The sequence below is a fragment of the Equus quagga genome, chromosome 16 (assembly GCF_021613505.1).
Source record: "Equus quagga isolate Etosha38 chromosome 16, UCLA_HA_Equagga_1.0, whole genome shotgun sequence".
Taxonomy (NCBI): domain Eukaryota; kingdom Metazoa; phylum Chordata; class Mammalia; order Perissodactyla; family Equidae; genus Equus; species Equus quagga.
Genome location: NC_060282.1, coordinates 39,337,856 through 39,482,034, shown reverse-complemented (window position 1 = coordinate 39,482,034; position 144,179 = coordinate 39,337,856). Strand labels below are relative to the sequence as shown.

General features: G+C 40.7%; 3 protein-coding genes across 6 annotated transcripts in view; 1 reads left to right on the top strand and 2 right to left on the bottom strand.

The window, feature by feature from the left end:
• Positions 1 to 7,596, bottom strand: part of RIDA (reactive intermediate imine deaminase A homolog) — a 24,293-nt gene extending 16,697 nt beyond the window's left edge. Inside the window, exons 1-2 of the mRNA XM_046642185.1 lie at positions 7,429 to 7,596; positions 703 to 808 (exon numbers count right to left, since the gene is read on the bottom strand). Of these exons, the coding sequence (XP_046498141.1) occupies positions 703 to 808; positions 7,429 to 7,493 (171 nt within the window). The 5' untranslated portion in view covers positions 7,494 to 7,596. The remainder of the gene's footprint in view (positions 1 to 702; positions 809 to 7,428) is intronic.
• Positions 7,597 to 7,689: 93 nt separating this feature from the next.
• On the top strand, positions 7,690 to 42,196 carry POP1 (POP1 homolog, ribonuclease P/MRP subunit). 4 transcript variants are annotated; one of them, XM_046642636.1, is made up of 17 exons: positions 7,690 to 7,795; positions 10,768 to 10,911; positions 12,529 to 12,696; positions 14,019 to 14,194; positions 15,426 to 15,674; positions 19,879 to 19,966; positions 20,407 to 20,594; positions 21,801 to 22,057; positions 22,173 to 22,266; positions 22,488 to 22,535; positions 24,618 to 24,729; positions 25,323 to 25,442; positions 30,814 to 30,929; positions 32,988 to 33,179; positions 34,494 to 34,648; positions 39,099 to 39,440; positions 40,654 to 42,196. In XM_046642636.1, the coding sequence occupies exons 2-17, from the start codon at positions 10,770 to 10,772 to the stop codon at positions 41,306 to 41,308; spliced, it is 3,102 nt and encodes a 1,033-aa protein (XP_046498592.1). In that variant the 5' UTR covers positions 7,690 to 7,795; positions 10,768 to 10,769; the 3' UTR covers positions 41,309 to 42,196. The 4 variants fall into 4 exon arrangements, with proteins under 4 accessions (XP_046498592.1, XP_046498595.1, XP_046498593.1 ...); XM_046642639.1 differs by having other exon boundaries at positions 39,099 to 39,262; positions 40,654 to 40,813; XM_046642637.1 differs by lacking the exon at positions 22,488 to 22,535.
• A 26,114-nt stretch (positions 42,197 to 68,310) lies between these two features.
• On the bottom strand, positions 68,311 to 138,187 carry NIPAL2 (NIPA like domain containing 2). Its single transcript, XM_046642046.1, has 11 exons — positions 137,980 to 138,187; positions 117,810 to 117,878; positions 116,163 to 116,334; positions 102,817 to 102,876; positions 93,820 to 93,941; positions 85,685 to 85,781; positions 78,124 to 78,259; positions 76,123 to 76,211; positions 72,477 to 72,540; positions 71,268 to 71,362; positions 68,311 to 69,878 (listed from the first exon to the last, which is right to left on the bottom strand). Exons 1-11 carry the CDS (start codon positions 138,112 to 138,114, stop codon positions 69,766 to 69,768), a joined length of 1,152 nt encoding a protein of 383 aa, XP_046498002.1. The 5' UTR covers positions 138,115 to 138,187; the 3' UTR covers positions 68,311 to 69,765.
• Between the last annotated feature and the right edge of the window lie 5,992 nt (positions 138,188 to 144,179).

Below are 144,179 nucleotides of genomic sequence, written 5' to 3'. Positions count from 1 at the left end.
ATTAATTTAGTTGTATGGATCTAGCATGATTTATGTAACTAGTTCCTCATGGATGGACACTAAGGTTGTTTTCTATCTTTTTTTTTACAAATGACTCAGTGAATGCATTACAACATAATTTAATTCTATTTATTGGGTTAGAATTGTATTCCCCATTCTTATTTAAATGAACATACATGGTAGTATTTGATATTTCTCTCTTGCCAAGAAATGTTGACGTTTACTTCTATGGTAGTGTGTTTTTAATTTTTCTTTCTGCAGGTCAGTTGCCCTGATAAGAAAATTTCCCAATCCATGTCAAAGTGGCAAGATGTAATCTGATTTCAATAATTTAGAATTTCCCCCCTCCAGTTTTATTGAGATATAATCGACATATAACACTGTATTGCTTTTAGGTGTATAACATAATGATTTGATGTATGTATATACTGTGAAAATGATTACCACAATAAGTTCAGTTACTATCCAATAATTCAAGTTTAAAGTCACCTTGGAAAGGTGGAATCTTTTTGTTTGGTTGTCAAATGATTCATTAGATTTCCAACTTTTAAGACATAACACTGTCTTAAATCAAGCAGTAAGTCACTTAAAAAAGCATTTATCTGGTAATCTGTATAAAATAAAACAGCAAAGTGGATTCTTAATACTCCTCAATGTTGAAAATAGTAGACAAGAGAACATCAAATGTGGAAAATGACTTACTTGTTTAGCTTCTTCTGCCACCCCTCCTGGCACAAGCTGTCCACTTGAAGGGTCCATGCCTATCTGTCCTGAAATGTAAACAGTCTTGTCCACTAACACGGCTTGACTGCAATGAATAGAAATCCAGTGTATATAAAAAATATAAATATAAACATAAAATTCAATGCTAAAATATTTCTTTGCTAGGACACAAAGCACAAAATGTAAAATAAAAAAATTGATAATTAGACTTCATTAAAATTAAAAACTTTTGCTTATTGAAAGACATCTTTAAGAAAATAAAAATGCAAGTCACAGATTGGGAGAAAATATTTGCAAAATATATATCTAACAACGGACTTGTATCTAGAATATATAAAGAACTTATAACTCAATAATATGAAGACAATTCAATAATAAATTGACAAATGATTTGAACAAATACTTCACAAATGAAGAGCTAAGGAGTACATGAAAGATGCTCCACACTATTAGTCATTAGAGAGATGCAAAACCAAAACCACAATAAGATACCACTATACACAATAACACATCACTGACAAGTACTGGTGAGGATGTGGAGCAACTGGAACCCTCATACATCGTTGGTGGAAATGCAAAATAGTACAGCCACTCTGGAAAACAGGTTGGCAGTTTCTTAAAAATTTAAACATACAACCCAGCAATTTCTTTCTCAGGCAACTAATCAAAGGAAATGAAAACATACGTCCAAAGACTATACATGAATGTTCATAACAGCATTATTCATAATAGCAAGAAAGAAAAACAAAAAAACAACGAATAAAACCACCCACTAATAGAGCCAACTAAAAACTACATATTAATTGATTCCACTTAGATGAAATTCTTGGAAACACAAAATAATAGCAGCAGAAAGTAGATTAGTAGCTCCCTGAGGCCAGGGGTAGGGGTGGGGATAGACCACAAATGGGTATGAGGGACATTTTGGGGGGTGATGGAATTGTTCTAAAATTTGGCTGTGGTAGTAGATGCGTGACTCTATATACATTTACTGAAAACTCATGGAACGCTACACTTAAAATGGGTGGATTTTATATGTACCTTATACCTCAAAAAAGCTGTAAAACAAAAAAATGCAATGCCAAGAGCACTCTAAGAAAATAAGTAATTATTCTCAGACAAGATTAACCACTGCTTGTTGAAGGGTAAATTAAGGATCTATCTGTGAGGGTACACTTCACTTCTGCAGAGTGTTTACTTGCCAAACTGAATTTTTCTGTAATGAGGATGCTAAATTTCAGAATAAGGATAAAATCAGGCTAAGATAAAATCATAAAATAAGGATAAGGACAAAAGGAAAAAAAATAAGCTACAGTGAGCCCTGAAAAGAGTCAAACAAATCACTTAAAAGGAAATTTATTAGTTTTTCGATAAAGAAAGTCTCTGTTTCTTTTTCATTGCAGTAAAATATATATAACATAAAATTTACCATTTTAACCATTTTTAGTTCCATGGCATTAAGTATCCCATTTAAAAAACATTGATAAAGAAACCTTAATATCACTTTAAATTTAGAAGTAAAATTTGTTTTACCATTTCTATGCTCATTTAGAAACAGGATATTTTCATTTCTGATCTTCTAGTTCTCTCTATTTTGTTTCCAACATGCTCCAAACTTTCCTATCTTTTACTTTATGAAGTTTCCCGATTTTCTTGACCATATCTTTTCAGTTTATAATTTTAAATATAAAATTTATCATCTTTCTTCATCATTTTTTGAATAAGAGAACATTCATATAGTTCAAAAACCCAGAAAATATACAAAGCTTCACAATGAAAAGTCTCCCTTCTATCCTTATCCTCCATCTGCTCAGATCCCAGCCCTACAGAGAATCATTGCTCTTCTTTATATAGTCTTCCCAAGTTTCTTTGGAAACTTTATATATGTGAAGAAATATGTGAAGAAAAACAAACATAAATTTTCTCCCCCTGTTTACACAACATACAGTATATTAAACACTCTTCAATACTTTGCTTTTTTCACTCAACAGTATATCATGATCTTTCCATAACTATTTGTAGAATGCTGCCTTATTCTTTTAACAGCTGCATAGTATTTCACTGTATGGGCGTACTTTAGTGACCATAGATTCCAATATTTTGCTATTGTAAACAAACTACACCGAAAACCATCACGCACAAATACATCGGCTTCCCTGGGCAAGTAACTAAGCCTTTCTTTCTTCTGAACCGCAAAGGTTTATAGTGTGGCTCCTAGTATGGGCTTTGGAGAGCCGAAGAAGGTAGATTTAAACTTGGTAACAAGATTTAGAAAGTCTAGGAATTCTTCTCAACTATCTGGCTTTCACCCTGGCCCACAAACAGATCTATTGAGTTTGTTAGTGTGGAAGCTTTTCTTAGGTTGAATATTATCAGCTAACGTTGTTTCTATTAACTGTCCTGTGTAAAATCAGGCTACCCTAGGCCCTTGGCAAAGTACCTTTAACTCTCCCCAGGCTTGAATCATAGTTTAAGCCCATATGCATTATCACTGATCAAAAACTTTACAATAGTAAAAAGGAACTCATTTATTCTCAGAAAATTAAAAAGTAAGCCCTAGACCTTTGAGACTGTATGAGCTATGTGAGTTACCTCATAGATCAGTAAAGAGATTGTTCATAAAAATAATTGGATAGTTGACCCTGAGTATAAGAATCCTGATATCCATTGACAAGTCATTAGGCTCCAGAAAATTTTAAAGTGTATTTCCTATTTCCAGGTCAAAGTGTAATAATACTTTCAAAAGCATCCTAGTATTCTCATATCATAATCTATGCCAAATGGACTATCATTTCATTTTATTTATTTCATTTATAAAATTTTATGACTATTTGGATGGTGTGTTAGCAAATCAGAAAGCAATGCAATAGTAATGTGATGTTGAAATCTCTCAAGGTTCTGTCCCTGAGTATTTCTGAAATGTGCTGAGCTGATTAGTTACTTAGTAACCACACCCCATCCATCCCAATGCCAGGGACTGAAGGTTCAACACATTTGAATTCTTCCTGGAGAAGACTCAGCATTTTCAAAAAGTATGCTCACTACAAACTCCATGCACAAAAATTGTTGTTTCCAAATGGTTCTTAAAACATGTCCAATTAACTTTATCAGGATATAACTAGTTAGCTGGAGTGCGTTTTTTTCTTAAACATAAAATACTGAAAATTAGCACCATTTCTAGTGGCCATTTTTGGATGCAAAAAAGCACAAGAGGCACAATGTCCTAGAAAGTCTCCACACAAAGAAGCTGGTTGATGGCTTTTCTCAAGTCATGCTGGTAAATTTGTATAATGATTCCCTCCTTTTTTGCTTGCAGCTTTATAAAGATAGCTGACCCCCACCTCCGAGTCAGCTAGGGATATCACTGCCATGCTTTCTTTCTTGGACAAAGTACACACTCAAGAAGGTGTAGGCTCCAGGCTCTACCGTCACTTGATTTTGGTTTTTGTTAAGGGTCGCTTTCGTTCTGAAGCAAACCACTGGGCCATTGAAGGAGAGGGATCAGGGCAGAAGGAGGAAAGATTACTGATTTTTACTTTTACTGTAAGACTCCTTTAACTATTCTTAATGTCTTCTCCAAATTACTATCAGAATTCTCTCCTTAAAAGAGATCTGATCATGTCACTTCCTCTTCAAAAGCATTTGATAGCCCCTCACTGCACACCAAACGAAGTTTACGCTCTTCAGTCTAGCATTGGGAACCATTCCAATCCAGACCTTGCTAAAAGTTAATTTTTAGCAAAAGGCAAAACAAAAATTCAAAGTTCCACTCAACTGGTGTTTCACAAAGCGTAGATAATACACATTGAATCACAGTAAGGAAATGATTCTCTTCTCAATTCTTTTTCAATTCTTCTGTGCAGGGGACAGTAAACTAAATGATTAAGATTGAGCTTTGGAGCTCACTGCTTAAGTTCAAATTCCATCACACCAGCTCTTAGTGGTGTGATTGAGCAAATTATTTAACCTTGCATACATTATTTTCTTCATCTGAAAAATGGGGACTATAATAGTAACCGTGCACATAAAGCACCCAGAACAGTGCCCAAGCTGAGTAAGCATCAATAAACGTTAGCAATTATGACTTCAATCCTCTGATTACATGAAGGAGAAAAAATAGCATTTTTAGAAAACAAGTTAAAGAAACCTATCACTTTCAACAAAAAGAGAGCAGGTTTTGGGTTCTGAGCCAACTACAGTATCTAGTAGAATTTAATAACACTTTATTTAATTAATTTATTTTTTTACTGTTACCTTCTATTGGGTTGCTTTCTATTTAGAGCACTGCTATAAAGTTTCCTTTTTAAATCTGTTAAAAAAAAAAGTGAGCCACCTCAAGGAAAAGTGTTCAGATAGGTGGTACAAAGATTTGGCAAATGAAAAAGAAGAGTAAAAGTGGTATGTGGATTACTAAAACAGCCTCTAAAAAATCTTCATGCCATGTGTTCCTCCACCTCTATGCCCCGTCATTCCTTTCACCTAGAATGCCCTTCACTCCATGACTTCCTGTTGAAGTCCTCAACAAAGTAATTTAAAAATCCGGGGCCACCTGGTGGCGTAGTGGTTAAGTTTGTGCTATTGTGTGCTCTGCTTCTGTGGCCCAGGGTTTGGTGGCCCACATTCTGGTGTGGACCTACACACCAGCTCATCAAGCCATGCTGTGGCAGCATCCCATAATACAAAATAGAGGAAGACTGGCACAGGTGTTAGCTCAGCAACGATCTTCCTCAAGCAAAAAAGAGGAAGACTGGCAACAGATGTTAGCTCAGGCCCAATGTTCCTCACTGAAAAAACCCCATCAAACCTCACAACAGTACTATAAATGGCAAACCCAACTTTCAAACCCAGCTCAAGCACTACCTCTCACAAGGAGCCTTCCTAAATCTTTTTCTTCCTCTGCCCCAAGTTAGCATCATTTTCCTCTTTTGCCACTTCCCCTCCCCCATGCTCCCTCACTCCCACTGCAGTTTTTAACCCTACTATAATAATTACTGTTCTGTTACTTATAAGTGCTATTTCTCATGGCAGTGTTGTATAGAAGGGGGAGCTAGGGCTTGTTCAAACAAAGCTCTGTCACTTACAGACTGTCCGACCTTGGACAAGGTCACTTTGAGCTTCAGTTTTCTTTTTGTAAAAGGGATAGGACTTAGAGAAGAAGGTGCTTTTCATGGTGCCTGCCAGACAGCATGGACTAAATTAAAATGTTTCTTTTTCTTTCCCTCATATGTGTGAATGTCTTTTACACTGGACTGCTCTCAAACATTTTTGTATCCCCTGCAGTACGCAGCATACAGTAGGGTACTCAATGCATGTCTGTCATAGCCCAAGTGTGTCAGCTGTAGAAGTGTTTCTAGCTGTAGTTCTAATTTTAACAGTGAACAGACACTATAAACTATACATTTAAAAAGGAAAAATGGAGAAAGGGTTACAGGGCATACTTTAGTGAAGAGTTAAAAATAAAAATTATATTAAGAAAAAAAGTCTCTAAGAGTGCATATGAAAAGATCCAATAAAGTGGCAACATCTTAAAATAAACTTAAAAAAAAAGAGAATTAGGGGAGCCGGCCCGGTGGCCTGCTGGTTAAGTTTTGAGGAGATGTGCTTTGGCGGTCCTGGTTCATGGGTTTGGGTCCAGGGTGCCCACCTATACCACTTGCCAGCCATGCTGCTCGGCAACCCACACATAATGTGGAGGAAGATCAGCACAGATGTTAGCTCAGGGCTAATATTCCTCAAGCCAAAAAAGGGAATTAACCTTTCTATTTAACAGGGCTTCTGACAAGTGGAAATAAATGTACACAGGGTACACTTTCTGACCAGTATACACATATTTAGCTACAGCATGTCAGGCAATCTTAGAATATGATCTTTGTTGTGATTTGTATTTGATTTTACTAGTGGGAAGTAAGCATGGGCAATGAATTCATAAACATCACAAGGCATCTATGCATTACTGTAAAAACCAGTGTCTCTCTGAGATGTGCGGGGATTTGCTAAGTATTTCTGTGAAAAGAACTCAGCCCTCCCCAGGACACCCACATCTGTGGATGGGATTACTCCTTTAAATAAGGAGTGGGTTGGACCAAATATTATGCTAAGTGAAAAAAGTCAGTCACAAATGACCACATACTGTAGGATTCCATTTAAAGGAAATGTCCAGAACAGGCAAATCCATAGAGACGGAAAGTAAACTAGTGGCTACCAGGAGCTGGGCGAAGAGCAGAAGGGAGAGTGGCTAGTAATGGGTATAGGGTTTCTTTTTGGGGTGATGACAATTTTCTGAGATTATATAGTGGCGATGGCTGTACTACTTTGCGAGTACAATAAAAAAATCACTGAGTTGTACACTTTAAAGGGGTGGATTTTACGGGCATGTGAATTATATCTGGATAAAGCTATTACAAAAAAAAAAAAAGTCCACAAACAAAAAATGGACCGCTTCTAACCGAAAGGAGCGTATGGTGGGCTGGGCTACCAAGCGAGGCAGCCCCAGCTCGGGTTAAAGTTCCCCGGGGAGCAGTGGGGCTCCTAACTAGCCGTGGGTCTCCGGGTGCGCGCTCCCTTTCCCGGACGCAGTTTCCTGGCGCGTCGATGAAGTTGGCCGATGACCCCGAGGCCCACCACAGCTCTGACCCGGAGTGGTCAGTCCCAAACCCCCGACCCTGCACGCCCGGAGTCGGTCCGTGTTCCCACATGCCTTGTTACCTGTAGGGACCAATGGCCCCTGGGGCTTTCGCGGTGCTGATCACCTTTCTAATCAAGGACGACATGGCTAATCCTTTTCTCGAGATCCTTATGAGAGAACAACTCCGTACACTACCCCGACTCCCGTCTCTCGCGACTAAACAGCTCAGTACAGACTCCCTGCAATAACGCGTCTCCCGGTGGTTTCGCTCGGCATTCTGGGAGGTGTAGTTTCTGCCAGACTCCGGGCCACGTGGAGGCAGCCGTCGGTCAGGCGCATGCGCCCTCCAGGTTGCTTGCCGCGCACATCCCTTCGGAGGGGACTGTCGCAGAGCCTTGTCATTCTGACCCGAGGAGCCCTGGCTTCCTCCCTCAGAGCGTCTGGCAGGTAGGTAGTGAGGGGCTGGTGTCCGCCAGGGTCCTGGAGTTTGAGGGGAGTGTGTGTGGCGGCCCCGAGCCCGGCACCCGCTCTCTGGCCCGGCTCCTCGCTCCATCTTCTCTTCCTTAGACCCGCTGACCTCCTCTTCGTCCCTTGCTGCTTACGCCTGGACCCCTCTTCCCGGCCTCGCACCTCCTTCGGCCCTGTGCTTGAGCCGTCTGCATTTGTCATTTTCTCGCATTGTCTGGCCTGGCGGAGGTCGTCGTGGGAATGGGCTTGCACCCCTCTTTTGCCACCCTAAAGGAATAAGACGGGTCATTCAGGGGACCACACTGAGATCTGGGCATTGTCCACCTTCCCGCTCCTCCCATGTTCTCTTCTCTTGAGTGCTCCTCCAGCTTTACAAGGTCTCTACTCGTTCTCCTTCGGTCTCAACAGAGTGAGTGGGATCTGATTTCAAAAAGGAAGATATTGATCTTGGTCCAGCAGATGGCCCCAGAGCTGGTCTCTTGGCAGATATTCAGTCATGCCGTGTCAGGAGAGGTCGTACTTGGCTAAATATTTCTTATTCTGTAAATATGCATAATAGGCCCGCTTCACTCCTTCAATTTATACGTGCCCGTGTGCGTTTTAACAAGTATATATTGAGCCCCTACTTTGTACAAGGCTGCTAGGTGCTGGAGATGCAACACTGAAAAAGACAGGTAAGATCCCTGTTGTACCCTGCTTCTAAAACGTAATACGAGAAAATCCTCTTTATTCCCCTTCATTTTGTCCTACATTCTGCTAAGATTTTGGCTTTTCTACTTTTGGCTCAAGAATCTTTAGAGCTTTTTCCTGGGTTTAGGGCTTTCAGCATGGAATAAAAGACCTTCCAGTCTGGCCTCCCCTTGCCTACTCAGTTTTATCCTCCTGTACTCTCTTCCCACTCTAGTTGTCCAGAGTACTCACTCCTGAATTCACAGTAGATTCCTGAATACTCTTTCCTCCCTATTGCAAGTTCCAACTAACTAAAATCCTATTTTCCTGTTGACTTTTTCTGCAGATTCACACTTTTTCTTTCCTTTATTCAGTTTCCTATTGTGCTGTACTGCAAAATTAAGTATTTTATTATATGTGGTCTTATTCTTGGGGAATTAGATTCTTTTGTGTTTTAAAAACAGTGAATAGAGCCAGACTGCCTGGTTTGAATCCCAGCACAGTCACAGCTTACTGGCCTCGGGCAGGTTATGTTACCTCTCTGTGCTTCAGTTTCTTCATTTATAAAATGAGGAGAGCACTAGTAGCTTCCTCACAGGGTTGTGAGAATTAAATGAGTAAGGCATGTAGGCTAGTGCCTGGCATATAAAGTTCTCAATAAATGTTAGCTGCCTAAGATGACCAAATTCCTTAAGGAAAGAGGCCACATTCTTTTTTTTTTTTTTTTTTAAAGGATTGGCACCTGGACTAACAACTGATGCCAATCTTTTTTTTTTTTCTGCTTTATTTCCCCAAACCACCCCTGTACACAGTTGTATATCTTAGTTGCAGGTCCTTGTAGTTGTGGGATGTGGGACGCCGCCTCAACGTGGCCTGATGAGCTATGCCATGTCCACGCCCAGGATCCGAACCCTGGGCCCCCGCAGCGGAGCATGCGAACTTAACCACTCCACCATGGAGCCAGCCCCGAGGCCACATTCTTGTATTAATTTGGTATACACACATCCCAAGAGTATTATACACATAGTAGGTACCCAAAAGCTTGTTAAATTTGACTAAACTGGATAATTAGGCATTAGTACGACAGACCTGTATTCGTTTGCCTTTGTATCTGTTGCATTCATGATAATTCTCTGTAGAAGGACAAGTAAAGACTAGCACTAAAATATTGAAATGCTTTGAGAACAGCTTGGTTCTGCTACTCTGAGCTTCCTTACCTCCTAGTATCGCCTCCTTCATGCAAGACCCTTTGGATTTCCCTTCAGTCAGCAAGGAAAGAGTTAATGACAGTTGCATGGGGGCTTCCAGGACCTTTCTCCAGCTCTATGGATTGTGTCATGTCTGTGCTGGTGCCTCTGTTGATGTGATTATCCCCTGGGTTCAAAATAGCCGTTTCATGATGTCATCTAGTATGGTTGTGGTGAAATATTTACACATATGATATACATATTATTTTAGTAGAATTGCTTTTTACTTCTCCTTTCCATTACAGTTAGGGCACATGTTGTAGGGCATGTATTGGTAAAAGCTATGTGTCTACCAGGTTATGTTATTAATGAGTTTCATTTCAAGATAGAAAACAGGTATTTCAAACTCTTCAGAAAAAGAGAGAGATGTTGAGTTTGAGAGTTGAGAACTACTGAGTAAATCCATGAGACTCCACCAGGTTTTTGTCCTTTATCCTTCTTACTTCAAATTGAAGTCTTTTTGTTGTTATAAATTAAAAGTTCAGATGGCCTCATCTCATTAATAGAAATGAAAACATCAATAATTTATGTTCAGTGTTTGTAGAGATTATCATATCAGAATACTGTGTTCTATATTTCATTGATTCAGGTGGCTCTTGTTTCACCTAAAATTTTTAATCAAATGTTTTAGCTAATTTAATTAATTTTTTTTACCATGGCATAGGGATCTTATATCTTGTTTTTCATTCTTTCAACATACTTTGTGCAGTGTCCTCATTGGTATATGATTTAATTATTTGGCATTGCAAACTGGAATATACTAATATGGTCTCTTCCATCAATAGAATTATATTTTTCTATTGAATGAAGTTTTTGGTGTTCATACCATTCATGGCTCCTCCAGAGATCCCCCTTGTTATGAATCCCTGTTGCAGAGCAATATCATGATAACCTTTTGATACTGTCAATTCACCTGTAATAAATGAAGATTTGTTATATTGAAGGATTAAATTTTGAGTCACATGAATACTTATTAAATTTATTTTTGAATGGAAGTTCTCTTTCCCTGTGCTAAATTTATTACTTTCTTTCCAGAAATGTCTAATGCAAAAGAAAGAAAGCATGCTAAGAAAATGAGAAACCAGCCCACTAATGTGACTTTGTCTTCTGGCTTTGTGGCTGATAGAGGTGGAAAGCACCCTAATGGAGGTGGAAAACCTTTCCAAGCTCAGAAACATGGTAAGAGACACACGGTACTCTCTCCACTCCCATTTGGATCCTGTTTCTTTTGTCAATTCCTTTTGATAGTCATTATCTAAATAGTAAATGACCTGAATTAAAAACAGGTACAGATACAGTTGACCCTCATTATTTGAAAATTTTATATTTGCAAATTCACCTAGTTGCTAAAGTTTATTTGTAACCCAAAAATTAATTTTCACGGCACTTTCACGGTCATTCATGGGTGTGGGAAAAGTGGGAAAAAGTTTGAGTTGCCCCGTGTGGGTGTTCTTAGCTTAGGTTCCCAGGTGCCGTCTTGTTTCAGCTTTCATACAGAGATGGCCAGAGGATGGAGACCGTAGTGAGCAGTGCAGCATAGTGCAAGAAGCTATGGCTCCGACCAGGGTTTGAATTCCAACTGTGGGACTGCCTCAGGCAGGTCCTTAACACTTCTGAACCTCATTTTCTCTTTGTAAGATAAAAGAAATAGAATCTACCAGGATCAGTTTTTACCATTTAAGATTATAATCTATGTGAGATATGTATGTGTATATGTATATATGTGTCTGTGTGTGTGTACATATTTCCCCTAGGAATTCTGGTTCAGTATTTTCTAATTCAGTGTTCACTCTGACTTTACAGAACATAACTATTGGGAATAATGAAAATTGGCTATATGTATTTTAGAGCTGATATATTTTATATCTACTTTAACTGCTATAATTAAATTACACTTCTGTATTTCCAAAAAAGAAGTACAGTGCAGTCATCATATCTTCATTTGACTTGTGTGCTTTAGAACCTTAAAAGGTGATATGAAGGTGATAGTTGTTCATTGGGCAGTGATAGAAAGTGCCAGTTTGGGAAGACAGCAAGCAGGTGACCAAGAACTTTTGGGGCACACTTTAAAGAATAGTGTACAGTGGGTCTGATTAAGTAAGTTTTAGATTCATATTCAAAAGATCTACATTCAGATCCAACAGTTGATCCTCCCATGCCATGTGATAACCTTAACATATATTATCTTGTTTAAACCTTACAATGACAAACCTTGTAACAAGTTTCATGATTAAAGGGGCTTAATAATGAACACTATAGCAGAAACACCATAAAATTCTCTACTGCTCTCTCCCTCCATTCACAGACAGGGATTTGATGCTGTCTTAAGGTCAGAATGGTTTCAATGCCCAGACATTTGTATGCAGACTCTGCTTTTATTTCCTGCTTTAATTTAACGTAGCCTCCCAACTTGAGTGTGCCAGAGAATTACGATAAAAGACTGAACATGCAAAATCATGTGGATCGTAGTAGTGAAGGGAGCTTAGATTTAAAAATCCATGTTGCACTATTTATATGGAGAAAGCTCCCTTGTATCAGTTATATCCAAGGTTCTTTCATGTGTCTACTGACATGATTGGCTAGTGTGCTGCCTACTAGCCATGTCACCTTGGGCAAGTTAATTCACCTCCCTAACTCCTCTTTAAAGAGAGGATAGTAATAGTCATCTTATAGCGTGGTTGTAGGATTAAAAACATGATCAGTGTTGCCACCCAGCATATGTTGTTCTCCACTGTAATCCTTAGCCCTGATAAAAGTGACATATTTCTTTTTGTTTTCTTTTTGAAAATATGCTAGAACCTGATTCTGGAACTTCACGACAGCGGCAAACCAAAATGACCCAACATTCACCACCTGAGCCTGATGTCAGTGAGCAGTCTTCCTCTAAAGTAATGTTTAAAAAAAAGGGAGGATGGAAAGCAGGCCCTGAGGGCACTTCTCAGGAGATTCCCAAGTATATAACTGGTAGGTATTTGGAAAGAAGTGATGTTTGATTGTACTGTGAGCTCTTTGTTTCTAATGCAGGCAGCTTTCTAAAGCCCTCTGTCCTCTCTCGGGCCTGCCTCTCTATCTCTCTCCTCTCGTCCCCTCCTTCCACTTCAGGCCCTTCTTGCCTCCAGGCTGGACTTTGGTCATAGCCTCCGTGGGCCTGATTGCTCTCCCTTCTTCTGTTTCTCTCCTTTCTCTTACCTGTCTTCTTGTAAGTCCTTATTTGTGAACTCTTCCTCTTTGCCTCAAAATCTTCCCTGTCCCCTTACCCCACTTTTAAAAAATGTAAAATGCCATCTACACTGCTCAACATAGCATTCTTCAAAGATGCAACCAAATTTAACAGTTTGTTAAATCTGAGTATCTAAGGGCAACCAAGACCTCTAAATACCTGTCTCCAGGCGCTTTGCAGCCTCATCTCCCATCGCCCCCCCCATCACTCTCACCCCCACTGCTGCAGAACCCTATGTTCCTTGTACATACCTTAAGGGTACCTTCTGGTCTCTATGCCATCTTGGAGGAATTCACTTAAATTTCCCTGGTACTCTGTTTACTCTTCAGAAAAGAAAGTCTATTTTTCAATAAAGAAAATGAATAATAGTTATAGTTACATATTTGCAAAAAGCAGAAAATACTAAGAAAAAACCCTTTGAGTCAAAACCATTGTTTAAATTTTGTTTTTCTTTGTTTTTTTGTGTGATTATTGCACCTTAAAATGGTTGTGATTATAGTTCATGGAGCCCTCTGGGGTTTTTTGTTTTTTTTTAAAGATTGGCAGCTGAGGTAACATCTGTTGCCCATCTCTTTTTTCCTTCTTCTTCTCCCCAAAGCCCCCCAGTGCATAGTTGTATATTCTTAGTTGTGGGTCCTTCTAGTTGTGGCATGTGGGATGCTGCCTAAGCATGGCCTGACGAGCGGTGCCATGTCTGCACCCAGGATCTGAACGGGCGAAACCCTGGGCCACCGAAGTGGAGTGCATGAACTTAACCATTCGGCTACGTGGCCGGCCCCAGCCCTCTCTTTTAAAACACTCTTTGCAAATTTATTTTTTAACTTTTTTTCTGATTAGAAAAGTAAAACTGAATCCTTGCAGAAAATTTGAAATATGTAAAAGTTGAAGAATAGTTTCACAATTGTATCCTACAGAAATGACTACTATTGGTGTTAATCTAATAGGGGTTAGTGTGGTTGGTGAACCGTAAGCTCATGTACTTCCAATCTGTCTGCCTTCTGAAATCTACCAGGAAAAATGTTGGTTTAAGACTTGTTTTTCATGACGGTGCTATTTCCTTCAACAGCTTCTACATTCGCTCAAGCCCGAGCTGCTGAAATCAGTGCTATGTTGAAAGCAGTGACCCAGAAGTCTTCTAATTCACTGGTTTTCCAGACTCTGCCACGGCACATGAGACGAAGAGCCATGAGCCACAATGTCAAACGCCTTCCTAGACGGTTACAGGAGATTGCCCAGAAAGAGGTACAGATTTCCCTTAGTGTAAATGTTTAGGTTAGTAGTTCCTAAAAGAAATTGAGAAGTATTAACCTAATAGAATTTATTGAAATGAAAACTAAAAAAAATGCTCCTTTGCATGTTTTTGGTTTAATCATTATCCCTTTCACCTCCACAATCCATTCCCCACCAAATTAGCAGGCTGTTGGATATTACACTGCTTTTAAATATAGCATGTGGAGCCCCTGTCTTTTAATGATGTTAAATAGTTGATGTTTCCTTGCCAGATTTAAAATAAAATTCTGACCCTCTTAACAGATAAGCAGTTGTAGCTCTGCATGTTGGGGTGTGGCCATCTTGGAGTTGGAAGGTTAACAAAGGTAGCAACGCCTAGTATTTGCCTTTTGACTTTTTCAAAGTTAAAAACGTGGACTTGGATTTAATTGAACTTGAACTTGTTCAAGTCTAAGTGTTTTTGGTTTTACGAAAGTTCTTAGCTTGGACATTCTCAGGTTGTCTAAGCTTCCATGTCTTTACTAATTGATTCAGAATTTCTTTATCAAGTGCCTTATAGGTACTGGTACCATACTGGTGGTGGGGTCGGACTTCATCAAGGTAGAGTCCTTATCCCTAAGGGGCCCACAAACAAATGGAGAAGAGTTTTTTCACGAAGTTTGGCTTGGCTGTAGAAGAGATTAAGAGTAAAAACTAAACAGGAATTTTGTACTTTCGAGATTTAATTTGAAATCTGTTTCCCAGTAGTATCATTTAGCGTTTGTCTGCCAATACCTAACTGACAGGAAATGTCTAGGTTTTCCCCACTTTTATATTTTTGGTCATAAGTTTTGGTTTTAGTTACAATCTTAGAGGTTAAAAAAACAACAAAAAGCTAGCATTTGATTTATTCCCTCTTGCTCTGTAGTGTTAAAAGGCACAATAAGCTTGAATTACTGTGTTGAACATTTTATAGATATTCTAGTCTTCATAGTCCAGGAAGCTTGCCCAATTAGTAAGGGATGGAATTGTGCTTCCTTCTTAGGTTTACGTGTCTCTAAATCTTCACTTTCTGTTGCCTCCTCTGTTTTCATTGCAGAAATCACTAAGTTAAAAAATTAAGCAAACTAATGGGTAAGGTAATGTAATGTAACTAATGTAAGGTACTCCACTAACTCTAAGGTTAGTTGTTTGAATTCCTAACATTTAACTTTCTTATGAGATGGTTACAAACTAGGATCTGCCTTTCTTCTTGAAACTATAGGCAGAGAAAGCAGTGCATCAGAAAAAAGAACATTCAAAAAATAAATGCCATAAAGCTCGAAGATGTCACATAAACCGGGTGCTAGAATTTAACCGTAGGCAAAAGAAGAACATATGGTTAGAAACTCACATCTGGCATGCCAAACGGTTTCACATGATCAAGAAGTGGGGCTACTGCCTCGGGGAGAGGCCGACCGTCAAGAGCCACAGAGCCTGCTATCGAGCCATGACTAACCGTTGCCTCCTTCAGGTATACTTTTCCAATTGTTTTTTTTTTTAAATTTTTGTTTAGATCCTTTCTGATATAGATGGACTTTTAGAATAGTTCATGGTGTGCCAAAGCCCTGTGTATGAGATTATTCATTTTAAAATTGATTACTGAGCATGAGGCACTTTGCCAGATGCTGGGGGTGAACCAGCCTGAAGTTATTAAGGTAGACTGACACTGATCAAATAATTAGCAGAATATACAATTGTAAGGGAAAAATATGCAGTACTTTGAGCGTTAGTAACAGAGGAACAGGGAAGCTTCCGCATGGAAGTGATGTTTGAGCTGAGCTCTAAGCGATAAGAAAATAGGAGAGTGAGGGAGGCAGAAGGAAGCCAGGTAAGAGCAAAGACTTGAAATAAATTCTGTGTGACAGAGATGAAGAGAGTGAGAGCAAGGCTAACAGTAGGATGAGATTAGTTCTGGAGAAGTAAGGAGGAAGCAGATCATGCAGGGTCTTGTTGGTTATGTTTGAAATTTATTTCGCATTGGTTCATTAGGTAGTCATTCATCAACAACAGCTATTTGAGAACCATCTGTGTGCACTGAGCAGTGTTCGAAATTCTCTTCTAGATATTCCTGATTCAGTGGGATGCTAGGAAGTTTGTTTTAAACTCTTTGAGAGGATAGTTGGTTTTAGAGCCTCATAATTTTTATCTGGCTGCCTCCCCAATTGCTAATTCAATTGCTTTCTCTCTCTTCTAGTATATAGTTAGAAATTTGATCTTTGCAGAGGGCCTACCTTTCAATGACAGGATGACCTTGGCCAGCTTTCAAAAGCCACTGGTATTAGTGTCCTCTGATACCTCTTCAGATCAATATAGCAGAATAATCAATACAAGAACCTTTTTAAAAATTTGTGGTAAAATATACATAACATGAAATTTACCATTTTAACCATTTTTGAGGTCTAGTTCTATGGCGTTAAGTGTATGCACATTGTTGTGCAGCTATCATCACCATCCATCTCCAGAACTTTTTCATCTCCCTGAACTGAAACTCTGCACACATTAAACACTAACTCCCCTTTCCTCTTTCCCTCCAGCCCCAGGCAACCACCATTCTGTTTTCTGTCTTTATGAAGTTCACTACTGTAGGTACCTCATAAAAGCAGAATCAAGCAATGTTTATCTTTTTCAGACGGGCTTATTTCACTAAGCATAAGGTCTTCAGGGTTCATCCATGTTGTATCGTGAGTCAGAATTCCCCTCTTTTTTGCAGAGGAAGACTGGCCCTGAGCTAACATCCGTGCCCATCTTCCTCTGCTTTATATGTGGGACACCTGCCACAGCATGGCTTGATGAGCGGTGCGTAGGTCCACACCTGGGATCCCAAACGGCGAACCCTGGGCTGCCAAAGTGGAACGTGTGAACTTAACTGCTGCGCTACCAGGCTGGCCCCAGAATTTTCCTCATTTTTAAGGCTGAATGATATTTCATTGTATATATTTACCACATTTTGTTTATTCATTCATCTGTCAATGGACACTTGAGCTGCTTCTACCTTTTGGCTATTGTTGATAGTGCTGCTATGAAAATGGATATACAGGGGCCGGCCCTGTGTCTGAGTGGTTAAGCTCTATACTCTGCTTGGGTGGCCCAGAGTTTTGCCAGTTGGATCCTGGGTGGGGACATGGCACTGCTTGTCAGGCCACAGTGAGGTGGCATCCCACATGCCACAGCTGGAAGGACCCACAACTAAAAATACACAACTATGTACCAGGAGGTTTTGGGGAGAAAAAGGAAAAATAAAATCTTAAAAAAAAAAAAGATGGATATACAAATATTTCCTCAATCTTTGTTTTCTGTTCTTTTGGGTGTGTACCCAAAAGTGGAATTGCTGGATCATGTATTAATTCTATGTTTAGGTTTTTGAGCAACCACCATACTGTTTTCCACAGAGGCCACACTATTTTACATTCCCACCAGCAATGCACAAGCGTTCCAGTTTCTCCATGTCCTCACCAACACTTGTTGTTTTCTATTTTTTGTGGGGTTTTTTTGATAATAGCCGTCGTAATGGGTGTGAAGTGAATACAAGAACCTTTTAAGAGCCTTTGATTTGAAGACTCAGCTGCAGAAATCATAGATTCTAGTTGAATTCTTCATTTTACTTTGAGGAGACTGGGATCCAGAGAGATGAAGTGACTTGCCCAGGGCCACACAGCTTGTTGGTGGCCTGTGTAGCACCTGGGCAGCTGATTCTTCTGGCCTGTGCTTTTTCCATTGTACTCTGCCATCTCTCAAATTTTAGGACAGACCTAAGAGTTGATTCTCATTTTGGGCAAGATTTTTGCTGAGGCTATCAGATATTTTCTTTATATTTAATCAGCCCTAAGTAATAAAAATAATAGCTAATAGTAACAAATATTTAGAGTACTTAATTTATGCCTGTTTTAGTACTTTACATATGTTTACTCATTTAATCCTTACAACACTATGAGGTAAGTTTTTACCGTTACTTCCATTTTACGAATGAGGAACTCAGGTATGGAGAAGTTAGGTAATTTACCCACAGCCGTACAACCAAAGAGTGGTGAAGTTGAGATTTGAGCCCAGGTAGTCTGACTCCAGAGTTACACGCTCTTAACCATTATTTTCTCTCAGCCAGTTGTATAAATTTGGGTGAGGTTCATCTAGCTGACAGCTGAGGGTAGATCACTGTTGCTGGGAAGGTTTCTGTGTGTGAGTGATAGCATTGATTGATGGGAGTTTGTCAGAAGCTTACCTATTATCTGCATTTAATTTTTAGTTGCTGAGTGTACTGAAATTGCTTAAAGGTGCTGGGGCAGAGGGGTTGGTTTGGGGGTGAGTGAGCCTGACTTGGCTTCTCCACTTACTGATTGTATGGCTTTGTTCGAGTAACAGTCTCTGTCTCCGTGTCCTCATCTGTCAAATAAGATAACAATAGTACCTGGTTCTTCAGGTGTTGGGAGAATTAAATGACAGTCTGTGCAAGGAGTTAGCGCAGCGCCTGGTGCACAGTAGCCCTACAGTGACTGTTATTGTAGTTCTTTAACATATTGATTTTACTAGCTCAGTTTGATCTCTCTTCATCTTATTTAAATTGGTAAGGTCTTACTGTCATTACTCTCATTCTTCCTTGTACACTGTTTAGTCAAAGTTGCATATCATAGTCAAGACAGCATGAGAGGAATAGAGAATAAATTAATTGCAACATGTATCTCTGGGCTCGGTGTTAAGTTATCTTTAGATCCTGAATTAGCTGACCAAAGTGAACAATCTTAGCATAATTTTGCAGAATTTATTACTGCTTGCTAATTTGACTCTGGTTTATTACTTTAGGGGGATTTTAGGGAGGAATAATCCTTTACTTAGAGGCAGCAGTTTTTATATCTTTCTTATAACTTGTCTATGAATATGAGGTGAAACAAATATTTTTTTCTAAAAAGTAGGACACTGTAACCTACATATTAAATGGAAGTTCATTTTGGTTTTTATTCAAATGGGTTTAAGAATATTTGCTGATATAGTAGGAGTAGACAGGTTTCAGATTTTGACTTATGAAATAATAGCTTTAGCAATTTGTTCTGTGTCTTGAACTTCTAGAGGTTTTTCTGATGTGGCTTTTGGCTTCTTAGCAATTTTTCTTTTTTAAAGATTGGCCTCTGAGGGGCTGGCCCCGTGGCCGAGTGGTTAAGTTCGCGCGCTCCGCTGCAGGCGGCCCAGTGTTTCGTTGGTTCGAATCCTGGGCGCGGACATGGCACTGCTCATCAAACCACGCTGAGGCAGCGTCCCACATGCCACAACTAGAAGGACCCACAACCAAGAATATACAACTATGTACCGGGGGGCTTTGGGGAGAAAAAGGAAAAAATTAAAATCTTAAAAAAAAAAAAAAAAAAAAAAAAAAAATTCTCTAAAGATTGGCCTCTGAGCTAACATCTGTTGCCAATCTTCTTTTTATTTTTCTTCTCCCCAAAGCCCCCCAGTACATAGTTGTATATTCTAGTTGCAGGTCCTTCTGGCTGTGCTGTGTGAGATGCCGCGTCAGCGTGGCCTGATAAGTGGTGCCGTGTCCACACCCAGGATCCAAACTGGTGAAACCCTGAGCTGCCACAGCAAAGTGCACAAACTTAACCACTCAGCCATGGGGCTGGCACCCTTCTTAGCAATTTTACCCCATGTAAATTCCTAAGTATTTAATTGTGTCTCCCTCTGTGCAGGATTTATCCTACTACTGTTGTTTGGAGTTGAAGGGCAAAGAGGAAGAAATACTAAAGGCACTGTCTCCAATGTGTAGCATAGACACAGGTAAACTTGTTTCAAAGCTGAGTCCTTTTTTAGTCTTTGTATATTTATTCATTTTATGGATAAGTGTCTGCTGTAAGCATTTTGGAATTTAAATATATATAAAAATGTGTGAGACAGTTCTTGTTCCCAATGAGTATATTAATATATGGAAAGCTTTGGGTGGCTTTTAAATCATTTCTCACATTGTCAAGTGTAAAGTGAAAGAACCATTATTCTAATGGAGTGAATTTAGCCAGGAAGAAACTCAGGACTCATTAAATTGTTCATTTAATAAATATTTATTGAGAACTTACTGTGTCCCAGGCTTTGATCTAAGCGGGCATCAAAACCAAAACCTTATCCTTCATGGAGATGGACAGTGAATAATAGTATGGCCATCAGGAAGTAATCCTGCAGCGTCAACACTTGAAATTGTGGAATTTTGTTTCTGTTTATGTCAGGATTGACTTTTGCAGCAGTTCACTGCTTGTCTGGAAAGCGCCAAGGTAGCCTCTTGCTTTACCGGGCAAATAAATATCCTAGAGAGATGCTGGGGCCTGTTACATTTATTTGGAAGTCTGAGAGGACCTCTGGTGACACTTCTGAGAGCAGGCAGTTGTGGATCTGGATTCATCCAACTCTCAAACAGGTATAATCCTGGAGATTATTTCCCCATCACTCTGTTACTGCATTCTTGATTACTGTTGGACATCAATGCTGTAGAAATTTAAATGGTATAAAAGTTGGACTGATCTTGGTATTTGAATATAGGAAGAAAAGCTGTGTGAAGATTAAATGAAGCAAATCTTGACCTCTCACTTTTTAGTAAGCCATGAGTAGAAGTAGAGATGGAAACCAATCTTACTATGCAAATGGCTTCAAATGTTGCATTTGGATTGATGTTTCTGCCATGCCTGAATTGGTTCATTGGTATCTAGGTGCCTGTTAGAACCTAGTTGGTGATGAGAAGTTGTTTTGTTTTGTTTTGATTTTTTATTGAGGTCATAATAGTTTATAACATTGTGAAATTTCAGTTGTACATTATTATTTGTCCATCACCATAGGTGTGTGCCCCTTTACCCCTTTTGCCCACCTCCCAATTCCCTTCCCCTCTGGTAACCACTAATCTGTTCTCTTCGTCCATGTGTTTGTTTAACGTCCACATATGAGCAAAATCATTTGCTGTTTGTCTTTCTCTTTCTGGCTTATTTCACTTAACAAGGTCCATCCATGTTGTTGCAAATGGGAAGATTGTGTCTTTTTTATGGCTGAGTAGTATTCCATTGTATATACATAACACATTTTCTTTATCATTCATTAGTCAGTGGGCACTTGGGTTGCTTCCACATCTTGGCTATTGTGAATAATGCTGCAATGAAAATAGGGGTGTATAAGTCTCTTTGAACTGTTGATTTCAAGTTCTTTGGATAAATACCTAGTAGTGGTGTAGCTGGGTAGTATGGTGTTTCTATTTTTAATTTTTTGAGAAATTGATGACAAGTTGTTTTGAGTAATTCTGATGATTTTTTAATACTGCATGTAGCTTACCTTCCCTTTTTAGCATATTCACTGCTTGTATATGGTATGGTATAAAATTTTCTCTTTCAACTTTTTAGAAAAATTTGATCAGAGTAGTGATGTTGTTTTCCTTAATTTTTGACATTTAGGAGTTTCTTTTTCTGTGAAAAAAACTCAAAAAATAAAAAAGCTTTTTGATGTTGATGACTTTAATTTGTGAAGGGATGAAAATGTAAATTTTTAAAGGGAGAAAAAATAACATAAACTAAACCAATTTAAATTTGTAGTGTATTTAAATTTCAAAATGTAAAAGTAAAATGTTTAAATATATCCTTAGGATATTTTAGAGGAAATAAAAGCAGTGTGCCAGTGTATGGAACCCATCAAACCAACTGTCTGCATCCAAGACCCTGTTCTGTCACCATCCCAAGAAAAAAGCCAAACTGAACTGCCTGAGGAGAAAATTGGCAAGAAAAGAAAACGGAAAGATGATGGAGAAGATGGTAAACCAATTAAAAAAGTTATTGGTGATGGAACTAGAGATCCATATCAGCCATATTCTTGGATCTCTCCAGCCACCGGCATTATAATCAGGTACGGGTTGAATTTGCTCTGAACACTTTCAGTAAAGTCTTGCTCTATTTTTGCCTGTGGCACAAACATTGTATTTAATGGAAGTTTGCATTTTGAGACCTTCTCTCTCTTTCAGTGATTTGACGATGGAGATGAACAGATTCCGGCTCATTGGTCCGCTTGCCCATTCCATCCTAACTGAGGCACTAAAAGCTGCTTCCGTCCACACTGTAAGAGAAAATATGAGTGTAATGTTCTATTTTAGTCATGTTCTTCTCAACAAATTTATGAAACCTTACATATAATTTGGTAACATTTGGACCATGGCTTATAAATGTTTATTTCCCTACTTATGCTTATTATTAAAGACTTTATCATCTTTCACTTCTAGAAGTGAAAGTAATCTCAATGAATGTAGCAAGTAAACTGACTTTTTCTTATTTAAATACAGATGACTCTTGCAGTGTCTCGTAGAAGGGTCTTGTCTTCTGCTCCTTCGGTGGGTAACAAGAGCCCCTAAAATCCCTGAAAGTGTCTACAATTTTTTTTTTGTTTGTGCAGGTGTGAGGCATATTTTCTGGGGCTAGTTTTAATGATCTGTGATGCCTAAAAAGTTTGAGAGCAATATGTCTGGTGCAGCACTGTCCAGTAGAACTTTCTGTGAGAATGGTGTTCCATTGTGCTATCCCATACTATAGCCACTAGCCACATGTGGCTGTTGAGCACTTGGAATGTGGCTAGTGTGACTGAGGAGCTGAATTTGTACTGTTATTTAATTTTAATTAACTAAAAATTAAATTCAAAGAGCTCTCTGTGCCTAATGGCTGCCATGTTGACAGCACAAGTCTAGATAGTAGGGCCTAGACTGGGAATTAGACACTCTGGGTTCAGGTTTGGGGTGTTTTCCTATATTAGTGCAGTTAACCTTTTAGTGTCTGTGCCTCTCACAGATTTGACGTGGTCAAATATGATGATAGATCTGAATAGCTTGTGAGCTTTTAGAAGAAAGATACTTTAAAAAACAAAGGCTGCTTCTCTCTTCCCTGCTTCCACGCTGGTCTCAATCCTGTTGTCTTCCTGACTTCCCTCCCTCGTTCCACCTTTTCAGTCCGTTCTCTACCCAGGAGGCAGAATGATCTTTTAACAGTTTATTCATGTCATGTTACTTCCTGATTAAAAGCTTTTGAATAGCTTCTCATTGTATCTAAGATAAAATCCAAAGCCCTTAACGTGACTGCGTCATCTCGTGCCTTCCTGCCTCCTCCCTCTGCACCTCCTGCACTTCTGCCGCATTGGCCTTCCTTCAGCTTCTAGAATATGTCTGTTCTCATCTGCCTTAAAGCCTTCACACCTGCTTTTCTCCGCCTGCCAGAACATTCTGCCTCCACCACTCTTTGCTTGGCTAAACCTTCTTCATTCTTCAGGCTTTAACATTTATATCCTTTACCACTAGAATCCTTTCCTGATCCCCCAAAGTTAAATTACAGCCCTCCTGCTGTTTTTATTGCATCTTGTACTCTTGCTCAATTTATATGTCTAGATTTGTTTTATAGTATTATTATGATTATTTTTTGGTGAGGAAGATTCGCCCTGAGCTAACATTCGTGCCAGTCTTCCTCTGCTTTGTACGTGGGATGCCTCCATAGCACGGCTGAGGAGTGGAGCAGGTCTGTGCCTGGGATCCGAACTTTAACCACTCAGCAGCGGAGCTGGCCCCTAGATTTGTTCTGTGTCTTTATGACACTTGTGTTGAGCTTCGTGCTGGCAGGGGCAGGGGCAGTCCTGTTCTTTGCTTTGTCCCCAGTGCTTAACACAGTGCCTGGTGCAGAGTAGGTGCTTCACCCTAGCTAATGAGTTGCAGAGGGAGGGAGGATTTGAACCCAGGAGGTTTGGTTCCAGAGCTTGTACTTAAACTACTAAGCTCTGCTGCCTGAGTTTCTGTGAGGTACACGGCGCGTGTGTTACGGGTTGCTTCTTTAGAATCCATAAGGGCACGTCCTGTTTCAGTGAACTTCAGTATGAATCATGGCTATAGGTTCTCCTTGTGGGCAAACACATGGTACTTGGTGTGCTTTTGGAAACCTTGCTCAATTCCTAGTTCTGTCTGGAAAAAAATATAAGTATTTATGTGTCTTATTTGAAGTTTCCAGGTGTATAATATAGTTGTAATATATCCTTTAGCTCGAGATTTCTTCAAAAGGTATTAGTTTGGTTTTTCTTTGGTGAGGAAGGTTTTATTGCTTAAATTGGTGGTAATAAAGTTGGCGACTGTAGGAGAGGAGCAAAGAGCAAGGCCTGTCTTGTTCCACTGTGCTTGAGAGAGAACGCAGGCGTGAAGTAGCGTAGTTAGGTAGTCTCTGAAATCCTGAGAGAGGTCTAGTGCTGTGTCCTTGCCTCTAACCAGAAGAGTAGTTAGTCTGGTGTTAATTACTGTGTTAAATACAGTGGCAGTTTCCCCGATTCCCTCCATAAAACATTCATTCCCATACAGGAAAAAAAGGTGAGGGCCGATAGCAACCAAAACAAACTTATTAAGTCTGATTCATTATTTGTCTGGTGAGCAGGAGTTGTTATTTTTCAGGAGGGAGAGGACACAGAGAAAACACCTCACTGCTGGTGGGTTGAAACCTGTAGGAATCCTGATAGCGTTTCCCTTCATCACAGACAAGAAGCCATTTTTGAACTGTTGGGAGGTATGCAGAGGGAATACCGGGTTGCGCTGGGGAAGAAGGGAGCACTGGGAAGTGGGTTAGAAGAGCATTTTCCTTTGGGCTGCCTACATGTAGTGGTGCTTTTTAACTTATAGCTGTTTGTTATAATACAGCAAGAAAGCGAGTAAGAGAGGTGCCTGAACTCAGTAAATAGAGTGATACTGTTTGAGTTTGTTAATGAAACGACAAACAAGTGAGATGTTAGTATTCTAAAAAACTGGCATTAGGACACTATAGACAAGTGCACATACCTGGTACTAAACTCAAATCTGTACTCACCTGCATGATTGCCTTTGTGCCTGTAGCTACTATAGTTATCATTGACAGAAACATACATGCTCAAGCTGTAGAATAACCTGTTAGTTAATTTAATGTTTTTTGTGAGAAACTTCATTCTTTATGAATGTTAATTTATCCTCTAAAAGTATCAATGGGGAAAAAAGAGAATACATGTTCTTAAATAATTAGCCCAAGAAGAAAGTTTCATTAGAAAAATTTTAAAACTCAAGCAAATATGTATGTGTTGTGAATGACTTTCTGTGAGCTCGTTCTTGTTTTGTTTTGTTTTTGTTGAGGAGTAACATCACCAGCAGAAATTCCGGCAGGTACTGTTCTGGGACTCACGGTTGGGGATCCTCGAATAAATTTGCCTCAAAAGAGGTCCAAAATTTTGCCCAGTCCAGAAAAATGCCAAGGTAAGGTTCTTGAAACAGCCCTGGTTTTCCTTACTATTTTGAGCAGGCTAGTCCGTCCCATTAGAGTTCTGTCTGTGAAAGCTCTGCAGTTGCTTCATCTGTAAAAGTTAGGGCCATCTGTATCTGCCTACCTTTCAGGGTGATGATCAAAGAAGGTGGTGTGTGTGGAACTATCTTTTAGCTGTAAAACACGTAGCCTGATCCTTATATTCATTTTTTTCCCTGAGTTCTTTATTTTTAGTAAAACCTGTCTCTCTGCAAACTGGGTTCTCTGAAAATGCCTGGCATTTCAGAATTTTAATTGTGAGGAAGGGATCTGCACCCGCAGCTGGTCTTGTGCTCATGGAAGCCTCTGTCTGACCATACAGATGATCCAGGTTCGAATCCTGGCAAGGCCATCCCAGGTGCTGAAGGGTAAGATGTCTTGGTTTAGACTCAGTAGAGTGGCCTGAGGGAGTTTGGCTGGGTGGCATAGGAGGGTGGGTAGGGTCTGGCTAAAATTTTAGTCTGATCTGGGATTTGCAGCAGTTGTGATGATGTTTTATTGTGTTTACTGTCATTTAAATATGGTTAATTGGAAGAATCATTAAAATTAGCTCGTGAATTTTTGGAGAAAAAGTACAGATGTGTATAACAACAACTGCAGAATTTTTTTTTTTACCTCCACATCTAGTTAGATAGCATATTAAAGGGGCAATAAATTACTCTGTCAGAACTTCAGGTGAAAGGAGGATTGGATGAGGGAGGAGTTTGAAGTTACCTGGGTAAGTTAGTTAATTCTGGAGCCCACAGCTTTAACCAGTGAGTTGCTGCGTCTTTTCTTTAACGGCAGTACGTTAGTGTCGACTATCTCGATCGCCTTAAAGCTATGGTTAAACTCCACTTCATTTCTCTTGATGCCTCAGATTCTTTTTTGGAATGAGGCAGTTTTGTATTAAATCCTTTCTAGGGCTTTAACTTAATATGAATCAGTTCAAGGAAAATTAAAGTCTATCTTGAAAAACATGATTTAGTTTTTACTATAAAAGCTTGCCATCTTGTTAGTCATTGTGAATTTCATTAAAACCTGTTTTATGTAATTTCTTTGAAGAAGTATTGGCATGTGAGCTACACAAAGAAGTAAACTTCTTAAGGAGTTGGTATTATACCAATATTATTAACAAATGTAATATATTATCTAGGAAGGTAATTCAAAACTAAAGTTAGAAGCATACTTTGATGAGCTGAGTCAGTAAATAAAAGATTAATCCTTGGAAGAATCTCAATGTCATGATGATCTAAAACTTAATTCTCTGACATAGTTCCAGTCTGTCTGTCTATGTCTGAAATCATTCGCTACCTATTTTGACTTAGGTAAAACAGACCAATTCTGGTGGTACTTAAACTATAAAGAAGCGTTTGCCTGATTTGGATAACAAACTCTTTATCTTTTTATGTGTACTGGAAACTGGAGAGCTCTGAAGAGAGAGGGTACAGGAATGTGATACTGTGATATGATAAGAAATATATATTTTCTTTTTGTCCACAGTTCCTGACACACAACTCCTAAAACCCTGGTGATTTACTAAATAAGTGCCATAGAGGCTAAAGGAGCATCTTTTGTTATTCATAACAAGCCCCTTTCAACCACACTTGAGTTTATGTTGATGAGATGACTTTTGGAAAGGCCCTGAGCATGGTGGGCAGGTTGCCAGGGGAACCAATCACATGATTATGGGGTTGGAACTTTCAGCCCCCACCCCTACCCAGAGGGTAGAGGGGCTGGAGATTGAGCTCAGTCACCATTGGCCAATGATTTAATCAACCATGCCTACTTGATGAAGCCTCCGTAAAAATCCTAAACAGTGGGGTTCAGAGAGCTTCCAATTTACTGGACACGTGGAGGTAGGTGCTGGGAGGGTGGAGTGCCCAGCAAGGGCATGGAAGCTCCACACCCCTTCCCCTGTACCTTGCCCAATGCATCTCTTCCATCTGGCTGTTTTCTGAGTTGTATCCTTTTATAAAAACAAAAACAAAAACAAACAGCATAATCTTAGTAAGTAATTTGTGTTCCTGAGGTGTGGGAGCTGTTTCTAGCAAATTGTTGAACCCAAGGAGGAGGTCATGGGTGAAAGCAATTTATAGCTGATTGGTCAGAAATGGGACACCAGGACTTTCGGTTGGCATCTGAAGTGGGAGCGGTCTTGCAGGACCAACTCCTTCACCCACAGGATCTGATGCTATCTCCAGGTAGATGGTGTCAGAATTGAGTTAAGTTGGTGTCCGAGAATTGCTTGCTGTGGGAGCTCGCACATTTGAGTGTGAGAGGTGTTGAGAGTGGAATAGTGGGAGAACAGAGAAGGAAACCTTCAGTAAGAATGTAAGTGATGAGACATATTCTTAGATGCTTTGAAGAAATTTACTTGAGTATTTGGTTCTTGATTTTGAATTACATATTAGTAATGTGTTTTTGAAAATCTTCTCAACTTCATTAAGACAGCATTTCACTATGTGTGTAACTGGTTTTCTCGGTGAGATTTAAAAATATAATTTCTGGGCCGGCCCGGTGGCACAGTGGTTAAGTTCGCACGTTCCGCTTCTCGGCGGCCAGGGGTTCGCTGGTTCGGATCCCTGGTGCAGACATGGCACTGCTTGGCAAGCCATGCTGAGGTAGGCATCCCACACATAAAGTAGAGGAAGATGGGCATGGATGTTAGCTCAGGGCCAGTCTTCCTCAGCAAAAAGAGGAGGATTGGCAGTAGATAGCTCAGGGCTGATCTTCCTCAAAAAAAAAAAATAATAATAATTTCTTCTATACTGTTGTTTTAGTATTTGCTTTCCTTAGCATCTGCTGATTTCCTTTGCTAGATTATTTTAACTAGTCTTTGCCTTCCACAGATGAATATTTTGCTTTAGAAAATATCGAACTTACATTGTGCTCATGGCTTTTTAAAATCTTCCTCTTTGCACACTCTTTGGTAATGTGTACACCAAACAGGGGAAGAGGCAAATTACCGTGAGAATGATGGTCAGAGATCATCCTTTACTTTTCACAGCTTTAACAAGCTCTTTTAGAGCACTATCTACAGTGGACTTTCAGAAGCGCCCATTATTGGTCATTTTGCCTTGACTTCTCTTTCTGCTCTTGGGAGGAAAAATCCTCATTGCCTCAGCTGGGCCCCTTTAACTACTCTGCACATTGAATTTAAAATAGAGTGAGTTTGAAGACTGTAACTTTGATTTATTTGATTCCCAAATGAGAAAGCTTTTTATTAGTTTCCTTTGCTTCTCTTAAGTAGAACTTAAGAAAGTTTTATTTTAAAATTTGAGCATCTTTAAATACATTTAAGAAAGGAGAAAACAGGCTACTTCCTTCAACCTTCGAGTCACGATTCTGGAGTTATGTAGTCAGTTAGCTTTTCTCTGGGTATGAAAAAGAATATGCTTATGTGAGCCGTGGGGAAAGACTTAGAATTACATTCGGAATTGATAGGCATTCTAGGCACAGCTAGGTGCGTGCTGACCACCTGGTGACTTTCTTTTCTCTCACTGGTCAAGACTGTTGACCGAAAAGGGCCTTCCCCGTTACCTTCAGACATGCTCTATTCTGTTTTAAATAGACTTTGTATTTTAGAAGTTTTAGATTCACAGCAAAATTGAGTGGGAAGTACAGAAAGTTCCTGTATACCTCTGCCCCCACACGTGCATAGCCTCTTTCACTACCAACATCCTGCGCTCGAGGGGCACATTTCTTACAGTCTATGAACCTACACTAACACATCATTATCACCCAAAGTCCGTAGTTTATATTAGGGTTCACTCTTGGTGTTGTGCATTCTATGGTTTTTGACAAATTTATAACAACATGTATCCACCGTTACCGTATCATACAGAATAGTTTCACTGCCCTAAAAATCTGCTGTGCTCCACCTATTATCTCTCTCTCCCTCCTCAATCTTTTTACTGTCTCCATAGTTTTGATTTTTCAAGAATGTTAGATAGTTGGAATCATACATTATGTAGCGTCAGATTAGCTTCTTTCATGTAGTCATATGCATTTAAGATTCCTATATGTCTTTTCATGGTTTAATAGCTTATTTCTTCTTAGTGCTGAGTAATATTTCATTATCTGGACTTACCATTTACTTTGTTTCATTTGTTTGTTTAGAATATTCGAAGATGAGGTTGTGCTTTCCTGTACCTTTATACCCTAAGTATTAGCCATCTCTGTTGTCTGCAGCCAGATCTGAATACAGTCCCAACTTTGTCACTCAAGTCTATGGGTGTACTCCACAGGAAAGCGTTCTGGGTGGACAGAGGCTGTTTGAAATGGGGCTTATTTGTTCTTAGATGAGCTGTGTGAACTTGGGCAGGACACAGTACTGTTACTCGAGATGCTCTTGGTTATTATCTCCATGAGAAACAGTGTACTAGAAGCAGTTGCTGCTTTAAGGAGCTTTTATCTCAGATCTTCTCATCGATTTAATATGCTCTGTCTTTGTTCTCCCCTGAAATCTGTCACATTATGGCCCAGTTGCTTTCCACTTTTTTTTTCCAGCTATCAGACCCATGCAGGTATGTGCCTTTGAGTGACCTTTCTGTTGGCATTTTAGGACCTTTGCCAAAACTCATGAATTGTCTGACTTTTTTCTTTTTTTGTAAATTCTTCAGTCCAACAAAATAAGGTTTGGAAGACATTTTTTTCCCCCTACTCTTTAGAAGACTTCATCTATGAAGTCTCCTCTATTGGTATATGTGTTTATAACCAGAGAAGTTCCTCCTCTTTTCCCACTAGAGTATTTTGCCATGGTGTGGCTTATTTAAAGAGATGACACAATGTATGTCACAGAAAATACACTCATTTTAAAGGAATGAGAAAAACACATCTTACAGAAAGGATAAATATTCAGTTCAATAAAAAAGGGTTATCAGAGACTTGAAATAGTTGAGCAGAAGGAAAGGATGATTATCTGTTGGCTCACCACCATTGGGCCAGGAATGATAGAAAGAGCCCTGGAGCTGGTAGTTCAAATATTGCTTGTGCTGTCATAGCATATTACCAAGAAATTGTCTGCCTGTGTGTGGTTCCTAAAATTTGATTATCTTAAATGTGGAATTAGGCAGTTATTTAGAGGCAATTTAATGTGATATTTGCATCTTATACACTAAAAATAAATGTCAGAGAAATAAGTTTAGGAGCCTTTGCTGTTTCACATATTATGAAACCAACTATAAGAATAACTTAATTTCTAGTCAAGTAAATTCTTCTAGAGAAGTTAAGTAAGTGCCTATAAAATGTTTTCTTATAACAAAAGGTGAACTGGCAATGATTAAAGTTTGGCTTCATTGATCTAAAGGATGTGGTTTGAAGGCTATTTCTTTTCCATCTTAGATAATGAGAAAGTTAGACAGCTGCTTCTGGAGGGTGTACCTGTGGAGTGTACGCATAGCTTTATTTGGAACCAAGCTATCTGTCAGAGTGTCACGGAGAATAAAATCTCGGATCAGGTAACTAATAGTGTACTGATTGTTGGTACAGCCATGAAGACAGGTTAAAATTCATCACTCTAGAGATCATAAAAGTTATTTCATACTTTGTAGAATCCTATAGACTTCCTTTTATTTTCAGACAATTTATTGCTCCCTTACTTATGATACATACTGTGATTTTTTCCTGTTCTTATGGAAGAATAATCTCTAGGTAAAGTTATGACAAAGACTTTTTCTTGAAGTGATAGTCTCATGGTTTAAATACCTGTTTTTCTTGTATTGTTTTTTTTCCCTTAAATGTTCTCTGTCTTTAATGTCACAATGATTGAGCTCCTACCAGGACCAGGGATTGTATGAGATGATGGAGTAGATGACTAGAATGAGTCCTAAGCCCAGACTAGGGAAACTGGAGAAAGCTTCCTGGTTGGAAGAGCTGACTCTTAGATGGGTGGTCAGAATTAACCAGACTTCTTGGGGCTAGGGGCCAGGAGCCAAGGCTGCAGTGGAGAAAAGATTGCTGAAGTGAGAACAGTATATACAAGGGCCCAGGCCCAAACCAGGATGATGTGTTCAGGAATCTCCAAGTAGATCAGTAACTTGGAGTTGAGGGTAGGGCAGGAGAAGAAACTGAAGAGATAAATAGGGGCCAGAGCATAAAAGACCTTGAGGTATTTTAAGGATTTGGACTGAAGATGTAGGACACCATTGCAGGTTTTAAGCTGGGCCATGACTTCAGATTTCACTCTGGCAGCGCAGTGCAGGGTGGATTAGACCGGGGATGGGGATGAGGAGGAGCTGGAGAAAGGACTTGTGGTTGGATGGCATTGAAAGAGACCTTGGAAATAGTCCATAATTTGGGATGTGATGGGGCCTGAATTGTGGCAGTGTGGCTAGAGTGGAGGGGCTGGGGTTTAATACATATTCCTAGAAGATGAAACTGACAAAACTCTGGTGGATTGGAAGATGGGAAGAGAGAAAGGAGGAGAGTTGTAGATTAGCTTGAGTTTAGGAGCTCAGCTAAAAGAGAGCCAGAGCCAGGTCTGACTTGTCACTTCTATATTCCCAAGTCTTAGAAAAGTGTTCGGCATATAACAGGTGCTCAGTAAATATTTGAATGGCTGAGTAAATGAATGAACAGTAAATGTTTGAATGGGTGAATGAATGAATGAATGAATGAACTCTAAGAATTGTGGCATCATTCAGCTAGATGGGGAATACAAGAGGAGAGCGAATGCACTGGGAAAGATGAGTTCAATCTTGGATAAACTGAGTTTGAAGGGCCTTGGACCTTCCCAGGAGGAGATGTCCAGGAGACAAGTTTGACCTCAGGAGAAAAAGTCGGGGCTAAAGAGATAGACATTTTGGAATTACCAACATGTAGGTGGTAGTGGAAGCTTGACCAGCTGTAAAAGGAGAATCAGGACTTGGTCATGGTTTGAAGAGCGTCCCTGAGGCAGCGCTTAGGCTTTGTAGCGTGGAGGTGGTCTCTCGCATAGTTTTCTCAGTGGATGGTAGGCCACTCCTACTGTTCATCTCTTTACAGCTGGCGAGAAAATCTGAAAGGATGTTAGCCACTCCCTGCAGTCCACTTAACAAATAATTTATAGCATCTTCTATTTTAAATCCTTACGACCTGGTGAGAAATTTTCTCAAGAGCTGGAATATTTTCCCACTTGCCCCTCCTTGGGAAGTTGTTAATTGCTTGTACCTTTTTTACTTGATGACAACAAATCTTAACCAAAATAAATGTATGGACAGAATATCAAAATATAAGATTAATTCTGATATAAGAGATTAGGAGATTGAATGTATGTTATTTTATATCTTTGAATCATGTAGTATATTCTAGCCCAAATTTAAGATAATTTGACGCTTTCTACCAAAGCGCTTGTGTAGAGGAAAGTCATTGTGGGAGGAATACCTTGTACTTAAAATGGCTCACATTTATTTATTGAGAACATTTTTTTCTGCTTTTTAAAAGAGGATTTAACTTTGTAAAGCTGCTTTTAGGGAGATTCAGTAGAATCTCCCAGAACACTAGAGTTGTTTGTCTTGAATTATTTTCTTCCACTTTAGGATTTAAACCGGAAGAGAAGTGAGTTGCTGGTGCCTGGGTCACAGCTTGTTTTAGGTCCCCAGGAATCCAAGATACCTATACTTTTGATTCAACAGCCAGGAAAAGTGACTGGTGATGACCGACGAGGCTGGGGAAGTGGCTGGGATGTCCTGCTCCCAAAGGGCTGGGGCATGGCTTTCTGGATTCCATTTGTAAGTTACTTTTTGATTCTAAGAATCACAACATTTAAAATACGTTCCTAATAAACACCAAGTGCTGAGAATGTTCCAGCCTTTATGTGCAACTTAGAAATCAAGTGCCATTCTTCTGTCCTTAGAGCTATAATCCTGATACGAAATACTTCATAAAGTCTCTGGAGCCAGGTTTTCATTCATAAAAGTTGTGCTGACATGAATTTTTGAGGTTTTAAAAGTGGCTTGATTTTTGAATAGTAGTGGCAACAAAATGTTGAAGTGTTTTAACTTGAAGAAATTTGTTACAGTTTAAAAGCAATTTTTATAATTTTCTAACTTTTATAGATATATAGAATACATTTTTTGTTTTTTAAGTGCTGACTATATATTCCTGTTTATGAATTGCAACAAATTTTTATTAAAATCTAGTGTGGTTTTTTTCTGATTAGTTTAAATATTACTTTGAGCTAGAGAGTGAGTACAAAAGACATATAAGACTGTTAGGTTATGCAGGTAATTAGTTTTAACAATTGTGCCTAGTGCAAGGGACATTTGGTTAATCATTTAGGAATGGGAGTATTTTAAAATAATTCTAATTTCTTAATTATGAAATGTTTCAAGCATGCAAAAAAATATAGATACTGATATAATGAACTCTGTGTACCCTTCACCTGCCATCCAGCTTAAAAAATAAAACATTACAGATTCATTGGAAGCACTCTGTATTCCCTTCGAATTCCATTTCTCTCTTTCCTCCTAAAAATCACTAAATTCCTATTTTTGGTGTTTGTCACTATCATGCTTTTTTTTTTTTCTTCCCCTAAGGAAGATTTGCCCTGAGCTAACATCGGTGCCCATCTTTCTCTATTTTATGTGGGATGCCTGCCACAGCATGGCTTGACAAGTGGTGTGTAGATCCACACCCAGGATCCAAACCAGCAAACCCCTGGCCGCTGAAGCGGAAGTGCGGACTTAACTGCTGCACCACCAAGCTGGCCCCTTGTGCATATTTTTATAGCTTCATTAAGTATGCTTTTATCCCCAAAGAAAACAACTATGTTTGATGTGTTTTTAAACTTGTATACCTCACTGTATAGATTCTTTTGCGACTTGCTGTATTCACTCAGCATTGAGATTTTTCATGTTGGTTGATGAAACTATTTCATTCATTTTTACTATTATATGATAACCCATTGTAGGGTTACCCCTTGATGTTTATCCATTCTCCTTTTGATGAGCATTTCGGTTGTTTTCCATTTTCCCCATACAAACAATTAAGGAGTTTCACTTTAAGTTAGTATATTGACAGGATCTCATTGACATTTCTTTTAGATCTATCGAGGTGCAAGAGTTGGAGGATTAAAAGAGGCTATAGTGCATTCTCAGTATAAAAGGTCACCTCACATCCCAGGTGATTTCCCAGACTGCCCTGCTGGGATTCTGTTTGCTGAAGAGCAAGCTAAGAATCTTCTTGAAAAGTACCAAAGGTAAAAAACTGGCTTCTCTAGCTCGATATGTTGTAAAAGAAAGATGTGCACACTGACCCTGGCCAGTAATGTTTGGAATGGCTTCGGAAACTCTTGTTACATAATATGGAGTTTTCACAGACTTTTCCTTGAGTTCAACATTACTGAGATATAATTAAGTTAGGAGATTGTCTTACGTCTGGCTTTTATAGGCCCATGAGGTCACAAACCCCACTCTTGGTTATTTGCTCATTACCTTGATGGTGGCAGACACCTAAACTGTGGACGTGAGTTTCAGACATTTGTAAATAGATTCCCACTACCAATCCCTGCCCCCTCAAAATGGAAATTGTGTTTGTTATAACTGTTATAGAGGTAATATGTATTTATGAAATTTTAACGAAACTATGGAAACGTATAAAAATACTTTATAAACTATTCCGGAGAGATAAGCACTGTTTTTACATTTTGGTATCAATCCTTCTAGACTTTTTTTCCTTTACTTTTTTCACTGGGGAATGGCCAGTGAGGGGCTTTGTTTCCTTTATACTCTGAAGTGCATGCTGACATTGGGAACCCGTGTTTCCTACTATCCTGTAGGTTCCTGGAGGCACAAGAACTCTGTTGTTCCTTTTGGCGTCTGCAGTTCTCTAGCCGGTGCCTGGCACATGGTGGGCCTTAACACCTTTTATATGTTGACTGTTGAATGGGTGATTAATTGAATGCTGTGGTTCCTTGACTGCAAGCTCCACAGTGTGCCCTCCTGTTCACTGCTGCAGCCACAGAGACAGGCAGTGCCCAGCGTTCCAGCTGTTTGTTGAATGATAGATGAATGAGTGAGTGAGCGAGTGAACGGGGCTCCGTTCCTGGACTGCCAGCTTACAAGCTCTTTGAGGGCGGCAGTCACGTGCTATCTGTCCCTCGTGCCTCCCATAATATATGCAGCTGAGGGTCTTCTATGTGTTTGTTAAATAATGATTAACAATAGTATTGATTTCTTACCCTTTAGACTTTTTTTATGTAAACACATTTTTCAGATAGAAATTTTTTTAAAAAAATGATTGTGTTAGACATAGTATTTTGAAATTTGCTTTTTTCATTTAACAGTATATTATGGTTAGTTTTCCCATATCAATAAATACGATAGTAAACCAGGTGTTGGCACACTTTTTCTGTAAAGGGCCAGATGATAAATGTTTTTGGCTTTATGGGCCCTTTGGTTTCTTTCCATGGCAATGGCTCAGCTCTGCCATTGTGGCGCATAAGGAGCCACAGGTGATACATAAACCAGTGGGCATGGCTGTGTTCCAGTGTCACTCTATTTAAGGAGGCTCAGATTTGAATTTCATATCATTTACATATGCCATAAAATATTATTGTTTTGGTTTTTTTCCAACCATTTAATAATATAAAAACCATTCTTAGCTTGTGGGGTTGTACAAAAACAGCCAGTGGGACAGGCTTGGCCTCTGAGTCATAGTTTGCCAACCCTTGCTCAAAATGTAACTAGTTGCGTAGGACTCCAGGGTGGATGTACTGTAATTTATCAGTGGCCCTTTAGGTTATTTCTGATTTTTTGCCATGTGCTTCTGTGAACAGCTTTCCTTGTGCATCTTTGCATACTTGTCTGATTGATTCATAAATGTACCACATGTTTATTTAGAACGTTCTGTGTGTCACACGCCTTATAGGCACTGGGCCTACAGCAGGGGAAGGCAGGCAAAGTCTGTTCCTGCCGTCCTGGAGCTTATATTCGTGATGGAAGCCCGTGTTTCCAGGCTGGCAGGAGGGGTCCAGCTGGGGGATGGGGTGTGAAAAGCACAAGATTAGAGGCCTTCAGTGGGGAAGGAGGGCCAGCAGTCTGTAGGGTCAGGCTCAGTTCTCTCGTTTCCATGGGCTGGATGGCTGACTCTGAGAGATGGGTGCAGATTTAGGTGGGCTGGACTCTGGCAGAGAGATCAGGTAATACTCTGCTGATTGTGACCGTCTTCTCAGTGATAGAAGAGGCAAGCTTATCAGCTGGGAATAGGATCCCAGGGGAGAGAGGCTGTTGAGGATTTGAGGAGAGAGGAATAGATGTAAACAGTTTTCCGGGAGAGCGAAAGGTAGAAGTGACTGGAGAAATGTAAGAGATTTGTAAGAAATGTGAGTCCACTTGAGTTTTGTGTTTATAGTCAGACTGTTCAGGATTGTTGCGTGTCTTTCCCCAGCTTTGTTCTGCCAATCAGGTGCTGGTGTGGGGTAGGAGGAGGTGGAGGGAGTTGAGGGTCTATGTAACGGGCCGACTTTCCTATGCACCATGGAATCTAAGCTTACAGGAGAGAGAGGTGAGAATGGTGATGAGCAGTGAGGAAACCATAGAGCAAACGAATTGGAGGTTCCAGCGGTTCAGGAATTGTTGCAGGGAGAGGTAAAGGGGCTGGAAAAATAGGAGGCATCATTCTGAGTATAGGATACTTGAAATTGACATTTTAAGGTGGAGCAGGTGTTAGCAATGACCAAAACTAAGGTGTGACTGGGAGAGTGGTGGTTGAGATGTGGGGTGAAGTAAAAGATGTAAGATGAGGATGCCAAGTTTCTGGTAGGTTAGGGTATTAGGGGGATGGCGTATGTAGAGGCTGAAGCCACTGAACTTGATGACAGGAGTTGTAATGGAGGGGAAGGCAGTGTGGCAGGGGAATGAGGGGTCCTGGGAAGTGGAGAGAGGGCCTGGCTGAAGAGGGAGAGCCAGTGGTTTATCTGATAGCATGTGCTTCAGGGGGTCTTGGAGGAGGAAAGAGAAGAAAAATGGTCTGGGGGCATCAGGAGGACATCTGGCCACCTGTGGGGTCCATGGGATGTGAAAAAGAAACAGCCATCACTTGAGAGGAGCTGTAGTGGAAAGAAAGCATACACTTTAGGCTGAATCCCATAAATAAGATTTCTGGTTTAAATAAGAAAAGATACACACTTCAAGGATTTGATGTATTATTGACAAGTTGCTATTTGTGCTAATTTAGGATTTCACCTGTAGTTATGAGGGTGCCTATTTTCCCTCACTCTCACTAACATAGGATATCACCAATCTTTTCATATTGAAAACACTGATATGTGAAAAAGTAGCATCTTATTGTTTTGATTTTTTTCTTTGTTTATTTACTAGTGAGGCTGGATATTTTTAAGTGTTTTTCACCATTTTGTGTCTCTTTTTTGTAAATTGCTCATTTATTTCCTTTTAAGGATCTCTGGGTAGGCCAAGTACCTAGGAGTATTTTTCACCAGCTGCCCCTCTTGGTAGGCCAGAACACATGTGGTTCAATCTCCAGAATATAGGCTCAGACTGAACCCCCGATTAAGCCTACAGGCTTCATTTCCATTGGGGTCCTAGGGCACAGCACACAGTAAGAAGCAAATGAGGGAAGGAATGTCTGGGCCTGCCCCAGAGGAGACCATCAGTCTGAGGATGCAGCCTGGGACTCCCCAAGAGTCCTCCAGCCCAGAACGGCCGACACCCAGGCTGCTCCCTACTTCTTGGGGTCGGTAAGTACCAGAGCAGGCCCTGGTTCTCACTAGCTTGTGGTATTTCTCAAAGGTCCTTCCTCATTTATGTATTGTTGGAAAGGTCAACCGATATCACCCTTGTGGAGGGCAGTTTGGAAATCTCCCTCAAAATTGCAAATACTGATAATAAGTACTCTTGAGTATTATTATTAAATAGCAGTTCCACTCCCAGGAATTGATCCTGTGGATAGACTTGTGCTTGTGCAACATGTTCAGGGTCATTTATTGCAGCACCATTTGTAGGAGCAAAAGCTTGAAAATAACCCAAATGTCCTACGGTAGAGGACAGTCTGAATAAACTGGGCTATAAGTCATACTGTGGGATAAGATCTGCAGCCTTTACAGTGAGGATCTCTTGATGCACTAATATAAGATGATCGCCAAGATATTCTGTTAAATGAAAAAAGCAAAGTTAAACAAAAAGTGCTGTATCTGACATGCCACCAGATACAACCCTTTGTATAAAATGAGTAAAAAAGGAAAGATATCTGTACATCTCTGCTTGTGTGTACACAAAGTATCTCTACAAGGATATATTAAGAAACTGATAATAGACACTGTCTGTGGAGGGCAGGTGGGTCCCTACAGGTCAAGAGTGAGAGAGAAACGTCACCGTCACCCCTTTTGTCCCTGCTGAACTTAGAAAGTTGTAGATGTGCAGGTACCACTCACTCGCAGCCTTTCTGGAATGGCGCTCCCTGGAGTTGTGCAGTGGCTCCACGGGGCTACTTTGTGGATTCATCATCTATTAAAATAAAAGTCAAAGAAAACAAAAGGCTTGGCCATTAGAATTGGTTATTATTCATTATCATATTTCTTGGAAACCTTTTTTTGGTATGTTTTTTAAATAGAGATATAGTACAATGGTCATAGTTATTTTAATTGTCCAATCCTAAATTGTTCAAAATTGGTTCTCTTTGATTTTCATTAGACGCCCTCCTGCAAAACGGCCCAACTATGTTAAGCTTGGTACTCTGGCGCCTTTCTGTTGTCCCTGGGAGCAGTTAACTCGAGACTGGGAATCAAGAGTCCAGGTCCAGGGGGAATCGCCTGTAGCTTCCTGTCCAGGTGGTGAGGAGACTGACCTGAGAAGAGGTGAGGTGCTTTGTGCTCCCACGCCTGAAAAATCTCATCAACTGTCTGATGAGGTGGGCACCTCCCTAGACGACTCCAGTGAGCCTGAAGGAGTGATGGACACAGAGTGTCCAGCCCAGGCGGAGACTGGGTGGGTAACAGGCCAGGATGCCCCTGGCAGTCTCCTCTGCGTTCTTAGGTAAGTGCTCACCACTTCCAGATATGTTTTGATTGTCTGTTTTACTGCCCAGGTTACAGGGTGTAAAAGTTATCAAAGTTCCTTTTTGCAAAGCTGAGTGAATTTATGGACTTTCTGGAAGGAAAAGCCAGTCCTTCACTACATCATGAAGGAAACAGCTAAATTACATTTGATTTGAGGCTTGATACTAACTGATGAAATGACGTAAAATATTGTCATCAATAGACATAAACGAAGGCAGTTTCTTTCTGTGACCTATTTCGTTTAGTCTTTGCTCACAAAACAGTCCCTCATGCATGTGATCTTAGGTAATGAACTTCTGCAGACTCTGAGCAAGCATTCTTTGCTTAAATCACTGAATTGGATTTCTTCTAGTTCCTTTTGAGTGATATGAATTTGTGGCTGACTAGGTACCCATTCATTGTAATATTGTCATATCATAGAGGCGACCATGTGTTCTACTCTCAATCCTGCTGCTGGCTCTTTGATTTGGCTTAGCATTTACCCTTTATTCTGCACTCTGATTTTTAAAAAGTGCTCATACCTCTTGCCTTGTACTTATTTTTCTGTACAGTAACTTCATAATTTCATATCCTTCTTTTTTACTTTTCATATAACTGTCCCTTACAGTTTCTTTTCTCATCAAAATATCGGCTCCTCTTTACTCTGGTCCTTTCACTGTAATTAAAGCCTTAGATTCTGTCCTACTGTCTTATTTTTCCTGGCCTTCAACTTCTTAAACCTTTAGTCCTTCAGTCTTGGAATAGTAGACACATGAAAAGAAAAATATCATTACAAAAATGTATTAATGTGTATTTGTAATTTTTAAAAAATTATAGTTTTGGGGCTGGCCCAGTAGCATAGTGGTTAAGTTCACATGCTCTGTTTTGGTGGCCCGGGGTTCACAGGTTCGGATCTGGGGCATGGACCTATATACTGCTCATCAGGCCATGATGTGGTGGTGTCCCACATACAAAATAGAGTAAGATTGGCACAGATGTTAGCTCAATGACAGTCTTCCTCAAGCAAAAAAAAAGAGGAAGATTGGCAACAGATGTTAGCTCAGGGCCAATCTTCCTCATCATTAAAAAAATTACAGTTGTGATCCTTTCCTGCATAGAGTATTAAAAAGTCTAGCAATGCCCATTCTTCTAATTGCATATTTTCTCCTTGAACAAAATATCCTTAAGTGTGTGTCTCTGACTTTACATAGGAGTAGACAATCACTGAAGCAGCTGTCAGCCTGGTGTGGGCCCAGCGTTGGGGACAGTCGGGCAGCCCGGCGAGCTCCCAGCAGATGGCAGCAAGAATTGACCAGAGAGGCCTGCCGGGCCATCTTGGACTGCTTCCCTAGGGCCCTGGTTTGGGTCAGTCTGTCCCTGCTCAGGAAGGGCAGCCCCAAACTGCACACCATGATCTGTGTCCCAACCAAGGAGGACTTCCTCCAGCTCAGTCGGGATCGGCTTTACTCTGGGCCCCTGGAATCCAAGCACAGCGACCCATTCAAGAGCCAGATCCGGAAACAAAAAGAGAAGAAGAAGATAGAGAAGAGGCAGAACCGAGGGCGTGCTGTGTCTAAGGGCCTGGCAGGGGGGGACCCTGCAGCAGAGCACCAAGCTCTGACCCTGGGCTTATGGTCAGGCCCTCTCCCAGCCGTGACTTCTCACTGCTCCAGAGTTCTCCTTGGCTTTGTCACACAGGGGGATTTTTCCATGGCTGTCGGCTGTGGAGAAGCCCTGGGGTTTGTTAGTTTGACAGGCTTGCTGGATATGCTGTTGAGCCAGCCGGCAGCAGAGAGGGGCCTCGTCTTGCTGCGGTCCCCTGCCTCTCTGCAGTATCGATTTGCGAGAATTGCTATCGAGGTGTGAGTGCTGGTTTACATCTTTGCAGGGTATAGGTAATAATTGTTTGCCACGTCCCGCAGTTGGGGAGTTTTGTTTTCAGTGTTTTGCTTCAAAATATCATGTGAAATTCCTTGGAAACGAGAATTTTAAAAATTACATATTACGCAAATAAAGTGTTTACATTATTCCAGTAATCTCATTGATTTCCATCTTTCCCTGTCCTTGCTGTAATACTGTAAAATTATTTGGCATGTAGAACCAAAAGCTTTTGCATTTTGATTTCTTGGTTTGTGTAATTCTTGCTGAAAATAATGAGAAGCTCTACATTTTTTGTCTCGTTTTTTATTAGGAACAAAGGGCTGTCAAATCTGTTTGAAAAACCTTGTAGTCATGTGATAAGCAACCATGGTTGTTTAATGATTTGACTGTTATGGAAGAGGAAAAGATTGTAAACGTCTGGCCTCTGTACGTGAAATATGGGCCCCTGTCTGGGCCATGTTCAATTCTGTACCGTAATCAGCATGCCTAACACTTTACACCATAAAGAAGCAAGTCATGGAAAATTTATTGCTGCCTCTTTTCAGGCAAGCTCGGTTAATGGCATAAGTGTTGGCATGGAATTAGAATGGGAGTCTATGATCTTATGACTTCTTGTCCTCTTTGTTGTTGACCAACACTTGATCCTAGGAATTACTTAATTTTTCTTTGCTTTTTGTTTCTACAAAAAATTTCTCAAAGCCATACAAAAGCATTTCTCAAAATACCTTCTATGAAATGTGTTAGCTAAAACGATTCCAAGTCAGGTTGATTTGGGAAACTCTGGGTTAAATAGTTAAGCATTTATTTTTAAAGGACTTCTAGAACCTTCCATGTGATAATATATATTGTGACTCTCCAGGAAGTGGATATTTTCTAAATCTTTTTGATCCCCAAACTCCTTTTGCAAGAAGCCCTTTGTAGCCACTAGTGTTCATAGGAACATGCTTTGGGAACTGTGGTTGTACAGAGCAGTGCTTATCTCTGCAAGGTGGTAACTAACACGACAAGCTGCTTTTAGACATAAATGCAGTCACACTGTCCCCCTGACTTTTTGAGCTGGGTATAAAAGTGAGTTCTCATCCTGTCTGTAGGAAGAGTGGAGTTGTCATTGCTTTTTTTCACATGCAGAGAAACTAGATGCTCAGTAACTCTTAGTTGCCGTGTATGTCTCACTCGGACTCTCAGCTCCTTATTTCCCCACCATAAATTTCTAGCAGAGCTTGAGTGGGATTTTTTTTTTTAATTTAAATGTACAGTTAGGTGCTATTTCATGTAAATGCGTTGGGTTTTGCAGTAGCATTTGGCAGGTGGAGGTGAGGAGTTGGGGGAGAGATACAGCAAGTATTACGGTAGCTGATGAAATGTCTGATGTTTTTCCTCTCACCATGCCCTTAAATGTATTTGTGTCCAGTTCAAATGAGACTTAAACAAATAGAACTTAGTGATGTCTGTAAACAGAATAAATTAAAATGTCACCTGATGTTGGTTGTGAGTATTTATTGGACCGTTCCTCATTTGTTTTCCAGGCTCTGAGCCACTTCATCTGTGGTTTAGCTCGCTTCATGACAGAAGTCTGAGCGAGCTGTGAGTCAGTGAACCTCATTGTGTACAGCCCTGCCTGGGCCTGCTGCCCCATCCTCATTACAAGGGAAAGACACAGTTGCTCTGCGTTGTGTTGGTAGGTCAAAGAACTGTGAGCTGAAAGGATAGACTAACATTTCCCAAAATACATTCCTGGGAGCGCTGGTCCCTGGAGATGTTTCCTGGACAAAAGTGTATCATGGCTAAAGAAATTGGGGGAAGCTGTATACCATATCCTCCTATTGCAGATTCACATGAATATTGGTATGGTCGAGGCTCTGTGGATACCTGCAGAAAGGAAATCTGCCTTTCACAGACTCCCCACTGGTTTTTGCATACTTATTGTCCAAGAACACTGATTTCATGGAATATACTTTGCAAAACACTATGACAGAATCTGCACATACATAGTAATGAACCCATTTCTCCTATGAAAAAGACTGATAGGAATGGTCTTGTTCTCTATAGCAATGGAATGAATAAATGTGTTCGTTTTGATCCTACTAGGTGCCTGCCGAACTGCCAAGTAAGCACATCGTGGCCCCTGCCCTCATGTTAGGGCAAAGATGTCAGAGTTCATAAAGTCAGGAAGTGTCCTAAAAAGCAGACTTGGGAGCTGAACACCTAACCAGCTGCACACCTGAGTTGTATATGAAACAGAATTGATTCATTCTATGTGACTATGCTGTTTTTTTATATTACAGAAGTAATGTTTTTATATTAATCCATATTCATCAGAAAAATTAGAAAATGCAGATAAGTAACATCAATAACAAAACTTATATTACCTGGATTTTCACCACCCAGATGTAACCACTGTTAACCTTGAGATGTGTGTCAGTTTTAAGAAAAATAGCATCGGGCTGGCCCCGTGGCTGAGTGGTTAAGTTCGCAAGTGCCGCTTCGGCGGCTCAGGGTTTTGCCAGTTCGGATCCTGGGCGCAGACATGGCACCACTCATCAGGCCACGCTGAGGCAGTGTCCCACATAGCACAACCAGAAGGATTTGGAGCTATAATATACAGCTATGTACTGGGGGGCTTTGGGGAGGAGAAGGAAAAAAAGAAGATTGGCAACAGATGTTAGCTCAGGTGCCAATCTTAAAAAGAAAATAGCGAGGCCAGCCCAGTGGCGCAGTGGTTAAGTTTGCACGTTCTGCTTCTCGGCGGCCCAGGGTTCGCCTGTTCAGATCCTGGGTGTGGGCATGGCAGCACTTGGCAAAATCCATGCCGTGGTAGGTGTCCCATGTATAAAATAGAGGAAGATGGGCGTGGATGTTAGCTCAGGGCCAGTCTGCCTAGGCAAAAAGAAGAGGATTGGCAGTAGTTAGCTCAGGGCTGATCTTCCTCAAAAAAAAAAAAAAAAAATAGCATCAGTAATTGCTTATCTAGAAACCTGTGTAGTACATGTGCAGCTTAAGTGCATGTTGCCAATTCCTTATGGAGCTTGATTAGCGTGAACCCCAACATTCATACTCCTTTTATCAGAAATAGGAAGTTAGTAGGTAACCGGCTCATGTGTACTCAATGTAGCCTTGCTGTCTCGGCTGCTGCATGCCTGGGGGGAGTTCTTTCCTCCCAGCCAGTGGGAAGTGAGGTGGGCAGTTGACAGCTGGATGGGCTCCATAGTGATTTTAACTGGTCTTGTGAACAGCCAACCTGACCCCTGGGGAACACAGAAGCTAGGTTCGGGATTGGGTTGCTTAGCAGATGATAAAAGATAAAAAAGACTAGCAACTGCGGGTCACCCAGAGCAGCAACCCCAGCTACCCAGGGATTCTGTCACCCCTGACCATGGAAGACCACAGGTGCTGTCTTTAACAACAGTGGCTTTCATTCTTGTCTGCAGATTGAAAGCAATCACGTGATAGCCCCCCAGCCGAGAAAGCAATCTCAGGTTGGGCCCAAGCATCTGTCTTTCTTAAAAGCTCCCAGCCGTTCTGACATGTGACTTGGGCTGAGGACCACAGCTTTAGGAGGTCTGGCTCTGGAGCCCCTGCACGTTGGGAAAGCGTGAATGAGTAACGTGGCCATGGAAACCTTACAACTCTTGTGCCTTTAGCAGGCCCAGCTCACACAATCTCTTGACAGCATTGTGAAGCAGCCAGGTGGGAACTTCAGGAGCACACAGTGGTGAGGTCTGCGTGGCCCAGAGTGGAGGCTTCCACCTGGGGAAGAGGCCTCGCCTTGAAGAAATCAACCTGGCTCATTACTTGAATCACCTCCGCTACTTGGGAATATAAAATGAGGTCTTTTTTCCTTTGTTTCGTCTTAGAGAGTATCCTTCCAGATCAGCTGTTCTCAACCTTGGCTGCACATTGGAATCACCTGGGGAGCTTTCAAAGCCCCAGTGCCCCCAGCCGACGCCAGGATGCTGATTTAACTGGTCTGTGGTGTGGGCTGGACATTGGGGTTCTTAAGAGCTCCCAGGAGACCTGCAGCTGGGGTTGAGAACTACTGTTCTAGATTTTTAACATGAGGTTCCAATGTAAGCAGCCAAGGACACAGAAGCTTAGTAATGGGGAACCATGCAGGGCGGGAGCAGATGTGGGCTATCTTGAGCGGGGTGTGCAGCTGTCATTGATGTCCCTGGATAGGGTCCTTCTGGAACTGAGCAAATGGCCAAGTTCACACAATGGCATTTCCCTTCTCCCTCTTTTTTAAAAATTAAAATTTAAGCAGGTACTGTTCTGAAAGAACCTACGCTAGCCACCTGTGTGCTTTCATTTAAGGAAAAGTTTACAAACATGGAACTCTCCCTGTTCCTCTCTCGCGTCTCGTTGTGCCCCTCTCAGCCTCGCTCACTTGGCACTGAACACGCTGGTCTTTCGCTTCCCAGAACTGCCAAGCTCTTGGCGCCTCCAGGACTTGGCACATGCTGTGCTCTACCTTCTTGGAATGTTCTCTCCCCACCTCCCCGTCCTTTCTGCACCCCTGTCCTTTCTCATCCCATCCTTCCGACCTTGACTTTATGTTTCTCAGAGAGGCCTCCTCCTGCCTGTATTGTTTTCTATCACACAATGGGTTTATTTCCTGATGACATCACAATGTATCATAGTTCTTTAGTTGTTTATTGTCTACTCCATTATGTTCTGAGCCTCATGAAGGGGAGACCATGTCTTATTTGATTATGGTTGCACCCCAGGTTCTAGCACAGTCCCTAACTCATGTGTATTTAATGTATTTTTGTTGAATGGGTGCATTAATCAAAGAGGGCGTTTGTTTTGAACTACAATACTGTTTTATCCCAGGCGTATGTTGTAATGGACTAATGAGCCACTAGGTGGTGCCAAGACCTCATGTGAAAACAGCTTGCTCTGGAAAACCCTCAGAACTAAAATGCTTTCAGTTGTGTGTGTCGTTGGACTGGGGGAGTTTATGAAGTTGCAGATCAGTTAGCACTCCCTCTTGGGGCAGACCCATACTACTCACATACTCGTTTGACAGGGCTCTGTGATTTTAAAGAGATGCCTAGAGAAGAAAGAACTTTAAAAGCTCTTATCGAAAGCATGAATTCCATCCCCCTTATCCCCATTAGGTTTGCCCCTCATGACCAGCTGAATGCCTCAGTGACAGGGAACTCAGTCCTTCACCCAGAGATGCCGTCTCCCCTTTGGGGGTGATGGACGAACTGCCCTTTCAGCCGCGACCTGAGCCCAGCTCCCCTCACCTTGACTCACAGCAGCTAACACTGAAAACCAGCCCGTTATTTTTAGGAAGTCAGTTATTAACTTTTTTGCTTTCTCTTCTCCAGGCTAAACAAGCCTCATTCCTTTGCTTTCCTTCTCCTATTTCCAGCATCTCACAGAGGACCTTAAATTATTTTTTGGACAAGACGTAATTTGTTCTCAGAACACCCGTCCACACTGCGTGAGCCTCGGGCAGGGGCTGCTGGCTTTAGGGAGAAGCTCAAACATTCTGGGTCACTGTGGGCCCTCTCTGAAGTCTTTAGCCTCCCCCTCCCTTGCTCCGCAGGAGTTAGCCGCTACTGCTCGGGGGTACGTGAGAGCTTGGTTTTCCTCAAAAGCAGAGCCTGGGCTGACTCACATGCAGGTAGTTTATTTCAGGAAGTGACCTCAGGGAATGGGAATGTGGAGCCTGGGCAAAGTGAACTGGGGAAGGGGTGACAGCCGATCCAAGTGTGCGTGATTGGGCTGGTTACCCACAAGGGCAAGTGGGTGCACCTCTGAGTGGTTCACGTGAGGCCCAGGAGAGGGCACTCTTTATTCACCAGCTCTCATTCCTACTGGTCAAGGGTTTCCCGAGGGAGAGTTCATTTCCTTGTGCCTCCAGGTTTGTGCAGGTGTTAGAATGGCTCAGTCTGTTCGGTGGCCATCCCACGGAAGGCCCACCGAGAAGCCCCAAGGGCAGAAACAAGAGGTGTGGCTAGGCTGAGGCGCTGCTGGGCCACAGCCATTCTCAGAAGCTTGCTGCAGCAAGGGCGGAATGAAAAGTGTGCCGAGGAAACGTGAGACAGGGTGGAAGAGTGGCACAGAGCCTTCCGGAGACAGGGTGACTATTTTCTGTTGCTACTTTCAAGGAGCCAAATTGTGTATGTTGTGTCTATGTGTGCTTGTGTGGGGGAGGCCCGAGGTGTCAGTGGCTGTTTGATGGCCACTCTGGAATAAGTGCCAGCAATTGGCGGTGTAGACTCTGAAGTCAATTGTGCCAAAGCCTGGGGACAGTTGTGGTCCAGCCACCCAGCGAGCTCTCAGACCAGGGGATCTGAGCAGAGAGCCTTTCTGAAGAGAGTTGCAGTTCTGAATATTTCCCATTGTGTGCCTGCAACAGTCATTAGGCAGCAGATCTCAAGACTGTAGTCTGGTAAGACAATAGCCCACTGGAGATGTTCGGTTGGCTCTCCCATTGTTCTTGCCCAACTAGCTTCCCACTTCCTTTCTGCTCGCCCCCCACCCAACTCATTTATTTCTCTCGCAGCTCAACAGCTCCCCTCTTGGCTTCCCCCATGCCTGCAGCGCAGTTGATCTGTTTCCTCAGTAAAACAGGATAGGTTGGAGAACAGTCTTGCTCCTTAAAGTGCGGTCCTGCGACCAGCAGCATCAGCATTAGAAATGTGGGATGGCAGGCCCCACCCGGGACCTGAAAGGAGTCTGCATTTGAACAAGATCACCAGGGCGTTCGGATCCACGGGAAAGCTACACAAGCAGTGGCCTGAGTCTGTGGTTTCTAAACCTGCTTATCACCAGAAGCTTCTGGGGAGCTTGCTAAAAACACAAATTTCTGAGTATCTGTGGTGTGGCCCTGAAATCTGTAGTTTTTGTTAAGCTTCCTGTGTGAGTCCAACCCAGACCATACATGGGATCGTGTTTGAGAATCACCAGGATAGTCATCTTTGGTTTTTCTCACTTCTAACATTCTGATATTTTTACCACTGACTTTTACAAATTTGAATGTCACTCTTTTGGGGTGTTATGAATGAGTGGGGCCTAAGTTGTTTGTTTGTCTTTTTAAACAGGCCTAGTTTCTGGTTGCTGAATATTCTGGTCAGGAGCTTGTCTTTCTTCCAACATCTAATAGATACCCCTTTAAGTAACTTATGGGTACTTGGCCGAGCCCTGCAAGCTGCCATGGCCTCATGCTTTGGGGCATTCCGGTGGCGCCTGAGATGGCGTTTTGTCTCAGCTCCTCAGCCGTTAGGCGCTGGACGGATGTATCTGAGATGTCAGGTCCTGACTCCCTGGTGTTGCTGATGAGAGCTGGACCCCAAAGCGTCTACAGAGAAAAGTCAGAGTGTCTGTTTGCATTTGGTTTCATCAAGTGTCTTGGGTCGCCCCAAGTCAGTACTGTCCACTTGCATCATGTCCACGCAAGCCTGAGTGGCCTTCAAGAAAGCAGCTCCAATCCTTTGACCTGGGAGCCTTGGCTGGGGCGTCTGTGGTGGCACCCACCCTCATGAGGGTGGAAAGGCTCAGCGGGCTTGGCGCCAACTGGCCAGGAGCATAGAGCACTGCGAGGCGACAGGAGGGAGGCTGAAGACCTCTGGGTGGCCCTGCCTGGCTGAGCGGTTACAAGGTGGCAGGAGGCTCCAAACCAAAAGGAAGATTTTCTTAGAAGGTCCTCCTGGACCTTGCACTCTCACGTAAAGCCTAAATATCTCATCCCATAAAATTGCTTTATGTGTCCTTAATGGTGTTCTGCCTGTGAGTGGCCTGCTGAGCTATCCCTTTGGAACAAAGTGGAGAGAAGGGAGGAATTGCTTCTTACCAAGGGCAGAGCTTGGCTCCCCCCAAAACTTGCCATTCATTCAGGTAAACATCTGGGTGGGGGAAGGTACCCCCCACTGAGAAGGATGTGGCAGCCAAGGGGAAGCTGACCTTCAGCATGAGGTCAATGAGGGTTGGGGTTTGGGGTTTTGTTTTCCTGACCAGCATCATCATAAACAGAGGGCTCTGCCCTTCTCAGCCCCCAGAGGCCAGAGGTGAGGGTGGCCGTGGGTTGGGTGTCTGCCATGTTTCCGGTCAGAATCTGTGGACACTTCCCCAAGTCTGAGGGGGAATGGAGAATGGGAGGAGGGGAGCATGGTGGCCATGGAGTCAGGCTGGGAGCAGGAACAGTGAGGGAGCCCCAAACCCCAGCATGCTGTCTCCCTCATGATGGCCACCAGGGTTCCTCAGCCTGTATCTCCCTGAGGTGTGAGAAAAATTAGTTCTACCAGTTTGGCATGTGGGATGGATTTTCTGTTTCCAAGTCCTTCATTCAGTCACTAGTAATAATAAAGAGGAGCACTGACTGAGCACTCACTATACCCTAGGCTTTCTGTGCAATATTCCATTTAATATTTACAACCACACTCTTATTATTGTCTTTCTTTTATAGGTGAGGAAACTGAGGCTTACAGAGGCTCAGTAATTTGTTGTAAAGACAGATTCGGGGTTTGGGTCGAAGTCAACTGACTTCGGGTCTGAGCTCACAGCCTCACACCATGCTGTGCTTCCTCTCATCCTTCATCCATCTGGGCCATCAGAAACGTGTCTGTTGTTCTGTGCCAGACCCTGGGGGGCTCAGATACAAACATGGATCAGGCGTTGACTTGTCCTTATGCAGTTCAAGGTCAACAACTTGCTGCTTTGGTGCCACATGAAGAGTGCTGAGGATTTTGGCCCTTGGTCTGGCATAGGAATCAAGTCTTTCTCATCTTAATGTTTTCCTAGAAAAGATGGCCCTGGAGTCTCAATAGATTTATTTCATCTGTGTTTCTCTCTCTTAGTTTTGCCCTGATATGCCGCTGTTATTTACGATTCGAGCACCACCCAAGCTATTCATCTTGCCATTGTTGGGCGTTTATGAAAGGCCCGTGATTACATCTCCCATTTGGCCCGCTCATGTTTAAAACATGAGCAAACAGCCAAAAGCAAAACAAAAAAACACACGCACAGCCACCCCTCCACCCAGAAAGGAGTGGGTACACCGCATAGCATTCTCTTTCTGAACCCAGAGAGTCGTTTCCTCCCGCTCTGCCCAGTGTTGGTCTTCGAAGGCTCTACTCATTTAATTCTTTTAATCTTGCCGTAAATCAGTGGGCCTGGCTCCCCAGCCTGCATCACTCTGAGCCTGCTGCTCGCTTGGCCGCTCATGCAGCCCCTTTGGTCACAGTTATTCAGTCCCAACAAGGATTAATGTTAATCTCCTGCTCATGTGAATGACTCAAGAGTTATTCTTTCCATCTGTCACCCCCAAGGCCAGAGTTCTTTGTCCTTTCTTTCTCCTACCCGGAGGTCTCTGAGGGCAAATGGTGACAACCTCCTGACCATGGACATGTGCAGGGTGACCCTTGGGCAGCTTTCCCACAGGGTGTGTGAAAGGCACGTACTGTCAAGTGCTGGGTTGGGAGCTGAAAGGCCCTTAGCAGGTGTCTTGTCCAACCTCCTCCCTCATTTTGCCGAGGAAGAAACTGAGCTCCAAAGAGAAGCCACGCATCCAAAGTCGCCTAGTCACACAGCTGCTCGGTAACAGAGCTGGGACCAGAACCCAGGTCTCTGGATGGCTCAGGTGCTTCTCAGGACCAACTTTCTGAATAAAGCACTTTTCAGAAAGAGTCTAAATCCAGAGAGGAAGAGAGCAGAGAGCAGGTTGCTGTGCCGCATTTGAGTTCTACGCCTCGTCCTTCTTGCTCTTCTTTGATCTTCCCAAGTTTTCTCCAGCAGTTCTGCCCTCTGCGTTTCTTCTTTCAAGGAGCTGCCTGGTATGCTGGCGAGAACAGGAGGATTGGCTTCAAGTCCTGTCATTCCTTTGCTGCAAGATCCTGAGCAAGTCATGTAAGCAATCTGACTCTCAGTGTTCTTGTCAATAAAATGGAAATAATATTAATGTCCACCTCACTATTTTGAAGCAAGACTTAAGTGGAGTAATGGAACCATAAGTGCTTTGTATTCATCTTTGCTGAGTACTTGCAAGGTGCCACTCACGGAGCCTTAGCTTCTTTTATATGGATTATGTCTTTTAATCCTCAGAACAGTTCTATGAGTTATATAATCTGCATTTTTACGGAGAGGGAAACTGAGGCTCAGCGAGGCAAGGGAACTGCTCAGGTCCCACAGCTAGTGGGGACCAAACCCATAGCTGTCAGTGTGCTTAACCAATCTCCTGGTTTCTCACAGTGACCCTTCTTCGATAGGCACTTGTCAAACAGGGGTTTAAGGTATCAAAATAAGCAGAGTCAAAGCATTGCCTATCCATTCTCAGAGACTTCATAGGGGGAAGGAGGTGGGGCTGAGAATGACCAGCTCGGGATGCCTGTTTTCCTCCAAACAGTGGGGATGAGATCATCTTAATGGGAGGAGCGAGGGGGCTCCGCCGCGCCGTCCAAGAAGGTGCAGTTCCCAGTCCTGGCCGCGGGGTGGCGCCATGGACCGACGCTGGCTCCCAGAGGTCCCGGGGACAGGAGCCTGAGTGCAGTCCCCGGACTGCTGTGGAGGGAGGCGTTCTGAGAATCAGGACAGCGAGCCCTGGAGGGGCATTCAGTTTTGTTGTTCAGTGCTGCAGCCCGGGAACCAGGGGAGGTTTACGTTCCTTTCGATAGAACAGGCATTTGTGGAACTCTAGCCACAGATCCGGCCCTAGGCTTTGGGGAACCCAGGGACGTATATGACCAGGTCTGCCCCTGTCCCTGGGAGCTCACAGTCCACCTGGAGAGGCAGATGCGGACACTGTTGCTCCCTTCAAAACGAGCACGAAGAAAGCTGGACAGTTTTTCATGGCCTTAAAAAAGAAGTTAAAACTTGTATTTTCTTTACCAAGAGCAAAGAGCACTTCCTGTTTTCCCAGACCCTCACCCATCCCTGGCTGCTGGCTGAGAGGGACCCATCCCCCGTAGAGAATCCTGGGGCTGAGATGAAAGTTTTGAAGACCAGTGAAGGGTCCTTCTCACTAAGGGCATCCTACGCTTCAAAACCTGTCCCCCACCTCACCTGGGCCAGGCCTCTGCCTCATTTAACCTGGCGAGCTCCCCTTCTTCCTCAAAATGCTAGCTGTTCTGCCCTTTTTATGTTACTTTTCCTGAATGCTCCAGAATTAACCACTCCCTCCTCTGTATTGTGTACTCTCCAATAATTGCACACTTATCACATTGTGTAGTAATCTGTCTGTTTACACGTCTGCCCTGCTAGACTAAAATGTCCCTGAGGGCAGCGTCCCTGGGCTTGGGTCCCTAGCACCCAGCACAGTGCCAGGCAAGTAGAATGTGCTCTCTAGGCACTGGTTCAATTGAGTTACTCGAGAGGATTTTTAACAGTTATTACCTGGTTCAATCCTGACAACACCCTGTGCACTTGGTAGTATCTGCGTTATTTTATAGAGGAGGCGATGCTAGTTGCTGCAGCAGGTAAACCCTGAAATCCCCACGGCTTAACACATCAGAAGTGGTGTCTCACGTCACAGTCTGATGTGACTTGGACAGCCTTCTTCTGCCTCGAAGTGGCTTCATCTAGAATACATGTCTCCAAGACTGCTGTCTTAGTCAGCTCGGGCTGCTACAACAAAATCCACGGTGGGGTGGCTTAAACAGCAGGCATTTATTTCTTAGATTTCTGGAGGACGGGAAGTCCAAGACCAAGGTGCCAGTAGATTTGGTTCCTGGTGAGGACTCCCGTCCTAGCTTTGCGGTTGGCCACCTTCTTGCTGTGTCATCACATGTTGAACAGAGAGAGAGAGCCAGCAAGCTCTGCTCTCTCCTCCTATTCTCACAAGGACACTGATTCCATTATGGGGGTCCTACTGTCGTGACCTCATCTAAGTCTAATCATTCCTGAAGGCCCTACCTTCAAATGGGGTGCTTGGGCTTCAACATAGGAATTTTAGGGGACACATTCAGTTCATAACAGCTGCCACTACACAGGCACATGGGCTGCCCTGACCCAGAAGTCACTCCTGTTCACAATTCACTAACCAAAACTAGCCATGTTGCCCCAACATAAAGGCAAGGGGAGCTGAGAAGTGTAAGGAACACATGCATGTTTGGTGAGCACTTTCAAATTGCCACAAAACCACAGGCTCGTGTGCTTATGTACACATCTACACAAATGCACACATATCCACATACGTGCATGCCTATGTGAGTGTACACACCTATGAATCATGCTGCAACACAAGGGCTAAACATGAAGCGACCTATATAGACACAGAGAGCCTGCAGAGCATCATGTGTCCAAAAAGAAACGACATGTGTAAAATAATCTTCATGTTGGGAAACTAAAAGAGCTGCATTTCTTAAAGAAGATTTTTTCCCCACCATTATTTAGCAAAGTATTATGCTTAGGACTGAAAAAAAATGATGTTTTGGGAAAAAACTTGAAGAGCGGCAGGCGAAAGCAAGGATGACACACAGATGATAATGTTCTCTCTGTTTCTGAGGATAATAGAGTTCTGGAGACAAGCCGTTCTTGGGTGGTTTACAGAGGGAGCAGCAAGACATAATCTTTGCAAGATTTAGCTTGAGCACCAGAGATGCTTGTTTTATTTCTTATGACTATTTTGCTTATATATAGAAACAGGAGAGGCAGGAAGAGGGGGCGGCCACACCTACCGCCTCACGGCTTTGTGCTGCGCCCTCCCTGTGGGTGTTGATGGCTGACACGGAGGTTAAAAGCAACTTCAGGGAGGTTACCCGATGACATTTTGACATTACAGAGATTGGAGGTGACACATCTTTGTGGGAATTAAAATATTTGGGCCAATTATAACAATAAACCTGCCTTAAAAGAAAAAAAAGTGAAGGTTTTAAGCCTTCATTGTTGATTGATCTCTCCTTCCCCCTCTAGGGGCGGCCCCATAATGGGTGGCTGGGAGGCAAAGACATTCTTCCCCTCAGGCATCTCTGGCCCTGCTCAGGCGACAGGGAGATTCCCTGGGAGCTTCAGATTTCACTCCAACAATTCAATCCAGTTTGATCAACGTTCGTGGAGTGAACGATGGGGCCTGGCACCTCTCTGGCCCTCAGACACAATGCTCCCTTGGTTTCTACCTGCAATTTGGCAAAAGAGAGAACACCCGTGCTTTAATGACCGTGAGACAGAGGAAGGTGAGATATCTTGCGGAGGGCTGTGCGCACGCAGGTGAGTGCGTTGGGGGAGGTGTATGGGGAGTGACTCGGGGACGTCGGCCCAGGCCTTGGAGCATGGGTAGACTTAGCCCTCTGACCTGGGAAGGGCACAGACGAATGCGCAAGGAGCTGCTCGGAGCCCACAGGGTGCTGCTGATTCCTGAAGGGAGACCGTGCAAGGTAGGGAAGGAGGCTGGAGCCATGCCCCCGCGGCTCTGCGTGCCGAGCCAGTTGACTTCCCTTGACGGTCAGAAGCCCCCCTAACGTCAGCACCAGTTTAGGAAGCTGCATCTTGCAGTTGGGCCGTGGCTGACGGGACTGAGGAAGGATCAAGGGTGAGACGACAGTTTGGAGAGGTGGACGTGGCCTCAGGGATGGGGACTTGTCCCTGTGGGGTCCGCCCTCAACACCCAGGGACAGCAGCCACGGCAGCTTGCCTGAACCGGAAGGGAACCATGATCCTATCAGCAGCCTGCACTGCTGTTCACTGAGCATCTGCCTTGTGCCGGGAACCGTGCGAAGTGCTTTCCACGTGGAACTTGGAGCTGGGGATGCCAGATCGACAGCCCCACTCACCCCTCTGGCAAGTTTCTTGACTTCTTTAGTCTCAATTTCCTTGCGTGTAAAGTGGAGTAAGTGATGGCATACATTGGTTGAGCACTTACCATATGTCAGGTAGTTGGTTTCTGAGCCTGTGCTGTTAGCCTCAAAGCTATCCTGCCTCATGCCACCCTGCTGAGATGTGATGAAGGTAGAATAAGTTAATGAGGGGAAAGAAATTAGTGCCTGGCACACAGGGATGACTCAGTGTAGATTACTGTAATGGACTGAATGTTTGTGTCCCCCTACAAATTTTGTGTTGAAGCCCTAATCCCCAGTGCAATGGTATTTGAAGATGGGGCCTTTGGGGGGTAGTTAGGGTTAGAAGTGGTCACAAGGGTGGGGCCCTTATGATGGGATTAGTGGTCTTCTAAGAAGAGACACCAGGGAGCTTGTTGGTGCTCTCTCCACACTTGCACAAAGAGGAGGTCCTGTGAGCACACAGCGAGAAGGTGGCTGCCTACACGCCAAGAGAAGAGGCATCAGAATGAAACTTACCTTGATCTCAGGCTTCCCGGCCTCCAGAACTGAGAGAAATAAGTTTCTGTTGCTTAAGCTATCCAGTCTGTGGTATTTTGTGATGGCAGTCCAAGCAGACTAAGACAGTTATCTAACTTAATCCCTGAGTCCCCAGGTCAGTATCCTTAGACCCATTTCCTAGCTGAAAAACGGAGGCAAAGGGAGTTTAAGTAATGAGATTTGGGTGACACAACTACTCGAGCCCTGTTTCTAACCCAGGCTTGGAACCAGAGGCCCTTGTACCCCAACTATGGGCAATGACTTAATGTCACAAAAGACAGTGTGCCAATTTGCTTCCAAGAAAGCTCCCAATGCACTTCACCTCTGGGTGTTCACACCTTGTGTAGCCCGCTCCACATTGAATCAGGGCTGGCCTGTGGGATGAGTAGACTATGGTAGAAGCAATGGTGGATGACTTCCAAGACTAGATCAAAAAGGCATTGTAGCTTCTGCTTTGGTCCTTGGATCACTTGCTCTGGAGGAAACCAGCTGCCATGCCAGGAGGAGACTCAAGCAGTCCTGCAGAGAGGCCCACAAGGCAGGAAGAGAGGCCCCAGGCCAGCAGCCAGCTGTTTGGGGTGAGGGCCACAAGGCATAGGTGATCTTCCTCTGGAGTCCCTTCAGAGTCTCAGCCATGGGCCGTGACTGCTCTGGAATAAAGGACTGAGATAGGTGGGATTTTCTGCTTGAGATCTGGAGGGCAGGGCTGCAGATGCCGAGACATTTTAAAACATCTTACGAGAGAAATGAGAGCTGTGTTGCTCCTAAATTGTTCTAAGCAAAAGGACCTACTCCACCAGACAGCAAGGGCCCTGGGGGCAGGGACTGTGTGACTTTTCTCCCTTTCTCCCGTTTGTTCATTCCTTCATTCATTTAACAATAAACGTCGAGAGGGGCTGCAGTTTTAGTTAGTGAGTCAGGAAGGGCTCGCTGAGCAGGACTCCAGGTAAAGGCCTCAAGGAGGCAAGGGCTGAGTCATGTGATTCCTGGGGAAGAATGTTCCAGGAAGAAGAGCAGTTGGTGCAGAGGCCCAGAGGTGGGAGCATCCAGGAGTTTTCAAGAGACAGAAGCCCGTGTGGCTGGAGCAATGTGACAAGCATGAGAGTAGTAGGGATGGAGGTCACAGGGCGAGGGTGAGGATGCAGCCCTTCCGCTTTCACTCTAAGTGAGCTGGGGAGCATGGCAGGGTCCTGAGCACCCTGCCTACATCTCCTTTCCGCTCATGTCCCCTGTGGATGAGGACTGGGACTTTAGACTCTAAGTTTAGATCTGAAGTTCCAGTCCCCATCTGCTCACGCAGGACCTTCAGCCCTTCCCTCCCAAGGGGCCTCAGGTGGACTTACACACGAGGCCCCTGGCTAGGGTTGCAGGTGCGCGGGCACTCTCCACTCGGGTCCCAGACATGCACTCTCCGAGGAGCCTCTTGGAGGAGCCTCACCGTTGCTCTGCTGCTGGAGCCCCACGTGGGAGCACTGCTGTGGGTTCTGCTAATCCAGGTATCCTCAGGGAAGTGCAGGTTCTAGACAGGCGCAGGAAAGAGGCCATCTCCCCCTGCCTGTGACACCTGTGGCAACTCTGTGCACAAGCCACACTGCTTCGGGACCCAGGTAACTCTGCCTCTCCAGAAAGCAGCGTCCCTGGGCTTGGCTCTCACTATCTGAGTGCTCACACCCAGGAGCTGGGACCTTCCCCTGCTCAGTCTCATCATTCCTTTGCCCAATATGATCTCCATCCTTTTTTTGATACAAAAAGACCTGGATTCTGGCGTGGGTGGGTGGTAAGGAGTGCTGTCAACGCCAGCAATATCTGAGGGCCCGGGCCTGCTGGCCCAATGCCCTGAAATGCTCACACTTGCCCATTGGCACTACTGTCCTCTGAGATCCTGTCCACTCTTCTCCTCTTGTCACATTTCATGTCCCCATGACTGGTTTGCAGCTCCTGGGAAGTGGCTACTGGGTCCCAGTCTCCTCTGGAGACCCTTCTTGTTTCTTCAGCACCTATCAGAGGTTTTACCTGTGGTGGACCTCAATTTAATGTTTAATGCCTGAGTCACATAATAGGTGCTTTGTCACTTCTGGATGTAGCCTGAGACAGATTTTGTCAGATAATCTTAGACATGTTCGGTGTTTTCTTTGTGTGCCTGTGATTGCACATTATGCGTCTTGTGTGTGTGCTGATGACGACAGAGCTCCATGTCCCTTTCCTAAGCAATTTTCAACCTGGCCTTTTATCCTTGAGGCTCTCCCATGGTCTCCTTGCCATGTCATCTTTATTCCTCAGGCCTCGTCTGAGATAAATCTTCAAACTAGCCCCCTCCCGATGCCCAGCCTCCTGGAGCCGGTCTATGACTCACAAAGTCCCATCCTTGAGAACAAACAGGCTGTCCCGACTCGCCTGCCTCTGCCCTCTGTGACCCAGTGTTCTCTCTCCAGTGACAACGAACCTTTATTGCAGCAGCGGGTCAGGGTTTGGTCCTGGATTGGCGACGTTATTAAAAACAAATTTAATAATGCTCCAAGCAGCGAATCTGCCTGTCCAGTAATGATAGTCATAAAGCTCAACAGGACCATTAGGGATCAGCTAATCTCTGGTTGTAGGCATGACCATGCCTACGTCATTCCAGAGAGAAGGAATTATCTTTTATTTGTTGTTATTTTTTAAAAACCTCCAGAAGAGCTCAGCCACTGCTCCGATGATAATCTACTCTGGTGATACAACGTTCCCCAGGCCACGTGGAGCTGTGCGTGCATGTGTGTGCGACATGCGGTGATTTCTGCCCCCACCACTTGCCCTCTGCCCGCTTCTGCAGGCACTGAGGTGGTTGCACTGGAGGAGTGCAGGGAACAGAGAAGGTAGGAGCAGGGCCGCATGTGGAAAGGCTACACACTTTGGTGCCTGGATTCAAATCCGCCTGCCACTGACTTGCTCTGTGAGTGGAGGCAAGGCTGGTTAGTCTCCCTGAGCCCCAGTTCCCTCAACTGTGACTGGGGTATAATCACTCTGCGGTGTTGTGAGGCTTGGAGCTAATATACATAGAGTAGATACTCTATAGTAGATACTCCATAAATACCTGCTAGTCCTGGGGATACAGAAAAAAAATGATGCCAGGAGGGAAGCAAGGGAACTTTTGGACTTGAGAATCTCCTGAGAACAGAATGTGTGGTCTGTGTGGGCATACTTCATTCAGGGGTGACTCCTCCTGGGGAAATCCCGAGGCTGCCAGAGCTGGGAGAGGTGCTGGTCCCAGGGCCATTTGCATCCTGGATACCTCCAGCTGACTGGCCAGGGGATCCGGTCCCCAGGTTGTGGAGGGCATGGTGTTCTGGGGTGGGGGGGGGGGGGGGATGCACGTTCCTTGACTTGATGAGAAGCAACCTGTCGCTGGGCTGTTGGTTTCCATGGTAGCGCAGGGAAGAACAGCCAAGCAACCAGGCAGTTATGCTTAAAAGATAAGAAGGAGCATGATTTGGGAACCTAGTGACTGTCATAGCTCTGTGTAAGCAGGATGCAGAAACTCATTTATGTAACAAATATTTATTAAGCATCTATCATGTACCAGGCACATGGGATACATCAGTGAGCAAACAGACAGAGATCTCTGTTCTTGAGTAGCTCACATTGTGGCAAGTGGGGGTGGAGAGGCAGACAGTAAACAATGAACATAATAAATACATAAATTATACAGTATTATTTTGTGCATGTGTGATTTGCCTGGAGCTAACATCTCCTCTTTTTTTGCTTGAGGAAGATTCGCCCTGAGCTAACATCTGTGCCAGTCTTCCTCTAATTTGTATATGGGACACTACCACAACATGGTTGATGAGTGGAGTAGGTCCGCACTGAGGATCTGAACACATGAACCCAGGGCTGCTGAAGTGGAATGCGTGGAACTTCAACCACTCAGCCATGGGGCCGGCCCCTAAATTATACAGTATTGTAAGAGATGAGCCATAGTATGGAGAGAAAGAGGTAATGGGGACTGACAGTGCTGGGTGGAAGTGGGGTGGCTTGCAATATTAATAAGGTGGGTAGAGTAGGCCTCCTTGAGAAGGTGACATTTGAACAAAGATTTAGAGAAGTTTCAGAAATTAGCCTGACAGAGAGAATAGCATGTGCAAAGGTCCTGAGTCAGAGTGTGCCTGGTGTGTCCAAAGAACAAGGAGGAGGCAGTGAGGCTGGAGAGGAGTGAGAGGATGTAGGAGGTGCCCTTCAGGGCAGAAAGGTCGTGGAGATCAGATCACTTCAGGTGGTTTGAGTTAGGCTTTTCTACTGAATGACCAGTTGGAAGGCTTTCGTGGTAATCCAGTGAAAGATGATGGTGGTGGCAGTGGAGGTGAAGACAAGTCCAGGGCAATTCCTGTTCCACAAAGAGTTGTATCTGAATACCAAAAATTGGATGAGCATGCAGATGATTGTAACTTGAAGTGGAATAACATAAGAATTGCACTCCCCCCACCTCCCCCCAAAATGTAGAAGGGATTCTAATGTGGCAAGGAGCATATCTGCTGACAAAATAATAAAAATCTTCAAGTGTTAGAGATGGCTTTGAAGGGCAGATAGATTCCAACCACGAGCAGGGTTGGCAGGGGGATGAGGGCGGGAGATGCAGCCTGGGCAAGCGTGAAGTAGGGAAGGTAGAGACAGAATCGAGTGTTTCTCTACCCATCCTTCCCCCCGCCTCAGCCCACAGCGTGCATGGGAATCTGAGGGAGCAGAGACAATGGAGCAAACTAGTGGGGAAGCCGGCAGTGTTCCAGGCGGGAGACAAGGAGGACCTAAGACAAGCCTAGCAGTAGCCAGGGGTCTGGGAAGAAGGGGAAGTGTGATTGGGATGCTGGGGAGAGGGGTACATGTGATGGTGGAGTGACTGGCTGTCAGGCAACAGAGGAGTCAGAGATGGCTCTGAGGCCCAACCTGGGCCTAGGGAGCATAGTGACACCATTAAAAGAAGTAGTTTTCTGGCAGGGGTGGAGAAAAGAGGAAAGAAGAAAAGAAAGGACTTTGCCTTTGGACATACTGAGAGTGAGAGGTCTGAGGGGCAGTGGTCGAGCAGGGGTTGCAAATGCTGGTCAAGGCACGGTGGCCATGCTCAGCTTTCTGTTGATTGGCACTGATTTATTTGTTGAGGGGCTCACAGAATCAATGGGAAGACTGTAGGTTTGGCTTGGAAAAGAGGCGCAAACCAAGTGAAACCAAATGGCTGGACCTGTGGCCAAGGTCATGCTTCTGGCATTGTTATGACTGGATGTTGGATGCCGCCACTGCTGGTGGCAAAAGAATAAATTTTAAATTGCCCAGTGCTCCAGACTCAATGTTCTGGGTGGGAGCTTCAGCTTCCAAGGGTTGGGGCCAGGAAGTCTTGCCTTTTCAGCCTTCATAGTGGAAGTGTGGGTGGGGTTCTGCTTGAAGCAAGGTTCATACCATGGAGGGTCCCCAAACATAGCACAGGGGGTCTCATGCTGGGAGTCAAAGGACACAGAATTCCCTGTGTAAGTTTGCTAGGTCTGCAGTAAAAAACTATTACAAACCAGGGGGCATAAACCCAGAAATTTATTGTCTCACTGTTCTGGAGTCTAAAAGTCCAAGATCAAGGTGTGGGCAGAGTTGGCTCCTTCTGAGGGCTGCGAGGGAGGATCTGCTCCAGGGCTCCCTCCTGGCTCCTGGCGCCTCAGGCGCTCCTTGGCTTCTACATGGCCGCCCTCTCCCTGTGTCTTCACATCGTCCTCTCTCTGTGTGGTGTCTCTTTGCATCCAAATTTCCCGTTTTTATAAGGACACCAGTCATATTGGATCAGGGCCCACCCTATTGACCTTATTTTTAACTTGATTACCTCTAATAAAGACCCTATTTCCATATGAAGTCACATTCTGAGGCAGTGGGGGCTGGACTTCAATGTACCTTTTTAAGGGGACACACTTCAGCCCATAACCGTCTCCTCCGGTAGCATGTTGGTTTGGCTTTTTAAAAACTTTGCTTCATTTGTCTTCCTCTCAAGAACAGGATGGTTTTCATCCTGATGGTTTTAGAAAGATATTTATGTAATTGTCAATTTTTAAATTATGGAAATTAAATAAATCTGCTTTGCTGTTTCAATCATTCATAAAAATCAGTTAACAAGCTTCACTTTGCCCTCAGCAATTTCTGTTGATAGACTGTAGACCCAGCGCTCTGCTTGCGGAGCGTCCCTGGCCATGGGATAAATGTTTTTTCCATTATTAACTTTATTGTTGTGGTGCAAAAATCAGTCAGGAAAGTGAGGCTGTGCTCATTGCTTTTGGACGGAGAAAACATGCTCAGCTAACGAGCTGTGTGAAGGGGCCAAATACCAATTTGCAGCAAAGACCTGTCAGCCCTGGCCCACCTCAGAATGGCTGGTTCACCAGTCAGACCTCTTCCCCAGACACGTTTGACATCCCTGTGGTTTTAAGACAGGACATGACGTCACATGTGTGTTGTTACGCCTGATGTCTGGGGCACCTCTGCTCGCGTCCGTTTGGACGAGCTTCTCCCATCTTGTCACCTCAGGCCTTTGCTGTCGACTCCGTTCTCTCTGCACATTATTCTGAAGAAGAATGTGAAGTCTTTGTGCCAGGCCACAGCCCCCTCTGTCCACGGTCCTTTTACGTTTGTGTCACCCACCTTTTCTCCTACATCTTCTCTCTGAGGCCCAGTGGGCAGAAATAATGAACTCTGCTTTATAAATGGAAGACAGGGTCAGCAGAGGAGGACAAGTGCCCGGCAATTTGTGTCCCTCTAAACAGAACTAGGGAAAGGAGATTTGGGGATTAACCCAGCAGACCCCCCAAATAAACCTGCACACAACAAAAGGAAGGAAGTAGAAACATGGAAGAAAGAAATCATACTTTTCAGTGTTCTTTGGAGGGTTTTTCTATCCAGATGTCCATCGAAGCCCCTGGCCTGTACCGAGGGAAACAGTGCTGTGTAAACAGGAAACACCAGGAATCTATTTTTATTTGGTGTTGTCTTTACTTTCCCTAGCTTCAGTGGAAAATAAGTCTGGCTTCCACAGAACTCCTTAGTGAACAACAAGTAGAAGAGGAGGCGGTGCCAAGGCCGTCTTTCCTCAGCTGTTTGGACCCGCTTCTTCCCTGCAGAGACCTAGGAAGGCTGGGCCTCGCCTGGGCAGGAGCAGGTGGTTTGCCTTAGAGAAGGCCTGCGTGACGGCGAGTGAGGAGATGCCTGTGCCCTGGGACAGATTTCTGTGCTCCTCCGCAGAAGGCTGCTTTCCCATCAGCAGCTGAGAAAGAGGATGTCCGTGTTCACACCCAGGACTTCAGTCTCCTGCCTGACAGCAGGAGACCTCCACACCTAAGGGAGAAGGTGGCCATGGCAGACAGGGTCCATAGGGATGCCCAAAGCATTCCTGAAGGTAGCGCAAACTTGGCACTAGGAATTCCCAGCTTAGCCTAGGGGGGCAGTGAGAGCCGGAGCAGTGGCAGTGGGGATGTGGGGGTGAGGGGGTGGTTGTGCATCGCTTGGTTTGCTCTAAGGCCCACCTGCTCAGATCTGCATTCCCTGGTGAATGGTGAGTCGAGGAAAGAAGTGTTTAAATGGCCCTTTTTCTGTTGAGTGCTCCGGAGTTTCTTCTATCTGTGCGACTGGGGGTCGCTGACCTTTCTCTCTGCATTGGAAAGTGTTCACATTAAGTCTCCTGTCCCCCTCAGCACTCCCTTCTTCCTCCCCTCTCTCACTCAGCAGATGTCTCGGCGGTCCTTAAATTACCACATATGAGGATTACACCTTTACAAAAGAACGAGGTTACAATGTTCATTAATATTAAGCCTAGGCTCTACCAGGGACTTCTGGTCATTTTCTTGGGTCCACCTTCTTCTGTTTCCTTTCTAAAGACTGTCCACTGTCGGTTATGGACTCTATTGAACGGTTCTGCACTATAATTTGAATTCTCAAAAGAACAGCCTCGTGTTTTTCATGAAGCATTTCTCAAATGGGCTCATCCTTTCCCTTCATGTCCTAGTGGCCCCATTTAACTAATATCTTTTGGAAACCCAATGAACCCCAGGAGAAACCAGGCTCTTCTGGTGGCCAGAAACAGATAGTCTCCCCAGCCAGCTGGAGAAGGGCTTGGCTGTCACTGTAGGCATGCCCGTGAGCTGGGGAGGTGAGCTCCACACCTGGGCATCTGAGTCACAGCAGCTGTCCTGGTCAGTCCCTCTCCGAGTGTCTGCTTCTCTTGCAGGATCTGCTTACTTCCCCTTCCTCTGCCAACAGATTTGGCTCTTAGCTCTTTTTCTGTCATGATTCCTTTTTCTCTGTAACTTCAGTTTACTTACTAATACTTGCTTGTGGCCCATAGCTGTCCCCTTGTACATTCACAGCTCTCTAGGAAGCCATCCAGTTTCAGCCCCCACTCCTAACTCCTTGACTCTCTCCACGTTTCCCAATTCACGTTCTGGAGAGTGTGGCTCTGGTTGGCCTAGTGCATCCTTCTCTGGGCATAGATTTCCTGCCTGAGGCCATCTCAGTGGTCACTGTCCAGCCTATGACCTTGCTACACTTGGTCATTTCTGGTAGGATGTGATATGCCACAAACATTGAATTCAATCATTATTGCTTGAATGTTTATTATGCCATCTAATATTGACAGTGAATGACTAGAAAAGATAAAGGGGAAATGTCATTAAATTCTGATAGGTGAGTTTTTGATTATGTCCTTAGGTCCACCCTGTACCCCTAGCAATTAAGTTAATGCCATCATTTACCTCCCAAATCAAACCCAAACTCTTGAGTCTGTATCAGAGCTGGTCACTCAAGGCCTTCTAACCTGCCTTTCTTGTCCTATCATCCTTTCATATTACGCCACATTACAGACATTTCCCAAGCTTACTCTGAGCGATTCAGCTTCTATTTTGCTCATGGGCTTCCTCCTATGTCCAGATTCCTTCAAAGACCAACTCAATACCTGTATTCATTTTCTAGGGCTGCCACAACAAATTACCACAAACTTGGTGGCTTAAGACAACAGAAATTTGTTCTCTCACAGTTCTGGAGGCCAGAAGCCTGAAAGCAAGGTGTCAGCAGGGCTGTGCTTCCTCCAAAGGCTGCAGGGCAGAACCTTTCCTTGCCTCTTCCAGTTTCGAGATGCTCCATGCTTTCCTTAGCTTGTGGCTTCATGACTCTGATCTCAGTCTTTGTCTTCATGTGGTCTTCTCCTCTGTGTGTTCATGTCTTTTCCTCTTCTGTCTCTTACAAGGACAATTGTCATTGCATTTAGGAGTCACCCAGGTAGTCCAGGATGCTATCATCTCAAGATCCTTAATTACATCTGCAAAGACCCTTTTTGCAAATAAGTTCACATTTATGGGTTCCAGGGCTTAGTAGGTGGACCTATCTTTTGGGGAGCCATCATTCAGTCTGCTACAATCCCCAATTCCTTTGAAGACTATCCCCTAGCCAAAAGTGACATCTCTCCCCTCTGGGCTCCCATGCCCTTTATTCAAGTCTCCTAAGGCACTTTTGAAGTTCTATTGTGCAGTGTAGATATTTTCATACTACTGGGAAAAATGTGGGTTGCAGAGTTATATGCTCTGGGTTCAAATCCCAGCTCTGCCACTTGCCAGTTGAATGGCACTGGTCAAGTCACTTAACACCTCTTGCTATTGCCAGGACACAGTGAGGTACCTAGAGCACAAAATTTAAGGAAGCACTCACTTTCAGGGCCCTGCAAGTGTAGGGTCAGCCCTTCCATCACCCCAAGAGTGAGATTTCCATGAGCTTCCTTACATTTTGTGCCCTAGACGCCCCTCTTCCTTACCCTAGTCCCCGCCCTACCTCTTGCCCTGGCTTTTAATCTGTAAGGTAGGGCTAATGAGCTCCCTGGTAGAGAAACTGTGAGGATGAAATGAGTAGCCTCAGTGAAAGCCTTAGCACAGTGCCTGGCATGTGGGAAGGGCTCAATCAATGAAATTTGTTGTTTCTCTGACCAGACAGTAAGTTCCTGAAGAGCTGGTCTTCATGTCTAATTTGTTATTATATTCCTAATAACTTTAAACACACTACATTGAAAATAGCATGTGATCAATTACGTTTGAGTGAATTAATGAATATTTGCTAAGTGTGAGGCATGCGGTAATTGGCTTTGTAGTCTATAATGAGGCAAACAACTCAAACTTTGAGTCCCTGGATCAAGAGTTCTTGAGTGGATTCATTTCCTTGTTCGTGTTTAGAAGGTTTAGGTGAGGTGCTTCGGATGGAAGGAGTAGAGCCCAAGCCTCAGAAAATTGCTGAGGTTGGTTTTCAAATTAGAACCATGAAGGAAAAGGCTCCAAAAGCAGGATGCGTGCGCACTGGAAGGATTAGCTCGTGTCTGGATAGCAGCAGCTCAAATGTGCAAAGTGGCTTTGGTCCATGCATGCTGGTCCCATCAGGGACGGATGGGATCCTTCTCAGTTACACACTTGCCAGCTCCCTGGGAAGGAGATTCCTTCCTGGAACACAGAGACTATCTTGCATCTTGCCTGGAACTCTGTGAAACTCTTGGCCGCATCTGGCCCAGCTGGGTTCACCCTGAAACACCACATTTATTTGATATTGGGATTGATATTTCTCTTTTACATTGTGGTTGGGAATCATAACTGTCAATAAGGACTGACACTGAAGGAGGAGTTTCCTCTCTTTCTAGTAAAAAAAAAGTATTTCTTTGGATGGGCCGCAGCTCCTGTAACTGATTTGCTCTCCTGGCACAGGACAGCATGTTGTGTGGTACCCTGAGGCTGGTGAGAAAGGGGACAGACTCAAGAATTCCTGGGTGGGAAGGCTCTTCCCTGCATTTACCACAATTGCTAAAACACTATGTTTAATAGCCCAAGACTGGTCTATATTTGCAGGGAAACCATGTATGTGTGGAATTTTATTTTTTTACTTCAAGATGGCCATAATAAGAGCCAGACTGTTGATGAGTCTAACGATTAGAAGCAGCTTTTAAATTCTCCACACAATCATATTGGGTTCAATTCTGAAACCTAGTTCTAAAAGTTCAAAATGTGTGGTGTTTATCTAGCAACCTCACTAGGGCGCTCATATTCACTGGTGCCAGACACGTGCATTAGGTTTGCAGATGCCCAATTTGAAGATTGCTTCTATAACCAGCCACAGAATTTAAGTAGAGCAGTCTGGAAGGGTGTTGAGAAAGTTCATTTTAGTAACTGCTACATTTCTGTCCATAATATCACTATTAAATTGGCAGCATGAAGCAGCCTTCAATGTGGCCGAGCATACACAGCCACCCTTCCTGGATGAGCCATGTGCTTGGAAACAAGGAGCATAAAGAGAGTTCTTGGCTTCAGGAATTTGGCTCAATGTTTCTATCCATTTGAGTCATGTCCACCATTGCACCTGCTTCTTTTGGAGCCAAACTTGCACATTATCACCATTACTCTTCAATAGCACTAAAATTGCACTAATCTATGAAATCTGTCTTTTCCCTTTCTCTGCCACAAAATAGAATCTCCAGGAGCTTACGGGTGTGGAATGAGGGGTTGAAAAGTACATTGAGTCAATATTTGAGAAATTTTTTATTGTATTTTTTTCCAAGTGATTCTGGTAATGAAAGTATTATCATTATAGGGCAAGCAAACATTTAAACTGAAAACAACCAGATAGTAAAGACTTCTGCTTTAATCTACTACATGAGAAGTAATGACTACTCATTTCTGAAGCTATTATCAACTTGGAGTGTGGGATTGGAGAGGCTCTTCCAATATAGTCAGTGGTACTCAAAAAAGAATCACTGCCTCCAAGAGAGAGAAACTTAGGCACCAATAATGAACTCTTTGCTTCCATTTGTATCTTATGTAAGCAACAAGATCCTAATGGAACTATCAAAATATGGTTCCACACTCCCATAGTAACTAGTTTGTCATGAACTATGAAGTGTCACTTTTTAAACTCTTGAATGCCCAAGAAACAAGAAAGAAGCTGAGTAGCAAGGGCAGAGGAGTCTAGACCAAGGGTTGGCAAACTACAACCCATGGATTGACCACCTGTTTTCATAAATAAAGTTTTGCTGGCACACAGACATGCTCATACATTTACATATTGTCTATGGTTGCTTTCATGCTACAATGGCAGAGTTGAGTAGCTGCGACAGACTATGTATGGCCAACAAACCCCAAAATACTTACTCTCTGTGTCTTTACAGGAAAAATTTGCAGACCCCTAGTCTAGACAAACAGTCAGATGAGCCAAATGTTGGCTAAAGGTACCCAACTCACAATGCCAAGAGAAGGAATGGGTTGGCTTTGGTTGTTGCCCTGCACTGTGTAATTTAAACAATCTTTACAAGCCAGTACAACTAAAACTCCTATTCACCTTACTTTGGAGCAGCAATATGGAAAGTAAAATTAAGTCTGAATATATTTTATTTGTTATCTGGACTTCGAAAGTATCGCTGGATTGCTTAAATGTGCATAATCAATGTCATTTCTCAAAACTTTTAAAAGACGCAAATGTTGGCGACCACTAAAGTGCTGGCACTATGCTTATGTCTGTGCAAAATTCTACAATACTCAAAACCACGTGCTGTAGCTATAAATGTAGTCCTACTTCAAGTAAAACTCTTCTGTCTAATTATTTTCCAAATCTTTGAAACTAGTTTTAAGAGTCACCAGAAATCTGTAGTTTAAGACATCAGACACATTTCTTAGCTGAGCCTTCCAGTGCCAACATGTTGGACCAATTCAGTAAAACATGCGGTAAATTATATGACTGTTTTATTTGAATTAATGGGACACTTTCCACAATGGCAAGAATTGTTACCAGGAGTTTAAAAGCCAGACATGGGCTCCAGGTTATTATTCAAAGACTGGTGATGAATTCAAATCTCACCTTATGGCCAGGTTTGGTTGGTCCGGTTAGGAGTGCAGGTTATGACAAAGAACAGAATAAAAAGACCCAAAGCAGTTAGGATGACAGTCTCAACAGCTCTGAGTTAAACAACCACACAAATGCAAGACAACTGGCTGAAACATTATTGGGCTGACATGTTGGGAGTGATCTGAAAGTTCTGAAATGTCATTAAGGATAGGGCTTATTATTTGATGTTGGTTACAATGAAGGCTAGCTCTTTTCTTCTCATTTAAATATTAAGTAGATCATAAGTAACAGATATGATTATGGACTCTGCCTGTATCTTAGTAGATTTGTGACTAATGGCAGCAGAAAAGCCATTCAGGGTACAGGAGCACTGGGCTTCCTCCCTAGACTCAAGTTGGACCACCTGGCTGTGTTCTGCATCTACAGATTTAAATGCCTGAAATCCAGTTCTTTAATCATAATGGTCCTTTTACCTAGAAGAATGTACAAATCTTGAAATAACGACTTGAAGAAGAAATGGTGTGTTACTGAAAATATCACTAAGAATTCAAATATGATTCTTGACATGTGCTGAGAATTAAAACATATAAACCCATGTGATAAATTATAATATCTAAACAAATAAAAGCATAGGATATGAGGTTTTTCTTCACTTTCAATTAAAGCATAATGGATCATACAGCTAAAGAAGACATTATCATTCGATATTTTTATTAAAAGAAATTGGTCCTCATTCTTAAGTTTTTCCTTTCTTAAGCTTAAAAAGTCCACCAGCCAAGGTTTTTTAGTTTTGGTATACTCTATCAAGGAAGGCCATTCTTTAAAATTCTAATATTTTCAAAGGATGGTTCAAATAGGACTAGTTTTCTGAAGAGATGATTCACCATTCTAATTTAGGAAAAATGAATGCTCTCAAACCTTTGGTTCAGGAGTGAGGTTGTGGGGCTAAAGTGTTTCTTTTTAAAGCAAAGCAACTGATACTACAAGCTGTGTGGGAAAAGCAACCTACGTGTTCTCTAGCCAAATCGTGAACGCACATTTTTGTGTGACATTCCTGCCTGGGGAGCCAGGCTCTAATTAAGATCTAGCCAGTTACATGATCACCAGGGAGATGTCTGGGGTGTGGGGAACACTTCAAATTATATTCCATGAAAACATTAGACTGTCAAAGCTTAGGAAGGCCCTGATTGTCCATAGAAATGGAGGTGGGGTAAATGACTGAAACTAACGCGAGCACATGTCAGCATAAAATAGCTGCTGACACAAATTGAACATGTGCAATTTTTTAAAAAGGTGGTATCGAATAACAGGCCAACAGCCATCCCCCTCTGCATTTTAGACCTCTTTCTTCTCTCCACTTTGGCTCTTTGTTGAGTCACTTCCATCAGGCAAAGTTCCATAGGATAAGCCATTTGAATCTGGTTGTATTTTGTCCAACATTTGTTTCCCTGTGGAGATAATAATCATAAAAAATCTTTTGAGCTCTTATAGAAGAATAAGTCTTAATAATTTCCCTTCAATCTAGGCCACATTTTAGTACTTTTTTTTATACTATGTGGTCACCCTCTAAACAGCAGAGATAAACCTCAAGGAAGAAAAGGCCCATCGAACTCCACGTCCCTTGATATGTGGTCATGTGCTGTCCACGTGAGAGAGCCATCTCCCCATCCCACAGGGTCTACTTTGCTGGGCACAGAAATCAGGTTGAATCAGTCAGGAGGTTAACATGAAGCCTTCGCTCATCTCCGAACCTTTCTCCGCAGTGTTCTGTCTCCTTTTCTGTGTTTAGTCTAACACATATAACAACCTAGAAAAACAATGGCTTTCATAGTGGCTTTGAAAGCTGTTACCGATCCAATGTATGGCACTTTGTGAAATGAAAAATAGAATTAAAAACAAGCAAACTTTCTTTCCTACTAAAGAACCTCTAACCATACAAGTCATTTATAACGCACACTTTTTTCATGAATGCCACTTCTTGCATTGAACGCTCTTAGTTGAAGATGTCTCAAATGGGAACGAGAACACAGAATTCATAGGGCCCTATTTTCTCAGTCATAGGGTTGAGGCTTTAATGGCTTTTGCTTCAAAGGCTTGGTTCAAAAACCATGGTGGAGGAAGCTGTGAGAACATCACTATTCTTGTCTAGAAAACTATAGGTCACCCCAAATCCCCAGCAAAGCTGGAGATTGTTGGGCATGGGTGGGCAGCGGAGGAGGTGAGGACACAGTAGACTGCTTTCTTTGTTCTGGACATTGCTTCTCTTGTCTACGTGACTAAAGCGAGTTATTTCTCAGTGAGAGTGGGGAATTGGAGAGATGATGTATGTTAAACTGATCAGGACGAATGAGATGGGGGGAGGGGAAGAAGCCATTCATGTTCAGGTGACCATGAAGAATGTCACTCTTGGCCCCACAGTGCACAGGCCACCTCAGTCCTCCCCAGGAAGGATGCTCCTTGGCAGCCTACCCTTCTGTCCTTACATGTTCCCTCAAGTGCTCTCCAAGCGGCAGGGGGTCTGCTGCTGGTAGCCATTCCCTGCTTCTTTCTCTGCCTTTTTTCCATTTAAAGAAACTTGAAAAGGAAATTTGCAACATCACTCAAATCAAGAAAACAGGGTCAGTTCTTTTATATCTCCAGAGTTTTGTGCAAAACTGTCATTCAAATAAATGATTATTAACATTTACAGTTAAAACATCACCTCTGCTTTCATCATTAAATGCACATTTTTTGAGGATAAGAATTATATTTTATATTAACACCCCAAATAATACCAGCAATTATTAATTTATTAGGATAAAATTTTCTATTATAAATTAAAGAATATACAATTTTACCAGGAATATTTCCAAAATCAATGTAAGACTGTGGCAGATGTTCTTTTTCTCGATTTCTTGTGACCAAAAACACACCAAGGAATGACAGAAAACACCTGTAAGAAAAATATTAATTAAAGAACGCAAGAACACTGAAAAAACTCATGGTATTAAATAACTGGGCTCCATATTCTACATGATGACATAAATTCCATTGGTTTTCTTCTTCCTGTTTCTCATGGTAAGCTGCCTAGAACTTGTCTTAATTGCTGCAGCCAATAATATTTGTCCCCAGAACCAAGACCTGGGCAGCTTCCAATAAATCTCTGCCCCAGGTTTTTAGCATCTGGAGGCTAATTCAGGCTCTAAACCCGTTGGGTATACACTAGGTCTCATTTTCTATCCATGCATGCCCAGACCCATTACTGGCACGCAACACAAGCAAAAAAATAATTTATTCTTAATTTTCTAAGAAATTTAGTTGTCCTTGGCCATAAGAATAGTCATAGTTTCCAGACCCCAGAAAGTTAGCTTTGCCCAAATACATTATGAAATTGAATTTTCAAGATAGATAGTTTTCTATGCTGAAACCAGTGTGGGCTCAAGTTTGCATAACAGTGGTCATGCACAATACAAGATGAAGAAGCAGCAAAGCATGAACGGAGTGCCAGTTGGAACCAATGGAAAATCCTATACACTGGCAATACTCTGTCAAAGTTCTGCTCTCTGTTTGCAAGAATGTCGGCAAGTATACTCACCAAATCTCCAGGAAGGGTTAATTCTGGGCACAAGACACAAGAAAGGGATGCTACCAAGCTGATATTATTAGGTCCAAAGCCGGGGATCAGCATTGGCCTTTATTCTAGATGATCCCAGAAGCATCCATGCTTCCCTGATTGAGATATAACTAGGGGTTTCCAAGGGCGAGGTACATCTCATAAAGTCCAAAAAGGTCAGGGAGCAGCTACCAGGGCCAGTGGATTCATCTTGACTGCCCGGAACTGAAAACTCCCCAATGTTTCAGAACCCTCAGAGAAATACCTAAATCACAAAGTCAGAGGCACAGCCCTGTGTGGGGCGTTAAGTTGAAAAATATGTTTCTTTTAGGAGCTCAGGAAACTCATGTTTCTTATATTATTTTCCAATTTTCTACGCCTCACATACAATGCCAAAAAACCTACATAAAAGTAACAGGATTTCACATCCCCTACCTCTGAGACAGTTACTCACCCAAAAAGATATATAAATATAGTGAGAAAAGCTGCCCCAAGGAATTCCTGGTAAAATATGATACCTATAACAGGAATAGAAGACAAAATGAAGTTCAGGGTAAGATATTTACAATAGCTACACATTGCTTTTCAAATTATGTTAATATTTTTTCTAAGTATTAGAAAGGCACATTCAGTAATTTAAAGATATTTGCATGCCATACTTATATTTTCAATGATTCCAAAAAGAACATAGATTTGTAGACTTTACATAATGTATCATTAATATAAAACCAACAAAATTGGCATAACTTTTGCAAATAGAAATTTCTTATCCAGTCCAGGATTTGTCCCACTGGAACACGCAAGAAAACAAAACTCTAGCCATATTTCCCACCTACAGTTTTAGGCCAGGGGTCACCAAGCCTGGCCTAAGAGTCTGGATGGATTCCGGGGCCTTTGACATAGCGTGTGAACTTCAGGTCAGCTACTGCCTGTGCTGTCGTTCTTGCAAATGCCCTGTGGTCTGCTGGTCCGGCCACATGCTCACTCAGGCACTGGGGGACACTGTAGCAACTGATGTGCTATCCCAGCTCCACTTCTCACTGCCAACCCCCTCTCCCATCCCCTTCTTCTGGTCTTCCTTTTTGGGTGAAGGAAAACATGGATGTGACACTCTGATGAGCTTTTCTTCTCTCCTTGTTGTCCTCCTCTTCTTGGTCTCAATAATTTCTTCTTGGTCTAAGGTCCCAAAGCCTTCATAGAGTTTTTATTAAACAAGATATCTTTAAATTATATATTACTTGGAATTAAATTTTTGTGTGTGTGATGTTAGCCTTGCTAGTCAGTCGACAAATATTTATTAAGAGTCCTATGCAGCCCCTGTTCTAGGTGCTACAGATACCATGATGAACAAGACAGAGGCCTGTACTCAAGGAGCTTTCTCAGTCTGAAGTCCGTCTCTTCACCTAGAGAATAAGCTTCTTTCAGGAAGAAGCCATGTCCAGTTCTAACGAATATTTGTCAAATGAATAAACATTTCTGAAGCATTTTTCCATGTTATTACACACTTCCTTGTAAACATTTTAATGTTTTCATGTTATTCTAAGCTGATGCACTATGACAGTCATTTCTCTTAGGGCATTTTAATTTGTTCTGAAGTTTTTTTGCTTTCGTAAAGTAGAAATAAACTTCTTTGTACATATTTTTCCAAGTATCTTAGGATTTTTTGTTATTGTCACTTGAAGTAGAACTTCTGGTTTAAACATTTTCTTTTTTAGAATTGTAGTAAAATACACATAACATAAAATTTACTATCCTAACCATTTTTAAGTTTAAAGGTCAGTCGTGTTAAGTATATTCCCATTATTGTGCAACCAACCTCCAGAACATTTTCATCTTGCAAAACTGAAACTCTATACCCATTAAATGACTCCCCATTTCTTCTTCCCCTTAACCCCTAGTAACCACCATTCTGCTTTCTATTTCTGTAAGTTTGAGTACTCCAGATACCTCCTATAAGTAGAATCATACAGTACTTGTCTTTTTTGTGAGGGGCTTATTTCACTTAGCATAATGTCCTCAAGGTTCATCTACATTATAGTATGTGTCAGAATTTCCTTCCTTTTTAAGGCTGAATAATATTTCATTGTATGTATATACCACATTCTCTTTATCCATTCATATGTTAATGGACACTGGGTTGCTTCCACCTTTTGGCTATTGTGAATAATGCTGCTATGAACCTAGGTGTACAAATATATGTTCAAGTTCTGCTTTCAATTCTTTTGGACATCTACACAGAAGTGGAATTGCTGGATCATATGTTAATTCTACATTTAATTTTTTTGAGGAACTGCCATAATGTTTTCCATAGTGGCTACCTCATTTTACATTCCCATCAACAGTGCACAAGGGTTCCAATTTTTCCACATCCTTGTCAACACTTATCTACTATTTTTTGCTAGGGGACATCCTAATGGGTGTAAGGTGCTATCTCCTTGTTTTGATTTGCATTTCCCTAATGAATGGTGATGTTGAGCATTTTTTTCATGTGCTTATCGGTCATTTGTACATATTCTTTAGAGAAATGTCTATTCAGGTCCTTTGCCTATTTTTAAATTGGGTTATTTTTTTGTTGTTGCTGAGTTGTAGAATCAAAGATTAAAAACATTTTTAAGGCTTTTGATAAAAACTATGAAACTCAGTTCCAGGAGGGTGGTACCATGCTACCCAGTTCCATGAGAGTGCCCGTGATACTGCAGCCTTGTCGGCACTGCTTATTGCAATAAAAAGAACAAGACAAAAACTTTCCTAATTTAGTAGGCAAAATATGGTGTTTGATTTTAATTTTAAGCTATACTTTTTGATGAAGGTAAAGAGGAGAGATTAGTCAAGAAGCTTCACCTCCCTTCCACACTGCAGTAACATCAGATGAACTGATATTACTCCCGGAAAGCTTCAGCCTCCCACATTCATCCATTACTCAGCCCTAGCCCTACTGGTCCTCCTATAAAACTTTCCTTTCTGGGGAACTACATTTTTACACATCTTTAGCATGTTAATATTAACTATTAGGCTGTATGTCATGCCTAGAACTCCTTTTGGCTTTGTTCTTTTCCTTTTCCAATAATTCTAGGGCACACAGATGTACAGTCTTTTCTTACTTTCTTTTGTCAACAAGCATAAAATGCTAAAAAAAAATTCGACGTCTTGGGATATAATCTTTTTCTTTAAAACTAAGGCTCAACTTTGGGAAACAGAAAATGAATTGATTACTTTTAAAAACTGCCACTGGCAGTCACATTGTTTGCCATGAAATTAAAAAGATGTGCCAATTAAGAAACAGATAATCCCTAATTACCTGAAAAATATATAAACTTTGCGCTGGGAAATGAACTCCCAATATGAGAAAGTAGCAAATACATCCAATAAACCAGTGAACTAGGGCATGCCAGTACCAAACTTAGGAGTGATATATCTGAATCTAGTGTTTTCGTTTGGACCAAGTTTCAAATTTATGCTTTTTTTAAAAAAACATTATTGTATCTGATGTAGTAAAAATAAAAATAAAAGAACTGCAACAGCAGAAAAATAGAGGTCAGAACAGCAAAAGTAATAGTTTCTGTTCTCATCTGCCTGGCCATCCCTGGAGCACTGGATTCAGTCTGGGCCCCACTCTCTGATTAAGGGGAGCGGGGCAGGGAAGGAAGAGTTAGTAATAGACCTGGGGTTGTTTGGCCCAGAGACAAGACACAAGAGGACACTTCAGCGGCTTTGATTATCAGGGGGGCTGGCAAGGAGGAGGACCCAGAAAACAGAACTAACATGAGTGTCTTAAATTCATCGGGAGGCTAATTTCCACTCCAATATAAGGAAATATTTTCTAATAATTAGAGCTCTCTAAATAATTAGAGTGATTCAAAACGGGGCTGAGCGATCTCAGGAGGTAGAGAGCACTGGGGAGCACTCAAACAAAGTAGAATAACCTGTCCTAAAGGATGCTACAGAGGAAATTCAGACACTAGGGGGAGGCTAGGAGGATGTGGGCTACACGGCTCCTTATAACCTAAAAGTTCCTTGATTTTCTCATTTACTCTGAAAGAAACTTCATTTACGCTTGTTGTGGGGGTAGAATCACCTAAGTATGGAACACCAAAACTCACCTGCAATAATGGCACTGGTTGTAAAGAAAATATGGTTAACTGGCACCACCGTTGTCGTATTATAGAGCTTCATGGCTTGATTCAGGAACCTAGAGCAGAAGGCACTTACTGAAGCTCTGGCTTTAAGAGACGCTCAGAAATAAGTTAACAATAACTTCAAGAAATGCATGTTCTTTAACTACAACTACAAAGAGAAAGGAAGTGCAGTAAAAGGGCATTTCCAATCAGCAGTCATAGCTTATACGCATCTGATGTATGAGATCAGATGTCAGGTTTTATGGTCTGTTTAAACCAACAACAGTAACAATGAAAAGCAATTAATCATATTCTGAGGCCACATAAGTTTGAGTTGGAAGCGATTCAAGCTGCTGGACCAGTATCACACTGGGGCTGATTCATTAGGATAGGCCCTAGAATCTGTTAAATATCATATCTGGGGAATAGTATAGCTATCCACTGACATGCCACGTGCCAAGAAAGAAGATGGAGAAGTAAAGGAATGTTTAATGTTTCAAAAACAACGCTCAGTACTCCAGCTGCACAGCACATGCGGGAGCTCAGCTTCTCACTTTGGCCACCAACGTGATTCAGGTTCCCACAACTGTGTTGTGCTGCCCCATCAGGGACTAGACCTTTCTCTAAAGCAGTGCATTGCACTGACATCACCTGGGCGCTTTTAGAAAGCACAAATGCCTTAGGTCCTATTCCAGAGCAGTTGGAAAAAAAATGTGGGCAGAGTCCAGGTGCACTTGTGCGTGTGTGTACACGTATGTATACATGTATGTGTGTATATATGTGCATGTATACATATATGTATTTATATGTGTACAAATAAACCTCCTCAGGTAATTTTAATGGGCAGCCAGGGATGAGAAGCACAGTTCTATAGTCTAGCGTGTCTCATAGTTCTAGTGTGTAAGATGCAGGGACTAAAACAAGGGTGATAGGAATGCAGTTTACCTTCAGTTGAGTCTGCCTTTTAAATTCATAAAGCACAGTTTAAAGATAATGATGCTAATCACCAAATTCCAAAAGATATAGTAGTACTGGTTAATTCAGAAGAAAGAGAGATTAAAAAAATAGCAAGACTGAAGTATTAGAAACACACTCAGTCTTACAAGGAAATGACAAATGAAACAGTGACAAAACACGGGGTTTCTCCAGTAATTCTTCATGCTCCTTATAACAGGGCTTATATCCAACCCATAACAACTAGACTTTACCTCTAGTACCTATGGAAGGAACCACTCTCTTCCAGAGTTTGGGCTCTAATTTCCTAGCTGGCACGGGGATGGTGCTTTTGTAAAGCATTTTGGGGTAAACAGAAAACTTTCTGGTTGACTCAAGAAAGCCTAGCAGGCAGAGGCATAATCATGATGCTAAATGGAGGGGAAGTGATTGGAGCAGATGGAGGTAGGGGGAGAGAAGAGCAGAAATTAAAAATGTTCCATGTCACCACTATTAGGCCCCAAGAGAAACATAAAACAATCATTCCCAATCCCATGGGTACAAAGAAAATTCTGGCCAAAGATGTAAAGTTCTGGGGAAAGGATTTCCCTCCCGGCCAAATGTCTGGTTTTGTCCATCCCTGGGCAATTAATGAGCATGAGCTAAGAAATTAAGGTGAAGGGTTCATGTATTTCCTATATTTAGAATGAAATCCTGGATGTGGACCTGCCCCTTTGATTTATTGCTAATGACAACCTGTGTACAATGGATATTAATTACAAGCAGAAGAGCATCAGGAAAGTATCAAAGTGCACTTAGTTGGATTACGGCTTTACTTCAGAACTCACAGACGTGAAGGCAAAGCTTAGTGAAAACTGATTATTGCATGCGAAGGATAAAGCAAGGCATGTTGGCTGAGCATAAGCTGTACACCCTTCACCCTTAGAAATCAGTTGCATCTAATTTTAATTATCATCTGAAGCCAATAAAGATTAATGCTCAGAGAAGCACAGGAATGCTGAAAGATTAGTGAGAATGCAGAAGCTAACTTACTTGACTTGGAAAACACAAGATGCTATCATGACGATAAACATGACATAGAAGATGGGATAAGTCAGTTGCATTTTATCCGTCACAGAAAAAGTGATCATGCCTGAGACGGCTTTTACTGAAATAACTGTCAATGAGGCTGAAAAAGAAAACAAAAAACACAAATAATATACATATTTGAGAAAGAATTACAAATAAATATCTTAAGTTTACATGGTAGAGTAGTAAATACTCCAATTATGCTTTAAGAATGAAGACAGTTGTGAGAGGTGGGGGGTAGGAGTGACACCAGCCAAGCAGCAGCCCTGTTGCTCAAGCTGTGCTGGACTTTAAATTTGCTGAAATCAGCTAAAGATCTGCTGTGGGACTGGGTGCTTTTTATCTTTGGAGCAAGATGCTTATTTTCCAGCCCTAACTGTGGAAAGAATGCTGCGGAGGTTATAATTACTGGTAGATGGGAAAGGAGAAAACAATGAAGGGAGGAGATAAGAAAAGTCAGATTATCCACGTGACTTTAATGAGAAAACAACTATTAAACTATACTGAAAAGTTTTAAAGCCAAATAGATGAGAAGACTGGAAAGTGAAAAGCAACTCACTCCATGAGTTTACTATGAGCTGTACTTAGTCTGTTTGAGGACTTTTGTTAGTAAATCCCTCGAAGTTTCATTAAACTATTTTTTGACAAAGATGCTAATGGGAAGCAGGACCAGAGCTGAGTGTTCATTTCTCAGAGTCAACCATAAATCTAAGATTTACATAAGCAATGTCTATTTATTTTCTATGCTAAAGAGGAATCAATCCCTTATGAGAACAAATTTTTCATAGGTTTCAAGCAGCAATGAAGGAAAAGTGATTTGAGAAGGTTATATTGATGTGAAAGCAATGAAGTATTTTCTGGAAACATCATGTTTCTGTAGGAAGAAGGCAGTGTTTTCTTTTTGTCTTAGGTCCTTTGAAATTACTGTTGCATATAATTCCATAATTTAGCTGAAACTCACAGAAAGTTAAAAAACATTTTTACATGAAATCAAATAATTATAAGTCAAAGGCAACGTAAAGAAATACTACCTTTGTTGCAGTTGATCTACCTGATTATAATATATCAGGGCTTTATTCCTTTCAGCTATTGAAAAGGTTATATACATATAATATAATTAATATATATTATATATATTACATATTATATAAAATGAGTATGCTATGTATCACATATATAATAATAATCATATATATAATGAGTATATATGTATAATGAGTGTATATATATATAATGAGTATGTTTAAAATACCAGGTGATGGCCAACTAGGGAAAGCCTCCCATATTTCCTTTTCCAAAAACTGAAAATAACTTTAAGTTGAAGAGTATCAGGGCACACTTTGAAATTATGCATTTTCTTTCTGTTAAAAGTCATAATTAACAGAGGAGACCAGGTGATAAATTCTAAAAACTATCCCCAATTTGAACAGACAGGCCCTTACAGCTGGCCCCTCTTTATCTCAAATTGTCTTTTGACCTGATCTTTTTACATATTTTCTACAGATTATGACAATAGTCATATTTTAGCTAAACTAGAAATTTTAAATGTCTACAGAAATATGTGTCACTTGATGGTTTAAGTTTGTAAGATTAGCTCCTGAGAGATCTTGATTTCCTCCTAAACACTTTGCTTGCAATTAGAGCACAGTGCGGTTATGGTCTTGTGATCTGAACAGCCAGTTTCCCAAAGGGATCATTAATGCAGAAGGAGTTGAACACACTGTTCCATTAGCCTCAGAACCTCAGGATTGCAAAGGCGCTCAAAGGTCATCTAAGTCAACCACCATCTGATGTTAAATTATACTTAAACACAAAACAAAAACAAAACTAGAATTCTTTATTAAATAGCTAAACAAACTATCAGTTGCTATAGTTAATTACTATATTTTCAAAGCGTGCACAATCACCAACTGATTAATCACTATTTATTGTAACTCTGCAAGTTATTTCCAGGCTGGTGTCAAGTACTTCTAAGTTTTTTTTGATGGGGGCAGGGTGGGTGATGAGTTCAGGTGGAAGTATGAAATTGTAATGCAGTATCATTCCATTTTTGTATTTATAAAAATAGAAAGTACTTATGTATGCACAGAAAAAAAGCTAGAAGAAACTACATCAAGAGACTGTCAGTGGTTATCTCTAGGCAGTGGGATTATGAAGAACTTTTAAACTCATTTTTTTAAACTATCAAAGCATATATCTTCAATTAAAAAATTTTGGAAAATGCAAAAAGCCTGGAAAGAAAAATAAAAATCATCTGTAATCTCAACCCTCATCCTAAAATCATTTTTAACACTGGAGAATATTTCTTAATAGTTATTTTTTTGGGCTGGCCCGATGGCTGAGTGGTTAAAGTTCCACATGCTCTGCTTTGGCGGCCCAGGTTCACAGGTTCAGATCCTGGGCATGGACCTACTCCACTCATCAGCCATGCTGTGGAGGCATCCCACATACAAAGTAGAGGAAGACTGGCACAGATGTTAGCTCAGGGCAAATCTTCCTCACAAAACAAAATATATATATTTTTCTATCTCTAAGCATGAATATATATTTCCCATGTGAATCATACAGTATACACTACTTAGGAACCTGTTTTCCATTGCTGTTAAGTATTTTCTATGCATTACTATTCTTCTAAAGCATGATTTTTATTGGCTGTAAAGTATACCTTTGTATGAATGAATACTTGTTTTGGTAACTCTCTATTCTTGTATATTTAGATTATATCCATTTTTTGTTTGGTCTTAAAAATGAGGCTGTGATAAATATCCTGAACATAAATCTTTGTGTATCACTCTGCTGCTTTCCTTAGGAAAATCACCTAAAGGGGAATTACAGTGCTGACAGCAGTATATTTCTTCTGAAATATACTGGCAAACTGCCTTCGAAAAGCACCAGTCACACTCCTACCGTATTGTGCTGCAGTGCTCAATTACATAGATTTTTATATTTTTCTTCATATCATTCTCTGTTTTCTTAATTCTCAACAATAGACATGTATTACTTCATCAATATGACAGTACCATTTTTGCCTAACATATGCCGACCTGCGTTTGAAATTCAGCCCTCATTTGATTCTTGGTTCTTCATCAATTGCTCCTTCCAAGGACTTTCCCAAACTGCCATCAACGTCTCCTTATTAGAGCCATAAATATTTAATCTGTGAATTTGGCTTCGGCAATCAGAGCGTGCTAAGCATAGAGAAGGCCCTCCTAGCTTTCCTAGCTTCCTGATCAACTGAAAGGATTCTGGTATGAGTCTTCAGATTCCATTAAGAAAGGAGATGGCAGCCACAGCCAAAGGGAGCCACTCACTAGATTTCCTTCTTCCTGGTTGCCCTCACTTTCTATTTTCTTTTTTAATTCCATTTTTTTATCTATCACACAAACAATATATCAAGCAATAAAGTAAAAACAAAATCCACCTACCACTACCTCTCATTTGTTTCCAGTTTCCATCGTAACGTGTGCTTTTCATCACAACAAAGGTAGGTACAATGTTCTGTGCTACTTTTCCATTTAACACGACACCATAAATATTTCTCAAAGCTGCTACATGATCTTTACGATCATTTTTTTTCTTGGAAAAGTCATTAATTATCATTGTAAAATATCCAAACAGCACAGATGAGTATAAAGTGAAGGGTGGGCATCTTTTTCTCGTTTTTTGCTGCAATGAGAACACTTCTGGTATTTTACCATCAGGTACACTTCAGCTTTTGGTTTAAGGGAAATATGTCTTTCCAATTTCATAGAAACAGAGAATATAATGGTGGTTGCCAGGGGCTGGGGGGAGGGAGAAATGGGGTGATGTAGGCCAAAGGGTACAAATTTTCAGTTAGAAGAAGAAGTTCTGAGGATCAAATGTACAGCATGGTGACTACAGTTAAAAATATGGTATTGTATACTTGAAAGTTGCTGAGAATAGATCTTAAGCATTCTCACCACACAAACACAAAAAAGAGTTAACTATGTTAACTATATGAGGTCATGCATGTGTTAATTATCTTGAGCTTGGTAATCATTCTACAATATATATGTATATCAAATCATCATGTCTTATACTTTAAATATATGCAACTATATTTGTCAATTATTTCTCAATAAAGTTAAAATTTAAAAAAAGAAATATGTTTTTAACACACAGGTATCTCTCCATTCCTACTGTATTTCAAATTCTTTATTAGGAATGGATATCAAACTTTAACATGACTTCTCAGCATCTATTGAGATAATTACATGATATTTCCCTTTTGAGTCATAGATTAATGGATTTCTTAAAGAACCATCCTTTAATTCCTATAATTAATTAATTAATTAGTTGATTAATTCAAATGCTTATTTTGTGCTCACTATGCTCAGTCCCAGGTAAAGTCTATATAGTGTAACTGTAACAGACAGCCTGTGTCCTCACAGAACAAATCTGGCAAGGAGGACGAGCTCATAACAATATGTAAATCTACAAGTAGAATATGTAAATACAAATTATTTTAAGTGTTACAAAGAAAATGAACTGGTTTCATTAAGACTACTTGGTCATAAAGTATGATTTGTTCTGGATTCTACTTGCTAATTTTTTATTTGGGATTTTTACATCAATATTCAGTAGTGAAATTAGTTCATAGTATTCTTTCTTTCTTTCTTTTTTTTTTGATAAGGAAGATTGGCCCCAAGCTAACATCTGTGGCCAATCTTCCTCTTTTTGCTTGAGGAAGATTGTCGCTGAACTAACATCTGTGCCAGTCTTCCTCTATTTTGTATGTGGGATGCCGCCACAGCATGGCTTGATGAGTGGTGTGTAGGTCTGTGCCTGGGATCCAAACCCATGAACCCCAGGTCACCAAAGAAGAGCGCGTGAACTTAACTGCTGTGCCACTAGGCCAGCCCCCATAGTATTCTTTATCTGTGCTATTTTGGATTGGTATTTATACTGATAATGTTAAAACATAAAAAGTGAAAGCCTTCTTTTTATGTCTTCAAATAGTTTGAACATCAGAATAATCTGTTTCTTAAAGATTTAAAGGCATTAACTTCTAGGTTGAAAGTAAAAGAAAGTCTAGGCGTGGTTCTTTTTAGCATGTAGCTTTTTAACAACACCTCTATTTCCTCCATAGTTATTTTCCTTTTAAAAATAAGTAATTTATTCAAGTTTTCATATTTATTTTCATTTTATGTTTTTTCTAATTTGGGGTATTTGAGATTTTTCCTTTTTTTTTCTTATGGAGGATCTATTTTATTGTCTTTTAAGAACTGATTCTTGGGTTTATTTATCAATCCATTGCTTTTCTGTTTTGTAATTCATTAATTTTTCCCTTTGTCTTTATTAACAGTTTCTTTCTGCTTGCCTAAACTTTATTTCAGTTTTTTTATCCTAACTTCTTGAGTTGACTGCCTAATTGACTTTCACTTAAAGCAATGAATTTCCTTTTGAATATAGCATTAGTCATAAACTATAGGTTTAATATTAGATGTTTTCATAACAATTTTTAAAAACATATGCTGCAATGAAATCTTGCTTTGTACTTTGGCCCAGCTGCAGCTTAAGAGCAGTGTTAACATTTTCAGGTGGTACAGTTTTACTGGTTTCTATTTTTGTTATTATTTTCTGTTTTTATTTCACTGTGATCTGAGAATGTGGTCTGTACTATTTCAACCTCCTGGAATTTATCAAGGATTTCTTTGTGGCTAATTATACAACCAAGTTTTGTAAATGTTACATCAAAGGCGTTTGAAAAAAGGTGTATCCTCCGTTTTCAGGATTTAGAGGTCAATATTAGAGCTGCCAGATCAAAATTAATTATTTATCTTAATTCCTCTATCTTTACATATCTTTCTATCTATTTATCTTCCATGAGCTAAGAGAAGTCTCCTACTCCTGTTCTATTTCTGTTAACACAGCTTTTGAAATAACTGCTGCCCAGTCTCCTGTGCCTCCTCCCAACCCCTAATCTTGCCAAGATTAGCAACTAAATACTAACAGGGGGTCTCCAGGATCTTTCATTGCATTTAATGCTTCTGCCTTGATTTTAACTTAGAGAGTAATATCATGACCTTCTGCTTTCTTTCACTCTCAATCTCAGTTACCTTATTTTACATGAAATTTATGTATGAAGTCAAAATATTTCACAACCAGCAAGAGCCACTTAGAAAGGGTGCTATTTCGAGAACTCCCACAGAGCTGAACCAGAACAAACTGGCTCAATTCAATTTCAAAATCTTTTCAAAATCAATCTGGGAATTTTTCTAAGGTCCATTTCAGTAATCTTTCTTTTTTATTAGGTAAACTTACCCCATTTACATTTATGATCATAACTGATATATATAATCTTAATTGTGATATCTCACTTTCCTATTTAAAATTTCCATTATTTTCAATATTTTCCTATATAATGTACATTTTCTCACTTAGCTGTTTGCTTTTGTTTTCCCTATCTGGTAATTTGGAAGAAACAAATGTAAAGTTCCTTTTCTGTTCTTTTGATCGAGAGCATACCTGAAAACGGTATACAGTAAATTTGTTTCTATAAGTAACTATCACAAATACAAATCTTCCAATTCAAAGGAGAGAACTAGCTGATGAAATGAAAAAAATGAAAGCTCCAGCACCTCATCAATATGGGGGCTGCAGCCTGCCCCAAAGGTCTACGTATACCACAAAGTCATAGCAAACAATGTACCATGTATGGGTCATCTTACTGGCAAAGAAGAGGCAAAGAAAGAATTATAAATGAATTTTTTTTGTCTGTAAAATAAAGTTTTATTGGCACACAGGCATGCCTACTCGTTTACATGCTATCATCTCTGGCTGCTTTTCCACTACAACAGCATAAAGAAATTTTTAAAAGGAGAATTTCCCAAGTGATTAGTGAGATCTCCTAGTGTTGAGATATATGAGAGTGTGTGTGTGTGTGTGTGTGTGTGTGTAGAGAGAGAGACAGAGACAGAGAGAGAGAGAGAAAGAGAGAGAGAGAGAGGAGTGGGGAGGGAGGATAGATTTAAAAATACATAATGGGCTTATCTAAGCATCAGTTTTCAAATCTTATAAGGAAAAGAAAAAGAAAATGAGTAGATAAGCAATGAATGAAAGAAATGTATTTAAGAAAATCATATTGCTTACATTTATGTTTCATATTAGCCATATTTTAGAATTTAAAACAAAATGTAAACAGGGTAGGTCTTGATAACTAATTCCTGATACAAAAGTTTCAAGTGGGTTCATTCATTTGTTCCTCTTCTAATATTTTTCAATTATTTATTAAGAAAAAAATCTTCAAATCATCAGAGAGCAAATAAAATTACCAAGAATTAAACATCCTTAAATATATTTTTAGGAGAATTAAACATATATCAATTGTAGTAATGAACATGCAAAGTATACTTTGCATAACTGAGACAGTTTGTTTCTATAGATCAGAGTTGAAAAGTAGAAACAATGAGAAAGGAATAGGATGCTCAAATATTTTCCATCAAATCTCTTTTATGACTTAGCATGGCTCAGTTAGAGGATTGAAAACAAAATATCTCCTTACCTAGAAGAGCCACCAAGGTTAGCAGAATCACAATGTGCTTCATTCCTTTTCTTTTATGGAAATATAGGAGAATGCAGAAAATTAATATTTCTAAAATCTAGAAATGAAAAAGAATAAAGTGTAAATCATTCTATACAAAGTCTTTGGAATGCCACACTTCTCTTTTTGATTTTGCAACGTTTCTCACATAAGACCTGAGGGTGACTGGAGTTCCTGAGGACAACCATAAAACTATGAGAATGATTAAGAAGCCTCAGCCATCCAGAGCCGGAGCTCTAGCATCACCTATATGCCAGTGATGCCCAATCTAGATCTCCAGTCCTGACCTCCCTGCAACTCCAGTCTCGTCTATCCAACTATCTACTAGACATTTCCACAGACATGTTTAACAGCCATATGACACTAACATGGGCAACACTTAACTCCTGATTCCCTACCTCCCCAACCTGTTCCTCCTGCGGCCTTCACTCCCTCAGTAAATGGCATCACCAATGCTCCACTGCACCAGCCAAAAACTCCCCTTTCCCTCATTCCCTGCCATCCTCTAACTACTGCAATAGCTTCTAACTTGTCTCTGATTTACTCTTGCCTCTCTACAATCCAGCTATTCAGCAGCCAGAGGACTCATTTAAAAACACAGCCTGGATAATAATATTTCATTCATAGAGAATAATATCATATACATATAAGGTATGTACAGTAATATGACAAGTACTCATGTGCCCTCTACTCAACCTGAGAAACTGAAGCTACCAACACCTTTCAAGTCCCTTGTGTGCCCCTCCCCAGTTGCACTCCTCCTCCAATGACCTCCCCAGGGACGGCTACACTGAACTTTGTGTTTATCGTTCACTTTCTTTATACTTCATCACATTTCTATGTATCCCCAAATGACATCCTGTTTATTTTTGCATACGTTTAGACTTTATACAAGTGGAATCATACTTGCATTTGCTTGCTTGCTTTTTTTCACTGTGTGTTATGTTTATGAGATTCATCTAGGGTGATACATGTAGTAAAAATATAAATTAGATCCAGTCATTCCTTTGCTTAAACCTCCTATGGTTTCCTATCACATTAAGAATAAAATCCAAACTCCTTCCTGAACTACAAAGCCTCAGCCAACTTCTTGGACCTCGTCCTGTATGGCTCACTCCTGGATAGTCCAACCTGCGCCAGCCACAAATGGCCTTTTTTTCTCCCAGTTCTCTGCAGTCTTCAGATTGCTCCTGGCTTTGGGCCTTTGCACTAACTGTTCAGGCTGTCTGGAATGTTCTTTCTCTGATCTTTGCACAAGGCTCCTTCTATTCACTCAACCCTCAGCTTAAACGTCACCTCCTCTGGGAGGTCTTCCCTGACCACTCTAATCTAATAGAACCACCCAGTCATCCTAGCACACCCTCGACTTCAGGTGGCTCCTGTTGAGCGTTTTATCATCATCTGGCATATTTCCTGTTCATGTAAATTTTACGTGTTTCTGTTCATCTTGCTACCAGCACACCAGCTCTATGAGAAAAGGGACCCTATCCATCCTGTTCGTCACTCTGTCTCCAATGCCTGGCATACAGGTGGTCACTCAATAAGTATTTATGGAACTAATGAGTAAATTACACCTCAGATTTATTACGAACAACTTGCCAAAAACAGACCTAATGTCTAATAAACTGAGTGTCCAATAAACATTAATTGAATGAAAGTCTAAAATTTTCCTACCCTTAAGAAAACTGCAGTGTAATTTTGAGTTCTCAATTTTATTTTTAACTTGTTTTCTTCTTTGAAGTCCTTAAGATAACCTGAAGCAAAACTATTATTTTTTTTCCAAGAGATGGTATTCCTGGACTGAAATCATAAATATGAACGTTTACCTTCCTGACATCAGACAAGTAAAAACACCATCACTCACTTGTTTCTTAAAAATTATGAGAGTGAGGGACTTTGCCGCGGCTTTCAGGCCTGTGTTTTACTCACGGAGTGCTCTCTAAATCAACGTGAATCTCCACTGTTTCAATTCACGGTTTTGCTTGTTGGTTTGTTTTTTCCTTTACTCCTCTGTGGGCCACAGGACCATATCTTCCTCACTTAAAAATCTTTTCATCTAATATGGAAGATTAACTCATCCTTTAGTCTTTCCTTTTTCTGAGAAATTAAACCAATTATTTTAACTTTTCATTATAGGACTTACTTGCCAGGCCTTTAATTGAATCAAGTCATGCTACAAGAGCTATTAAACTCCCATCTCTTTGCCTTCCTGAAAGCTGCCATGAAAACACCGGGAGCCCAACCCCATGACATCATCAATCACTCACAGAAGTATCCCCTCGGCTTGGTCTCCCTCAACCACAAGCTTCATTCCTCACGTGATGCAATTACGAACAACTCACAGCACATTCAGGACCACTGCACTCGCTGCTGGAGAGAAGAAAGCTCTTCCTGCACTAACGCACAGAGCAAGTTAGCTAAATCTATTACCACGCTGATTATTCATTTTTGTGGGGGGTGAGGGTAGTTAATCAGTTCTAAAAATCACATATCACTTTTTTGCAAATTCCACTCTGTGGCTTCAGATAAAATAGACGTGAGTTCCTATTATTCACAGACTGACTGTAGTTGCCCCAGGTTCTGTCTTGTGGCAAGAGGTCAGGGAGCTCCCAGGAATAAAACATTCAAGCAGCATGAATTAATGTTAATATTTTTCTAGCAACATTGTTTTCCCTCTCTGAAAATATCAAGAAGCTGTTGATTGATGCAGGTTGCTGCCACCTAGAAAGAGGCTGCTTTGCTGACTGCTCTCTCAGAGGTCAGAAATAACGGCAGCACTTACTGCGTGCTCACCACACGCTTTACTTGTGCTAATTCAGCGAACCCTCACAACACCCGTAGGAGGTGGGTGCTATTATTATCCCCATTGTACAGATGAGGAAACCAAGGCTCAGAGGAGTTAAGTGATCCAGCTCTGGTAGGCAGAATAATGGCTCCCCATTATTCTGACATTACATGTCTGATTCATGACATTAAAGACGTCCATGTCCTAATCTCTGGAGCCTGCACATATGTTACTTTACCTGGCAAACGGGCTTTGCAGATGTGATTCAGACTATGGACCTTGAGATGGGGAGATTATTCTGTATTATCCAAGTGAGCTCAATGTAATCACACAAGTCCTTAAAAGCAGAGAACATTCCCAGCTGTGGTCAGAGAGAGATGTAACATGAGAAAGACCCAAGTCAAGGAATGCTGGCAGCCTCTAGAAGCTGGAAAAGGCAAGGAAACAGATTCTCCCCCAGAGGCACTCACACGGAAGACAGCCCTGCCAATACCTTGATTTTAGTTCATTGAGACCTGTGTTGGACTTCTGACCTTCAAAACTTTAAGATAATCAATGTGTGTTGTTTTAAGCCACTAAGTCTGAGACAATTTGTTATGGAAGTAATAGGAAACTAATTCAGGTTTTGGTACCTGAAGTCTTTCCAGAGGAACAGAATCTTTAGGATGAGTTTTCTGAATTGATTCTGGGTTTTCTGGTTTGGTTCTCTACCCTAATTAGATTTAAAGGCACTCATCACCCTGTTTTCAGCGGTATGAAGTGCACTGGCAGTTCATGGGATGATGTGACAAAACAGATACACAAAATTCCATCGTTGGATGCCCCACTTGCAGTACGAAAACCTGAGCCCAACTTCATCTCACTTCTCTCACCATGTTCTTTCTTGGAAGTACAGCCTTCATTGAAAGTACATGGCTTCCTTGTCCAAAAGAGATGAGCTCTGCAAAGGTTCTCTCCAATGCCAAGTCTGGACAAAGATCTGATCCTCGGTGGTCAGCTTTTATTAATTCTGCACAGAGAGGTGTGTAGTGAAAGGAACTGAAGTGTGCATCCTAGAGGTGGCCTGTCCGGTTTTGAATTCTAGCTCTGCCACTTAGTACTTAGCTGACCTTGGACAAGTTCCTGAACCTCCCTACCTCAGCTTCCCCATCTGCCAATGTATAGAGCTGTTGTGCAGGTAAACCACAGAATGTAGCTGGAGCTAGGCCCAAGGCTCAGCCTGCTGAGTGAGTGTTGCCCACGGATCCTGCAGCAGTGTGCCCTAGTGCAGACCTCCAAGTGCTATCTGCATTCAGACAACATAGCAAATGAACCTCACACAATAGATATTGAGGTCTTATAAAAACATAGAGTTTTCTCCCTTCGTGTTTTTCACACCTGGCGGTGGGTCTTGAAGCAGCTTTGCCAGAAAAGTTGACTTAATAATCGGCTTTGGGGTATAAAATTACACCAAATGACAGGCTTGACCTCTGCTTCTGCTGATTTAATTTTTTGTCTGGCAGAGAGAAAATGAGCACCATGTAGATTATTTTGTAAAGGATTCTATGTTCACAACAGAGGTTTCAATTTGAATAGCCTGTTGGAAAGTCTGGGTGCACAAAACAGCCACAATCAAACCTGCCAAGAACATGAAGTAATTGAGGCTTAGGGCTGCATTTCCTCATATGGGTTCTGCAGACCACGTTAATAGATGTTATTCAACAAAAGGTCCTTCGAGAAACGGACCCCATGGTCAAATAAACCCGGGTCACGCAAGATTAATAAAATTAAGTCTGTCTCTTTCCTAAAGGACCTCTGGCTTTTGACACAGCATGACAGAGATGACGAGTTACTCTAAGGGGCCATGTTATACAGCACCTCTCCAAGTTAGTTTGACCTTGAAAACCCACTGTTTTTCTGCTTTTTGGCAAGCACCTGGTGGGACTACCCATCATGAATACAGGCTGGGAAAGGCTGTTTTTGTGGGTGAGCAAAGGGCATTCCATTCTTCACAGGCTGGTAGACACCAGGCTTCTCAAATTCTCTTCCTGCCAAAAGAGTATCAGATCAGAGGATAGGCTCCTGGGCCTTGTTTCTGTGAGGCTTCCACTTCATGTAAGCCTTGAAGGTAAAATGGACAGCCACCTGGTACAGGTAAACACATGAGACAAGGAGATGCTATTAGCCAGTGTGCAATATAATTTTACAATCTCCTTCAAGAAATGTAAAATTTATTCAGACTTTAAAATGTTTTTATTCATTTTATTAGTTATTTGATCAGTCCTGAAGGCAATTCAGGTGCTACATTTATACTTGGTGTAATAAAAAAACAGATGAGTGATACTTCAAAGAACAGTCTTAATTACTATAATTATGATCTTTGCAGTCATGGTTTGCAGAAAAAGCACAGAATCTGCCACATCCAAGGATTAAATATTAATTACTTAGATGTTTAACAGATTTAAACCAAATTTCAGCTCAAGATCTTAATATATAATCGATAACTTCTAGAGTCTTTAGAGATGCAACATATAATGGACTAAATTCCAAACTAAGATAATATAGATCTATTCCCCTTAGGGTCTACTGCCAATAGTGTTATTAAAATGTGACTTTATTAAAGGTTTACTTTATGCTATCTTATAAATATCTGGAATTTTTTACATTTTTGGTGACACTTACTTTCAAACATACTTTCAATATTTACAGGAATATAGGTCTCTCCTAGGACTGTAAAATTCCTGCTTTGGAATTCTTCTCTATACCCCAGGTGTCTAATAAGTTGAATAATGAACAGTGAATAATGAATGAATGAATTTAAGAGTTGACTTGGGAAAATGGCTAAATGCAATTAATTTCAGAGTATTTTTTTGTGGAAATATAAAGTTTAATAAAAAGTGGTTTTGCTCTTTTAAAATGTTTTCTCTGGTGTTAAAACAATAAAAGGCTACATCACCATCAAACAATGTTGTTCATTCCAAGAAATAAGTCTTGATGCATCTTTAATCTCCAAAGGATTCAACTCAGGCTATTAATTTTCTCGTTACAGACTATGTGACTCTTTTCTTACTGGGGGAAGAACTTGTTTTGCCTGTAGGCAAAGAATAATAATGCGTTGGTAGGACTTTAAGTCTACACTAGCATGAAATACTCAACAAGTCCTTCTAGTGCTTAGATTTGATTGACAAAACTGTGATAGTTAAAGGACTGGGTATGGTGGACAAGTAGGAAGATATAATGGGGCGGGGGGAGACACAAAGTATGACAGACCTGAGAAAGGCTAATCTGACCTGGGAAGCCCAATCCTAAAGGGTGGTGGAGGGCAGGGGTAAGGGGAACCTTCCAAATAAGAGAGGAGGGAGTTTAGGGGAGAAGACACTGAGTTTAGTTTTTGAGATGTTACATCTGAGGAATCCATGGGACACCTAGGCAGGGATGAGTAATAAGTGGACAGATGAGAACACAGATCCAGAGTTCAGAAGAGGCCCGGGGAAGAAGGCTTTCTAAAGGATGGCAGTAGGGTGGGAAATGAGATTACCCTAGAAAACCCTGGAAGAGAATGTAGCATGACTAGATAAGAGTGGCTGGCAGAAGAGAAGGAGGTGCCCACCAAGAGGCTGGCATGGACTAGTCAGAGAGGAAGAGGAGAAACAGAGAAAACATAGTGAGGGAGCCAGGGAAAAGAGAGGTTCTAGGAGAAGACAATGGGCCATGAGTAAATGCTCAAGGTTCAAGAAGAATCAGGACCAAAAAGGCAATGCCTTTCGGCAATTTGTGGGGAGGGATCTACTACATTATAATGAGTGAGGAGTGAATAGAAGCTGAGAAAGTGGAGGGGAATACATTTTTGGTGGTGAGTGGAAGGGGAATAGGATAGTTTATTACCCAGTGTGAAGTGCATCAGGAATTTTCTTTCTTTCTTTCTTTCTTTTTTAACAGAGAAACTTAAGTATCTTTGTTGAGTAAGAGAAAGGAGTGGAGTGGGAGACCATAAAGAGAAAAGACCTGTAAACATTTGTGTTCCAGTGGTCAGAAGTATGTATCAGAGATGGTAAGATATATAGAATTCTTGTCATGTAGACTAGGAACCACCAGGCAATACTGTAATATTGTGCAGTTCCTGCTGTAACATCCTGAGTTATATTTAGAACAAAGTTCAACAAAAACATGTCCTTGCAAATGCCAATGTCACAGTTTTAAATAAAAGGTGTATAAAGTAGGGTCATACTATTTCACCTGTTTTAATGGCAAAGGACAGGACTGGATAGATTTTTGAGGTTACTTCTAACCCCAGAAAGCTATGATTCCGTGTGCTTTGATTCTTGTTATTGAATTTACAACTGTTTTTTTTTACCAATCTGGTTCTTGGTTAAATGCTCATCTAGATTATCCCAGTTTTCTTCTTACAATCTACCCTTCCTAAGATATTCTTATTCTCCAACCTAAACCAACTTCTGTTAACCAGTTACATACCAACCATTTCAATCACATTCTCTCTTTATATCCACTAGATACAGCCACTGCATCAAATAAAATATTCCAATTAGTGGCTTCAAATTTCTATATCAGCTCATTCCAGTCTTTCTTTCACACATCTCTCAGTATTGTCCTACTGCTGTCTTCTTCTCCCAGACAATCTGTGGCATTTGTCTCAATGAGTACTTTTTCTTTTAAGAGAATTTACTTCTTTTTGTTTTTTCCCTGCTCTTTTTCCTCCCCAAATCCTCCCAGTACATAGTCGTATATTTTAGTTGTGGGTCCTTCTAGTTGTGGCATGTGGGATGCCGCCTTAGTGTGGCCTGACGAGCGGGGCCATGTCTGCGCCCAGGACCCGAACCGGCAAACCCCTGGGCCACCAAAGTGGAGCGTGCAAACTTAACCACTCGGCCACGGGGCCGGACCCAATGAGTACTTTTTTTAAAGAGAATATCTATCTTGAATAAAATTCAGTGAATTAAAATGTGTCTTCAGGTATTTCCCTTTGACCCAGGAAGAGGGGTTTTTTGGATTTTGTTTGTTTGTTTTTTTACTTTGAGTTGTCTTAAAACATGTTGCTCTGGAACATGGTTAAATGTTAAATATTAACAGGTTAAATGTTGTGGAAATTGTTCCAGTGACAGGTCACCCCCAAAGACAGGATACCTGGGAAACTTAGAGTGCTTCTCTTGTTGATTTAGTGTTTCAAATACTTCAGTATTGGTCAAGTATAGTTACATTTTAAGGAGATACTAATACTGAGAAAGAAAAGATTACATTAATTCTCTATCATCTGCATGTATCAGTGATCTAGACAATATAGCTTCTGGGATAGTAAAATTTTTAGAATTCTTACCACATAGATGAGGAACTGCCAGCCAACAAAGTAATACTGTACTGTTCTTGCCGAGAGAGCCTGAGTTATATTTGGAGCAAAGTTCACCAATAAATATGTTCCCGCAAATGCCAATGTCATACCTTTAAATGAAATTGAAAAAATAAGTCAAGTTGAAAAGGGCCATTTAAGATTTTTCCTTGATGCAAACATTACCTATAGACTCAGCATCACTTGTAAAAGTGCCGACAATTCCTCCCTATTAAAATATGATTCATCAAACCATCCCTAGAGAGCATCATGCATTCAAGTGACGGCATTCCTGTTAAAGGCGGATAAAGGCCAAGAAATAGATGGGGTAGGACACAACTTCTGAGTTTTCTTTGTTGTTACACATGAATCCTGGCCTCTTCAGAGGAGCCTTCCCCAAAGATGGAGAAGATCAGAATACACGCATATGGAGACACGAGAATACATCCTAGCTGGCTCTTTGTTTCCATGTGGAACAGTAAATGCATGATGGATCTAGATCCATCTAGATCTAGAAATAGATGGCTGAGCCCAGAGAGTGGGGAAGTCCATCATCTGACAATCTACTCTATACTTACTTATCTTTGGAGCCTTCACACACACACACTTCGGTGATTTTTCACTTTAAAACTCTAGTAAATGAGCACCTTAATCATTGCCATTTATTGGGGTTCTTTTAGCAGAAATAACGAAGGTGAACACTGACTTTTCTGTAAGTTTTATTTAATCCAGTTTAGAATCTAGAATTCCAGGGGTAGCTTAGTAAAATATCACATAATAAACCTATGTAAAGAATGTGTTACTGTCATCACTTTAACATTACTTAAAATAATTGAGGGAGGGAATGTGTGTAAGAGGAGTGGCCACGGAAGGAGGGGTAAAGGGAGGACTTGCCTTCCAAATAACACAGAAAACTGCTTGTTTATTCATAATGAGCAGCCTGAGAAAAACTGATATACGTAGCATTTTTCAGATAGCGCACTTGAAAATATACTTCAACTTGTTTCATCACCGAGGTCAGCATTGTTGTGTATATAATTTACAACCAGTATTGACTCCAAGCTGAAACAATTTGGTTTGTCTATTGTCTAAAATCTCACAAGTGGAAGACACCAATTTCCTGTTCCTCTTAACCAAATGATTTAGAGTTTTGAACTCTAGTTTCTGAGAACAAACAGCATTTCATTTTTCATAGAAGCTAGACAATAGCTATTCAAGGTATTGTAGAAGCTATAAAATAAGCTTCCTCTAAGGTAACAATTTATTCTGTACTACTTTGTGAAGACAGAAATTACATACACAATTTTAAGAGCTATTTCTAATGAGGATTTTAAAAATGAAACACAATATACATTATTAAGCATTGTAATAAAAGGAACATAATAAAAACCATAAATAAGAACTCGGGCAAAAACTATTGGTCAGCCATGTCCCTACTTTAGGAAAAAAAGATCTTAGAAGGTAATAGTTTAATATTAGGTTCCTAGGAGAAAGGAACTTGAAAAAAACACAACAGTTTTCTAAACTCAGTATAGCAAAGTAAATGCATTAAATATAACTTAAAAGTCTCAGAGACTTCCAACTTTCTTTGGTGAAATTCAAATTTTTTTTTATATTGAGTTCCTCTGCCAGTTATTTCTTTATCTCATCTAACTGCATCTAGTGTCAACTAAATTTATTCTTTTAAATTCAATTTTGAATGGGTAATGTGTATATGGTAAAAAATTCAAAACACACAAAAGTGAACAGTAGAAAGTTACATCTCTCTCATACTCTTATGGCCCACTGGTTCCCCTCCTGAAAGTTAACCACTGCCACTAGTTCTTGAGGTTTTCTTTTCAAAGACGTTTTATGCATGTGCATGTGAGAGTGCATGAGTTTGGGTTACTTTTACACAAACTTTTCAGTATCTTATTTTTTTTCTACTTAACAGAACCTCTGGAGAACATTTCACATCAGTATATGTACAGCGCCCTCATTCTTTTTAGGTCTGCACAATAGTAGCCTTAGTATTTAACTTAAGTTTCCAACACAGTCCCTGTTTCACATCTGCTTTCATATGTGCATACTGTACCCATTTCTACCAATGTAGATCTCCAGTGCATTTCAAAACTCCTTAAAAACAAATAAAACGACTCAAGATTTTGCAATTATACTTTCAACATAGCTTTTCACATGTATTCTTTCATCTGAGCCTCATCACTGTGAGTCTAGTAAGCAACTCTATGGCAGCTCAGCTAGTTACACATTCTCTCTTCCTAATAGTTTTAATTTCAGCTACCTCAGACAATTACAAAGACAGTTTTGGATAGCTGCTACCTGTTATATGCTTGTTTACTTCTGTCATTATATATTTCTATGTGATTTACTATCTTCTTTATGAATTGTGCACATTTTTCATAAGTGTATAAAAGTGTTGAAGATAGACATTAGCTGTTCCTTAAATAAATAAAATCTATTTATATCCCACCTTTTCTAAAAGTGGCATGAGATGTCAGGTCCTGCTATTTTTATTTCATTAAAGCCACAAATACTCCTTCTTTTGAAAGACACAGATTTCTGACTTAGAAAACTTGCTAGGTTACCTTCTGCTGGCCTGTTTGCCCAAAGGACTAATCTGGAAGTGTAAGAAACTAAAGGAAGGGAAGCAGCAATGGACATGCTCTTTGCCCATGGACATGGTTAAATTTTAGGTTAAGACCTGGATCGTGGAAGTCAGTCCAAGCTGAAATCGCCCTCACAGAATTCAAATTTCACTGCTACTTGCTAGCTGGAAGAGCTCAGGGAAGTTATTTATCCCTCTATGACTCAGTCTCCTCTTCTCTAGGTACAAATTAACTTATCATACCTTCTAGACTCCAGGAATTTGGCTCTGCAGAGGTCAGTCTGGGTTGCTGAATATGTTTGAAAGCTCATCTGGAGGCCTGATGTGACAGAGGACCCCGGGACAGATCCACTTCAGGATGCTGACTGCCAAGAGTCAAAGGCCATCTGAGTTAAGCTTAAAAATTAATCTAAAATTGTTTCTCCAATATTACAATCCAGGGATGATCAGGGACGGTCACTGGGGCTGTCTCTAAGGGGAAAACAATCCAATTTGAGAATGGAAGGGCCAGACAAGAAGGAATTGGCAGGTGTCTTCTGACTGCTTAATGAAGACATCTTCCCATTGGTCTTAAAAGAAGGCAGAAGAAAGGAAATAACCAACTGACAGAACACAGAGAAGAAACACTAGCTGTACTCTGTCTGCTACGCACTGCTCTCCCCAGGGAACTGGTGCACAGGGTACCAAGACCTGGACGCTGGGGGGGACCAAAGATGGAGCAGACAGCACTATGGGTAAGCTGCGGGTGGGAGTCAACAGCTGGATGCTGGACACGCCCCATGATACAGGATGTGATCCCATCTGCCACTCTCATGCCCAGATCTGCAGCAAATATGTTTTCTCATCAAATACAACTCAATTCACTTAAAAGTCTACAATGATCTGGTGGGAGTTTCAGATTTAGCTTGATGCAATATACAAACACTAATAAAATCTCTTCCCATAAACTTGTTATATGTGCAAAACAGGTAAACAAGCTCATCCATGCTCTTTACAGTAGATTAGGTATACCGGGAGGGCACATGCCAAGGAACGGTAATCATTTTTTGTGAAGTGGTGTTCCTAGAACTGGTGATTTCATAGACAAGTTTGGCTGATGTGAGAGTTACATTATGATCACCATCATACTAAAATGTGATGATAATGATAACTACAATAGTAATAGCTAATACTTATAAGCAAAATTCTAAGTGCTTTCTACATAACTAACTTAATCTTTACAATAAACCTGTGAAAAATAACTACACTATTATGTTATTATACTATTATAAATTTTTATAATTACTACTATAACATGCATAATATATAATATTGCATATTATTAAAGTATTACTATCTGCATTTGACATATGAGCAAATTGAGTCACAGAGGGAATAACTATCTTGTCTGGGATTTTCTAGCTAAGTGGAGAGCTTGAATTGGAACCTAGGTAGTCTATTTTCTTAATGATTACACTCTCCCACCTCTTGTCTACATAAAGGACCAGGGCCAATGAATGGACAACTCAGGGCTGTCATTCACATTGTAGTATCAGCAAGTGGTACCCCAGAAGCTGCACACAGCATAACCTATGGCTGGATGCAGCATCCCCACTGGGGATAAAAGGAATTGACTCCTCCTGGTAGTGGTCCCTGGGGTTCCTGACTGGTCCTGAGGTTCCTTTAGAGCATATCCAAACAGGTCTTCCCTGGAAGCAGTTTCATAAGACAGATGCTCCACCAAAAAAATGTCTGAAGTCAAATCTATTTGGAAAGAAGTGAGTTAAACAAACTTAAATAGTTCTTTCACTGGAAGACCCCTCAGATCCTCAATGTGTTAGTGTTCATTTGTGAATGTCCTAGAGGAGGATATGGTTGTAATATTTTCTAAACATATTTGACCATTTACATCATCTTGAAATAGTGTTTTGAGGAATATTTTATACTTTGGGAAATGGCTGACGTTTAACGGGATCCAGCTGTGAGAATGCAGTCTTTGTTTCAGGAGGGTACTGGTGTTCTGTTGCAAAAGTCTCCTATAGACACTTGTGGACTGAGAGTGAAGTATAAAAGTGGTTGAAGAGAAAATAGCCTAGAATTGGGCTCCTTCTGACGCTTCTGTTCACTGGCACCTCTAACCTGCTGAATTCCTCACCTATGCAAGCCTTAGATTCTAAGATCCACTTGTACAGTTCTTCCTTAGCTAACATCTCGTTTCCCAGCCCACCCTAAGTAAAACCTGAAATCTCCTTTAATTTTGTCCCCACTCTACAGCTGGATGCCAGCTACCATTAACTGCCTGTTGTCTAGTTTCTGGAATCTGGTTTGACCTGACTTCTGTTGGTTTAAGAGTTTTTTTAATATTCAGCTAACCTGAATCCAACCAAGACGGCTGTTTGATTCTCCTGGTCTGTGCAATATGTCTCCTGATCAATGGGGATCCAGCTATTGTTTTGTGGGATACCAGGAGTCATAGAATAAACTGGACTCCTTAAAACCAAACCATTTGGGATGCCTTCCCCTCAGTACAATCTCTCTATATTCCTCAGGCTCATGGCAGCTAAATCCTGATGAGCCCTGGATTGGGAATCCCAATAATGTAGTGAATTCAAATAGTCCTGAACCTACCATCAGAAAGTCTCCTATTCTTGAGCGAGCTTTGAAACTAAAATAAATATAGCCAACCTGTCCTCTCAACCAGAAGTGATCGTTTGTTTGGCTAGATTAGTATTCTAGATACTGGCCCCAAACCAAGCTGACCTCTGGTGTGGGAGAAGGAAGGAAGGAGATGGGCTTCATCTCACTATTAATCTCCTGACATTCTATCTGGGGAAGCCATTTATAAGCAACTTGAAGTAATCAAGTTACTGGTCTCTGGAGAGTGCTGATAAATTGACTGTAATTTTTATTTTTATGATGACACTATCTGGACTTAAATCAGCTAGGATCTCACAGACTATTAGATTTAGTAGTTTTGATGACTAAGTGAGAAGCGAGGGGAAAATACTATACTTTTTGGCTGATTGAAGGGGAGAAAAATCTGGGGCTTTTTTAAGGGAAAAATAATTGTTAAAATAATTTAAAGTTATTAATCCACTAAGAATCAGAGCACAGTCCAAAGCTTGTCATTGAGTTAATAATAGTTGGCGATTCCTTTGAGACATAGTTTTTGTGAGGTCATTTTTTGAGGCTAGTGGTGAAAAGCTTCATAGCCACAGAGTAACATTTGGCAATAAATTAGTTCAGCTTGTTTCCACATGGCCCAAAAATCTTCATTTGTTCCATCATGAAAAACAAACTTTCATTTGCTCGAAGCAGGGGAAAATTAATGATTTTCTTTTGCACATTTTGACAATTTAATTTTTAGCATGCTTATATGTTAATCTTTTAAAAAACGCCACTGACTACTCTTTTCTCTGTTTGGTTTTAGTCCTTGTAAAAAAAACCCAAAAAGACCCCATTTTTAGCTTTTAACAGAAAGAGCCAAATTTTCTCAAGGCAATAGCAATGCAGGTCCAAAGAAAATGTATGTGACTTACATTACTGAGTGAGGCTAGAGAAAAGTCCTTCCCTAAGTACGAAGTGGGTTGTTAGATCTCAGGTCATGATAATCTTATAATATTGTTGTCAGAGGCATGGGTATGGAATAAGTAACTAAATTCTTTCTTACTCCTGTGATTCTAGATGAAAGTCAAGAATTGATCACTTTTAACTATAGTATGAAACAAATGTGACATGTCTTACATAGCCCTACTCAAAAAGCATTAAGTTAGGAAGGCAAAAAACTCAACCAGAGTTGTGAGAAATGTTACCTGGATTACTAAAGTTTGCAAAAATATCCTAAGTAACTTTTCAAAGGTCACACAGCTCTCTGACACTAGGAACTCATTCACAACCACTATACTCTAGTTACATCAGGCTGCCATTATTAGAATACTGGTCTACCACTTACCAATTATATGACCTTGGGCAAGTTATTTAACCTCTCTAAGAATCACTTCTGTAAATGGGTTGTTCCTACATTTAGATGAGATAATTCACGTAAAACACTTATAGTACCTGGAAAGTGTAAATATTTAGTAAGCGTTAGCTGTTATTAAAATAAGAGAAATTAGCAAAGAATCAAAGGATTAACAGAGGTTTATTTTGTTTGTTTTTTATGCTATGTGTGTACATGTGTGTTTCCTATTCCTTATGTTACATGTTTAGTATTACCTCTTGGGGATGAAGTTGATCATAGAAATGATGACAATTATATTAACAGGGCTTTACATTTCCCAAAGTGCTTATATGAATTATCCAATGTGATCCTTAAAACAGTCTTGTATTTGTTAGCAAACTGAGGCTTAGAGAAGTTAAGTAATACTATGTTGACCACACAATTGATAGCAGAAGTTGAATCCAGATTTGAACCCACCAGAGTGAATTTAATTTATAGCCTTTGATGTTGAGTCAGTTTATTGCTTTTAGTAATATTTAGTTATCTTGAGTTTCCTAAGTATATAATCTAATCATCTGCACATATTGATACTTCTATTTCTTCCCTTTCCATAGTTATGACTTTTATTTATTTTTTCCTTATCTTTACTGACAGCAGTTGTAATACAGTATTAAACAAAAACTTACCTTACCTTTTTGCACCTTTGTTAATACCTCTCTTGTTATTCCCTCTGAATGTCCTCCTCCAAATGCTTGGATGTAGCCCATGACTGTCCTATCCAGCTCTCAGAACTGATTCAAATATCACCTCTGCTGTAAACAATTCTCTCTGAGCTTCCCAGCTAGAGTAATCTCTCTTTATTCTAAACCAACAGTTCTCAACTGGGGGTGATTTTTACCCAGCCAGGGGATATTTGGCAATGTTTGAAGCCATTTTTGGTTGTCATAGCTGGCACAGAGGGTGCCACTGGCATCTAATGGGTCAAGGCCAGCAGAGGTGGTGCCAAACACCCTAAAGCACATAGGACAGCCCCCCTACAGTGAAGAATTATCCAGCCTAAAATATCAGTAGTGCTGAGGCTGAGAAACTGTTCTAAACTAAAGGCTCAAGGTATTATGATACATGTTATTTTCTGCTTTAAAAAAATTATGTATATATTTTATTATCCAATATATTATTTGAAGGCAGGAATTTTGTCTTAATCATATTTGATCACTAATGTTCATGATAACTAGCAAGTCTCCCTTTATATCCACTTGTATTATCCCATTAGATACCTTAGATTAACTTAAACATTAATCAACCATTAACTACAAAAGATGACATATGTTAGATAAAACAATTTAAAGTTTCCTTAAGACACTTGATAAATGAGAAAAATAATGCAGGACTTAATTTTCTTAATTTATAAAACTCAGGCACTGCTCATTCTTATTTCTATTCCATACAACTTCCCCAAATGATTCCATAAACCATAATATATAAGAAGAGAATATAGAAAATTAATATATTTGAAAAGATACAATTTACATATGAATGCATTTGGAAAAACATTTTAACCATGAAAAATTTGACGATGTTGACTAAAAACTCTACTAACAGAATCAAACCAAGGAGGAAAAAGAAAAAGTGAAAATACTTTTAAGACGCTAGGCTCATGGGAAACATGATCAGGAAAAACAAATGCTCAACACACCAACACTGGTGTCACATTTAAAGCTCAAATTTTTTTAAAAAAATATGATCTCCTTGGAAGCAAGCAGACATTACTTTATTTAAAGTGCCTCAAGTATTGTATTCATTATCATATGGCAGCAGCAATGCAGACAGGATTTTATCAAGGAAGAAAATATGAATCTCTGTAATTCTTCTCACCAATGATATTTCTAATAAGAGGTAGAAGATACAATCAATATATGATGGCTTTGCTATATAACAGAAATATTTCTCACAGCTAGGAAGACTACTGTTATTTTCCACTACCAGCTGTATTTCTAAATAAAATTTTGAAATCAATGTCCAGTGTTACTTTCGGAAAGAGCTAAATACAAATTAAGTAGTTAATTGGTGCATCTAATTATTGTATGTGGTTTTCATTTTTAGGCAGTACTTTCATACGACAATCTAACAAATATGTCCTTTGAAGTGGAATACTCTATTAGGTAACAGATGTTTTCTTGAATTTTATTATGCTCATAATAATTTCATAACATTCATAATAATAATACTGTAAAATAATAATTTACTGTGGTCAATAGCATGGGCAGTGGTCACAATTAAAATGGAAGTATTTCACATGAAGAGCAGATGGCAGCTCCAAGACAGAATAACGTTCACCTCTAAATGAGGTTATATCCACTTCAGTAATCTTTTACAATTTTTAAAGTACATATTTTTTATGGACAGTATTATTTATTTCCTGACCAAGCAGTGGTATAATTAAATGAATTAAATAAGTACTTACCTAGTAAATCTGAGGCTCTCAAATTTTCTTTCAGAAACAAAACAGAAATAAAGGCACTACCTAGAAAGAAAATGGCCATTAGTGGTGTTTCCAATATAAAAGCATATATTATGCAATGCCATTTGAAAGGAGTTAAACAGTTTGTGTCTTATGCCTGACTAGCTGTGTCCTAGTTAGAGATACCCAGCAGTTGTGGCTGCAAAAAAGGATTTTCCCCCCACCATGGTGAGGATACACGGAAATTGGCCAGGTTTACCATGGACCTGGGACAGTGACTGGGATAGCGCTTGGTATATAGTGAAGGCTTAATAAAAGTTTACTAAATGAACGAATGGAAAAAAAGAAAAAAAAGGAAAGGAGACAGGTAGGAAGAACAGGAAGGGATGGAAAGGTAAAAGAGATAGAAGGGAAGGAAAGAAAAGAGGGAAAGAAGGAAGTCTGAACTTTAAATACATCCCAGACTGAAGCTCATTATTTCCCATCATCTCCTCCTATAATCCCTATTGCAATGATACCCTATGGAGCACCAGAATCCTAGGACTCCTCCTAGTCTCCTCTCTCCCTCACTACACATCCAACAGGCTACTGGGTCTGTTAAGTCTGAATTTCACTCTCTCTCAATCCACCCCCTCCTTCCTTCTGTTGTCACTGCCCCAGCTCAGGCCAGCTTCACCTCAGGCTTAGACCATTATAGCTTCCTCTGCCCTCCTATTTCACTCTCCCTTCCCCATACCACCACTACAGTAATCTTTCTAAAATGCAAATCTAATATAAATCCACAGCTTTAAATTCTCTTAATGACTTCTTGCCATCTACAGGACAAAGGCCAAACTACTGAGCATGACATTCAAAGACAGTCATGATTTTGCTCCTGCCACTTTGCCACATTCGTTCTTGATCTCTTATATTCATGCCCACCCTTATTAAAAGAATCATAATTCCCAGAATCACTATTGAGTTTAATGCTAAAGGACTTTTTATATGTGCTTTTCCTTCTACAACTCTGCCTCCATCCTCATGACCAACTGTAGATTCAGGTATCACCTGCGGATTCCCCCAGGCCAAGTTATCACTCCTCTTTGATGTGTGATTACCCCTTGTAATACAGCTTTTTCATTACACCTGAGGTTTATTTGCCTGTCTCCCCTAAAAGACTATCAATTCCTTTTACTCTGAGATATGTCTTATTCTTCTAAAATCTGAAGTGGGTAGCTAGTACCTAGGACATAAAAGAGTGTTTATGGGATCTCTGTCCCACATTTGCTGACCTTCATGATGTTTAAGACTCTCTTTCCCATTATTGATGCTACTGAACTCTCAACCTCATCACTGAGCCATGGCCTGCTGCTATAGCCTCAGAAGTGTGGGGGTAAGTTGAATCTCTCTGAGTTGCTCCTCTTATGGAGCCATTCTTCTCTATGTAGAGGCATGGGAAAATACAATCTTGCAGTAATACAAAAAAATACACAACATAATTTGTATTTTCAACTTTTAACAATAATTATTAGCTGGGTTTTCAAGTTTGTTTTTTAAAGTAAGAACACAGGAAAGAAAAATCACCATAAAATAATCTCATCATCTAGAGAAAATTGCAGTTAATATGTTAGTGTGTTTATTTCCCTTTAGTTGAGATCAAACCATAATGCAAAATTTCGTTTCTCAGTTTCCTCAGTTACTATATTACAAACGATTTGCCATGTTATTAAAAATTCTTCATAGATATAATTTTAATGACTCTGTATAATAATCCATTAAATCAGTTAAATTAGAATATAACTATATCTGGTGTTCTGGCAATTGATCTAAAACAAAATAAGAAATCCACACCAGAAACCCTCATTCAAGATAAGATGGCATCCTCATTTGTTTTCTCCATCTTTTTTTCAACCTAGCTCTCTCTCATTCAAGTTGACCTATGTCCTTGCAAACTTTTCCTGGTTGGGTTAGTTACAGGAATGGAGATTTCACACAAAATAAATGGAACATGAGAAATGTCCGCGAAGCATGAATTTAAGGGTGTAGTGTGGCTTTAAAACATTAAAGCAAAATTTTCTGTAGATAAACTAAAGTATAGATTTGTAGTCTATTACATTAATAATTGAGTTTGGGACAGGTGTAAAAATGTACAAAAATTTTCTATATCAAACTTGGACCAAAATAATTCAGGGAAATGAATGACACGTTAGAGCATTAGAAAAGGTATAAAAACCAAGACCCGACTCCCACCTCCATCACTGACTTTCTGCATAATTAGGTAGGGAATGTTTCCAAGCAGAGGGAGATAGATTAACAATAAAAAATAGGTGAAGTTTCACTACGCTAACATATACCAAATGCATTCCATTATAACAATCCTTGAGATAACTGTGTGACAGCAAAGGATTCCAATAAGAGGGGAGACAATGCTTATGTGGAATGAGGGAAATTTTAGAGTTAGTAGGAGACATAGAGATAATCTACTCAAGGTCCTAACTTTACGTTTGGGAAACTGAGGTCCAAAGAGGTTGTCTGTTTATTGACTGATGCGTTCAGCTAATAAACACTTATTTTATAGCAGAGTTGGAACCAGCACTCATATTTCCTTGTTCCAGTCCAGAGCTCCTTTTAGTACACTACACTCCATTGCCTCCCTTGAAATAAGAAAGGCAACATTTTCATTCTTTTTTTGTTGCTAAGCCACAGTTTCATAAACAACTTCACTTTCAGAAGGAAGAGGAAAAAATGTTATGTAGGAGATAATTTCATTGTTAAAAGCAAAAAGGATATCATTGGCAACAATAAGCTTGAAATATACTATATGTATAAAATTATACCAATTGATATAAAACAGTTATCAGTTTTATGAAACATAAATATGTTACTTTTACTATCTGAAAGAATTTATGTCTAACGCACTTCCATACTAATTTTTTTGTTTTAAGAGAACATGAGATTTTTAGAACAAAATTTTTAGATAAGAAAATAGAAGATTTTTCGTTTTATTTATCTAGCAAAATAATAAGAAAGAACATTCTATTAAGATACATTTACTTGAAACATTTATCTTGCACAACATGGTTAGAATGAGAGCTGTGCTGAGCAAAAAGACGGTATCTGAGCAACAGCTAATAACATAACTTCTAAGTAGTGTAGTAAATTTTTAAAATGAGAAAAAATAAACTGAAGTACTCCCATAATATGTGTGCAGAGATATGCAATCCATAACACATGTGCAATCTGTCAAACTCAACACTGTCTAGTTGTTGTTATAACAACAACCGTTGTCTAATGAACACCTAGAAAGGGGAGAAAACTATTTCACTTTTATTCCTAGAGTAAAATTTAATATTCATAAATAGAAAGAGCATTTCAAGATCAATAGTTTAAAAAGCATTAAAACAGAGCACACTTGTAAATTAAACTGATTTGTACTAGCTATGATTAAACTGTAGTTCCTTCTGAGCATTTACTTCAGCACTCACAGTTTTGTGTACATTTTTGACTTGAGGCATATTTGGGCAGAGGTTCATGAATCCTATTACATCCTGGCCTTCCTAGGACATGGGTCTACACAGAATGCTCCCAGGCACGGGTCTAGAGACACAGCTCACAGACATGGGTCTACATGGAGTGCTTGCAGACGCTGGGGTTAAATTCATTACACAGTATCACACAGAGACTCTAAAGGCAGATGCTGGGCCACAATGACCATAATGCATTAAGAAAAAAAAGGTGAAAGGTAGCATGTGAAAGATAACATACTAAAATTCAAACAGTGGTTATGTAGGAGTCATGGAAATAAAAAAAAAAAAAGATAGCAAGAATACTATATGTAAGGGAAATGGACAAAAAAAGCTTCTTCTGGTATTTTCTCTGGTAAAAAATAGAGCTCCCATGGGGTAGTTTATTAATGTATTCACTTGGCCTTGAAGTTCCAACGCTTTATGGTCATGAAGAATCTCAGCAACAATTATAATGGACTGACTCCTATGAGTGAGTCATCTATTCTCTTTTTGGCCATTAAGTGTCACTAAGGTTACCAATCAGCATGCAGATGCTTTCTGGTCACGGTTGACATAAAGAATCTTACACATGGGCATTCTGGTTCAGATTTCCAGATGAAAATAGATAAAGATCAAGCAAGAATCCAGTGGTTTCAGCTGAACAAAGTCTAAATGTAGGGGAGGGTGCCAGTCCCAGAGGTAAGTATGTGACCTGGTGTTGAGCTTCCTAACACTCCCTGATTTACTTAGGAATAAACCTCAAGTTTATTCATCATTCACCTCCTCTCTGACATCACCTAGACTTGGTCCAAGACTTCGCTGTTATTATGGAAGAGTTACTTAGCTTAGTATGGTCAAGAGTGGATGCTCTAAGATTCATGGCGGGCCACAAATGAGAGAAAAAAACAAGTATAAATTAATCTGGTGTATGGGAATTCAGACAGGTTGTACAAACCTGATTTGGATTTTCTTCTGTAATAGCTACTAATGGGGATCAGTAAACCAGAAGTTAAGCATCAACTTTCTACATGGTAGCAGTTAAACTCAAGGGTAGATTTTTACATGTCCATTTAGATTTTTGAGTCTGTAGAATAATAGGTAAGTTGGCATTCCCTTTTCCAATTTGAAACATTATGATATATGTGTACTTTTTACTTAAATTCTCTTTCCCCCCAAATAATAGCTTTTTATCAAAAGTTTAACAGCACAGAAGAGAGTTCAATAACTATGTAATACATTATGGTATGGCTTTTAAAAAATAATTTTGTTCACACTTATTTACTTCTCCCCATTTTTTACCCTTTTATCATCATTTCTTAGATAAATTTAACCCAAAGTTTAAAAAATCAATTACACTTTATTTAAATGTAATTATGGATATGATATTCTTATCAGATTCAGAAGAAAAAAACCCTTTGGTCCACAGTCACAAAACTCAAATGTCTACAGGGGCCAGCTAGGTAACTCTCTAAAGAGGAAAATCCTCTAAAAAAGAAAAACCCCAGCAGCAGGCTTGGCAAAGGGGGGTGGTGGGCTGTGATGATGAGGGTGGTGGGCTCTCGCGGTGAGGGGCAGTGGGGTCATGGTGACCTGGAGTACACCAGATTAGTGAAAGGTGGCAGCTGTAACTCAGCCCTAGCCAACTGCGAGTCCAGTGCTATCAAACTTGATTCTTTAAGAGAAAAACCCAGTTTTTGTGTGTCATGGTCTAACTTTTAAACATGGGAAATTAATTCATATTCTTTAAAAGGATTGTTTGAGCTAAACAAAACACAGCAGTGCCTAGAACTGGTCTGAAGGCCAGAGTTTGTGAACTCTGATCTAGTCTACAAATAAAAATGTCATCAATTTTCACTTCCGGACATTCAATTTATTGTTTAGCCTCTATGATATGAAGGGAAACCAGGGTGTACGTTTATAGTATAGGAAAGTAGAAGACAAAGTAGTACAGAACTCTCTTCTATAACAAAATAACCCATGACATGAAAAGAACATATTTACATAATAATGCTACAAATGGATCCTCACATGTAAATATCTAGCTTGAGGTTTCTGACCACTTATAATGGCAACTTTATTGTACTGCTGAAAAGCAAACCACAAACGCACTTTCATGTCAGTCACAATCAAGCTTCAAACATGTGGACACACTGAGCGTGCTCACAGGCTCAATCAACTCTAAACATCTAGAGGCACTGACTTCTCCATAGTGATCATTCCCTGTTATTTGTAGAATTGTAGGGAAAAAGTATGTCAATTACAACGGACTCTGTGGAGGGAGGATCTGAAGATCTGAGGATGTGACACTTTGAGAAAAGTCTCTTTACAGAGAGAAAAGTCCTACTATCCACATTGGCAGGAATAAAAGTGTTGAGTAATTCATCTTAAATTTAAAAAAATTGGTACTGTCATTTACTGAAGATAATGAAGAAAGTCTGTAATTTGCATAATTAAAATGAGGAAATGTACCTGGATTAAGAACAATAATCCTTTCTTTTCTACATGTTTCTTGACACACATTAGTGATTAAACTTGAAAAGATTCCAAAAAAGTAAAAATGCTATCATTGACAAGATTAGCTCTCTCTTATAAACGTAATAACGCATTACTTCATCATTAGCAATTTCTCTAGAAATACTGTGCGGTGTTCTTAAAAAATAAGGATGGGTGGAAAAGACAGTTCAAGTAAAGTTTTTAGGTTTTAGGAATGCTTTCAGCTGAGAGTGCACAAGCAGACATAAAACGAAAACTTCAGAGTTTTATTCCACTCATTTTAATTTAGGCTGGTTCTGGGACAGACGTACTAAAGCAGACAACCCAGCAAGCCACTGAGAAAAGGGATATTTTCTACATATTTCCAACATTAAAACAAGCGTCCATGTGTAGTGTCCCTCTCACAGGCAGCCTGTGAGGCTTCAGAGTCCCAGTGACCCCGTCCAGGCTGGCACCAGGCACAGGGCTCTAAAGGACAGACAATTCGCAGCATCTAAGTCTGTGTAATGCTGCAGGTCACTCGCTCATTGGTCTGTTTATGTTTCCTTTCATTTGTTTCTAATAAAAATCTTGGAGACCAAAGTTTTTGCTTCAGATGACTTCTCTGGAATTTCAAAAGGCCTCAACAGGGCTTTTTGTCTACATTATGACCATCGTTTAATGGATTACAGACACATTTCAGTTTACAGCTTTGTAACAGCACAACAGAAATACAAGAAACAACATATATTCCATATCATGAATTTCAATTTGAGCAAAGGCCAGCATGTCAGGGAAAATTAGAGCTGGAAAATACTTACCAGTCATATGTCTCATTCTCCTCTCATTTTCTCAGTGCAGTTAGCTCTCCAAACTTAATCCAAATTAGCCCAGTAACAGGATGACTACTTCTCTTAGGAAATTATCCCAGAGCCAAGGAGACCTCACTGCTATTAATTTTATTATTCCATATAAAATTCCAAGTGTTTGATCTCATATAATTCATCTCAAATTTAATCTACTTATTTCTCACTTGTATTCAGCTGGGCAACAGTTAAGTAAAATGACAGTTTATGTGTCTCATACAGTACCTGGCAGAGTGGAGGTTCATTCAATATTAGTTTCTTACCTTTAACTATTTCTGAAGTATTGCCTGAATTTAACTTGGAAAAAGGTGATATATCCTCTGAACTCTTCTCTAATTACTTTAAATCAATATACTCAGAGGTGTAGAACTGGAAGATGTCGTTGGTGCCTCCGTCATGCTCTGTTTTCCCCACTCTCCCTATCCCTGCAACAATCTCCCTCACATCCCACTCCCTTGAGCCCTAGACAAGTTAATTTTATACTCAGTGAGGTCTACCATGAATATCCTCAATGCTATGCGGCTTCAACTCTTTGGAGTGTTGATAACTTCATTATTTTTAATCACCCCTCAAGACTTAGGCATAGCATAGATCACAGTCATGGGGATGAACAGAGAAAGGAAAACATTAAATGTAAGGCCACACTTTGGAGATGCAAAAATAATCTAACTCAACCCTCAAAGGACAGGCTTATAAATCTTTAAGTATTTACAACAACGAATATTCACAAATTCTGAAATGTTTAACCATTGTGTTTCACCAGGAATTGAAATCTTTTAAGCAAGAGTTTTTCTCTTCCAACACTCTAGAACAGAACATCCTATCCTCGTTTTATCAAAATTCAAATTCAAACCAACTCTACAAGGCTAGAGAGAGCAGACAGCAGGCAACAGACACATACAGTCACCAGTCTCCTGGGTCTCAGTTGAATGGTGAGTATGGACATTAAACAGGTCATTGTGAGCATTATGAGAGATGCTGAAGGGGAAACGTAGGGTCAGGGCTGCTGTGTGTGGTTGAGCAGGTTGTGCAGTGAACAAAATCACAACATCTGAGGGGCACCTCCCACATCTTAGTATATCTTTGTATATCTCAGGACAATTTTCTGACAGATGAAACCAGAATGTCCTGCTCTAATAAAATCATTGTATTACAATAATTTGCAGGCAGACATAAATAAAGTATCATGAGAAAGGTTTGCTTTTCCTAATTCACAAAAAGGCACCACACAGACGAGAGGAGGGCCCATGCAGAGTGCTAAGGGAGCAGAGAATAGCATGTTTAATTTAGTCTAGGAACCAAGATAGGCCTCCTGAGGAAGAGTGTTTACCTGGGACAGGAAGAATTAGCAGTAATTTAAAATTTTACTACAAACTCCACACAATATCTAACATTTCTTTTTTTACTAGATTTCTGGTATAATAAATAGTTTCTCAGAAAATACATTCTCAAATTGCAGTTAGACCTGAAAGAAACCTACCCTTCAGCCTCTCTGAACTTAATTAGCAAGTGAACAAGAGTGCTATGAAGCCAGAGCAAGAAGACAGAAAGTTGCACACACATCTCAGACTGCTATGTTTTTCCTCTGACAACCTTCTATGTCTGTTTTTTACATGTATTTTGTCTTGGTGGGTTATTTGGAAATTCTGGTATTTTCCAACATGTTTTGGTAGGAAATATGTAGGGGAGTCAAAGGGCAATTGCTGCTTAACGCCTGAACAAATGAGCTGTGCGCATCATATTTTGCTGTTACCTGAAAATTAACCATTACATGGATAAGAACAATTAAAAGCATCTCCTAAATTGGTTCATCCATTTTAGAGAATTTAACCATCAGCCATCTTCGAAGCATGGAAGTAAACCTTGTGTGCTTTATTTGTGCGTAATAATAATAATAAGTCACAGTGACAATTGCTAGTGTTGTCACTGTGTGAAATACTGTACTAGGCGTCCAATAGTGTTCTTAGGTGTTTGTGTTTACTTAATTCTTCCCCACAACAACCTCTGAGGTAGGAACTATTTTTATCCCCATTTTACAGATTAGGAATCTGAGACATAAGCCTAAACAAGCTGCCCGAGGCCACAGAGCTTTCCAGTGGCAGGACTGGGATTTGAACCCCGGCAGGGTAGCCCTACAGCTGGTACTCTTGACCATTCTACTGCCCTGTCATACTGGGGCAAGTATCCAGCTGAGGCTCTAGGTGAAACTGAAAAATCATCCTTTAAACTTTCTTAATTAACGGAAACACAAACACAAGTCAACAACTAGAATTAGCCATACTGCCAGTACAATTAGCGTATTAGTCAGAATAAGGTCTTGGACCTGTATTTGTTGAGAAAGACCTTCGGTGAGAAATGTAGGGTAAAAGTACAAGATGACACAAGGATACTAGGGCTCTGACACTCTCTCTCAAAAAGCTGGACCCAGGCTAGGCAGTCAGACCTGCCTATGCACCAGGATTATTTCCCATTATCCAATCTCTGCTGCCAGGCACAGGTGAGTTATCTATCCTGAGTTTCTGGGATGCTGTGGCTGCTTGTGAGCATTTCCTAAAGTGTTTTCTGCAGAACTGTTGTCCCTTGAGATGCTTCATATCAAAAGCATCTTGTGGTCAATAGGTGGGAAACCTGGCCTACTGCCTCTGCCTCTGCCTCTGCAAGATTGACAGTGGCATGGGCCATCCCAGGGCCCAAAAAGCCCTACATCAATGAAACCTGTGCAACTTTTAAAATCTAGTATTTGAGAAACTTGTTTAATTATGGAATTCTTTGTTTCTTAGAATACCTGTGAAATCACCAGTGCTTGAGAAATGCTGCCTCAAGGTGAGCATGTCAGTGGGGAGCAGGAGGACACACAGAGAGAGGGAAAGAAAGGATCAAAGGAAGATGATCTGAGGCGGGAATCTGGGTAGAGTACAAACTGAAATATCCATATGCTTACCATAGCACTTCTTACGTACTAGTCCTTAAAAAAAAATCTGTTCAATTAAAGTGTACAAAGGGAGCAGGAATTTTGTAAGACAAACAGGCAGGTCTGACATAGTAGTAGTCTTGTGTGTAGTACGAGTCGTACACACGATTACCCACACAGTACCTCCTAAGGAGTGGGGAAGATGGAAGAAAGTACCCTTCACTTGGACTTAAGAGCTAAAGTGTTTTTTGGTGTTGTTGTTGTTGTTGTTTTTCTGGAAGATTAGCCCTGTGCTAACTGCTGCCAATCGTCCTCTTTTTGCTGAGGAAGACTGGCCCTGAGCTAACAACTGTGCCCATCTTCCTCTACTTTATATGTGGGACGCCTACCACAGCATGGTGTGCCAAGCGGTGCCATGTCCGCACCAGGGATCCCAACCAGCGAACCCCAGGCCGCTGAAGCAGAACATGCAAACTTAACTGATGCGCCACCTGGCCGGGCCCCTAAAGTGTTTTCAAGTGTTCTGGATTTTAATCTTCTTTTTTTTCTTCTTTGAAAAGCAACAAACAACAGAAGAAAAGCCGGAAAAGAATATGCAATCTCCCATGCAACACCGCAGCAGACATTATCTTCCTTTTTTTTTTAATTCAAAGGGAGGTTTGATTTCTTTCTTGAGGCTCCCAAGAAATAATAGGGAAAGAAAAGTTCCAGCATAGAAAAGTGTGGACGCTCTTCTGCCTCATCTGTAGACATAGCCATATGATACCTCTGTTTTAAAAATACTTTCCCCTTTGCTTCAAGTTCTCTAGAGTTTCTAGAATCTTTATAAAGAATCTCAGGGTGGTAGGGGTTTGTTCTGGGGAAAATCCTCAATCACCAGTGGTCCCTAAGCCACCTACGTTCGCCAGTACCTAAATTTAGCTGAGGAGTGCTATGGGAATATTATTTATGAGCATGTACGACTGTTTGCAGAGATTGTAAAGTAGGAAATGCTGTGTGTTTCAGGCTGTAAGTTTACTTCTTTGAATCACTTTAAACGTGCAGAGAGGGAGGTTGCTAAAAATGTTATAAAGTTGAAATGTTAAGTAAAGCCCATCTGTCAGGGCAGTGGGCTCAGAGCTTAAAGGTGGGTAGACTGGCCCCACAGGGGACTTGGGAAGGACAGGACACTTTCTGAGGGGAAGGTGGGAAAACTTAAGCTTCCCACTATGAATGAGAGCTTCAAGCAAGTCACACCAAGGGGAGCAGCTTCACAGGCAGCTTCACTGAAGGTCTGCAAGGGGTGTCAATGCTGGCCCTTAATCTCTGGCAACTTCTGAAGTCTCACGTCATGTCCCATGGGGCCTGGCTATATTTCATTTCTGTGAAATCTCTGATCTTTAAATAAATACAGACATACCCCCTCTTCTTTGAGCTAGCTGGGTAGCTCTCTTTCTCTTGTTCCCAGAAAAAAGATTTCCCAGGCCCGGGAGACTGGAGATAAATGGAGAATTTCAACACAATGTGGTGCACTCAGCCCTCCCCTAGGTATCTGTTTGACACATTTGGACAATTTTTTCTTTGATTATTTCATGGAAATGGAGCATAAAGCATAATAGGAAACAAAACTAAAGATAAGCTCTAAATATACAGCCATTATGAAGAATAAGACAACATTTTCAGAACAATTGGGACCTACAGAGGTCCCAAGTTGACAATATAACTAGATCTTTTATCTGTTACTTCTCAGATTTTGAGAAGAAAAAAAAATCCAGAGCCAGTCCTGATGGCCTAGTGGTTAAAGTTTGGCACTTTCACTGCTTCAGTGGCCTGGGTTCATTTCCTGGTCATGGAACCACACCACCCATCTGTCAGCTGCCATCCTATGGCGGTGGCTCACATAGAAGAGCTAGAAGGACTTACAACTAGAATATACAACCATGCACTGGAACTTCGGGGAGGGAAAAAGCATCCAGAATATCCATGTACGTGGTATGTGTAATAAATAGAAGATAAGATATACTCAAATTGCTCATTTTATTGGAGTGTTAAAAATAGCAAATGATTACATAAATTGTGTGCCTATTCAGAGTAGTAACAGTATGGCGATTTTTACTGAACCAATTCTAGAAAGCTAAAAAAGTGTTCTTTGCTAAATATTCTACTATTATACATCATGAAAGTATTTCAAATAAAATATGTTAAATGATTAAGAAGGGGAAACTACTTTCAAAATAAAATTCTCTTTGAATATGCATTATTTCAGTTTAAACTATGCCTTCGTTAAGAATATCATATAATTTTGGGGGCTGGCCTGGTGGCACAGCAGTTAAGTGCAAACGTCCCACTTCAGCGGCCCAGGGTTCGCTGGTTTGGATCCCAGGTGTGGACATGGCACCGCTTGGCAAGCCATGCTGTGGTAGGCATCCCACATATAAAGTAGAGGAAGATGGGCACGGATATTAGCTCAGGGCCAGTCTTCCTCAGCAAAAAGAGGAGGATTGGCAGCAGATGTTAGCTCAGGGCTAATCTTCCTCCAAAAAAAAAAAGAATAGCATATAATTTTTTAGGAAAAATATTAAAATTGGGATATGTGAGCACATTACGTTTGATCTAGTTGTTACCAGATAATAACCATCAACTTGGTTCTATTTCAATGAAGGTTCCAAATTCACAGAAACTTGGAAACATTCTGTTTCCATAGCAGCAGACAAAGAGTAAAACTAGAAAGATTTTATTGATTTTAACGAGGTTTTGAGAGTTTGTTCTCCTTTTTAGCAGTGATTTTTCTATTTTTTAGTCTTTAGCAACATCTCATATTCTCTCTTCTAAATGAATTTAGTAAATTATATATGTTTTGAAAGTAGGATAATTGTGACATTGCTGTAAAATTACACATTCTTATAGTAATGTAGAATAACCAATATTTAATTCTTTTTTTTTTTTTTAAGGATTGGCACCTGGGCTAACAACTGTTGCCAATCTTCTTTTTTTTCTGCTTTATTTCCCAACCCCCACCCCCCCACCACTCCGGTACATAGTTGTATATCCTAGTTGCAGGTCCTTCTAGTTGTGGGATGTGGGACGCCGCCTCAACATGGCCTGAGGAGCGGTGTCATGTCTGCGCCCAGGATCTGAACCCTGGGCCGCCACAGCGGAGCGCATGAACTTAACCACTGGGCCACAGAGCCGGCCCCCTATTTAATTCTTAATGTAAAAGAGATGCTAAACTATGGAGTCAAGATTGGGCATCAAAGCCTTTAACTACATGTAATGTCAGTTTAACATATGAATAAAATATAATATTGTACTACAAATGCTTTTAGATAATTCATTAATGATTAAAAAGCACAGTATAACATTTGCTCTTACTGTTAACTTATATGACTCAAACACCGGGAATCGGGCTTTTAAACATACGTGTTTTAGATACAAAATGCAAGACTCTTCATGGTTAATGTGGCAGCATGACTGCAGATAACTAAATCAGTAGTATAATTGTTTCAAGTTAACATGCTAAGAAAACAAGAAATAGACTTCTTCTTTTGTGCATGTGTTGTTTAAGTTGTATGTTTTTCACCAACTTTTCTGATTTCTTAAAATTTCTTTTTGTCAAAACACAGAAAAATGGCTCACCTGTAACAGACATACAACCTAATGGAGCAATGAGAGTAATAGGGGCAAATCCATAGGCTGCAAAGTTTCCTGTCTCTCCCACGGCCATCAGCACCACGCCAGCCCACCACAACATGCTCTTGAAGTACGGCCTTGGGTGTTCTTGGTGCGCCAACTGAAGATGAGAATATTTCTGGAAGTAAATCAGAATATAAATAAGAAAATATTTCTACCCAATTAAAACTTGCCTCAAAATTTTTGGTCCTATAAATTTGCATCATGGCTTTTAAATGCATTTGCAGATTATTACAGAGCAACCTATTATGGTGTTCTGTTTGTTCCAAACGTATTAACAGCAAAAGCAACTCACACTGATATAGCATTTTATAGTTGAAAGGGCCTTCTCACATATGAATGTGGCTTAACTCTCACAACAACTCTGTAAACTATTATTATTACTATTTAAAGATGAGGTGTGTGTTAAGGAGTTAAGTGATTATTTTTTTTAAAGACTTTATTTTTTTCCTTTTTCTCCCCAAAGCCCCCCGGTACATAGTTGTACGTCCTTCTAGTTGTGCCATGTGGGACGCTGCCTCAGCGTGGCTTGATGAGTGGTGCCATGTCTGCGTCCAGGATTCAAACCGACGAAACACTGGGCCGCCTGCAGCAGAGCGCGAGAACTTAACCACTCGGCCACGGGGCCAGCCCCAGGAGTTAAGTGATTTTTTAGTCCACTACACCAGAACACTTCTTTTAGAATGTCAAAAAAGTTCAGATGCCAAAATAAATGTTAATGAAATAAAGATAATAAATTACTAAAGAAAAATCCTTTCGTTTTTTAATTTTTGCTAAGGAAGATTCACCCTAAGCTAACATCTGTGCCAATCTTTCTCTATTTTGTATGTGAGTTGCTGCCTCAGAACAGCTGCTGATGAGTGGTGTAGGTCCGCACCTGGGAACTGAACCCCAGGCTGCCGAAGGCGGAGTGCTCTAAACTTAACTACTAGGTCACAGGGCCAGCCCCAGAAAAGCCTTTTGAAAAGGGATTCACATTTATGAGTCAAAGTAGCTACCACAATAAACACAGCAGGTCAGAATGCTTTGGTAGCTGCGGTTAGGGGTGGGGGGACTCTTATTTATATCTGGTTTGAGTATTTCTTTGTATTTGAAACATATAAATTCCTGGAAACTGGCTATTAAAACAAGCCCTATTTCCTTATTGACTTTATGATAACCTAACTTCCTTCCTTATAAGATGTATAATTCTAGATTACTTAAAAAAATTTTTTTAAAGAAAATAACAAAAGTACTAGAAGAAAATATAGAACATTAAAAAAATTCTTGGCTTGTGCCAAGGTTATAAACCTCTTTCTAAGTGTGGTACAAATTCATAAGCCACCTAGATACTTTGTCTTAGAGTACACAATACTATTAAGAGGCCCACATAAACATTCAATTTCTTTTAAAATCAGAAGAAGAAGAAGAAAAAGTGAATGTGATCCAGTCTGGATTATATTTCTCTTTATACCAATGAGGTCATAAAATATAATTTTTAAATATTTTTTATGGAGGAAGGAGTCCAAGAAAGCAAAAGGGCCTGAGGCCCATGAAAGTCATAATGTGCCCCTGGATCAAACTACAGAGTTCGAAAAATACGCTTCTTCTTACCTGAATATTTAGGGAAATGCTGATTACCAAATTTCCTAAAATGGACAGCAAAACTCCAAGAAGGTGAATCTGTAAAAGAAAATGTTTTCTTTATATGATACTTTAAATAGCACTTGTAAGGTATTTACTGAAATAAAAACAAAACAACAACAAAAAATTTAAGTGATACATTCATTCGTTTTATTCATTCAGCAAATATTTACTTAGCACCCAAGTGCCAGAGTCATTAGGAATATGAATAATGATTTTATTAGGATTAATTTTTCACTTCAGTCAAATATTATTTTTTAGAACTAGCTCAGTCCTTTACTGAAGTCTCTAGATATTTGCCTCATTCACTAAAATAAAGAAATTAGTCTCAGGTTCTCACTTTTTCCCACTAAGATGCTTCTTATTTATCCTTTCTGTCCATTTTCCTCAGCAAGCCCTTTCATTGGGGTGTTCATTGCGTCAAGTATGGACTACATAATTTTCTCCCATCTAGTCTCCTTCTTTCCTTTCTCTTACTATATTCTGGAGTACCGCGGTAAGAAAGAAAGATCATTGGTCTTGGAGTGAAAGGATGAATCTGAGATTCAGATCTGCTATTATCTAATGGGTCACCTTGAGCAAGTTACTTCAGCTCCCTGGCCTCAGTAAACACAGATGTTAGATCAGATGTTTCCAGAAATCCCTTTACCTCTAAAGCTCTATGATCTCCATTGGAGACAGACTAAATTTTCCCACCATTCCCCTGGTCAAGAACCCACAATGTCTCTCTACAGTCAACTACATCAAATATAAAACTACCATACCAGTTCCCCATAAATCTGTCCTCATCCTGACCATCGAATTGTCCACAGCACACTTAATGTGCTCCCTCTACCTCAGGTACCTGGCACACGACATTCTCCAGTCACAAGTCATACTTTTTCTCATGTCATTCTTCTCACCTAGGGAGAGCAGCTCCTTCCCTCAGCCTATCTCAGTCATGTTCCTGTCCTGCTGAGGTCTACTTCCTTGGGACCTTCTCAGACCACCAGAGTCCATCTTTACTTTCTCAGACTATAAATGGTGAAATCCCTTATTTCTTCTCTTATACTGTTATGTGTATCATTATGTTCTATAAATAGATGGTAAATTCTTTAAGGGAAGAGAACTACGTCTTAGGTGTCTATCGGGTCTTCTACATCTACCATACAAAATTAGGGCCTTAAAAAATACTTGCTTGAAAAATATATGTTTTAAAACAAGAACTGCAAAGGTTAAAAGAGAAGTTCTTACACATTGCCCAAGATGTTTACTAAAGGTATCACATGTATTATTTGATGATTTCAAAAGATGCATTTCCTTCTCTTATCTAGATACAAAGCTATAATATCTTCTGGTAGTATAAATTAGCAGTGATATAAAGAATCTTCCCCTGCCCCTTCTTCTACAGTACATAACTTCCAGCTAGCTTCAAATTCCAAGGAGTTATTTGAATTTCAAATGAACATTACAACCACAAGGAACCCTTTTCAGAATGCAAAATGTCTTTGAAGTTTTAGAACTTTATTATATGTGCTGAAATATTTTTTAAAATGAAGCAGAAAACTTGAAAACCCATTTAATAGTTGATATATAATATCCATAGTCTTTAATCAGTGAAGAATTTTCTTTTCCTAATAAAGGCACTTGGCAATAATTTTGATCACTATCCCTCATGGGGAACAATTGTATCATAATATAATGTGCTATTTCCATGCTTTCAATCTACAATTGAATGCATTTGGCAGTAATCAGGGAAAGAAAGATTCAGAAGAAGTTTGGGATTGAATGGGTAATTATGAAAATCTTCCATAATTATAAATGTAAATTGTTGAATAGAAATAACTTACTTCAAAATTCTTTAAATCATTCACTGAGTAGTTTAAACACCACCACACTGAGTGTTTAGAAATTGGTAGCAGGATTTGGCAATGATTTCTTGGATATGACACCAAAAGCACAGGCAAAAAGAAAAAAATAGATAAGCTGGACTTTCTTCAAGATAAAAATGTTTTGTGCATCAAAGGACTCTATTAACAGAGTGAAAGGCAACCCACACAATGGGAGAAAATATTTGCAAATCATATATCTGATAAAGATTGATATCCAAAATATATAAAGAACTCTTACAACCCAACAACACAAAAATAAACAACCCAATTAAAAAGTGAGCAAAGGACTTGAATAGACATTTCTCGAAAGAAGATATACAAATAGCCAACAGGCATGTGAAAAGATGCTCAACAAGACTAATCATTAGGGAAACGCAAACCCAAACCACAACAAGCTACCACTTCACACCCATTAGGATGGCCACAATTAAAAAAACAGAACCAACAAGTGTTGGTAAGGCTGTGGAACAACTGGAACCCTTGCACATTTCTGGGGGGATGTCAAATGGTAGAGCTGTTGACCTCACACGACGGAAACAAAAATTTACTCAAAACCAATCAAAGACCTGAATGGAAGAGCCAAAACTATAAAACTCTCAGAAGAAAACATACAGGCAAACATATGGGTAAATCTTTGTGACTTTGGATTTGGCCTTGGATTCTTATAGATAAGACATCAAAAGCATAAGCAACAAAAGAAAAAATAACTAGACCTCACCAATATTAAAAACTTTTGTATTTCAAAGACACTATCAAGAAAGTGAAAAGACAACCCATAAAATGGGAGAAAATACTTGGAAATCATTTATCTGATAAGTGACTTGTATCTAGAATATATAAAGAACTCTTACAACTCAATAATAAAAATGACAAATAACCCAATTAAAAAATGGCCAAAGGATCTGAATAGATATTTCTCCAAAGAAGATAAATGCCTAATAAGTGATTGAAAACATGATAACATTATTAGTTATCAGGGAATGCAAATCAAAACCATAGTGATATACCACTTTACACCAAATAATATGGCTATAATCAAAAAGTCAGATAATAACAAGTGTTAGCAGGGATATAGATAAATCAAAACCCTCATACAGTGCTGGTGGAAATATAAAATGGTGCAACCACTATGGAAAACAGTCAGGAAGTTCCTCAAAAAGTTAACCATGGAATTTCTATTTGACTCAGCAATTCTACTCCTAGGTATCAGAGAAATGAAAACATATGTCCACACAAATATCCGCAGCAGTATTATTCATAACAGCCCTAAATGTAAATGATTCAAATCTCCATCAAATAATGAATGAATGAAACCTAGCATATTCATACAATGAAATATTATTTAGCCATGAAAAGGAATGAAGCACTGATATATCTCACAACCTGGATGAGCCTTGAAAAATTTATGCTAAGGAAAAAAATCCAGTCATGAAAGAACATATATTTTATGATTCCATTTACATGAAAGGTCCTGAATAGGCAAATCTATAAAGACAGCAGATTAGTGTTGCTTAGGGCTCAAAAGGATGGAGGTCTTGGAGATGACAGCTAAAGTGTGGGGGGTTTCTTTTTGAGGTGATGAAAATGTTCTAAAATTGATTGTGGTGATGGTTGCACAACTCTGAATATACTAAAAATCAGTGAAGTGTACACCTCAAATGAGTGAATTGTATGGTATGTGATAATATTTCAATAAAGTTGTTACAAAAAATAAACTAATATTAAGACACAAAGTTTTTTTTGTTTTTTTTTTGCCCAAAGAAATAAAATGCTACATATGTGGCTGGCTCTATTTCAGTCTCTTCTCTCTCCCAGAGATAAGTAACTTTTTTCTGAAGTTGATATAAATATATTTCTTTCCTTCCTAGATTTATTTTTATCTTTGTTTTGTTTACTCAGTTTTTCTTTTTTCATCTTCTTCATTTAGACTCTTAACTCACTAGCTTTTCCTCTTTCCATCTAATAGTATATGCCCGTAAAGCTATACATTTCCCTCTAAGTACACCTTCTGTTTTAGGTGCAAGCATAGTTTTGGCATGTAGAGTTTTCATTGGCATTTAGTTCTAAACATTTTCTAATGATCTTATGATTTTTATGAGTGATATTATTTGGAGATTTTCTTAAATATTTCTAAATTAATGGGGCATTGGTTATCACTTTGTTACTAATTTCTAATTTTATTGAATTGTGGGTAGAAAATATGCTGTGTGTAAAATGACATTTGCTTTTGACCTGGTATATGGTATAAATTGAAATTTGTTTTCAACTGTAGTGTCTGGTCAAGTTTTGTAAGTGTTCCACGTATGCGTGAAAGGAAAGTAATTGTTGGGTTAATATACTTTATATATCCTTCCTTTCTACTATCTATCCATTCATCTATCTCCATTAAATCACTGCTCAAGTTTTTGATACTCTTACTAAATTTTGGACTGCTCTGTCTATCAATAGCCAAGGGAAGTATATTAAAAATCTACTACAAATATGGATTTATCCATTTTTCCTTTTAAATCTATCGAGTTTTGCTTTTCATATTTGAAGGCTATAGTGTCAGGTGTATACAAGTTCAGGACTGTTTCCTCTTCCCAGTTAATTGTTTCTTTTATCATTATGTATTGACCCTTTCAATCTTAATAATGTTTTTGTTTTAAAGTCTATTTTATCTGATATTAATATAACGTAGCTGTTTTCTTTTCATATTTGCCACTTTCTACATCACTTTACTTTCAACATGTCTGTGTCATTATATTTCAGTCAGTCCTGTTATACATAGAAAATAACTGGATTAAAAAAATACCTGAGACTTAAATGGGAAGGTTAGTCCTTTTTTTTTTTTTTTTTTTTTTTTGAGGAAGATTAACCCTGAGGAAACATCCACTGCCAATCCTCTTTTTGCTGAGGAAGATCGGCCCTGAGCTAACATCTGTGCCCATCTTCCTCTATTTCATATGTAGGACACCTGCCACAGCATGGCTTGATAAGTGGTGTGTAGGTCCACGCCCAGGATCCGAACCTGCAAACCCAGTGCTGCTGAAGTGGAGCACATGAACTTAACTACTGGGCCCTGGGCTGGCACCAAGGTTAGTTCATTTGTTAAAATTGTGATTATAAACATATTTTCATTTATTTCCACTATCTTTTTTGTGTGTGTTTGTAGTTATCTTGCTTTTCCTTTGCTTTCTAATTTCTCCTTTCCTGAATCCTGTTGGATTGATTGAGTTTTCTTTATTCTTTTCTTCCCCCTACTCTTCCGGCTAGTAAGTTATATGTCTTGTTTATATTCTTCTAGTAAATACTGTTAAATTTTTTTTATTGAGGTAACATTGGTTTATAACATTATATAAATTTCAGGTGTACATCTTTATATTTCAATTTCTGTGTAGACTACATCGTGTTCAGCATTCAAATTCTAACTGTCGTCTGTCACTGTACACGTGTGCCCTTTTACCCCTCACCCCCACCCTCCTTCCCCTCTGGTAACCACCAATCTATTTTCTGTGTCTATTTGTTGTTGTTGCCTATCTTTTAAACTTTTTATTTTGAAATAATTACAGACTCACAGTAGGCTGCAAAGAAATGTACAGGTAGGTCTCATGCACTCTCCCTCCAGTCCTCCTCTCAATGTTAACATCTTACACAACTACAATATCAAAACCAAAAAACTGGCCTTGGTAAAGATCTTATTCATATTTCACCAGTTAGACTTGCACTTGTGTGTGCGATCAAGCTACTCATCTGTACCATCACTGCAAGACTCCCCTGTGTTACTCCTTTATAGGTACATCCACCTTCTGCCTTCCCCATTCCTAACCTCTAGCAACCACTACTGTGTTCTCCATCTCTATAACTATGTTATTTCACAAATGTACATAAATGGAATCAGGTGGTATGTATCTTTTTGAAATTAGCATCAGCCTTGAGGTTCATCCAAGTTGTCAGATCAACAGTCCATTCCTCCTCATAGCTGAGTATGGATATACCATAGTTTGTTCAACCATTTACTCACTGAAGGACATTTGAGTAGTTTCCAGTTTGCGGCTGTATGAATAAAGCAGCTATGAACATTTGTGTACAAATTCTCCATAAAAATAACTTCATTTCTCTGGGATAAATGCCCAAAACTGTAATCGCTGGATCACGTGGTAAGTCCACTTTTAGTTTTGAAAGGAACTGCCAAACTGTTTTCCAGAGCAGCTGTACCATTTTTACATTCCCAACAGCAATGTATGAGTGACCCAGTTTCTCCACTATTAAATTTATTATGCATTCCTGACACAAATTCTAATGTTAATCAATATTCCCATCCTCCTCAACATTATAATAACTTTCATTTGCTTTCACTACAGTCTCTCCTCTCCTATCTTACATGTCATTGATGAGTATATTAGTTCTACCTTGTTTCTATATCCCCAAATTATTTACAGTTATTATTGTTTTATAGTCAATACTTGTCTTATTTATCCATGTTTATCAATTTCTTTGCTCATTACTGTTTTTTAAAAAAATAACAGTTTTATTAAGATATAATTCACGTAACACAATGTTTACCCTTTTAAAGTGTACAATTCAATAGTTTTTAGTATATTCACAGAGTTGTGCATCCATCACCACTATTTGATTTCAGAACATTTTCATCACCCCAAAAGGAAACTCCATACCCATTAGCAGTCACTTCTCATTTCCTCTTCCTCTCAGTCACTGGCAACCACGAATCTACTTTCTGTCTATAAGGATTTGCCTGTTCTGGATATTTTACATAAACAGACTCATACAATGTGTGCCCTTTGGGTCTGCCTTCCTTCACTTGGTATGATGTTTTCAAGGCTCATTATGTTGTAGCATGTATGTAGCATGTATCATTCTTTTGATGGCTATGTAGTATTCCATTGTAAGGATATACCATATTTTATTTACGTACTTATCAGTTGATGGACATATGTGTTATTTCTACTTTTTGGATATTATGTTTGTGTACCTTAATTTTCCTTCTGGATTCAGTGTCCTTCCTGAAGAAAACTTTAGTAGCTCTTTCAAAGAAATCCTTCGAGGTGCAGTTCTCTGTTATTCTGCCAATATCTTCATGTTATCTTTCCTCTTGAGTATAGAAGTACAGGCTGACAGTTATTTCATTCAGCATTTTGATGATATTACTCTATTGTCTTCTGGCCCTTATTGTTGTTATTGAGAAGGATTTTGTCAATCTAATCTTTACTCCTTTGTAGATAATCTGTCATTTTCCTAAGGATGCTTTTAAGATTTTCTTTGTCATTTCTTTTCAGCAGTTTCACCACAACTGTTCTATATATGAATTACATTTTGCTTAGGACTCATGCTTCCTCAATTTGAGGATTCATGTCTTTAACCAGTTTTGTTAAGTTCTCAACTATTATCTCTTTGAATGTCATCTCCCTTTTGTTCTCTCTATCCTCTCTAAACGGAACTCCTTTTACAAGTATGTGGGACTTTTTAACTCTATCCTCCTTGGTTCCTAAAATATCTCTTCTATTTCCCAACTCTTTATACTGAATTCTAGATCATTTCCTCAGATTTATCTTCTAATTTAGCTTTTCTGACCTCCCTCCTCTAAACTGAGCCTTTTTATAGTTCTATCAGTACAGATATTACACTGTACTGTAATTTTTACAAGTTCATTGTCCCTCTAGGCCATAAGCTCATTCAGGGCAGAGCTGTGGCTTACTCATCAACTCATCTTTGTAACTCTAATGACTAGTATAGGACCTAACACAAAGAAGTTGTTTATTAAACACTATTAGAACTGAACTACTATAAGATTGATTATAAACTGTCTAGAAATAGTTAATTTTGATCTTAGGCTCTAGAAGGATCTCGAAGGGGTTTGAATATACCAATCACTCAGTTTCCATGAAAGCACAAGCTTGACCTAGAATTCAGAATTCAACAATTAAGAGTGCCCACTAGTGTGCAATAAAAAGCTGCCGGTGACTTAAAATCTAGTTAATTCATATTATCCCAAAAGAACAAGAAACATGTAGGTACAAAGCAGGTATCAGAAACAGTTTGATTATATTCAGTATAAACTGGCATATCTCATTCTTTATTTTTCTGAAAATTTTACCTAATTATTCAAATTTAATTGCATATTCATTAAACTCATTTTACACACACTTGTAAATAGTAGTAACACAGTAAATCCTCATAAATGCCCCTAATTGCTGGGGAGAAAAGCTTCCAATCTCTTGTGTTTCTAAAAGGTGGTTTAACTAAGGACATACAGTAACTTGAGGTAACCACTACCAAATGTTGTTTCCAATTTGAGGCTCTGGTAAATTTGCTTTAATGACTACAAAATCCTCATCTGTAACCAGAAGTATCATTTGCATACAGTGAGCAGGCCCTTGTACACTTGCAATTTAAATTAAAGATGTCTAGTTTGCATCATTACGTTTTGAGTGTTATCTGTTTTCTAGCATTTTAGAATTAGTAGAAGCTTAGAGCTCCTCTCCTCCCCCTACCCCTTTTTCTCCCCTCCTTACTGATCTGGAGACTAGTCAGGAAAGAGAATAGAGGGCCAGAGAAGGAAAGTGACTAATACAAACTCATACAGCTAGACAGCAGGCAAATTTTGGCTCCAAGGCACCCAGCTCATGTCTGAATCACTATTTCTTCATAGAATGCAATAGATAACCTCCTGGCTAGTCAATGTCAATTTACCGCAATTTTAAAATTAGCAGAATCTGTTTCTTTTACTCAGTGCAAATAAAATAAAGCAAAGATAATAGTTAGAAGGAAAGGTTGCTCCAGAGCTTAATACTACAGTTAGAAGTACAGGCCAGAAATAGAAAGATGTCTTTAATCTTTGCAGTGCTCACTGTTGTCACCACTGTAGCTTAATTTCTGGATTTTCCAGGATGTCTTGGCAAATAGATGGTGGGAACCTCAGCAAACAATTTATCTAGAATGAGGTTCAAAATATCAGCACTGATCAGTATTAAGGATGTTTTTGTTTTATTTGGAATAACAATCTCCTATCATACTTTTTTGTGCCAGAATGTTCCTTAGATATTTTGCATAAAGTCATTGACCTATAATCCATGGGTGGGGCAGTGTGGCCAGATGGAGATGGGATATGATAACAGGGTGTGTGGAATTGGTGATAGTCTGTCCCAGTTCTGGCTTTGAACTCAACCATATTCCTGGCTCTGCCTTCAAAACATAAATTCAGAATCACATCCCAGTGAAGTTAGTACATAGCTCAAGAGAACCATAGATTCAGAGCTAGTTTTGAATGCTGTAATAGTCATATTAAACTCACAACTGGAAGATGCTATCTCTTGTCCTAAGCAGTAAAATATGCCTGAACGTGGAAATGAGAGATCTAGTTTCCAGTACCAGAAATACCACAGGTTGAGTGATTACAGTCAACTAATCACTGTAGGAATGGCCTTAAGAGCCTGACCCTGCAAGGGGATGATATGTCTGAGAAATGGGCATTCAGTTCAGCCCATCTCACAGGAAACTCTTAGGAATGAGATGGGGTTGTACCTAGTAAACAGATAGACACATAACTCACCTCCAGAACAGTTAGGAGGGGACAGGAGGACATCCAAATTCTTAGCGATACATCCTTAAGTATTTAGCGTGAAGACTTATAATGTGTGCAACTTACTTTCAAATGATACATTACAATATAAAATAAACAAAGAGAGAGAGAGAGAACAAACAAATATTTTACAATCTTAACAACTGGTTAATCTCAAGGTGAAAAACATATGGCGTTTATTACATTACTCTTCTTAATTTTCTATAGGTTGGAAAATTTTCAAACTAAGAAGTTAAAAAGTACTGCTTCACAGACTCAATGAAATTAAAGAGAATACGGATTCATTTAAAAAGAGTTAAAAGAGGATATGATAACCAGAAAAGAAATAAAAGCAAGAAATAAAAAGGAAGCTAGCTGAACCAAGGAAAGATATTAAGGAGAAAAATAAAACTATTGCACAACTTAAAACCACATGTAGGGGCCGGCCTGGTGGCGCAGCAGTTAAGTTCGCACGTTCTGCTTCTCGGCAGCCTGGGGTTCGCCGGTTCGGATCCCAGGTGCGGACATGGCACCGTTTGGCACGCCATGCTGGGGTAGGCGTCCCACATATAAAGTAGAGGAAGATGGGCACGGATGTTACCTCAGGGCCAGACTTCCTCAGCAAAAAGAGGAGGATTGGCAGTAGTTAGCTCAGGGCTAATCTTCCTCAAAAAAAAAATTAAAAAAAAACACATGTAGACACTGTTCAGGCAAAACACACAACATGGAGGCAAAGGTCATGAAATGAAAATGATCCGAGAGAAGATGGTAGATATGGGAGATAGACAATTTGAGGAAGTTCACATCAGATGCTATTCATTCAGTCATGCCTCCATTTGGTATTTATTCAGCAGCTGCTAAATATTAGGTCCTATGTCAGGAACTGAGGATGCAAAGTACCCTCTAGAAGCTCTGGAGAACTAAAAAAAGCAGCCAATAACAGACAGACTGTCAAATCTGTAATAGAGGTATGCTCAACAGAACTCATGGGAACAGAAGGGACAGAGAGCAAATCTGCCTAGGATGGAGAGTATATTAGTTTTCTGTGGTTTCTGTAAAAAATTACCACAAACCTAGTGGCTTAACAACAGAAATTTATTCTCTCACAGTTTTGGAGGCCAGAAGCCCAAAATCAGTTTCACTGGGCTGAAATCAAGATGGCAAGGCTGCGCTCCCTCTGGAGGCTCTAGGGCAGAATCCACTCCTTGCCTCTCCCAATTTCTGGTGGCTGCTGGCATATCCTTGGTCTACGGTTATATCACTCCAATCTTGGTCTCCGTGGCCACATCACCTTCTCCCTTCTGTGTGAAATCTCCTTGTAAGATATAAAGATACATATGATGCATTTAGGGTCCATCCAGATAATCCAGGATAATCTCCCTAGCTCAAGATCTTTAACTTAATCACATCTGCAGCAAACAGGGTGTCCTGGAGGTCCCTGAAAAAGAAGACCCAGTATAGCTGGACTGGAGAGGCAAGCAGGAGCCTCTGTGTGCCATGGATCTGTGGGTGGTACTGCAACACAAAGGGCTCTAACTAGACAAGGATAGTTCTAGGTTTGACTTTTAGAAGACTCCCCCTGGCTGCACTGTGGAGGATGGGCTGGCAGGGAGCAAGACTAGGGAGCAGGAAGACCAATTAGGAGACTACCTCAAGAATTCAGAGAAGTAGGGGCAACAAGGAGAGTTAATTACAGCAGGGCCGTAAAGAAACAATATTGATATTCATAGCAGCAAACATTGGAGACAACCTGAAATACGTAATGCTTTTTAGATTACTGAATGGGTTGGACTATTCTTATCACTAATGTCCTCTGCCCTTGTAAATAATTGAGTTGTTTGCAATACCAACCCAAACTAAATTAAAGCTATAATCCCATATGTGAAAAAGAAGAAAGAAAAATTTTCAGTCAGGAACAGATTTTTAATTTGTTATCTTGGTTATTATATGCTATAAGGTTATTGCCTTTCTATCCTGAGAAAGTCTCATAACACTGGATCCAAATCTGGTGATTTTAAGCCAACAGAAAAGGTCAGGGTTACATAACACAGTATATTGTTGCTATTCTACAAGCTGTTCCATGCCAATTTTTAATCAACCTTAAAACCTGGGCAGAAAAGCCCGACATATTGCCTTCCCATACAATTAAGAACTATTACATTTTGCATTTTATTTTGGAGCACACTTACTTATGTAAGTATACATTCATTATTTTTAAAAACTGAACTCTGTTAAGGATAAGCCTTACTAAGCTTACTAAGAAGCCACCATGTTTTTTGCTTATAAGAATTTTAAGTTTCAGAAGAACAAATTTATGAGAAAAGTAATACATTTAATAACACATCCTTTGGGGGCTTTTAACACTGTTAAAAGGAGAGCAACAATATTCAAGGAAGGTGAGATAGTTAAGGAAGTTTTAAACTTGGTTCTATTACAAAACAAATCAACCCTGTATAATATTGGAAAGGGAATCCTTGAAACAAGGACAGACATGCTGAACACAAAAAGTGCTATTGCTTGCATCCAGATCAATATAAGATCCACTAACTTTCAACTTTTGCAAGAACTTATTTATAACAATAATTTAAAAAATCTGTGATCCTTTGTTTCCGAAGAAGCAGGATTGCAGGCCGCCTTTGTAGGGCCAGCCCAGACTTCAGAAGAGGCTTCCTACATGAAACCTGGAAACTTGTGAGCTTGCTTAGTTACAACTTTTTCCCCTACATCTGCCTGAGTTTCTGGAGTACATGTCCTTTTTGAGAACAATGCGTGCCTTGAACCCTGGCTGTATTTTGCCAGCTCCTTCCCCCTGGAGACGGAACTTGATTGTCTATGTCAGGCCCCAGCCTCTAGGTGAGTTTCTGCCTCAGTATAAGGGAAGGGATCATGACACTGTTACTCACTGACAGACCTCTGCCAGAGACTCCTGTGGTCCTTGATACTCACCAGACCAGACCTTACTTGAAAGATCAAGGCAGGAATCAAGTTCAAGTTTTCTACACCTTTTGAGCATTATGACTTGGACACTTCATTGCCAGTCTTCAAGCCAAGATAATTTCCCCCATCCTTGAGTCCCCCATTCCTGGCAAAATTCTCACTTCCCACTGGTCCAGCAGCCAGGTCCCAACATACCTCATGGTCAACCCATATATGACACCCATAGGGACTAATTGATGGCGATGGTGATTTGGGTCTGCAAGTGTAATTCAAAAGACTAATAAAATGCTCTACGTGTAATTCACAATTATTCTCTACTTTATGGCTGTGGCAGCTGCTTATAACATGAGGTCTGCTCTGCTCATAACTTGCTCACAAAGAACCGCCCATTTCTCCACTGCTGTGACTCAGGCAGCCATAACCAAAGGTAGACTACAATATTTCCTCTTCCGCTTTGGCTCCCTTATTTACAATTACATAATTGTACTATATTAGTCCTGGAAGCTTAATGTAAACAGTCCATCAAATAGCATAAGCAAGAGTAGCTTCACACCAGTCCTTCAAATGTTGTTTTTCAAGTATTTCCAAAGTAGTCTCTCTCTGTTTCTCTCTCTCTCTCTCTCTTTCTCACACACACATTGTGTATATCACATATATATATAGCTACATTTTGAGAACACAGTCCATGTTTTCTGATTTCTTTGATATCACTGTCCAACACTGCTCTGTTGAGAAGGCTCTCTGCTTGTGATTTTTATCCCATGGAATGCTGGTTGCATTTCAGGCCCTCATTGTCAATTAGCTGATCAAGTGTAATGGGGCTATGACAAGAGGGAACACAGTGCAGCTATCTTCTAAACAGCCTGGAACAATCAGAGCTCTGCAAGTCTAGAGGCCAAAGAAGAAAGAAACACCCCCTCAGAATTCACCTCAAGCTTGAATGAAATATTGAAAATGCTAACATGGCTTCTAGGATCCCATACAGCACTGCATTCATATACCACACCTATTTCACCTAAATCCATTAAACTCCTGGGAGATTCCCACTTAATGAAGAGGTGGTTGTTGATGGTAAAGAAATTGCTAAACAGGTAGAGGCAAGGTAGAGACTAAACAAGAAACACCGCCTTTGCCAATTGATTCCCTTTGACTTTTCTCAGTCAGAAAGACAATAGGTCTTTCTAGAATTTCTTTTTTATTCCGGGGGTGGGGAGCAGGGAGTAAGTCTAGAATTTAGAAGTCACTGCTAGAGATGTTAGAGATGATACTAATAAAAATATTTCAGAAATTGGTCCTATATTCTAAGCTTTTAAGGAGATTACCATTCAGATCCCACCCACAAAGAGAAGGCAGACTAAATAAAGGGCTGCTTTTCAGGGCTGCTCACGTGAGGCAAGATACAGAAAGGGAAGATCCTAGAGGCGCTGGGAGGAGTGGTAGCCTGAGGGCTGCCCAAGAAGACAATAACATATAGGAAGAGGACTCAAGCCCACAGGGCAGGCACTGCTGTTAGGGCCACACAGTATCCCCTTCTCTCAGTTATAGGACCTTTCTTTTATCCAGCCCTTCCCAAGGGTACTCATGTTTTTTGGGGACACCAAGCCCAGTAACTCTGGTCTTAGTGACTGGTACGGGAAAGGACATGGACCTAACCTCGTCCAGTCAGGCTAAAGCCCAAATATTTTCATTGGTTGAGGAAGTCAAGCTTTCCCTCTTGGAAGTGAAAGGGAGAATGTAGGCTACAGGGGTGAGTCTGCTAACAGAAGAACCAACCCCCCGAGGAACAAAAGTTGAAGAGGAGAGTGAGAAACTGAGCATTCACCACATTGTTAGAGCCTCTGGAACAAGGCTGGTGTGAACCCAGAATTCTTCTGGCCTTCACACCACTCAAACTGATAGGTTTTTTTTTCCTCATTTAAGCCAGTTAATGTTAGGTTTTCTGTGACTTACAAACTAAAGCCTCTTAACTTATGAAGCATTCTTGGTAGGGAAGCCACATTCAAAAGTCAGGAAAGAGATGGACTCCTACTGCAAGCTAAAGAAGTCAGGCCAGTGGTCCTGACTGCAAGAAGGAAACAATCTGAGAGATGCAAAGAAGGTGAGGTGGGTGATTTAGGAAAGCAGTGCCTGCCGAAGCCACAGGCAGGCAAGGGGACATTCATTTTAGGCAGACCTTGGTATGACCAGCCAAGGGCAAGGTAGGTCTCTGAAGGAGTCATGTCAGGACAAACAATCTCCGGTGAGGTGTGGAGCTCACAACTAAACACACGTTAGCCTATGTTACATAAGTGATCAGTCCACACCTCCTGATGTGTGCCAAAGATGACAGGAGACAATGCTAGGAGTGATCAAGGGCCAGGCAAGTGACAAGGTGAGGCAGATGTACAGGTGTACACATGCTGAGAGCTATGTGGAGGGGAAGTGAAGTGTTATCTACCAGCCCTCAGGCAATTAGGATATTGGTGGTCCAGAAAAGATCAGATGAAGAACTCTGACTTTATGTAAAATGTGAGTCAGATGGAACACAGAGGGGACAGGTTTGAAAAGGTGTAAACCAAACAGAGGAATATTGGGCCTAGAGGAAAAGAAAAAGATAACCTCAAGCTAAAATAAGCGGCATTGAAGTCTTAGGTTAACAGTGTGTGAGCCTTCCTAGGCTGGGGGTGCTGGTCCTGGTGGCTGGTTCAACTACAGTCAGTGTCTGGAGAAGTGATCATGCTACTGCCACCAGACAGCTCTGTCAGCTGTTCCCAGGGCTACTCGCCCATCTCCCCAACCCAGGAGTCTGGAAAGTGGCAGGAGATATGGGAAGAATCCTTGCCTCAGGACTTCAAGATAAATGTTCCAATTAGGAAATTACCCCAAAGTGTTCTGGAAAGTGAATACGTCTGGAGAGTGAACAGGAAGTAAACACCAAAGGGCGTGAGGAAGGCACTAGATATAGAGAAGTTAGTGGTTATAGATTAAAGAAAGCAGAGTTCCCCCAAATAACTGACGTGATTTCTCTTATTTCCACTTGTAATGAGCTAAGTCTAATAATGACTATATTTTATGACATTTCCTATAATATAGCTTGAGTGTAATACTACTACTAATAGCTAGTAGTTACTGAGTGCTTTCTACATGTCTGGTAATGTTATTTGGCATATATTATCAGATTTTATTTCTTTATCAATCCTATAAGGTTATGTATCATTATTATTTCCATTTTAATAGAGAAAGCCAAGATTAGGAGAAATTAAGAAGCTTGCCAACAGATAATAAAGAGACTGAGCTTTTAAAACTACACTGTACAAAAACAAAAAGGATAGCTTTGGGGAATGTCATCCTTTCCATGTTAAGCTCTCAAATGCCAATCTGAACAAATCACCAACTTGTTTAAAAGAAATTGCTTAAATAATTCTCATAAGGAAACAAAATGAATATGGCATACCACTTCCTGCACCACCTGGGTAAAACATGCAAGTTGAACAGCTATAGGAATGCAAATATTATTTTTTAAACTTTGTAAAATTGTAGAATATAATAGATACAGACAACTGCAAAGAGAATGATGTAGATGAATAAATTACTACAATGAATTATTGTAAGGCAAACACTCTTGTCACACTATCCAGATGAAGAAATAGAAACTGGGTTCCCACCCAAAACCCTCCCTTTGCCCCATCCCATCAAGACTTCTCTCTTCCCCCAAGGAACCCCTAAGATCTTGGGGCAAATTATTTAACACAAGTTTCCTCACATGAACAGTGAGGATAATATGTACCTTATGAGGTTGTTGGGGGGCTCCAATGAGATAATGGCTATATAGTGTCACACAGTAAACGCATAACAAATGTTAGTCTTTTCGCTTGGCCTCTTCCCTGCCAAGTTGTATCAATTTTCCTTTAAATATGTTGACTTTAAAAATTCAAGCCATTGAAAATCAAAAGTTCAAATAAAGGAGATAAAAAATTTTGAATTTTCATTTCACCCTGTGCAGGATAAACCTTTTTGACAATGTCCTTGTGAATTTAGATATTTAGCAATAGGCATAAAGTTAAAGAGCCAGTGATAAAACCCCTCCTTCACAATATTTCCCACATTCATCCTTTCCTGTCTATTCCCTCTACAATCTTGCTGGTTTGGCACTTACTTATTCAACCAGAAAGCAAGAGGGAACCTGGAGATCTTCCATTCCAACCCTAATTTAACCGCTAAGAGAACTGAAGCCCAGAGTGACCTGCCTGAGCACACTCAGCTAGTTAGAGACAATAGCCTCTGACACTGGCTGCAAATTAAGTGCCTACAAGGGCCAGTAGGTAAAAGAGATGAGAGCAAAGAGAGGGGCTTACATGGGGAGCACAGTTGTTCTAAGATGTGAACTCCAGCTCACACTTACATATGTGAAAGAGGGCCAAGTGTGGATAGAACTTCTAATATTTAAAAAGATCATGGAAACCTGAAACTCTATACATAATCTACTCATTTTTAAATGTTGGCAATGTAGTAAACATTTTTTAAATCTCTCTGCAGGTCAAACATGACACATCTATGGGCTAGATTTAGTCCATAGCTAGCCAGTTTGAGGCCTCTGTTTCCTACTAACCCTAATTTAAATTTCTTTTATTTAATTTGCTTTGATTCTTGCACTCCCTGCTGGAAAAACCTTCAATGGCTCCCCACTGTCTACAAGATAAAGTGCAAACCTCTTAACCAGTCCTTCAAGGCAATCTGTGACTATATCTAAGACTCCAAGCTATATTCCCACCTTAACAATCAGTCTATCTTCCACTGCAACCAGATGGCCACTGACTTCTACTCTAGGTACAAAAGGGCAGGTGGGATGCTCCTTGGTCCCAAGACTTTTCCCCTTCTTGGAATGCCCTCCACTATGCACTCCCATCAGCGAAACTCTGTACATCTTTAAGCGTTCAGCTCAAATACCATGTCTCCACAAAACATCCCTGATGGCCCCTGCTAAAAGCCACCTTGCTCTGAATTTCCATAGGCCTTCATATAACTCACATGACACTTACCACAGACTGCCTTGTTTTGTAGTTACTGGCATAGCTCATTTCCCCAGGCACCTAATAACATTCCTGGAAGGAAGGGTTTGGTCTGAAAACTATGTTGAACATCCCCACAGTGCTTTGTACAGAGCAGGGAGCTCAATAACCATCTCGGAAACATTATCCTTTTATACTGAAAACTTGTGGATCAAAGAAAATACCTTTACAGAACTCTATTTCATCTATACTTTTATGGGCATATTCCTGACTGATGCAAAAGGGGCACAGGGTTCACTTTCCTGGCTGCCCAAAACATTTTCCCCACTGAACTACTACTTTCTACTCACTTTGAGATTTCCTCCTGCAGAAGCACTCACATCTTTGCCTTAGACAACATTGATTCTAAGAAGTCACTGTTAAATATCCATCTATTACATGAAAGTATTTCAGGGGAGTTGGTCTTTTTCTATGAATAAGGTTAATTTATCAGATCTGATGGTTATCACTTGGAAAGACACAGAGAACTGAGCTATCAGTGAAAAGACACTGTCCAAATATTTCAGTCGTGATAAAACTGATTAAACCCTGGCTATCCAGCAACCAAGGCTAATTTTGAGTGTGGGAGTCCTAAACTTATATCTCACACTTTGTTTTTCTGGAGCCACTCCCATTTTCAGCCATCTATATTCCGTCGGTGTCAAAAAACAAAAGAAAAATTAGATTCCATTTTATTTTTATAGGCCTGGCCAGCACTACAGGCACTCAATAAAATGTATGCTGAATGAATTAAGAAAATCAATTTCTACTTTTGCTTAAAAACAAATGCAGCTACTGAAAAGATAAAAATACCAGTCTTATAAGATGGCCTAAATTTGCACAATAACGGGAAAAGATACAGTCTTACCTCAAACTAGCTTAAGTTTAGATGTCAGCTGAGTAATTCCCATTAGCATATTCTGGATACGCCCTTTCTAACCTGTTCAAATATATACTGTCAAAGACAAGTTAAGCCTTGCAAACAAAGTTAAGGCCTCACATTTATGTCATGTGATAATCTGTGTTTGGTGTCAGAGAGCCAAGACAATCTTGAATTCCAGGAAATGTTAAAGAAACCTAATGACTATAGAGGTTTCCATTATGAAAACCCAATGTTTTCTTCTGTTTTGGAGGATGCCACAGTAGGTCACATCTACTAACCCTCTAATTTCTTTATCAAAGCTTAAACTCTAATTTCTTTATCAAACTCATTCTTTTTTTTTTTTTTGAGGAAGATTAGCCCTGAGCTAACTGCCACCAAGCCTCCTCTTTTTGCCCAGGAAGGATGGCCCTGAGCTAACATCCGTGCCCATCTTCCTCTGCTTTATATGTGGGACGCCTACCACTGCATGGCTTGCCAAGTGGCGCCATGTCCGCACCTGGGATCCTAACCGGGGAACCCTGGGCCACCCAAGGGGAACACGCGAACTTCACCAATGCGCCCAACGGGCCAGCCCCTATGAAACTCATTCTTAAACTTTTATTGGGAGTGCTTCTAGCATAAGCCTATTATAATAGGCTTATATTATAATTATAATAGGCTTATACCATATACCAGCATAAACATGGTGTAACAGATGTACTCAAAGAACTCCCCATAAAAAGTAATTCTTTTCTTTGTAACTCCTCTGGGTGGAAGGAAGGAGAAATGGAATAGGTTACAAAAAGTGATCTAGAGGCTCATTTTTCCTGTTTAGTACGTTTTGTGGTAAAACAGTCTTAAAGCAATACTCTCCCTTCTGTTGAAAATTACTAAAGTGAATATGCTTCTTTTGTCTTTACATAAAAAATTATCTTCTGTGTTAAATTTTTGAAAACAAAATTTTAACATTTCAGAAGCTAACATTTAAAACACTTTTCAAGCATAAAAGGATTTTAGAACTTTGATTATTGGTTAAAACCCCCAATTATGAGACCAACAATAATAAATATTTTAATTGTATTGTTGCAAACTACAAAGACCCATGGATTTGTTAAAGAACAAGAACAAAGTGACACACTTAGGAAACCAGGAGGAAGCCTGGAATCTACCATATCGAGATCATTTGCCCCTACTTGAAAGAACATAAATGCGTCTGGAGGAAGGGCTCGCCAGAGCTCTTTTTTTCTGATCTTAAACAAAGCCAAAAATAAATGGGCAGCTCCAATCCCCTTTGATCTCATTAAACGTGTATTTCCAGCGTAAACTGGCCTTGTTTAGGCTGACGATGTTTTCCCTAAGGGCCAGTGAGAAAGGAGTCATTCAACTGCAACCTGAGAAAGTCAGGGCTCCTCTCACGGAAATGGAGCGCTGTGCTGAGGCATCGGACACACACACCCGCGCACAGCATTCGTGCCGAGGTGACATTTGGTTGCCTGCTTCTGGGAACGGGGTGTCACCAAAATTTTTTTTTTAACTGTAAAATGATCCTGGGGAGAATACGGGTGGAGGAGATTCACCGCACACTCCTAGAATCTTTACAAGAGAACAAGGCGGATTCAAGCTGGAGAGGGGGGATTGTTCGGGACCAAGAGGCTCAGGAATGACCCCGCAGAGGTCAGAACCGCAGACCTGTGCGCCCCACTCCCAGTGACTGATGCCCAGAAGAGGAAGGCCGGGGTAGCCCCGCTCTTCCAAATGAGGGCTGGTCAACGTGTGGAAACATCACGTCAGCTCTTCCCACTTGGACAGCCGGTGTCTCTGAGAGTTGGCAGGAGGGCGGCCCCGCCCTTGCCCCCACCGGGCGGCGGGGGCGGCCGGCCCTTACCTGGTTCCTGCGGTACCACGCGCCCGACAGGGAGCCGTTCCCGGAGCCCAGCGCCCCGTACGTGAAGTTCCGGGACAGCTCGTCCAGGGCGGCCGAGGCGGCGTCCCCGGGTGCCCCGGGCGCCAGCGCCGCCATTAAGTCTCGCTCGCCGCGCTCGCGCTCCGGCTCCGGCCGCCTCCCGGCCCGGCCGCACCGCGAGGCGCCGCGGAGGAGGCGCGCCCTGCGGAGGCGGCGCCCGGGCCGCGCCGCAGCACTTCCTGCTGGTGCCTGGGCGCGCCGAGGCCACCGGCTCCCCCTCCGCGCGGCGGCAGGTGCAGCGCCCGCCCGCCCGCCTGGCGCGGCCTCCCTCCTCCCGCGCCGGGTGCCGGCGAGAAGCCCGCGGTCTGAGGCCTCCCAGGGCGGCCCGGCTCGCTCCGCATCCTCCGGGCCGCCGGGCCCTCGTGCGCCGCGTCCTCACGGGCCACACTGTCCCGGGCAAATCACCGCGCCAGGCCGCGGCATGTGTCCGCTCCTGTCAGGACAAGAGTGACATCATCTCCAAATGCCCTTCCAGCCCCAGCGGGGGCTTAGTCAATGTTTGTTAAAGTGAATGGGAGAGAAAGGAGACGGTGTCTAACCCAAAGCAACTACCTTTGCCCCGTCTGTACCTGGCAATCCCAGCTCTCTATCACATATGCAGTATTTCTCACTTGTATTTTTAAAATCGTTTGCATATGGAAAAGTCACGAGTTCCTGAAAATATTGTAAGCAACACGAGCATAAAGGTTGGATCGATTAAATCTCAGTACCAACACTTGATAGACCCTTAGTAAATATTCCTGGAATGAAAGAAGGAATCCCAGTGGTAGCCGGAGGACCCCAACGTGTGTTTGGATGGGGTTTCCTTCAAATGGAACCAGAAGGAATTGCTGAAAAGTTGCCAGCTACTAGATATAAGAATTTAGGATGGGAGATAATTGTTGTTAAATGGTCCTTATGAACTCTAACTGGGTGTTCTGGTTTTACCTGTATTCAAATTCTACAGTGTTACTATAAATGGTCTGTGAGGTGTCTCTCACCTTGAGAATTCTATGATTCTGTGTTGTTGCCTGAAGCACTGGAGCTTGCAATTCTTTTTTTACACAATGCTGAGATTCTTCTTACATAATGTGTTTTGACTGCCAGACTTCATGAAAGAGAGACCTTCAAGAAAAGAGAATTGCTGCTTAGCGAGGAACAGGGAAAAACTTTCCAGTGTTTCTTAGGGGAAATGTGCAAATGAGAGAAGAAAGTGAAAAAAAAAAAATCATTTCAGGTAGAGAAAAAACAAGACACTCCGTCGTCTCACAAGTTGTATAGTTTCTTGCTTGACAACCCAAATTATTCAATGAACATTTAATATGGCAGCTCACTATTTCCAATTTTAAGAGGCTTATTTATTTCAAATAAATATCTGAAAAGGAAAAGTGTCTTTTTAAAATATTTTCTATCACATCACATTATTCTTTGTTGATGACTTTGTTAATGCTTCTTCCAGTTGAGATGCTTTAGGATACAAGTATTAGAATATCCAAATAAAAGTGGCTTAAACAATGTGTCTGTTATCTCCAGAGGGAATGTGGCTCTATGTAGTTCTATGATGCCATCACTTCCAACTTTCTGCTCTGCCATCCCTGGGGTATTGACCTTGTCCCTTTTTATGGTGGTGGCTCCAGGTGTTACATGCAAACATGACCACATTTAGCAAGGAAGTGGGACATTTCTTCTTATGTATCTTATCCTCCCAGCAGCCTTCCCTCTCAGTTCCCATTAGCCAAGACTGGGTCACATGCCCATGTTCTACCTGCAAAGGAGCCTGGGAAAGTGATTCTTGTGCATTTCCAGCCTTCAGAGTGGGAGGTGAGATCTGCTGGCAAGGAAGAACCAGGACGGGGTGGGAGGGCACAACCAGCAGAGCCTGGCACAACCATTCTTTAGTATATTCTCTCAGCAAGATTGTAACTAGTCATACAGTCTCTAACAAGCAAAATAATAAACGGATCGTGTTACTTTCCTGTTTAAAACGCTTCCAAACCTCCCCATTGACACAATAAAGTTCACATTTTTTAAGACTGGCAGATAAGACCCTTTATCAATCTGGCCCCCACACTCTGCTACACTCAACTCATTTCCATTCTACTTTTTAACTTAAAAATCATCTTCAGTTTCTTTGCATTTGTTTAAAAACTTCTAATTTTGGAGGAAGATGGCCCTTGGTGCAGAATGGATATAATGTGTGATCTGTGATGTGCTGTTCTCCAGGTCCCAAGATGCTGCTGCAGCTTCTGTGGCTGTCCTAGCGTGGCTCGTGGTTGAAACAAAGAATTCATGACCAGCGTTCCTTCCCACACAGTTCAAAAGGAGGAGGTAGGAATGCTGTGTGAGCTATTTTGGTCCCAGCAGTGTAGGTGGAACTGGAGGCCTTTCAGGGCTTTGTGATGGCCTCTGCCTTTTGTGCTGTGTCTTCAGGGGTATCCTGTTCTCCTTATAGGATGCCAGAAGCCTTTGATCAACCTCCCATCCTCAGTGATGAAATGGTGGAGATCCATCTTCCTCAGTTAATTCAAAGAATTCTATTCTGGTTCCACATCACTTGAAGCTGAACTTCATTGTGAACTTAGAGAGCAGGGTTGCATTTTGCCCACCTTGCCTGGGATCGCTCTCTTGCAGCATCCACAAAATAGTTTTTTTTTTTTAATTTATCGTTAGCATGAACAGTCAACACTAGTTTCACTGATGATGAGTATCTAAAAGCCTAAGGTAATTATTAGGGTAAGGATTAATTCAGGTATCTCAAATCATATACAAAAGCCAACTTCGGATTCGGTGCTTTAAGGAGAAAGGTAAACTTTAAATCTTTCAGAAAAACATGAGACGATCTCTACAACAGGCCGTTTGAACAGTCATTAGAGTACAGATGCTAAAGGCAGAGTATCTGGGTTCAAATCCTGACCCCACTACTTATTTGCTGCTTATTCTTGGTGAAGAATAAATGAAAACCAGTAGGATATATTGGAGTATATGAGGAAGCTGTTTGGTTTAAAACTAATTCAGCATGACCTTGTTTTTCCAGAAGGCGTCATGTGGCCTGTCAAGGATGCATTGTACATCTGCTTTAAACATTTACGATGTTCCAAAGCCGAGAATGATGTCCGTAAAGATAGAGATGTTGCCTCCCCCATATCAGCATTTCTTTATAAATAAGCATTTCTTCCCAGAAACTAAGGATTAATTATTAACCTACTGAGCTCATCTCGTGACCACTGACCTGCTGTGCTAGCAAAGCATCTTGTGGCCGTAGTAAAAGGAATATTCCTGTCATATTTGATGTATGTTCCTTTTTCCAAGATGGTCTATAACCACTCTGTACACCCTGCTCCTTCTGCTCCTTATCAGCTGCAAGGCTTTGGGACAAATTCTCTGAGATTCAGTTTCCGAATTCATAAGTGAGAATAATAATATTTATCTCAAAGACTGTTATAAACATTCAGTGATAGGTAATGTGAGTGAAAAACACCTTATAATTCAGTTCAATTCACCAAACTCTTACTTTGTGCCAGGAGTCAAAGACACAGGGATGAATCAAGCGTGGGCTCTGTGCCTTGGAACTTACAATGAGGTGAGCGGACAGGCAGGTGAACACGTGGACTCAGTTAGCTTCAGCATGAGAGTTGGGAGAGAACAAAGAAGATGCACTTAGCTCAGCTTGGGAAGGCAGGTGCAGCCTGAGAAGACTACCTGATGACTGTTTTTAATCCTGAAGGATGAGTTAGCCAAATGAAGAAGGGAGGCAGGGGGTGAACAGGGCTGGAATAGCATAATCAAAGGCCAGAGTCAAGATACAGAATAGTTTGTATGTTTCCACATTAGTCTTGGGTGAGTTGAGATATACCCTAAAATACGGATAGAAGGACCAGCAGGGCCGGGAAATTTAGGGTTTTGTGTGTTGGGTTATCAAGATTGGACTTGACTCTTAACGGGAGCCATTGAGTAACTTTGGATAAAAGAGCAGTAGGACAAGATTGGTGCTGTAAAAGATCCCCTGCTGGGAGGGCAGGGATGGTTTAAGTGGAGAAACACCGGAGTTAGACAAGTTAAGAAAGTGCAATGGCCCAAGTGACGGTATATGAGAAAGGCTGGAGAGAAGGAGAGAAATTTAAGAAATGTTTAGAAGTAAAACTGGCATAACCTATTGATGGGGCAGGGGAGGATGGAGAAGGAAGGGTCTGAGATGTGTTTTAGCTTGGGCCACTGGGTGCAAAGTCTGCATCGTTACTGACGTGGGTAATCAGAAAGAAGAGCTGGTTTAGGGGGAAAGAGTGAGTTCAGTTTGGGTTGGAGACTCATTGAATTTGAGGAGATTATGGGGCATCCAAGCAGAAAAGGATGTGCAGAATTATCCTAAGATGCAGGGGTGAGGTTAGGACCAGGAAAATAGATTTGGAAGTCACTAGCAGGCAGGTGGATGAGACTATCCAGGGAGAGTACATGGCCTCCATCTTTTGAAGTAGGGCTCAGAAAACTTTTTCTGTAAAGAGTAAGTATTTTAGGTTTTACGGACCATATGGTCTCTATCATAACTAGTCAACTCTGCTATTGTAGTGTAAAAGCAGGCATGGACATTATGTAAATAAATGGGTGTGGTGTGTTACAATAAAACTATTTATGGAAACAGGTGACTGGTCCCTGTTCTAGAGAGAGAAGATCTGATTGTGATACACAAGGCCAACCAGGATGACTTAAGAGGTAAGAGAATATACTTGCTAGACCTCTTGGCATGTGAATGACAGGATCCCAATTCAAAGTGAAATTCAATAACTCATAACTAAAACCTGGGAAGGCAAGGGGAGCCAGAGCACTGGATCCAGGAACCTGATTCTTGTATATGGTCTTCATCCTCAGGTCAGCTTCACATAGTAGCGACATGGCCACAGCAGCTCCCGGTGTCCGTCTTTAGAGCCTGAGTTCAGAAAGGTAAAGGGAATGTGGCAGATTGGTTACTGTTTCTAGCTCTTCATGCCTCTACCTGCAGGGCTATTTGCATTATACAATCCCTCCCATTGCTGAGTGACTGCAATTCCTCCCACAAGAGGCATCTTCCCAGCGATGCTGCCTTTGGCCAAATGGCTCGCTTTGGAAATGTGAACAGAGTGACAACATGTCAGTTCTGGGCCAAGACTTTAAGAGGTAGCTCATGTTTCTGCTTGCTCCGTGCTCCTGGGCTCCATCCTGAGAAGAGTATGTCCCAAGTAGCCACTATTCCAGAGAGAATGAAGAAACCTGTGAAGCACATCTAAAGCCAGTCTTTGCCACCTCTCACCTGTAGACTCATGAGCAAGAAAATAAATATTGCTTGTTATAAGCCACTGAGATTCTGAGAGTATTTGTTACACAGCAAAACTGATTGATTAAAGATATTCCCAACCAGCTTCGTTTAGATAATCCTGGTGAAAAACACTGATTAGCCTGATTTGGGACACATGATGCATCTCTGGATCAATCACTGAGGACAGAGAGGTTTGGTATTAGGATTGGCCCTCCTGGGTTGTGTGCCCACTCTATTCAGGAAGGCGAGGGCAGTTATCAAGATGAGGAGAAGGGATGCTGAGCAGACAAAAGCAATAGCCAATATTGTGGAGAACCTGCATGGAATCATACCAAGGAAACTTAGTCAGGAGAGTGACAAAAGTGAAGGTGTGTTGAATAATGCCATTGGCAGCAAAGAGGACAGTGAGACAAGAAATGAGATGTGTTTATTGGCTTTGACCAATAAAGACCTTTATTGACCACTAAAGGTCATTGGTGATCTTTGTCTGACTAGTTTCAGTTGAGTGTTGGGGTGGCAGCCAGATTATAGTTAATGATAATATTTCAATAAACTCTAATTCACTGTTAGTTATTACTAAAAAGGACCTTAGATAAGGAACAGGTTAGGAGTCTCTTAAGGGAGTACCAGGAGTTTTATTTATTTGTGCATCACTTTGAAGCCACAGGAGGCTTTGGGGAAAGGGAGTGTTGGGATCTTCCATACTGGTGGGAGCTGATTCTGGAAGTGGGGAGATCCCTGAGGATGGGACCAGGCTGAAGGGTGGAGCACAGTCCTGGTATGACCCTCAGGGCCTGCGGCAGAATTGCAGATTTGGGAACCAGACGTGGAAGCAGGCTCCAAGCAACATGAAATT

Bases quoted from the DNA above. Each gene is read 5' to 3' on its own strand.
- POP1 (XM_046642636.1), top strand. From the start codon at position 10,770: ATGTCTAATGCAAAAGAAAGAAAGCATGCTAAGAAAATGAGAAACCAG. The intron at 10,912-12,528 runs GTAAGAGACACA...AAAATATGCTAG, and splicing joins TTTCCAAGCTCAGAAACATG to AACCTGATTCTGGAACTTCA. The intron at 20,595-21,800 runs GTATAATCCTGG...ATATATCCTTAG, and splicing joins TTCATCCAACTCTCAAACAG to GATATTTTAGAGGAAATAAA.
- NIPAL2 (XM_046642046.1), bottom strand. From the start codon at position 138,114: ATGGCGGCGCTGGCGCCCGGGGCACCCGGGGACGCCGCCTCGGCCGCC. The intron at 76,212-78,123 runs GTAAGTTAGCTT...CTTCTGCTCTAG, and splicing joins TCTTGTGTTTTCCAAGTCAA to GTTCCTGAATCAAGCCATGA. The intron at 69,879-71,267 runs GTAAAATTGTAT...TTATCTCCACAG, and splicing joins TGATTTTGGAAATATTCCTG to GGAAACAAATGTTGGACAAA.